The following is a 144,179-nucleotide window of genomic DNA, read 5'->3' as shown; positions in this document are numbered from 1 at the left end:
CTCTGACCGCAGGACCTCATCCCTTTTCTTTCCTATGTCGTTGGTACCCACATGGACCACGACTTCTGGCTGTTCCCCTTTCCCCCACAGAATGTTCTGCGAACTCTCCGTGATGCCCTTTACCCTGGCACCAGGGAGGCAACGCACCATGTGGAACTCACGTTGACGGTCACAGAAATGCCTGTCTGTCCACCTGACTATCGAATACCCTATGACTACGGTATTTCTACACTCCTTCGAGGTGTCATCACCCTCACTGGTATTCAAATACCAGTTTGAGAGTGCCACACACCCAGAAGATTCCTGCACGACCTGCCTCTTCCTACCCTTTCGGATGGCCACCCATTTGCTATCCTGAACTCTCTGTGGCTGCGGGGTGGCCACCTCCTGGAACATATGATCGCTTCTGCTCTGCAGTGACTCCAGCCGCCCCTCAAGCTCAGAAACCCTCAGCTTGAGCTCGAGCAACTGGAGGCATTTCCTGGATTATGTGCTGTGAACTTTGAGCCTGCGACCTTCTGACTCAATGGGCTACCACAGAGCCACGCTGATATTTAAAAGACACCACTATGGGCCCGGCGGAGGCTCTTGCAGCAAATCAGCTTTGTCCTGCCGTGCGGCCTGACACAAAGATAGTGTGGGAGTACGTGGGGCAGTCTGCCAGCCACCCCTGGGCCAGATGGACTTTACAGCTGTCCACTGACTTTTCATGACCACTGAGGAACGCTTGTTTACACAGCCTCTGGTAACCTGTCAGATGGGAGTTCTTGTACAGAGCAAGTATACAAAAATACTAGTGTGGGGTAAATTAACTGGTCCTTCAGAGAAAGGCAAAAAGGCCAAGAACAGGGGCACAAGATTCTGTCTTTAAGACACCTTGCAGATGAGGATGGATTTGCACCGTTTTATCTCAGTCAATAGACAAGAGAAGCCATCTAGATTATCTGCGGCAATCAGAGACAATGGTGATATGGTCACAAAAAGATTTTCTCTTACTGTAGTTTACAAGCCACTGGTCAGGCTTTCACAGGGGCAGATTAACGTATGGGTTTATGGGGCCAAATATGGGGCCCTGTGCAAATTGTGCAGTTTCATTTCTGCGTGGCATATTATGATTTAATTTGCTTTATTATTAATGCAGTGTGTAATCTTTCTATGGGCCAATTTCTTCGCGCATTTTACTACATGTTTGTGCTTTAATGGATCTGGGGGAGAGGGGGTTACTCAGGGGGTGCGGAGGGGCCTTGAATGTTGTTCACGCTCAGAGCCCCAAGAATTCTTAACCAGGCCCTGGGCTTTCCGCAGATGTGTCTGTTCCATCTTCAAGATCAACCATTGGTATCACTTTAAAACCACCAGCGCTTGGCCAACATGGTTGAGCAATATGACGTTGGCTAAAAGAACTTAAGGGCAATGTTGGTAGTTACCTTCTAGATGGCACCTAGGCCTTGCTTAGATCCTATGATCTGATTGGAACGGAGCACAAGGCCTATCGCCTGCTTCTTCTGGGTGCTCCTCCAAATGGGTACCCACCCAGCCTTACAAGAGGCAGGAGGCACCCGCCCACTGCAAACCCATTTCCCCCAGTGGACACACTTAATGTGTGAGCCGAGGCACTAAGAGCCAGGTGACCATGTGACACGTTCCTGAGCCTCACATCCAAACCCATTCCTTTTCCCACCCAATGCCCATACATGTCAACTTCCCAGCAGCAGCCTCTGGATAATGGCCTGAATGGAAACCTGGGCTGATTTTCCTCTCCATAACTCAGAGGCGCCGAGGCCAAATTTAGCACCTTTCGAGCCGTCCCAGCTGAGATCAGCACCGGCTGGGATTCATCTATGTCTGGAAGGTATGTGTGTGGTGGCGGCAGGGCAGGTGTAGTGAGGGGGTTGTGTACATTTTTTTTCTGTTTGCTGTCCATCTTTTTTTGTACTGGTGCCCCTGACAGAGAAAGAGAAAGAACTTGCATTTATACAACAACTTCCACAACGCAGGACATGCCAAAGCGCTTCATAACCAGTTAAGTACTTTTTTCTTTATTCGTTCATGGGATGTGGGTGTCGCTGGTGAGGCCGGCATTTATTGCCCATCCCTAATTGCCCTTGAGAAGGTGGTGGTGAGCCGCCTTCTTGAACCGCTGCAGTCTGTGAGGTGAAGGTTCTCCCACAGTGCTGTTAGGAAGGGAGTTCCAGGATTTTGACCCAGCGACAATGAAGGAACGGCGATATATTTCCAAGTCGGGATGGTGTGTGACTTGGAGGGGAACGTGCAGGTGGTGTTGTTCCCATGTACCTGCTGCTCTTGTCCTTCTAGGTGGTAGAGGTTGCGGGTTTGGCAGGTGCTGTCGAAGAAGCCTTGGCGAGTTGCTGCAGTGCATCCTGTGGATGGTACACACTGCAGCCACAGTGCGCCGGTGGTGAAGGTAGTGAATGTTTATGGTGGTGGATGGGGTGCCAATCAAGCGGGCTGCCTTGTCCTGGATGGTGTCGACCTTCTTGAGTGTTGTTGGAGCTGCACTCATCCAGGCAAGTGGAGAGTATTCCATCACACTCCTGACTTGTGCCTTGTCGATGGTGGAAAGGCTTTGGGGAGTCAGGAGGTGAGTCACTCGTCGCAGAATACCCAGCCTCTGACCTGCTCTTGTAGTCACAGTATTTATATGGCTGGTCCAGTTAAATTTCTGGTCAATGGTGACCCCCAGGATGTTGATGGTGGGGGATTCGGCGATGGTAATGCCGTTGAATGTCAAGGGGAGGTGGTTAGACTCTCTCTTGTTGGAGATGGTCATTGCCTGGCACTTGTCTGGCGCAAATGTTACTTGCCACTTATCAGCCCAAGTCTGGATATTGTCCAGATCTTGCTGCATGCGGGCTCGGACTGCTTCATTATTTGAGGGGTTGCGAATGGAACTGAACACTGTGCAATCATCAGCGAACATCCCCATTTCTGACCTTATGATGGAGGGAAGGTCATTGATGAAGCAGCTGAAGATGGTTGGGCCTAGGACACTGCCCTGAGGAACTCCTGCAGCAATGCCCTGGGGCTGTGATGATTGGCCTCCAACAACCACTACCATCTTCCTTTGTGCTAGGTATGACTCCAGCCACTGGAGAGTTTTCCCCCTGATTCCCATTGACTTCAATTTTACTAGGGCTCCTTGGTGCCACACTCGGTCAAATGCTGACTTGATGTCAAGGGCAGTCACTCTCACCTCACCTCTGGAATTCAGCTTTTTTGTCCATGTTTGGACCAAGGCTGTAATGAGGTCTGGAGCCGAGTGGTCCTGGCGGAACCCAAACTGAGCATTGGTGAGCAGATTGTTGGTGAGTAAGTGCCGCTTGATAGTACTGTCGACAACACCTTCCATCACTTTGTTGATGATTGAGAGTAGACTGATGAGGTGGTAATTTTCCGGATTGGATTTGTCCTGCTTTTTGTGGACAGGACATAACTGGGCAATTTTCCACATTGTCGGGTAGATGCCAGTGTTGTAGCTGTACTGGAACAGCTTAGCTGGAGGCGCAGCTAGTTCTGGAGCACAAGTCTTCAGCACTACAGCCGGGATGTTGTCGGGGCCCATGGCCTTTGCTGTATCCAGTGCACTCAGCCGTTTCTTGATATCACGTGGATTGAATCGAATTGGCTGAAGACTGGCTTCTGTGATGGTGGGGATATCAGGAGGAGGCCGAGATGGATCATCCACTCGGCACTTCTGGCTGAAGATGGTTGCAAACGCTTCAGACTTGTCTTTTGCACTCACGTGCTGGACTCCACCATCATTGAGGATGGCGATGTTTGCAGAGCCTCCTCCTCCCGTTAGTTGTTTCATTGTCCACCACCATTTACGACTGGATGTGGCAGGACTGCAGAGCTTTGATCTGGTCCGTTGGTTGTGGACTCGCTTAGCTCTGACTATAGCATGTTGCTTCCGCTGTTTAGCATGCATGTAGTCCTGAGTTGTAGCTTCACCAGGTTGGCACCTCATTTTTCAGTACGCCTGGTGCAGCTCCTGGCATGCTCTTCTACACTCCTCATTGAACCAGGTTTGATCCCCTGGCTTGTTGGTAATGGTAGAGTGAGGAATATGCTGGGCCAAGAGGTTACAGATTGTGCTGGAATACAATTCTGCTGCTGCTGATGGCCCACAGTGCCTCATGGATGCCCAGTTTTGAGCTGCTAGATCTGTTCTGAATCTATCCCATTTAGCACGGTGATATTGCCACACAACACTTTGGATGGTGTCCTCAGTGCGAAGACGGGACTTCATCTCCACGAGGACTGTGCGGTGGTCACTCCTACCAATACTGTCATGGACAGATGCATTTGCGACAGGTAGATTGGTGAGGACGAGGTCAAGTTCTGAAGCATAGTTGCTGTTGGAATATAGGAAACACGACAGCAAGGTCCCACAAACAGCAATATGATAATGACCAGATCATCTGTTTTAGTGATGTTGGTTGATGGACACCAGGGGAGAACTCTCCTGTTCTCCTTCGAAATAGTACCATGGGATCTTTTACATCCACCTGAGAGGGCAGGTGGGGCCTCAGTTTAACGTCTCATTCGAGAAACGGCACCTCCGACAGTGCAGCACTCCCTCATTGCTACACTGGAGTGTCAGCCTAGATTTTGTGCTCAAGTCTCTGGAGTGGGACTTGAACGCACAACCTGCGGACTCGGCGAGAGTGCTACCCACTGATCCACAGTTGACATGTATAATAAACCAGGATTAAAACCTAAGTAAAAGATATGTGTAGTTCCTAGGGGCTCCCCAATTTCTATGTATTTTGTATGTTAAATTGAGGAGTTCCAAGGACAGATCCCATGTGTTGCTGCACACTCACCATTGACTGCGGTACGTCACTATTCATTGTGAAGTAACACACTTCTTTTCTCTTGTTGCTGGTGTTGGGGGAAGGCCACTGAGAACAGATGCAAAGTGCGTCCCTTAAATTACCGTCAGCCGAAAACTGACCATTGAAAAAGCTGATCAAGGCATAAGGTGTATGAAACGGCAGGGGATCTATACAGGAGGAGCAAATACCTTAAAACATTTTCAAAAATGTTCGTAAACACTACAGTCCAGGGCTTGGTTAGTCTCTTGTTTGTTTCCTTGATGTTAAAAAATAAAAACTGATTTTCTCCAAATTTACTCTGGTTATTTTAGGCACTTCCTCCCTCGATTTTTTTCCTGGTTTTTGATGTTAAAAATAAAAGCGGGAAAACACCCGAAAAAAACCCGGGTATTTAAATTGGCAATAAAGACTGACTTTAAAGGTTCTTATGTATATTGTCTGTGTAACATTAAACGGTTGACTAAAACACCAATAATGATAATTATTGGAGGATGAATATGAGCTGAATGAGAAATATGATATGTTTACTTTTGCTAAAATGAGGTACAAAGGCTGCTGAGAATCTCTTCCCCCCACCAAGCCCCCTTCCCAGTGTGAAGGAGGACTTTGTCCTGGCCAATGGTTATCCCTCAGCCAACGTCACTAAAAACAGATTATCTGGTCATTATCATATTGCTGTTTGTGGGATCTTGCTGTGCACAAATTGGCTGCCACAGTTCTTACATTACAACAGTAACTGCACTTCAAAAATACTTAATTGGCTATGAAGCGCTTTCAGATGTCCTGAGGTCGTGAAAGGAGCTACATAAATGTAAGCTCTTTCTTTTATGACTATTTAGTGTGTTTGCATTCAGATCCAATAACTCTTCCATCAAGCAGTCTTCATATAAAAGTAACTTTTTTTTTAAATTGACAAAGATGAGGATAGGGCTGCATTGATGGTTCATTTGGTCTTGACAACAAGTAACTGAGTCATGGAGACCAGAAGGTCAGTGCTGAGTTAACTGATCTCAGCCTGTGAATCAGCCTGTGTTCCTGCTCTTGATCCCTGTCCAGTGACTCCTGCTAGAAATTCTTTCAAATACCAGGGTTGGGGCGGGGCGGGGCGGTGGGCGGGGGGGGAATTTCATGGGAGCTTTTCGGCCAAAACAACAACAACTTGCCTTTATATAGCGTCTTTAATGTAGTAAAACGTCCCAAGGCGCTTCACAGGAACGTTATCAAACAAAATTTGATACCAAGCCACGTAAGGAGATATTAGGACAGGTGACCAAAAGCTTGGTCAAAGTGATAGGTTTTAAGGAGCATCTTACAGGAGGAGAGAGAGGTAGAGAGGCGGAGAGGTTTAGGGAGGGAATTCCAGAGCTCAGGGCCTAGACAGCTGAAGGCACGGCCGCCAATGGTGGAGCGATTAAAATTGGGGATGCGCAAGAGACCAGAATTGGAGGAGCGCAGAGATCTCGGAGGGTTGTAGGGCTGGAGGGAGTTACAGAGATAGGGGCGGGCAAGGTCATGGAGGAATTTGAAAGCAAGGATGAGAATTTTAAAATCGAGGCGTTGTCGGACCGGGAGCCAATGTAGGTCAGCGAGCACAGGGGTGATGGGTGAACAGGGCTTGGTGCGAGTTAGGCAGCAAAGTTTTGGATGAGCTCAAGTTTATGGAGGGTGGAAGATGGGAGGCCTGAGAAACCCTGTTTATGCGTGAGGAAATTCATGTCCACAGAGCGGTTTATTCAGATAAGGGTTTGTTGGGACACCAAGCGCAGTATTAGTGACTGACAATGGTGGAAACCTTTGTCCTGGGCTGTGAATGGTATTTCTTTTTGTTGCTCCCTCCCTCCCTTTCCCACACATCGTTGAGTCTCCCTTTATTAACCTGTTGAGTTTCATTTTCAGAACTGACTTGCCGGAGGCCTGTGCAGGATGAGTCACAGCCTGAAGAAAGCGCCCACACCAGGGAGTGTGGCTGATAAAAGGCTTAAGCAAAACAAGTGCTTAAAGCAGACAAAGTGGGGCATCAGAGGCGGTGATGACACATTTCCAGCGTTTTCCCTCTGTTAGTTCTAAGTGTGGGTGGGGGCAGGGTACCTTGGGATCCCCCTTTCCTGTTAATCTTTACTCATCCACGAAAATCAATCTGTACCAGGCAGCTATGGGCTGGATTGCTGAATATTAACCTGATGTTCAGTTATTGGTGGAGAAGATTGGGGCAGTAGTGAGTTGACTATAAGTGGCATTGGTGTCCTGAACTAAAGAGGAGGGTCAACCAACATGGGATCCTGCTGCTGCTTGTTAACCAGTGATGTCTGCTAGTGAGGGAGAACAAGATCAGGTTCGACTTTGAATTCCCCCAACAACAACAACTTGCATTTATACAGCGCCTTTAAAGTAGAAAAATATCCCAAGGTGCTTCACAGGAGCGTAATCAGACAAAATTTGACACTAAGCCACATAAGGAGATATTAGGACAGGTGACCAAAAGCTTGGTCAAAGAGCTAGGTTTTAAGAAGCGACTTAAAGGAGGAGAGATTTGGGGAAGGAATTCCAGAGCTTAGGGCCTAGACGGATGAAGATACAGCTGCCAATGGAACGATGAAAATCGGGGATGCACAAGAGGCCAGAATTGGAGGAGCACAGAGATCTTGGAGGGCTGTAGGGCTGGAGGAATTACAGAGATAGGGAGGAGCAAGGCCATGGAGGGATTTGAATGCAAGGAAGTGAATTTTTAATTCGAGGCATTGCCGGACTGGGAGCCAGTGTAGGTCGGTGAGCACAGAGGCGATGGGTGAACAGGACTTGGTATGAGTTAGGATACGGGCAGTAGAGTTTTGGATGCGCTCAAGTTTACAGAGGATGGAAGATAGGAGGGCAGCCACCCTCAAAGTGAGTCCGCTGAGACGCTCACTGCCTAGGTTCATACATCAAGAATGTCAACTTCAGCAGGCTACCACTGGGAGGCCAGGACCAGTGGGACGGCAGCTCAGGGTGAGACAATGCCTTGACAGAAAAAATTGGCTCTTGACAGCTTCACTCTGGGGCTCCCAGATGAGATTTGCTGCCCACTGACCTCCCACAGCTGGAATTCTCAGCCACAGCTGTGCACCACGGTGACGTGCCAAGAAAAGGCTAAACCATTCCCTCGGGCATCTATCCCACCTCCGTTGGGCCCGCTAAGTGGAGAGTTTGGCAGGGGGCCTGTGAATGTTCTTGGCTGGGGAGTGCTGCAGGTGAGTCTCACTCATACGAACAGAAAGAAAGGAAAAGACCGGCTGGTCCATCAAGCCTGATCCCCCAAACATTCACGATGCAACTAAGGATCGTTGATTCCCAGTGTATCCTTCGACTTGTAGTCATGTAATCTTCCGGGAGAGACAACAAAAAACTTTTTTAAAAAAACCTTAGGCCAATTTAGGAAAAAAAATTGGGAAATTTCTCTCGATCAACATGAGTTCCAAGAGATCACAGTGACCATGAGGTACATACCCAACATCACACCTACCTTTTCTACACAGTGATATTTGCCTCAACAAGGAAGTCGTCCAGCTCCTTTTTGAATTATTGCAGCAAATTCGCTCTCACCACATGTACTTGTTCCGCCTGTCACTGTGGCTAATATCACCCCAAACTATGCATCAGAACTACCACCGATGCCTTTATTAGAGATTTTAAACAAACATCTTCCAATGAAAGAAAGAACTTGCATTTATATAGCACCTTTAACAACCTCAGGATGTCCCAAAGTGCTTTACAGCTAATGAAGTACTTTTTCTTTTAAATATTGTAATGTAGGAAATGCAGCAGCCAATTTCCACACAAGTTCCTACAAACAACAATGAGATAAATAATTAGATAATCTCTTCTAGTGATGTTGGTTGACGGATACATTTTGGCCAGGACATCAGGAGAACTTCCCTGCTCCTCTTCGAAAAAGTACTATGGGACCTTTATCTTGAGAGGGCAGATGGTGCCTCGGTTTAATGTCTCAACTGGAAAGACAGCACCTCCAACAGTGCAGCACTCCCTCAACACTATGCTGGGGTGTCAGTCTGGGTTTTGCACTCAACTCTCTGGAGTGGGGCTTAAACCCACAACCTTCTGACTCAGAGGTGTGAGTGCTACCAACTGAGCCATGGCTGACACCTGCCCAATAACCTCCACCCAACCTGCTCTACAGTAAACTAATCACTGCCTTACAATTATGGAATCATAGAAAATTTACGGCACAAAAGGAGGCCATTCGGCCCATCATGTCTGCGCCCGCTGAAAATGAGCCACCCAGTCTAATCTCACTTTCCAGCACTTGGTCTGTAGCCTTATAGGTCACGGCATTTCAGGTACTTTTTAAATGTGTTGAGGGTTTCTGCCTCTACCACACTTTCAGGCAGTGAGTTCCAGACTCCTACCACCCTCTGGATGAAAAAAAGTTTTCCTCAGCTACCCTCTAATCCTTCTACCAATCACTTTAAATCTATGCCCTGTGGTTATTGACCTCTCTGCCAAGGGAAATAGGTCCTTCCTATCCACTCTATCTAGGCCCTTTATAATTTTGTACACCTCAATTAAATCATCCCTCAGCCTCCTCTGTTCCAAAGAAAACAACCCCAGCCTATCCAATCTTTCCTCATAGCTAAAATTCTTCAGCCCTGGAAACATCTTCATAAATCTCTTCTGCACCCTCTCTAGTGCAATTACATCCTTCCTGTAATGTGATGTCCAGAACTGTACACAGTACTCAAGCTGTGGCCTAACCAGTGTTTTATACAGTTCTAGCATAACCTCCCTGCTCTTATATTCTATGCCTCAGCTAATAAAGGAAAGTATTCCATATGCCTTTTAACCACCTTATCTACCTGTCCTGCTACCTTCAGGGATCTGTGGACATGCACTCCAAGGTCCCTCACTTCCTCTACACCTTTCAGTATCCTCCCATTTATTGTGTATTCCCTTGCCTTGTTTGCCCTCCCCAAATGCATTACCTCACACTTCTCTGGATTGAATTCCATTTGCCACTTTTCTGCCCACCTGACCAGTCCACTGATATCTTCCTGCAGTCTACAGCTTTCCTCCTCACTATCAGCCACACAGCCAAATTTTGTATCGCCTGAAAACTTCTTAATCATGCCCCCTACATTTAAGTCCAAATCATTAATATATACCACAAAAAGCAAGGGACTAGTAGTGAGTCCCGCGGAACCACTGGAAACAGCCTTCCAGTCACAAAAACACCCGTCGACCTTTACCCTCTGTTTCCTGCCACTGAGCCAATTTTGGATCCAACTTGCCACTCTCCCTTGGATCCCATGGGTTTATACTTTTTTGACCAGTCTGCCAAGTGAGACCTCTTCAAAAGCCTTGCTAAAATCCATGTAGACTACATCAAATGCACTACCCTCATCGACCCTCCTCCTTACCTCCTCAAAAAATTCAATCAAGTTGGTCAGACAAATCCATACTGACTGCCCTTGATTACTTCGTACCTTTCTAAGTGACGGTTTATCCTGTCCCTCAGAATTGATTCCAATAATTTGCCCACCTTCGAGGTTAGACTGACTGGCTTGTAATTATTAGGTCTATCCCTCGCTTCTTTTTAAACAATGCTACAACGTTAGCAGTCCTCCAACCCTCCGGCATCACGCCTGTATCCAGAGAGGATTGGAAAATGAAGGTCAGAGCCTCCTCTATTTCCTCCCATGCTTCTTTTAACAGCCTGGGATATATTTCATCCAGCCCTGGTGATTTCAAAGATGCTAATCCCCTTAATACTTCCTCTCTCACTAAGTTTATCCCAGCCAATGTTTCACACTCCTCCTCCTTAACTACAATGTCTGCATCGTCCCTCTCTTTTGTGAAGACAGATGCAAAGTATTCATTAAGAACCATACCCACATCCTCCGCCTCCACACATAGGTTACCTTTTTGGTCCCTAATAGGCCCTACTCTTTCCTTAGTTATCCTCTTGCTTTTAATGTATTTATAAAACATCTTTGGGTTTTCCTTGATTTTACTTGCCAATATTTTTTCATGCCCTCTCTTTGCTTTCCTAATTTCGTTTTTAACTTCACCCCTGCACTTTTTATACTCCTCTTGGCTTTCTGTAGTATTGAGTTCTTGGTGTCAAACAAAAGCTTCCCTTTTCTGCCTTATCTTATCCTGTATGTTTCTTGACATCCTTAGCCCTGAGATGTACTGGGATTGATTGTTGTGTGCCTACCGGCCCTTTTATGCTGGAATATGGGGCAGTAGGCAGACGACAGCTTTTTAAAAAAAACTACCACCAGGTCACCAGAGGCCCATTTTTTTGAACGGGCCTCAAAATGGGCGAACCGCACCACTGGCTGGATAATATGTGTAAACTGGGGTCCTACCTCGGTTGGTTGGTGTGTGTGGTTAGACACAGGGTCAATGTATTGTACTCGGAGGGTTGGCGCAGGGTTCGAAACCTGCTGTGCTATCCACACCCCTGACATAGCTTACTTGAACTGTGCAAGTGATGGGCAGAGCAATCACACCCCCCTGAGCCAGAAGTCAGAACTTAAAGGGCGGGGGAAGGAGAGGTATTACCGAGGTGCCAATGGGCAGAGGGTGCACGTTCTGCCCATTGGCATTGGGTGATGGGTGGCTGAATCAACACCTCCTAAAGAGATTTCTTCAAGTCACTCCAAAAACGATTCAGAGAAGCCTGTGGCTCTGATTACGAATGCTCCTCCTGGCCCCACAAAAACTTTCCCATCCACAGCCAGCTGCTCAGTGGCCCCAACCCCTCGGTAATACCTCTCCTTCCCCCGCCCTTTAAGTTCTGACTTCTGGCTCAGGGGGGTGTGATTGCTCTGCCCATCACTTGCACAGTTCAAGTAAGCTATGTCAGGGGTGTGGATAGCACAGCAGGTTTCGAACCCTGCGCCAACCCTCCGAGTACAATACATTGACCCTGTGTCTAACCACACACACCAACCCCTCCGAGTACAATACATTGACCCTGTGTCTAACCACACACACCAACCCCTCCGAGTACAATACATTGACCCTGTGTGACTAACCACGCACACCAACCCCTCTGAGGACTTTCTTTTACAGTTTTCAAAACACCTATAACATCCATCCTAAGTTGTTAACAATGCTACAAAGTAGAACACTGGGACTATCAAGGTGTTGTGGTGTTATAAAGCTACAGTGCTGGAGTGAATGGCTCAGAGTTACCAACCTTCTCTACATTCAGACTGTTTTCTAATATGTTTCCCTCTCCTATGTGTATTAATGGCATTGTCGGCTTTTGAAAAACACTGCATCAATCAGTATCTGTTACTGGGGGCAGACTGGCCATGTGGGAAATCGGGAGATTCCCCGAGTGTCACCATGAATGTTCCACAGCACTGTATTATCGGTGAGAATCCTGAAGGACCCCGCACCCTTTCGGCGGAGCCAGCCGCCCCTGCCTCTCACTGGTGACAGAAAGCTGTGTTACGCATGGGCTTCCCCTGCCCTACATGATTTGCTTTCAACGGTTCAGTTGCCAGTCTTGGCCGTGCCACTGGGACAGTGGATGCTGGGCAGGGAGCAGGGAATATCCCTCCCAACGCTCGGAGAGAAGGGAATAAAGGGAGAGTCATCATCTCGTTCAGGACCATTACTGTTCTTCACACCTCCTGATGTCCAGTTACCCAGTGGCATCAGTAAAACTACGGACAGAGGTGCCGTCTTTCTGATGAGACATTAAACCAAGGCCCCGTCTGCCCTCTCAGGTGGACGTAAAAAAATCCCATGGCACTATTTTGAAGAAGAGCAGGGGAGTTGTCCCCGTGTCCTGGCCAATATTTATCCCTCAACCAACATCACTAAAACAGATTAATTGGATGTTATCACACTGCAGTTTGTGGGATCTTGCTGTGTGCAAATTGGTTGCCGTGTTTCCTACATTACAGTAGTGACTACACTTCAAAAGTACTTCATTGGTTGTAAGGTGCTTTGGGACATCTTGAGGCTGTGAAAGGCACCGCATAAAATGCAAGACTTTCTTCCTTTTGCATGGGAGAGGTTCTTGCAGTCAGGGACTAGAGTGTCAGACTAACTGTGGAAGGAGTGCAGAGAAACAAATGAAAATTGGACTCCAGCTCCCTCAGTGGTTTCCCGAAAGCCCAGCTTTATTTTAAGTGCTGTGCTTGTACAAGCGGAAAAAAAGCATTGGCTGGGATTCACTGAATTTGTGTGGAAAATGTTTTTTACGATTCCAGCGACAGGGCAAAGACTGATTGCATGGAGAGCCAGGAAAACGAGGAAAGGTTCCTGGAGAAATGAGTCACCTCCTGATCACATCAGCCAAAACACGTCAGCTAAACAGCACATAATGAAAACATGTCAAGGCTTTTGACACAGCCACGTGAACATCAACAACATTGACCTGGTCACCCCCTACCAGAGGCATGCAAATAGTCTGCATGGCACTTTGAGGAACTTGGAGCAGAATAGAGTGAATTCCCTGCCTCTTTCAGAGCTGTAGAATGAACAGAGATTTAACAGCGGGAGGTGCGGATTCAGACCTCCACCACCTAGAAGGACAAGGGTAGCAGGCGCATGGGAATGCCATCACCTCCAAGTTCCCCTCCAAGTCACACACCAGCCCGACTTGGAAATATATCGCCGTTCCTTCATTGTCGCTGGGTCAAAATCCTGGATCTCCCTACCTATAAGCACTGTGGGAGAACCTTCACCACACGGACTGCAGCGGTTCAAGAAGGCGGCTCACTACCATCTTCTCAAGGGCAACTAGGGATGGGCAATAAATACTGGCCTTGCCAGCGACGCCCACATCCCAAGAATGAATTTTTAAAAAAGAAAACAATCGACAGATCTGCGAATCTAAGCTTTCAGTGCATTTTTTCTCGTCTATTCTCCCCTCCTCCTCTCTTGAAGACTCTCACTCTTGCCAATGTACGGTACAACTGCTGCTGGTAGTCGTCTGGTGTCCTGCCCAAATCTCCGTTCTTCATGTAGAGCCTGGACAGCAAGCATTGGGAAGCCAGTCAACCTTGGTAGGGAGGGTGGGCCTTCATAACCGAGACCGAATCTGTTCTCACCCAACATCTATTCACTTGGACTTTCCTGCACTCAGTGTAGTGCTGAGGGCCGGAGATTTTTTTTTTTTATTCGTTCACGGGATGTGGGTGTCGCTGGCGAGGCCAGCATTTATTGCCCATCCCTAATTGCCCTTGAGAAGGTGGTGGTGAGCCGCCTTCTTGAACCGCTGCAGTCCGTGTGGTGACGGTTCTCCCACAGTGCTGTTAGGAAGGGAGTACCAGGATTTTGACCCAGCGACGATGAAGGAACGGCGATATATTTCCAAGTCGGGATGGTGTGTGACTTGGAGGGGAACGTGCAGGTGGTGTTGTTCCCATGTGCCTGCTGCTCTTGTCCTTCTAGGTGGTAGAGGTCGCGGGTTTGGGAGGTGCTGTCGAAGAAGCCTTGGCGAGTTGCTGCAGTGCATCCTGTGGATAGTGCACACTGCAGCCGCAGTGCGCCGGTGGTGAAGGGAGTGAATGTTTGGGGTGGTGGATGGGGTGCCAATCAAGCGGGCTGCTTTGTCCTGGATGGTATCGAGCTTCTTGAGTGTTGTTGGAGCTGCACTCATCCAGGCAAGTGGAGAGTATTCCATCACACTCCTGACTTGTGCCTTGTAGATGGTGGAAAGGCTTTGGGGAGTCAGGAGGTGAGTCACTCGCCGCAGAATACCCAGCCTCTGACCTGCTCTAGTAGCCACAGTATTTATATGGCTGGTCCAGTTAAGTTTCTGGTCAATGGTGACCCCCAGGATGTTGATGGTGGGGGATTTGGCGATGGTAATGCCGTTGAATGTCAGGGGGAGGTGGTTAGACTTTCTCTTGTTGGAGATGGTCATTGCCTGGCACTTATCTGGCGCGAATGTTACTTGCCACTTGTAAGCCCAAGCCTGGATGTTGTCCAGGTCTTGCTGCATGCGGGCTCGGACTGCTTCATTATTTGAGGGGTTGCGAATGGAACTGAACACTGTGCAGTCATCAGCGAACATCCCCATTTCTGACCTTATGATGGAGGGAAGGTCATTAATGAAGCAGCTGAAGATGGTTGGGCCTAGGACACTGCCCTGAGGAACTCCTGCAGCAATGTCCTGGGGCTGAGATGATTGGCCTCCAACAACCACTACCATCTTCCTTTGTGCTAGTTATGACTCCAGCCACTGGAGAGTTTTCCCCCTGATTCCCATTGACTTCAATTTTACTAGGGCTCCTTGGTGCCACACTCGGTCAAATGCTGCCTTGATGTCAAGGGCAGTCACTCTCACCTCACCTCTGGAATTCAGCTCTTTTGTCCATGTTTGGACCAAGGCTGTAATGAGGTCTGGAGCCGAGTGGTCCTGGCGGAACCCAAACTGAGCATCGGTGAGCAGGTTATTGGTGAGTAAGTGCCGCTTGATAGCACTGTCGACGACACCTTCCATCACTTTGCTGATGATTGAGAGTAGACTGATGGGGCGGTAGTTGGCTGGATTGGATTTGTCCTGCTTGTTGTGGACAGGACATACCTGGGCAATTTTCCACATTGTCGGGTAGATGCCAGTGTTGTAGCTGTACTGGAACAGCGTGGCTAGAGGCGCAGCTAGTTCTGGAGCACAAGTCTTCAGCACTACAGCTGGGAGGTTGTCAGGGCCCATAGCCTTTGCTGTATTTGCAGCATGATGAGAACAGAGATGAGGAATGAGAACGAGCATCTTCCTCAGAGACATCCCTCTTAGGAAGCCGAGTTAAGGGAGAAGATGAAAATCTTGCCTCCTTCTCTGGGAAACTGCCTTGGGGACAACACTTTGCTCAACCAATTGGAAAAAGCTCTTTCATGAGAGGCTGGGAATAAAGCACAGCTATTTCTATTGGGACAGTAGATGGCGCACTCATGGGAGTACGCCACAGCTAAACTCCAACTTACTTTATGAATCATCCTTTATGTTCTAATTATTGTTGATGGTAAAATGAGCAAGACTTTCATTTTAACCACTAATAATCTGAAATAAAAATATATTGTACACATTCTTGTGGTAAGACGGTGTCTGAGACAATGGGGCTCCGTCACGTTTGTCACATCAGTTGACATGGCGGACAAAAGTATTCAGGTCGTACTGTCCACATGGCTGAATTCGCGGACCAAAATCAGTGCAGACCAGCCCCTCCCCCACGGCTGTGATTGAAGGCACTGCGCCATCATGGTCAGGAATTTCTGCAAGATCTACGTGGAGCGGCGCAAGGCTCCGACTCCCACAGCACAGGCCTGTCAGAAAAACACGGGGCAAGTGTAATTCCTTCGCACGGCCCTTGCCCCCGGTTTTCCACTCCCTTTGCGCCCTGTGCGCCTGCACTGCCTATCCATGTCAGTGTATTTCAGCCACTTCGTGCCTTATTCTCATTGAAGCCCCAGATTTGATGCAAACATTTTTAATTGAACAATTCTACAGGATTTTCCCAATTTAGAATGGGAGCATGGGTGAAGCAACATAAGAAGATAAGAAATAGGAGCAGGAACAGGCCATACAGCCTCTCGAGCCTGTTCCGCCTTTCAATCAGATCATGGCTGATCTTTGACCTCAACTCCACTTTCCTGCCCGATCCCCATATCCCTCGATTCCCCTAGAGTCCAAATCTATCTATCTCAGCCTTGAACATATTCAATGACTCAGCCCTCTGGGGGTAGAGAATTCCTAAGATTCACAACCCTCTGTGTGAAGAAACTCCTCCTCATCTCAGTCTTAAATGGCAGACCCCTTATCCTGAGACTATGCCCCCTAGTTCTAGACTCTCCAGCCATGGGAAACAACCTCTCAGCATCTACTCTGTCAAGACCCCTCAGGATCTTGTATGTTTCAATGAGATCGCCTCTCATTCTTCTAAACTCCAGAGAGCATAGGCCCACTCTATTCTTAAAGGAACTCTTAGAGTAGCACAGTCTTTGCATGTTTCCCAAATTGTGGTCCACCCGAACTGACAACTTAACCGTATTTGTGGGTTCACATCAGTAGCCTAGGCTCAATGGACCTCAGGCCCTTATACCTCGAAATTCGGCGTGGAAATGCAACCACAGATGCAGGCCCGAGAGGTCTGCTGCTGTGGTAATGGTTGCTGCTTTTGGGATGTTTGACTGCTGTTCAAAAACAGCAGCCAGCAGGTCTTCACCTCTGAGCCCCTATTCCTGAATGAAAAAGGGACTTACCTCTATTAGGCCTTTAACTTTTGCTGTCTGATCCTCTAATTGGAGAGGAGCTGGGCGCAAGGCCTGAGGCCTTGATTTTCTGGACCACCCCTCAAAATGGATGCCATTCCAGCACTAGGGATGCAAAATGAGGCAGGAGAACTGGTTCCCACCCCTCCCACCTCATTAGCATGTCTGCCCTTTGCTTGCAAGCACTCCATCACTCCTCTCAGGGGAGACCCGGGTAATCCCTTGGCAATGTAAAGGAGACAGAGACCGAGCGTCATTGCTTCTCTCCTTGTTTCCATCTCCTTTGCAGCTGCGCACACCTGCTGATACCTGCCAACCACAGGAGGGTGAGGAAGTCCCCTGTTATGGTGGAATTGCTGAAGTTTCCAGAGACCGCCCAGCTCGCAAGGTGCATGCATAAAATACTGGTTCTGAGTGGAGGAGGTGCGGAAGGAAATGGCTTTGGCTGATATTGATTGCTTGGGCAGGCATTTCAGCTCCTTTAACACCAGAGCTGCCTATACCTTGAATATACCAGATCTCAGAATCCTCAGCGTCGGAACGGAGGGATTGAGCCAAGTGTCAATGATGAGGTGGAGGGATTGAGTTGAGTCTCAATGATGAGGTGGAGGGATTGAGTTGAGTCTCAGTGATGAGGTGGAGGGATTGAGTTGAGTCTCAATGATGAGGTGGAGGGATTGAGTTGAGTCTCAATGATGAGGTGGAGGGATTGAGTTGAGTCTTAGTGAAGAGGTGGAGGGGTTGAATTGAGTCTCAGTGATGAGGTGGAGGGATTGAGTTGAGTCTCAGTGATGAGTTGGAGGGATTGAGTTGAGTCTCAGTGAAAAGGTGGAGGGATTGAGTTGAGTCTCAATGGCGATGACTTTCACTAATTTTTTTGCTCCTTTTTTTATCTTCTTTTCTCCCCTCCTCTCCTGAAGGTGTTGACTTATATTGGACTCACCTGACGAAGGAGGAAAGCTCCGAAAGCTTGTGATTTCAAATAAAGCTGTTGGACTATAACCTGGTGTTGTAAGACTCCTTACATTTGTCCACCCCAGTCCATCACCGGCATCTCCACATCATGACTTATATTGGAGTCCAGTTCTATGGACGCGTCACCAAGTGGCCTCATTTCACGTGAGCCTTGACAGTGAGCTATTCGAAAGCATCCTTTTCTCACCCAACATCTCTCTGCACTTTGCAGCCAGTGTCACTGGATGGTGATCAGGACCATTATCCCAGCTGATTTATTTTCCCCTTCTCTAGGCAGGAGCACTGAAGCAAATTGTGTCATCACCCAATGGCTGCCCCAGCTTAGATCGGCCAACTCAATGCAGGAAATGTCCTATATAAGTCACCACACACCAAACGTAATTCGGTGTGTGAGGTTTGTTGAGATTTTTCAATGTGATAAGGCTCCATATAAATGCAAGTATTTGACCTGGGACCTTATGGTATGACTCAGTGGGGTATGAATTAGTGCTGGACGGTGGCGCAAAACAGTTGGTCGTGAACCGATAGCCCATTTTGCACTCGATTTTCTTTTAAAGAAATGGGCTGCCGATTCACTATTGCTCGTTTTGCACTACTGCCCAAGATAAATGTTTCTCTCCAAACTGTGCTTTTACACACTTGAGTTACTGGGGAAGCTGATATTTATGGCTTTGCCAGCCCTTGTAGCAGGAACCGAGTTCATCTGGAAGAACAGGCAAAATCGAACCCCAGTTGCCCCATGGTCAACCTCTCCTACAGGCAGGATTGCCACCAACCCTCTGGGATTGTCCTGGAGCCTCCAGGAATTAAAGATTAATCTGTTGCGAGCAGCCCAGGACAGAAATTATAGGGACATTTAAAAAATTGTGGTTTTTTCCCATTTTCTTTGAATAGTGTTTGATTTTTATAAAAATATTGGAGATGGGAAAAAAGGCAGTTTGACTGACATAAGAACATGGGAACATAGGAACAGGAATAGGCCATTTAGCTATTCAATGAGATCATGGCTGATCTGTGACCTAACTCCATATACCTGCCTTAGTCCCATATCCCTTAATACCTATCATTAACAAAAATCTATCAATCTCAGACTTAAAATTAACAATTGAGCTAGCATCAACTGCCGTTTGCGGAAGAGAGTTCCAAACTTCTACCACGCTTAGCATGTAGAAGTGTGTCCTAACTTCATTCCTGAAAGTCCTGCCCTCTAGTCCTAGTCCAAAGACAGTCAAGAACCATTCATCTCGGGTCAGGAAAAGTCTGCGCTTTCCAATCTGCATGGGAAAGTGAGGGTGGAACGGTTGGAGGCAGGAGGTCATGTGATGAAACCTCCAGGAATATACCCAAACAGAATTGGCAAATCTACCCACATGGTCCACATGCCTTTGTTGACCACCGATCACAGACTCTCTGATGGAGTATTTCATGCAGGGGTCTCCTGGGGAAGCCTCTTCATGGGATATCCCCTACAGTCAAATAACCAGCCGACACACATTCCCGAGACTTGCGGTGGCGGGGGGACTCTCGAATGAAGTCCCAGAGTGCTACTGGCATCTGCAGAGTCAGACCCCAAGCAGGAGTCAGTCAGGTAGCGTTTCCATGGGGGGGCGGGGGGGGGCTTCCTTGATCTCCCGTCGTCACTTCCGCACAAATCCCGGAGGAATGGCACAATCGGTCATTTGCGCCATTTCTCGGCGGTTTACGCTGATCTACTGCTGACATTAAAGCGGGAGATTGGGAGGAGGAATGCAGAGATTTCAGGCTAACTGCCTTCAGTAAAGGAAGGGCGAAAGGGACCAATTTTTTTTAAAAATAGAATATTGTTACCACTGGAACAATTACCTAGAAATGCAGCAGAAAGAACGTTTCATATGTTTAAAAACGAGTATAGGGTTAAATTCCAAGAATTCCATTTTAATTTTTCCTGAAATAGATTGAGATTTTAGCCAGAGAATATGATTGGACTCTGTGTCACGTGGCTCTATGTGGGCCCAATTTTCCTGAGGCCCACGTTGGGTACAGCAACCTTTGGACAGGAAGTGGTCAGAGAGTTGTGTCTAATTTTAATATAGTGGGTCTTCTGTGGGTGGATGCCGAGGGTTCTGATTGGTCACAATCAGAACCCTCGGCCTGTGGCTGCTGAAACAGAATTGTGCATCTTGGGGCTTTGGGGAAAGCCTGTGAGGGCCCTTGTGTTTGAAAATGCCAAGAAGGAAGAAATGGTGGCTGAATTAATCTGAATCATTTCCCAGGCCATCGGGGCCTCAGTAACGAGGGCTGGAAAGATCCAGACGCCCCGCTTTGGTGATGCGGTGACTGAGCAATTGCTGCAGGAAGTTGAGCGACGGAGGGCTGTCCTGTTTCCCTGCCATTGAAGGAATGGACTCAAGACCGTGGCCCACAGGTATGGCATGAAGGGGCTGAGGGATCCCTAGGTGGGCCCCAAGCCTGTTGGTCCTTGTTTCACTCGGCATACCCACCACCTGGCTGATCCTGGCCAGGGAGACCCCCTCCCCCACCCCAACAGATGCGCCTCCTCTGACGCAGTGGGCCACGTTTGGAGCAGATGGAGGTTTCTCCCCTAACACAGCCCCATAGAAACTCGCAGGTCACTTGCTGCACTCCTTTCCGGTTATGGCAGGAGTGCACTGGAAGCCCCATGGGTTTTCTGGCCCCTCACGCTGACGGTGAGGCCCCTGACAACAATGTTAAGTACTCCTTTAAATTAGATAATGATAGTGAGTGTCCTGCCCATTTAGGAATGTCTCCTTGGTCACAATCTCCATTGACTTCACACAAGTACTTGGAAGGATTTAATGCATGAAGCAACCTTAAGCAGCAGCATCTGCTACTTCACTGCAACTCCTCCTTAGCACACAGGGAGACACCTCAGCTGATGCTGGAGGGTGTCAGCCTCATTTAACCACTGTCAGTAATAAAGGCCTCATAATGTTTCTGCAAGTGAAGGTGGATTTTAATAGAAGACAAGTCCCTGCCACCAGAGCAGGACCTGCTACTGCTCAAGAAGATTTCCAGTTTGAGGAAAGGCTGGTCCAACTTATGTACAGGAGATTAATGGGTGATCTAATTGAGGTGTTTAAGATGATTAAAGGATTTGATAGGGTTGAAAGAGAGAAACTATTTCCTCTGGTGGGCATAACCTTAAAATTGGAGTCAATAGAAACAAAAATGGGGAGAGATGTAAAATGTACTGCTGATTTACTATCACCCATTTTACACAATCGCACAAAGACAATATCTACCCCAGTGTTGTATTTAAAATTCCTAGTCCTTGTTTTTCCCTGAACGACTACCTCCACTCCCAGTCATCTGCCAGCACTACCAGGATTTGTGGGGGAGCAGTGAAGGATGGTGATTTTTATTTTATTCATTCATGGGATGTGGGCGTCGCTGGCAAGGCCAGCATTTATTGCCCATCCTTAATTGCGCTTGAGAAGGTAGTGATGAGCCACCTTCTTGAACCGCCGCAGTCCATGTGGTGAAGGTTCTCCCACGGTGCTGTTAGGAAGGGAGTTCCAGGATTTTGACCCAGCGACGATGAAGGAATGGCAATATATTTCCAAGTCGGGATGGTGTGTGACTTGGAGGGGAACGTGCAGGTGATGCTGTTCCCATGTGCCTGCTGCCCTTGCCCTTCTAGGTGGTAGAGGTCGCGTGTTTGGAAGGTGCTGTCGAGGAAGCCTTGGCGAGTTGCTGTAGTGCATCCTGTAGGTGGTACTCACTGCAGCCACGGTGCGCCGGTGGTGAAGGGAGTGAATGTTTAAGGTGGTGGATGGGGTGCCAATCAAGCGGGTTGCTTTGTCCTGGATGGTGTTGAGCTTCTTGAGTGTTGTTGGAACTGCACTCATCCAGCCAAGTGGAGAGTATTCCATCACACTCCTGACTTGTGCCTTGCAGATGGTGGAAAGGCTTTGGGGAGTCAGGAGGTGAGTCACTCGCTGCAGAATACCCAGCCTCTGACCTGCTCTTGTAGCCACAGTACTTATGTGGCTGGTCCAGTTAAGTTTCTCGTCAATGGTGACCCCCAGGTTGTTGATGGTGGGGGATTCGGCGATGGTAATGCCATTGAATGTCAAGGGGAGGTGGTTAGACTCGCTCTTATTGGAGATGGTCATTGCCTGGCACTTGTGAGGCATGAATGTTACTTGCCACTTATCAGCCCAAGCCAGGTTCTTGTCCAGGTCTTGCTGTATGCGGGCTCGGACTGCTTCATTATCTGAGGAGTTGCGAATGGAGCTGAATGCTATGCAAACATCAGCAAACATCCCTACTACTGACCTTATGATGGAGGGAAGGTCATTGATGAAGCAGCTGAAGATGGTTGGGCCTCGGACACTGCCCTGAGGAACTTCAGCAGTGATGTCCTGGGGCTGAGATGATTGGCCTCCAACAACCACCATCTTCCTTTGTGCTAGGTATGACTCCAGCCACTGGAGAATTATCCCCCCAATTCCCATTTAGTTCAATTTTACTCGGGCTCTTTGATGCCACACTCGGTCAAATGCTGCCTTGACCTCTAGATTCACTTGACAATTTTCCCCCTCTCCCTGCAGTTACCACTCAGGCTCTTCCACAGGCTCCTGATTAGGGTGTGTGGGTGGTCTGTCCCCTCCAGTGAGCAGGTGAAGTAATTGGCAAAGCTACTGGAGGAACCAAATAATGACAGATGGAAATTACCATGGAAAACCGTAAGTTGATGCCTGTTGCCATGGGGATAGAAACACAATGGATGGATGCCCACTGGCAAATGTGCAGAAGGCAAAAGGTTGGGCTGTTAGTAATGACCATTCTTTGAAAGTATTCAATTATTGATGGACTGTTATCAACAAGGCTAATCAAGTCTTAGGATGCCTTCCAAGGCCATTTGATTTCAAGTTCAAGCAGGATATCCTGGAGTTGCTCTTGATTACCTAAGATACACGTGACCCTTCCAGTATCAGACAGTGCTTGATGCACTCGGTACACTTACAGGAGTTGACACTGAGACACACATGAGCCATTTTTACCAGTCGGGAGTGAAGCTGACACCAAGACCATACAAGCTGTATAGTATCAGATGGGAGTGAACTATTCCTTTTTAACTGGTGTCCTCGTATATAACTTTTGATTCAAATTTTAACAGTGAAAAAATAAACTTCTGTTGGTTAAGACCAATTTTTTGGTGGGGGGTGGGGCGGGCAGGACAGAGGTACTGATCTTCAGTTAAATGTTAATTCTTCTTTATTGTTCATGCATTGTGAGAGTGAATCTGAATGCAAGGAAACTAAGTCACAAGCAATTTAAGATTTTTGATGAAAGTCCTTCCCTTCTGCGCCATATATAAATCTGTCACTAGCAGAGGGAGGCTCCGACTTTACTGAGAAGTAGGGAGTTCCTGCTTAGGCAGTGTTTTAGGTCTTCTTTCCCAGGAGGCTTTGGGGACTCCCAGTTCCGATCCTCAAGTTATTAAGATAGTCTATCGCTTGCTGAACCTTCCCTCCTCGGTAGACCCAGAGTATGACTCTTCACCTCCTGATTGGAGGCAGCTGTTGACCCAGGGATTCATTTGTGTTAATAATGCTGTCGGGCAGCTTTATAGAGCTCTTCCCTGTTACCTGGAGATTGCAAAGCCCTCTGTCATATGCAACCTGAGGAGGTTCCACAGGGAATCAGGCTTTAAGGAGGATGAGAACCAGGCGGAAATGTCCTCTGCCAAGGGGGAGATGGCCCACGACTCTTCCTTTAAGGCATTTGCATTTAATTCCAGGATAGCCCACAGCCTGGTTGTGGAGGCTTTGGAAGCTTGAGCCTCAGAATTGGAACCTTTATTCCAAATATCACAAGACTCTACCTTTTTCACCATTGCAGGCTTTGACCATCTGTTCTCCCTTTGGACTGCAACCAAAGGAGGCTGGAGGGTAAGAGGGCACAAGGGAATCAAGGTTTCCAAAATGAGGGTGAAGCCAGTAAAAGGAGGTACTTGTTGGCTCTGCTCCAAATGCACAAGGGATACTCTTCTTCCCCTGCTCCATCGGGAACACAGGTGGGGGTGGCTGGCTTCACTTCTTTGCAGCCAGGTGGGAGGAGATCACCACAAGCTTGAGACACAGTTGCTTCCATTGTCACTGCTGTCCAGTTCAAGGAGAACCTAACTGAAGGACAGTCTGGCTGCTGGGAAAGAAATCAAGTGGTTTCCAACTGTGAAGATATCTTGACCTGTAAGACTCAGTTCTGTAGATATAGAGGAGGTGAAATTGGATATGGGCAATGACACAAAACAGGTGGAATCACATTTGCCGACCATTATACAACACCCTCGATATTCAATTCTATTGAAGTCAATGGAACTTTATACCAGGCGGAGCGTATAACATGCGACTGATGAGATACTGCCTGTGTCCAATATCACCTCTAGAGACAGAAGCTATCTCAGAACAGATGTCTCCAAAGGGAAGGACTTTGAGATGGTTACTATGCCTCAAGTCATCCAGATAGTTTGTCCAGGAGATTGCCAGGGCATTGTTGATCTCAGGAATGTCTGTCTCTGTGCCACCATTCAGCCATGCCACTGAAGCCTCTTACGCTGCAGCTTTCAAGGAGGACATTAACAACACAATGTACAATAATTGAGCGTTGAACTTCTTTCAAACAAAGACTCCACCTATGGTAAGCAATCTACAATTCAATTTTGGGGCCTGTGGGAAAATTAAAATGTTCTCACTGCCTTCTGTTGAGATAGATAATGCTCCTTCTTGCAAAGAAAAAAAAGGGTATAAAAAACACACGAAGATTGAAAATAAGTAGGTGTACTTTTGGAGCAACAAAATAGCCTTGCTAATGATTCATGTTTCCCAGTCATTAATTTGTGGTTGAGCTATAACATGTAATAACAGACATGCAAAAACATTAGGAGCAGCATCTCAATGGGGCTTAAAGGTCACTGAACACTTTTTGAAGCCTTTAGATGTGGCTGAAACTCTCCCACATCCAACATATGCCAAGTTTCAGAGCCTGACTGGGCCAGTCTGGTTGTCAGTTTGTGCGTTAGACTATATTTAGGGTCTGAATATGTCTGAACTCGTACTCAAAGATGACAAATTGTATGTGGTTAACACCTTTCTTCCCTCACTGTCCTTATCACTGCTATTCAAGTCAATCTGTTTTGTGGTGAAGATAATAGCCCAGTAAGGGTAAAAGGCTATCTGGCTCTTGATCTCTAATAGTAGTTTCCAATTGCCATTTAATTCTACATGGGTTGATGCCTTATTAGTACCTCACGAGGCTGGATTCTGTTTATCTGAGAATCATGGTAAAAATTACAGTAAATGTGCAGTTCGTCTTCACTTAAACATAAGCACGGAATGACAAAAGGGCCATTTGGCCCATCAAGCCTGTTTCTTCTGCAGACACTGTACATGAAATCTACCGCACCTGTCCTCACCCAGTATCCACAGACGCACGGACCTTTCAGTAGGATCACTGGACAGCAATCAGATCCATATTCCAGGAGTGCTGAGACCACTTTATTGTCCCATTGCCACCTTGACTGAGATCAGCTAAATCAGCTGCATACCACACCTCAGTGGCATTCTCCCATTGTGAGCCTAGATAGCAATCAATAGTGGGAACCCTGGCTGATTTTTTACCCCCACCATGCTAAAGCCAAATGTAGCACCCCTACCAACACCCGCACTGGAATCAGATAACTCAGCACAGATCACAGATTGAAGCTGGAATTTTCTTGCATCTGCATCATTAAGTTCCACACTTACCTATCGGGGCACTGAGAGACCAGAGAATCCAGGGACGATTTTAACCCTACCACGCCTGGTGGAAACTTGCTGGGTGGGCAGTTCCTTACCCACCGTGGAGCCACAGGGAGCTGACTATTTAAACTGCTGTACTGAGACAACTACCCAAAGGTGGCGGGGGTCCTTCTTTACATACGCACGATTACCTCATCGGGACCCGACTGCAATTTAAACTGAACCGGTCTGAGCCAGAAACCTGTGTGGCTTTCGAGCCAGGTGAAGACAGCAGAGAAGAAGAGCTGGGGCCAGAAGAGGCCCAAACAGGTGAGTTTATTTTAGTTTCTGTGTGAGGCCAAGAGAAGCAGGATTGCTCCTCCAGGCTCCACGAGGAAAACTTAGGCCTCCTCTGCCGTAGACACAACAACCCCCCCTCCCTATTCCCAAATGCGAGACCTCTGCAAGAATGAGAATTTGATCAAACTGATTCTAAAATAAATTCACTGGTCGACATTGAGTTTACCCTTGATTTGTTACTAGTCAGTACAGATCTGGCATTATTATTATTATTATTATAAAAAGATGTTCTAACACCAGAGAATGGTTTCAGGGCTGCCTTTCATTAGCAGCCTGTTGCTTCAGTTGAGTGGGACTGCTGAGTGATGGACCACAGGGCGCTGTGTTGCGAGGGGAAAGGAACAATGGACAAGCTCACAGTTTGTACATCAAAATATTTCAACACTGCTGTTGAAATTGAATCTAAAGCACTTTATGATGTAAAGTATAATCTGCACAAGAAGTTAAAGAGCGAAATGGGACTGAGCGAGCGATATTCAGTGTATTGAACAATTTAAGAGTATAATAAAATACCATTTAATGAGGGTCATTTCTGGCTGAGAAATTATTTCAGTTTAATTGAAGTTAATGGAAAGTCATTCGGTATCTTGTGGTTCTGTTCTTGGATTAGAAAGATGCTCAAAACATAAATATTATCAGGTGTCCATAGTGGGTATAATAGATGGCAGTGAGACGCAGCAGTGCTTTTAAAACCGAGGTTTTTGTTATACAAGTGATGGAATGATCTTAATGTGACTTTGGAAATGTTTGTTATTTATGTCGACCCTGCAAAAAAGCACTGCCGAGGAATCCATATTCTCAAAAATGTTAGTGTTTTAAAATCACTTTCTTCTTCATGTTTTGTAAACATAAGAAATTTTGCGAACAGAGAAAAAAGGCTTTTTGCCTCAGCAAACCATCGCCTTTTTGGTTGATTCCAATTCCAGTTTCTTACCATGTCTGGACATGATTTTAGATTTGAGGTTAGGACCAGATCAGCCATGATCTTATTGAATGGCGGAGCAGGCTCGAGGGGCCGATTGGCCTACTCCTGCTCCTATTTCTTATGTTCTTATGTTCTTATGTCTGTCAATCCCCTCTTTCTCCAGAAACACATCTAATTGTTTCTTAAACCCATTTATACTATTTCCTTTGATTGCCTTCTCTGATAAATTATCCTTTATCTATTCTCCTTTTGTGAAATAGTTCTTCCCGTAGTCTTTATTTATTCTTAATTTTTAAATGATGTCCCCTAGTTTTTGAACCCTTTGTCAGTGTCAACAACTTGCCCTGACCTCCTGCATAATCAATCGATAATATATTAGAAATAATACATCTGCAGACACCGCCTATCAGGTTTTCCATTATAAATTCCCACATCCATATTTGTAATGAAAATTGCCCATGTAAACTTATCACACTGTAATTACACCCTCCCATCAGTGGTGGCGCTTTAGTGCCTCAGTTTTACATCTCCCAGCTCCTCAGTCTGCACTGCAGAGAGCCTCTACTTGTCTGGTTCCCAAGTTGCTGTAAATCTCGCTATTTAACCTAAAATAAACATTTAAAGTCAAAATACAATATAAAAATGAGGACAAAATGTCTAACTTTAAAATGAGGACTGAATTAGGTCTGCACACCCTGGTCCAAATATCCCCCACCCTCAAATCCTGCTTGACCTGAACACTGCACTTGGTCTTGTCTTCCCGTGCGCAAAGCCACAGGAGACAGATTAGTTCTTCCCACGGTAAGTTCACACACAATACTCCAGTTGGGGTTTAACCAGTAAAACAAAAGCAAAATACTGTGGATGCTGGAAATCTGAAATAAAAACAGAAAATGCTGGAAAACACTCAGCGGGTCAGGCAGCATCTGTGGAGAGAGAAACAGAGTTAATGTTTCAGGTCAATGACTTTTCATCAGAACTGGATAATTTTGGAGATGGACAGCTTTTAAGCAAGTGCAGAGGAAAAGGGTTTAACGAGTGCCTTATATACTACCAATATAACCTCAGGAGGGATATGGAGGGAGTGCAGCACAGATTCACTCGAAAGATACCGAGGCAATAAAAGTTAAATTATGAGGACAGGTGGCATAGACTAGGCTGTATTACCTTGAGTATAGAAGATTAAGGGGTGACCTAATGGAGGTGTTTAAGATGATTAAAGGATTTGATCGGATAAACTATTTCTTCTGGTGGCGGAGTCCAGGAAAAGGGGACAGAGCCTTAAAATTAGACCCAGGCCATTCAGGGGTGATGTAAGGAAGTGGAAATCTGGAACTCTCTTCCCCAAAAAGCTGTTGAGGATAGGTCAATTGAAAATTTCAAAACTAAGATTGATAAACTTTTATTAGGTTAGGGTATTGAGGGATGTAAACCAAGGCGGATAAATGGAGTTAAAATACAGATTAGCTATGATCTAACTGAATGGCAGGACAGACTCAAAGGGCTGAATGGCCTCCTCCTGTTCCTATGTTCCTATTTCTTTTGCTTCACTGTTTCCACTATTTTTTTTCTGTATGGCTTTCATTCTCTCCTGCCTCGAGTCCTACAACCCGCCGAAATCTTTGCACTCCTCCAATTCTGGCCTCCTGCACATCCCCGACTTCCATCCCTCCACGATTGGCGGCCGTGCCCGCAGCTGCCTAGGCCCTAAGTTCTGGAATTCCCTCCCTAAACCTCTCCACCTCTGTCTCCTCCTTTAAGACGCTCCTTAAAACTTAAAACGCTCTATGACCAAGCTTTTGGTCACCTGTCCTAACATCTCTTTATGTGGCTCAGTCTCAAATTTTGTCTGATAACGCTCCTGGGAAGAGCTTTGGGATGTTTTACTATGTTAAAGGTGCTATATAATTGCAAGTTGTTGTTTCTAAAATACTGTATGCATAAACTTGGCTGGTGACAGCACCTCTTTCGGGAATGATTGATAGACAGAGAGAGTCATGGATTACTCACTCGCCCAGCTTTATTGCTATGCCTATTTAAATCTAATTTGCACTTTTGACGTTTTTTATTCATTGCGTTGGCACACAGTCACAACTCTCCTCTCGCCTGTAGGTTAGCTCACAGCCTGTTTTAGAGTCCAAACACGATTCCTTTTTTAAACTCCCGTTTTAATCAAATGGTTACTTGATATACCTGCTCCTAGAGGGAGGGGGAAGGGGGGTTTTATGATATCACAGGTAACTGGATTGGTTGGCGTTGTGTACTGTTCTGGATTTCCCCATTGGCTGACTGTGATCTCTGTGTGTGTGTGCTTTGCAATTACCTGGACGAAGGAGGCAATTTCAGCAGGAAAGGAGGGAGTTGGGGGAAGAGAGGAAATGTGATCGGATTCATTCGACGAAAAAAAAAGGATCTGCGACCTTTAAGATTCTGCAGAATGCGGGGGTTAGTGACACCAGTGTGAATGGAAACACTGTCAAAAATCCGAGTCTAGAGTCTAGAGCTGGCGAGAGAGCAGATCGCAATGGTAGGTAAAGCAAACTATTTCACCTTTCATCTGTGTGTGTGTGTGTGTGTGGGAGGGGGAATTTGACTGATCTTCAAATATATGTCAACTGATTCTAAATGATGTGTGATTATTTATAAAGTTTGAGTCCTCCGAGCTCGCAGGAGTGATTGGAAATAGTGACTTCCTTTTCTAATACAATGATCAAAACCATGTGTTTTTAATTTCCCCTCTTCCAGTATGTGTAAACGAAAAGATCCGATTCAAGTTACAAGCTGCGTTTTATGATGAATTTCTCATCTTGTCTTTAGACATACGCGGATCTGGAAAAGTAATTGTGAAAGGGGAGGCTGAATGACCTCTTGTTCCAATGAAAGATATTTCTCTTCTGGCAAATAAAGTTTTCAAGTGGTCGCCGCTAATAATCAAAGGCGTTTAACAAAAGTAATAAAACCTCATTGTGACTGAATCATAAATAAACTTGATCATAAATAAACTTGATCATAAATAACCTCACATAGTGCCTGCAAAGACAAATATTAAAACTGAACCGACAGCGATCTGGTAATGAAGGTTATGTTTAGCGTGCTGGTCGTGGGCTTGTCTGGCTTTTCCCCTCTTCAGCAGTAAATGTCCTGGCGTCGATTTTTTAAACAGGATTGCACGCTAATGTGATAAACGTGATAACCTCTTGAGGCTTCCAAACTTCTTCGAGTGCAGTTGAATCAAATCTTCAACAACATTGACTCAACAAACTGTGCATATTTCAGGAGAAGGATGCCCCACTCCCAAAATAAAGGGTCAAAATTCAGACTCTATTCAAGGCCACTGCTGTGAAAGGGCATCCCTCTGCTTAAAACCAGCGCACTGCTATATTAGGACAGGAGCCCAGGGGGAAATATATGTCCCTGATCAAAACTAAGAGTTACTGCACGGAGGTGGTTTATGATTGAAAATGGTTGGAAGTGCATTAAAATTGCACGTTAATGCATTAAAAAGTAGCAAGCTGCAGATAGATTGCGAGCTTAAAAATAATAAGTACATGCACCGTTTATGACAGCTTGAAGCCTGGTTTAAATACACTGGTCACCTCTGCATCGCGCAGACCTGCTCCCAATTCTATTTACGGAGCGGCACGTGCCCCGCCTTCGTGTGCCAAGCGCGCACTTGTGATGGCTCAGTTAGCTGTCAGTCTAGAGAGTGGACAGCGCAGCAAGACCAGGTGTGGGTCTAAAGTCCCGCCCTCCCCCCCGTGTGTCGAGCGGTGACTGGCTGATTCGACGGATTTACCATGTCAATCACAGCAACGGTAACCCGGGGGGGGGGCGGGGCTTGCGGTGAGTTGTGCGTCATTTCGTTGTCAGGTTGTCGCTCCGCCCGCACTGACCGCTCGGTGGAAAAGGCGAGGCCTTGCCGAGATGGAGTGCGTTTTTGCTGGGCCGAGTCTCGCCTCGTTCCGCGGGCTTCGGGCCGCTCCAGGCTGGCTTCTACCATCCATTGAATTCCCTGGGATAAATTAATAATAATTGTACATAGTTATTATTTTCAAAAAAAAAGCCCGAACGAGCGAATAGGTGAACCTGCGGGCCTGGCATGAGAGGCGGGAGCGGGCTTAGTGGGGGACGGCCTGCGAGCCGAGAGGTAGTGACGGTGGGTGGGGGGAGCGATAGGCACCGGGAGGGGGAAGAGGTCGGGAGAGCCCTAGGCGGCGGGGAGCGGAACCTCTACTTTCCTTCCCCCCCCCTCTCTTTCTCCCCCCCCTCCTCTCTTTCCTCCCCCCCCTCCTTCCCCCCCCTCCTCTCTTCCTCCCCCCCCCCTCAAGGGCCGCCAAACCCGCATAACAAGAAAACCCCCCCCTCCTCTCTTTCCCCCCCCCCCTCCTCCTCTCTTTCCCCCCCCTCCTCCTCTCTTTCCCCCCCCCCTCCTCCTCTCTTCCCCCCCCCCTCCTCCTCTCTTTCCCCCCCCTCCTCCGCTCTCTTCCCCCCCCCCTCCTCCTCACTTTCCCCCCCCCCCTTCCTCTCTTCCCCCCCCCCCTCCTCTCTCTTCCCCCCCTCCTCTCTCTTCCCCCCCCCCCTCCCTTCTTCCCCCCCCCCCCCCCCTCCCTCTCTCTTCCCCCCCCCCCCTCCCTTCTCTCTTCCCCCCCCCCCCTCCCCCCTCCTCTCTTCCCCCCCCCCTCCTTCCTCCCCCCCCCCTCTCTTCCTCCCCCCCTCTCCCCCCCCCCCTCCCTTCTTCTCTCTCCCCCCCCCCCTCCCTTCTTCTCTTCCCCCCCCCCCTCTCTCCCCCCCCCCTCCCTTCTTCTCTTCCCCCCCCCCCCCCCTTCTTCTCTTCCCCCCCCCCTCCTCTCCCCCCCTCCCTTCTTCTCTTTCCCCCCCCCCTCCCTTCTTCTCTTCCCCCCCCCCCTCCCTTCTCTTCCCCCCCCCCCTCCCTTCTTCTCTTCCCCCCCCCCCTCCCTTCTCTCTTCCCCCCCCCCCCCTCCCTTCTTCTCTTCCCCCCCCCCCCTCCCTTCTCTCTCCTCCCCCCCCTCCTTCTTCTCTCCCCCCCCCCCCTCCTTCTCTTCCCCCCCCCCCCCCTCCTTCTTCCCTCTTCCGCCCCCCCCCCCCCCCTCTTCTCTTCCCCCCCCCCCTCCCTTCTTCGCTTCCCCCCCCCCCTCTCGCAACCCCCCCCGCCACCCACACCTTCTTCTCTTCCCCCCCCCCCCCCTCTTCCGCCCCCCCCGCCCTCCCTTCTGCTCTCCCCCCCCCCCCCCTCCCTTCTTCTCTTCCCCCCCCCCCCCCTCCCTTCTTCTCTTCCCCCCCCCCCCTACCTTCTTCTCTTCCCCCCCCCCCCTCCCTCTTCTTCTCGCCCCCCCCCGCCCCCCCCCCTCCCTTCTTCTCTCCCCCCCCCCCCCTCCCTTCTCTCTTCCCCCCCCCCTCCTTCTTCTCCCCCCCCCCCCCCTCCCTTCTTCTCTTCCCCCCCCCCCCCCTCCCCCCCCCCCCTCCCTTCTCTTCCCCCCCCCCCCCCTCCCTTCTTCTCTTCCCCCCCCCCCCCCTCCCTTCTTCTCTTCCCCCCCCCCCCCTCCCTTCTTCTCTCCCCCCCCCCCCCCCTCCCTTCTTCTCTTCCCCCCCCCCCCCCCTCCCCCGCCGCTCCAACGCCCCCCCCCCCCTCCCTCTCTCTTCCCCCCCCCCCCTCCCTTCTCTTCCCCCCCCCCCCCCCCCCTCCCTTCTTCTCTTCCCCCCCCCCCCCCCCTCCCTTCTTCTCTTCCCCCCCCCCCCCCCCTCCCTTCTTCTCTTCCCCCCCCCCCTCCCTTCTTCTCTTCCCCCCCCCCCCCTCCCTTCTTCTCTTCCCCCCCCCCCCTCCCTTCTTCTCTTCCCCCCCCCCCCCTCCTTCTTCTCTTCCCCCCCCCCCCCTCCCTTCTTCTCTTCCCCCCCCCCCCCTCCCTTCTTCTCTTCCCCCCCCCCCCCCTCCCTTCTTCTCTTCCCCCCCCCCCCCTCCCCCTCCCTCACCTCTTCCCCCCCCCCCCCCCCCCTTCTCTTCCCCCCCCCCCCTCCCTCTCTCTTCCCCCCCCCCCCCCTCCCCTTCTTCCCCCCCCCCCCCCCCCCCTCCTTCTCCCCCCCCCCCCCCCTCCCTCAACTCTCCCCCCCCCCCCCCCCTCCCTCTTCTCTCCCCCCCCCCCCCCCTCCCCTCTTCTCTTCCCCCCCCCCCCCTCCCTTCTTCTCTTCCCCCCCCCCCCCTCCCTCTTCTCTTCCCCCCCCCCCCCCTCCTCTTCCCCCCCCCCCCCCCTCTTCCCCCCCTCCCCCCCCCCTTCCCCCCCCCCCCCTCCCTTCTTCTCTTCCCCCCCCCCCCCCCTCCCTTCTTCTCTTCCCCCCCCCCCCCCTCCCTTCTTCTCTTCCCCCCCCCCCCCCTCCCTTCTTCTCTTCCCCCCCCCCCCTCCCTTCTTCTCTCCCCCCCCCCCCTCCCTTCTTCTCTTCCCCCCCCCCCCCTCCCTTCTTCTCTCTCCCCCGCCCCCCCCCTCCCTTCTTCTTCCCCCCCCCCCCCCTCCCTTCTTCTCTCCCCCCCCCCCCCTCCCTCTCTCCCCCCCCCCCCTCCCTTCTCTTCTCCCCCCCCCCCCCCTCCCTCTTCTCTCCCCCCCCCCCCTCCCTTCTTCTCTTCCCCCCCCCCCCTCCCTTCTTCTCTTCCCCCCCCCCCCCCCCCCCTTCTTCTCTTCCCCCCCCCCCCCCCTCCCTCTCTCTTCCCCCCCCCCCCCCCCTCCCTTCTCCTCCCCCCCCCCCCCCCTCCCTTCTTCCTCCCCCCCCCCCCTCCCTTCTTCTCTTCCCCCCCCCCCCCCTCCCTTCTTCTCTTCCCCCCCCCCCCCCCCCCTCCCCCCCCCCAACCCTTCCTCCCCCCCCCCCCCTCCCTTCTTCTCTCCCCCAACGACCCCCCCAACCCCCCAACCCAACAAAACCCCAAACAAACCCACCCCCCCCCCCCCTCTTCTCTTCCCCCCCCCCCCTCCCTTCTTCCTCCCCCCCCCCCCCTCTCCCCCCCCCCCCTCCCTTCTTCCTTCCCCCCCCCCCCCCCCCCCCCTCCCTTCTTCTCTCCTCCCCCCCCCTCCCTTCTTCTCTCCCCCCCCCCCTCCCTTCTTCTCTTCCCCCCCCCCCCCTCCCTTCTTCTCTTCCTCCCCCCCCCCCCCTCCCTTCTTCTCTTCCTCCCCCCCCCCCCCTCCCTTCTTCTCTTCCCCCCCCCCCCTCCTTCTTCTCTTCCTCCCCCCCCCCCTCCCTTCTTCTCTTCCCCCCCCCCCTCCCTTCTTCTCTTCCCCCCCCCCCCCCCCCTCCCTTCTTCTCTTCCCCCCCCCCCCCTCCCTTCTTCCTTCCTCCCCCCCCCCCCTTCTTCTCTTCCTCCCCCCCCCTCCCTTCTTCTCTTCCTCCCCCCCCTCCCTTCTTCTCTTCCTCCCCCCCCCCCCCCTTCTTCTCTTCCTCCCCCCCCCTCCCTTCTTCTCTTCCTCCCCCCCCCCCCTCCCTTCTTCTCTTCCTCCCCCCCCCCCTCCCTTCTTCTCTTCCTCCCCCCCCCCCCTCCCTTCTTCTCTTCCTCCCCCCCCCCCCCCCCCCCCCTCCCTTCTTCTCTTCCTCCCCCCCCCCCCCCCCCCCTCCCTTCTTCTCTTCCTCCCCCCCCCCCCCCTCCCTTCTCCTCCCCCCCCTCCCTTCTTCTCTTCCTCCCCCCCCCCTCCCTTCTTCTCTTCCTCCCCCCCCCCTCCCTTCTTCTCTTCCTCCCCCCCCCCCCTTCTTCTCTTCCTCCCCCCCTCCCTTCTTCTCTTCCTCCCCCCCTCCCTTCTTCTCTTCCTCCCCCCCCCCCCCTCCCTTCTTCTCTTCCTCCCCCCCCCCCTCCCTTCTTCTCTTCCCCCCCCCCCCCTCCCTTCTTCTCTTCCCCCCCCCCCCCTTCTTCTCTTCCTCCCCCCCCCCCCCCTTCTTCTCTTCCTCCCCCCCCCCCCTCCCTTCTTCTCTTCCTCCCCCCCCCCCCTCCCTTCTTCTCTTCCTCCCCCCCCCCCTCCCTTCTTCTCTTCCTCCTCCCCCCCCCCCCTCCCTTCTTCTCTTCCTCCCCCCCCCTCCCCCCCCCCCCCTCCCTTCTTCTCTTCCTCCCCCCCCCCCCCCCCCCTCCCTTCTTCTCTTCCTCCCCCCCCCCCCCCCCTCCCTTCTTCTCTTCCTCCCCCCCCCCTCCCTTCTTCTCTTCCTCCCCCCCCCTCCTTCTCTCTTCCCCCCCCCCTCCCTTCTTCTCTTCCTCCCCCCCCCCCTTCTCTCTCCCCCTCCCTTCTTCTCTTCCTCCCCCCCCCCCCTCCCTTCTTCTCTTCCTCCCCCCCCCCCCCTCCCTTCTTCTTCCCCCCCCCCCCTCCCTTCTTCTTCCCCCCCCCCCCCCTTCTTCTCTTCCTCCCCCCCCCCCCTCCCTTCTTCTCTTCCTCCCCCCCCCCCTCCCTTCTTCTCTTCCTCCCCCCCCCCCCTCCCTTCTTCTCTTCCTCCCCCCCCCCCCCTCCCTTCTTCTCTTCCTCCCCCCCCCCCCCTCCCTTCTTCTCTTCCCCCCCCCCCCCCTCCCTTCTTCTCTTCCCCCCCCCCCCCCTCCCTTCTTCTCTTCCTCCCCCCCCCCCCTCCCTTCTTCTCTTCCCCCCCCCCCCCTCCCTTCTTCTCTTCCTCCCCCCCCCCCCCCTCCCTTCTTCTCTTCCTCCCCCCCCCCCCTCCCTTCTTCTCTTCCTCCCCCCCCCCCCCTCCCTTCTTCTCTTCCCCCCCCCCCCCTCCCTTCTTCTCTTCCCCCCCCCCCCCCTCCCTTCTTCTCTTCCCCCCCCCCCCCCTCCCTTCTTCTCTTCCCCCCCCCCCCTCCCTTCTTCTCTTCCCCCCCCCCCCCCCCTCCCTTCTTCTCTTCCCCCCCCCCCCCTCCCTTCTTCTCTTCCCCCCCCCCCCCCCTCCCTTCTTCTCTTCCCCCCCCCCCCCCCTCCCTTCTTCTCTTCCCCCCCCCCCCCCCTCCCTTCTTCTCTTCCCCCCCCCCCCCTCCCTTCTTCTCTTCCCCCCCCCCCCTCCCTTCTTCTCTTCCCCCCCCCCCCCCTCCCTTCTTCTCTTCCCCCCCCCCCCCCTCCCTTCTTCTCTCCCCCCCCCCCCCTCCTTCTTCTCTTCCCCCCCCCCCCCTCCCTTCTTCTCTTCCCCCCCCCCCTCCCTTCTTCTCTCCCCCCCCCCCCCCTCCCTTCTTCTCTTCCCCCCCCCCCCTCCCTTCTTCTCTTCCCCCCCCCCCCTCCCCTCCCCCCCCCCCCCCCCCTCCCCCCCCCTCCCCCCCCCCCCCTCCCCCCCCCTCCCCCCCCCCCCCCCCCCCCCTTCTTCTCTTCCCCCCCCCCCCCCTCCCCTCCCCCCCCCTCCCCTCCCCCCCCCCCCTCCCCCCCCTCCCCCCCTCCCCCCCCCCTCCCTTCTTCTCTTCCCCCCCCCCCCCTCCCTTCTTCTCTTCCCCCCCCCCCTCCCTTCTTCTCTTCCCCCCCCCCCCCCTTCCCCCCCCCCCTTCCCCCCCTCCCTTCTTCTCTTCCCCCCCCCCCCCTCCCTTCTTCTCTTCCCCCCCCCCCCTCCCTTCTTCTCTTCCCCCCCCTCCCTCCCCCCCTTCCCCCCCCCCCCTTCCCCCCCCCTCCTTCTTCTCTTCCCCCCCCCCTCCCTTCTTCTTCCCCCCCCCCTCCCTTCTTCTCTTCCCCCCCCCCTCCCTTCTTCTCTTCCCCCCCCCCCCCTCCCTTCTTCTCTTCCCCCCCCCCCCCTCCCTTCTTCTCTTCCCCCCCCCCCCCCTCCCTTCTTCTCTTCCCCCCCCCCCCCCCTCCCTCCCCCCCCCCTCCCTTCTTCTCTTCCCCCCCCCCTCCCTTCTTCTCTTCCCCCCCCCCTCCCTTCTTCTCTTCCCCCCCCCCCTCCCTTCTTCTCTTCCCCCCCCCCTCCCTTCTTCTCTTCCCCCCCCCCCCCCTCCCTTCTTCTCTTCCCCCCCCCCCCCCTCCCTTCTTCTCTTCCCCCCCCCCCCCCCTCCTTCTTCTCTTCCCCCCCCCCCCCCCCCCCCCCTCCCTTCTTCTCTTCCCCCCCCCCCCCCCCCCCCCCCTCCCTTCTTCTCTTCCCCCCCCCCCCCCCCCCCCCCCCCCTCCCTTCTTCTCTTCCCCCCCCCCCCCCTCCCTTCTTCTCTTCCTCCCCCCCCCCTCCCTTCTTCTCTTCCTCCCCCCCCCCCCCCCCTCCCTTCTTCTCTTCCTCCCCCCCCCCCCCCCCCCCCCTCCCTTCTTCTCTTCCTCCCCCCCCCCCCCCCTCCCTTCTTCTCTTCCTCCCCCCCCCCCCCCCCTCCCTTCTTCTCTTCCTCCCCCCCCCTCCCTTCTTCTCTTCCTCCCCCCCCCCTCCCTTCTTCTCTTCCTCCCCCCCCCTCCCTTCTTCTCTTCCTCCCCCCCCCCTCCCTTCTTCTCTTCCTCCCCCCCCCCCCCCTTCTTCTCTCCTCCCCCCCCCTCCCTTCTTCTCTTCCTCCCCCCCCCCCTCCCTTCTTCTCTTCCCCCCCCCCCCCCTCCCTTCTTCTCTTCCCCCCCCCCCCCCTCCCTTCTTCTCTTCCTCCCCCCCCCCCCCCTTCTCTCTCCCCCCCCCCCCCTCCCTTCTTCTCTTCCTCCCCCCCCCCCCCCTCCCTTCTTCTCTTCCCCCCCCCCCCCTCCCTTCTTCTCTTCCCCCCCCCCCCCCTCCCTTCTTCTCTTCCCCCCCCCCCCCCTCCCTTCTTCTCTTCCCCCCCCCCCCCCCCTCCCTTCTTCTCTTCCCCCCCCCCCCCCCTCCCTTCTTCTCTCCCCCCCCCCCCTCCCTTCTTCTCTTCCCCCCCCCCCCCCCTCCCTTCTTCTCTTCCCCCCCCCCCCCTCCCTCTTCTCTCCCCCCCCCCCCCCCCCTTCTTCTCTTCCCCCCCCCCCCCCCTCCCTTCTTCTCTTCCCCCCCCCCCCCCCCTCCCTTCTTCTCTCCCCCCCCCCCCCCCTCCCTTCTTCTCTCCCCCCCCCCCCCCCCCCTCCCTTCTTCTCTCCCCCCCCCCCCCTCCCTTCTTCTCTCCCCCCCCCCCTCCCTTCTTCTCTCCCCCCCCCCCTCTTCTCTCCCCCCCCTCCCTCCTTCTCTCCCCCCCCCCCTCCCTTCTTCTCTCCCCCCCCTCCCTTCTTCTCTCCCCCCCCCCCCCCTTCTTCTCTTCCCCCCCCCCCCCCTTCTTCTCTTCCCCCCCCCCCCCCTTCTTCTCTTCCCCCCCCCCCCCCCTTCTTCTCTTCCCCCCCCCCCCCCTCTTCTCTTCCCCCCCCCTCCCTTCTTCTCTTCCCCCCCCCTCTCTCTCCCCCCCCTCCCTTCTCTCTTCCCCCCCCCCTCCCTTCTTCTCTTCCCCCCCCCCCCCCTCCTCTTCCTCCCCCCCCCCCCCCCCCCCCCCCCCCCCCCCCCCCCCCCCCCCCCCTCCCTTCTTCTCTTCCCCCCCCCCCTCCCTTCTTCTCTTCCCCCCCCCTCCCTTCTTCTCTCCCCCCCCCCCCCCTTCTCTTCCCCCCCCCCCCCCTTCTCTTCCCCCCCCCCCCCTCTCCCTTCTTCTCTTCCCCCCCCCCCCCCTCCCTTCTTCTCTTCCCCCCCCCCCCCTCCCTTCTTCTCTTCCTCCCCCCCCCCCCCTCCCTTCTTCTCTTCCTCCCCCCCCCCCCCTCCCTTCTTCTCTTCCTCCCCCCCCCCCCCCTCCCTTCTTCTCTTCCTCCCCCCCCCCCCCTCCCTTCTTCTCTTCCTCCCCCCCCCCCCTCCCTTCTTCTCTTCCTCCCCCCCCCCCCCCTCCCTTCTTCTCTTCCCCCCCCCCCCCCCCCTCCCTTCTTCTCTCCTCCCCCCCCCCCCCCCCTCCCTTCTTCTCTTCCTCCCCCCCCCCCCTCCCTTCTTCTCTTCCTCCCCCCCCCCCCCTCCCTTCTTCTCTTCCTCCCCCCCCCCCCCTCCCTTCTTCTCTTCCTCCCCCCCCCCCCCTCCCTTCTTCTCTTCCTCCCCCCCCCCCCTCCCTTCTTCTCTTCCTCCCCCCCCCCCTCCCTTCTTCTCTTCCTCCCCCCCCCCCCCCCCCTCCCTTCTTCTCTTCCTCCCCCCCCCCCCCTCCCTTCTTCTCTTCCTCCCCCCCCCCCCCTCCCTTCTTCTCTTCCTCCCCCCCCCCCCCTCCCTTCTTCTCTTCCTCCCCCCCCCCCCCTCCCTTCTTCTCTTCCTCCCCCCCCCCCCTCCCTTCTTCTCTTCCTCCCCCCCCCCCCTCCCTTCTTCTCTTCCCCCCCCCCCCCCCCTCCCTTCTTCTCTTCCCCCCCCCCCCCCCCTTCTTCTCTTCCTCCCCCCCCCCCCCCCTCCCTTCTTCTCTTCCTCCCCCCCCCCCCTCCCTTCTTCTCTTCCTCCCCCCCCCCCCTCCCTTCTTCTCTTCCTCCCCCCCCCCCCTCCCTTCTTCTCTTCCCCCCCCCCCCCCCTCCCTTCTTCTCTTCCCCCCCCCCCCCTCCCTTCTTCTCTTCCCCCCCCCCCCCCTCCCTTCTTCTCTTCCCCCCCCCCCCCCCCCCCTCCCTTCTTCTCTTCCCCCCCCCCCCCCTCCCTTCTTCTCTTCCCCCCCCCCCCCCCTCCCTTCTTCTCTTCCCCCCCCCCCCCCCCTCCCTTCTTCTCTTCCCCCCCCCCCCCCTCCCTTCTTCTCTTCCCCCCCCCTCCCTTCTTCTCTTCCCCCCCCCCCCCCCCCCCCCCTCCCTTCTTCTCTTCCCCCCCCCCCCCCCCCCCTTCTTCTCTTCCCCCCCCCCCCCCCCCCCTTCTTCTCTCCCCCCCCCCCCCCCCTTCTTCTCTTCCCCCCCCCCCCCCCTTCTTCTCTTCCCCCCCCCCCCCTTCTTCTCTTCCCCCCCCCCCCCCCTTCTTCTCTTCCCCCCCCCCCCCCCTTCTTCTCTTCCCCCCCCCCCCCCCCTTCTCCCCCCCCCCCCCCTTCTTCTCCCCCCCCCCCCCCCCCCTTCTTCTCTCCCCCCCCCCCCCCTTCTTCTCTCCCCCCCCCCCCCCCTTCTTCTCTCCCCCCCCCCCCCCCCCCCTTCTTCTCTCCCCCCCCCCCCCCCCCCTTCTTCTCTTCCCCCCCCCCCCCCCCCCCCCCCCTTCTTCTCTTCCCCCCCCCCCCCCCTTCTTCTCTTCCCCCCCCCCCCCCCTTCTTCTCTCCCCCCCCCCCCCCCCCTCCCTTCTTCTCTCCCCCCCCCCCCCTCCCTTCTCTCTCCCCCCCCCCCCCCCTCCCTTCTTCTCTCCCCCCCCCCCCCCCTCCTTCTTCTCTCCCCCCCCCCCCCCCCCCCCCCCCCCCCCCCCCCCCAACCAGTTCAGTCTCTAAATTGCAACATCTGCCTAGACAGAAACAGGGAAGAACTAGCTTGTATAACTGTAGGACAGCCAATCAAATACTTGTTGAAGTGCAGTCACTGTTATGTGGGCAAATGCAGCAGCCAATTTGCACACTGCAAGGTCCCACAAACTGCAAATGAGATAATGGATCTGTTAATCTGTCTTGATGGTATTGGTTGAGGGAGGAATGTTGGCAGGGGCTGTGGGAGATCTCCCAGCCGAGTAATTTTCAGAAGAGATACACAGACAGCAAATGTTGGATTTAGAAAACATTAGGTTGCGCGTACATGCACTCAAACCAGTTTCATATGCAGTGCTTTTTTAGCAGTGCTCTATCTGGTTTCAGATTGGCAGGAGTGTGATCATCCAGTGTCTGCCATATCCCTCGCACCACAATGTGTTCAAAGTGTTGTTTTGGTTGCAGCTTGTAGTTTTCTTTAACTGGAAATTCAACTAATTCTGTTATTTAGTGAGTCCTAGGCTGTTTAATGTTGTGATGTCCTAGTTTAAATGTGACACTTTGTAGGAATGCTTTCAGTATGCTCCTCTTTTACCTCCCCTACTGACGTCACAGGAGAGGACTGCACTAGCGCCTTGTCTTTAACAAATCTTGCTCCCTCGCTGCTCTAGTGACTTTCCTGTCCTTCACTGTATCTGTACAATCAGAACTTGCCTTCAGATGTTCTCGTCCCATTGTCAGCATCAGTGCCAAACAAAACCCCTCAGCTCCAGAAGTTCAGCAACATTTAGAAGGACTGGAAATTGCATCGAGTCACTGGAAGCAATTTTCCCGAAAGAGTTCTTGTTGAACTTTACACAAATCAAATTTGTATTTAACTGATCTTCCAGTTGTCTTGATGCAGCTTTCTCTTTGTGCTGCAAGGTGACAAGCACTCATGTAAGGATTTCGGGTATCATTCAATTGTGGTGGTCCTTAAGTGGGACCTGAATTTGAGTTTGCAGTGACTGACTGATGTCTGTTATTTTATGCAATATTGGGATCTCTCTTAACCATAGAATATTTTCCAAGATGAGCAGGAAGGTGCACAATGATTGACTCGTGGCTGGAAAATGCTTGGCTTAGATTCTTCCGGATATCGGGCACTTGCATCTGAAAGAGAATTAAATGTATCAAGGGACGATTGCAAGACCATCCCCTCAAAAATATCTGAAAAGCTGCATTGAACCTTGTGTTGGCTCATAAAGCCAGCAACAAAGGCTTTGGATGGTAGGAGTCTTTGTTCCCTGATCTCCTATAGTCTTGGTCACCTGTCAGCTCAGCCTCTGGTACGGAATTGAGAGCTGGAGTTTCCATTTGTTGTCAAGGCATTCCAATTATCAACTGGCATTCTGAGTATTTTTATGGCCATTGTCGGTCTTAAGCAGTCATCTTGGCTCAGAAATCGACTAGTCAGTTTGAAGAATGAGTCTCTCAAGATCATGCCCTATGGCTGACAGTCCCCTGGCACCAATATTCATCTGTCATGTTTGTCCTTTGCCATCCAGAGCTTTTCCCAGAAATTGACCAGCCTTGTTGAGGTGGTTTTGCTCCTTCAAGTAGTCTTTTTAGATGTTGGAATCACATGACATTGGTGCCATTTGCTGAAAAGCTGAGTTCCTACTTTGAGGGAGTGGATGCATGTCCCTCTTCACTTCAGACTCCAGTGTGGCAGGACAGTACCACAACTGATTGGCTCTGGTGGAGCTTGCCCACTTGGTGTTTTTTTTCTCATGCAGACTGCATAGAAGGGGCAAAGACTGTTGGGGTTTCCTTTCAGCCAGGCCACTGAAGTCTGATCCATCCCTGCTTGTCCAATAACCTGCAGACTTGAAGCAGGAAATTCTGAGTCTTGGGGAAAAGAAACATTCAAATTATCCAACCCCAAGTTCTGAGCTGCAGGCACAGTATTAGATGATGTGGACTTTATGGCAGAACCCATTTGCATAGTTTGTGCATGGGAGCCCACTTGCGCTCTGATCTTCAGCATGCGCAGCTAAGCATATTTTACACATCCCGTGTAGTGTAATGACAGCGTAGTCTGCTGCACTTCGTATTCACACCTAGTGCTTTTTGAGTTTTCCCAGATTATGGTGCTAAAGTTCTCTACCACCCTTCAACGCTTGTTAGTGTTAAGCATATGTGGCAAGATGAGCATTTTTTTGTAAATATAGATGGTAGAATTTAGATTGCCCAGGGCTTGTCACCTCTGACACTAAAGCTGCCTTTTTATATTGGAATTAGATTCTACCTCCTGGATTCGTTGAGACTGGCCAGCAGGAAGATCAGTTTTATTACTGCAAGCATCCCACTAATGTCTGTAAAAGCATCTTAAGCTACACTAGGATGTTTGTGTCCTTTTGCATATTCTCCTTCACTTTTTCTAATCTTTTTCAACTTTGATGATATACAGTGGGCCCTGGGCCTTCACCTGGATTTCCATTTTTAAAATTCATCTGGCAACTAAACTTTTACTTAGAATTTACAGCACAGAAACAGCCATTCGCCCCAATCTGTACCATTGTTTATGCTGCACACGAGCGTCTTCCCACTCTATTTACTTCATCTCACCCTATCACACACCCTTCTGTTACTTTCTCCCTCATATACATTTATGAGGAAGCTAGATAAGTACATGTTATTCGCCTCAACCACTCCATGTGGTAGTGAGTTCCACATTCTCACCACTGAGTAAAGAGTAAACTGACTGAGAGAGTTAGGTTGTTCCCATGCTATGGCCACTTTTTTGGTTCATCTGTAGGTCCTTTTGTAAAGCAACAACCTACAGTGGTACATGTGCTTTTACTGAGCATAGCGGTCTTGCCAGCCCAGTGTGATCACTTTGGTTCCATGGTACTTCAAGCTGATCTGAAAATTATAGATTCTGTGCAACCCAGCCCCAAACGAGTAAGGGTGCTGGAAGACCATACCAAAAAGGTCTACAGTCTTTATTCTTTGGTTTGGAGTGGAACATCCACATACAGGGCTCTCTCTCCACCCACTCTTCCTTCTGACCCAGTGGAGCTTGGAGCTCCTTTTATACTGTCTCACTGAACTTTAAACCTCCTATTGCTTCCAACAGTGGCATTGGTGCTATCATCTCATCCTTTAAAATGAGGACATTTCTAAAACATAAGTTTACCCCAGGATGTTCTTTTCCCTTCTGAGCATAAGATTTTTTTTTAAAAGAATCCCTTTTAAAGTGAATGGCCCACCCCTGGGATGAGGAATTAATTCTTGCTTTGTGACCTGAGAATTTTAAGTTGGGTGGGGACTTGCAGCTTTTGAAGTGGTCTAGTTTCAAATTGTTATTTAGAAAGTGTTCTGCAGCTTAATTTTTATTGTCTGCAAGAAGTTACTTGCATCTTAAAATACATCTCATACCACTGAGTTTGTGTTTTGTTGTAGCATTTGACGACTTTTATCTTTAATTTTAATTTTTAATGAGGCAATATGGTGGAATGGACTTATCATATAGCATAGTTATATTGTAGAACTGGTTGCTGAAGTGGTTCTCCAATACTGGCCCCTAGCCCCATTCTTGAATGACTTGCCCTGCTTACAGTGAGGGGCTATTTTTACAATACCTGGTTCCAATTTAAAACAACTGCATGCGTGTGCTGTTTGGGACTATTTGTCTGACAGGGACCTTCCCTGATGCCTCAGTAGAGTCTGTACAGGTTGGCGATGTCTGTGCAGATTGAGCATGAGTGCTTCTGCTACTTGCCTCGCTGGCAGCCAAAAAGCAGGGCTATTTCCGGCAGCCAAGCAGTTTATTTGTTGCCAGCTGAGGTGGTAGTTGCAGTCACCTTTTTGTGAGTTGCACACTGACTCTGGCAGCAACAACACTACCCTGTTTACATCATCAGCTTGCTGCTGATAATGAAGCTGCTACCAACAGACTGGCAAAGTAAATGCAATGTTAGGGACTGAATATCTGTGACTCAAGTCAGAAATGGCAGCAGCTCTTCTGAAAGCTCAGGCAATGACAGTGCCAGCTAGCCAGTGAGGTAAATGGCAGAAGCACCCATGCTCAGTCTGTACAGATATTGATGATGTGGAGATGCCGGTGATGGACTGGGGTTGACAATTGTAAACAATTTTACAACACCAAGTTATAGTCCAGCAATTTTATTTTAAATTCACAAGCTTTCGGAGGCTTCCTCCTTCCTCAGGTGAACGTTGTTGGAAAACAACGTTCACCTGAGGAAGGAGGAAGCCTCCGAATGAGGCAATATGGTGGAATGGACTTATCATATAGCATAGTTATATTGTAGAACTGGTTGCTGAAGTGGTTCTCCAATACTGGCCCCTAGCCCCATTCTTGAATGACTTGCCCTGCTTACAGTGAGGGGCTATTTTTACAATACCTGGTTCCAATTTAAAACAACTGCATGCGTGTGCTGTTTGGGACTATTTGTCTGACAGGGACCTTGAATGACTTGCCCTGCTTACAGTGAGGGGCCATATTGCCTCATTTCCAACAACGTTCACCTGAGGAAGGAGGAAGCCTCCGAAAGCTTGTGAATTTAAAATAAAATTGCTGGACTATAACTTGGTGTTGTAAAATTGTTTACAATTGTACAGATATTATCAACCTGTGCAGTCTCTACTCAGGCAAACAGAAGGTCCTAGGCTTGGTTACTGGTCTGTACTGGCTTAGTTGAGCAGCAGCAAGTGTGACAATTGGCCTCAGTCTCCATGGGTCTGGGAAGGTACTTGCTACAAATTACTGGAGTGACTTCTGTTAAGTGTCCTCTTTCACTATCTCCATGTGGACAATTGTAAACAATTTTACAACACCAAGTTATAGTCCAGCAATTTTATTTTAAATTCACAAGCTTTCGGAGATTTTCTCCTTCCTCAGGCAAATGTTTCAAGATCTCCTTGAAGCCTACGCATTTATACATATTGAACAATAATAAATGGTGTTTACAGACTGCCCCTGCAACTGCCCGTTGCCAAGGCAACCACCGTGTTCAGACAGAGAGGTGCCACCTGCAGAACCTCCGAATACACATTCAATAAAAAAACAAACAGGGAAAAAAAACAGAGAAAAAAAAAACAGAGAGAGAGGCAGAAACATCCGGAAGGCAGAGAGAGCCAGCAAACGACCCATTACATTAAAAACAGACAACATCCGTTCGCTGGTGGGTTGCAGGGGCAGTCTGTAAACACCATTTATTATTGTTCAATATGTATAAATGCGTAGGCTTCAAGGAGATCTTGAAACATTTGCCTGAGGAAGGAGAAAATCTCCGAAAGCTTGTGAATTTAAAATAAAATTGCTGGACTATAACTTGGTGTTGTAAAATTGTTTACAATTGTCAACCCCAGTCCATCACCGGCATCTCCACTCCATGTGGACAATATTGGATTTGGCTGTGTTGCCTTTAATGGCATATAAATGGCTTGCATACGAAGAATGGCTACTTTGAGGCACTGGGGCTGTGTGGGTAACTGTTAGTGCTGATCCTAGCTGGGGTACAGTCCATCAGGATTAGGGGGAAGAGGGAAAAAGAGATAAAATTAGTACAACGTGGTGGAGGCAATCGTACTTCCAGTATCTTTTTTATTAAATACTGGTGTGAGTACAGTTGAAAGTTGTGAAAGTGACCAAATGGGGCAGAACATCTTCATCTCCTGTCAGAGTTGTGGTTACTTTAGGATTATAGGCTGTGGCATAATATGATTGTTGTGGCTAGTGAGATGTTGTAGTCTGTCTTGCTCAGACAAACAAGCTGCAAAAGATATTTGGCTTTTGGCACCTTTTTTAAATGCAAATGGAGAAAGTTATCTCATTGATAAAACTGTGAACTCTTTAAGTTCCTGTGTTGAAGGTATGTGTCATCTGCTATTTTCCCCCCAGAAACCCTGGGTCTTTTAAAAGAAAAGAGTAACTGTGCACATGTGTGTATCTGAGCATTGATACTGGCATTGTACCTACCTGTAATGAAATCCACCCAACCCATTGGTCCTCTGAAAAACGACTGTACGGGCAGTAAAAAGGCAGCCTTCAACCCGCTTTGTCTCAAGGTATTTTTACTTTTCACGTGAAAGCTTCCCCTGTTTAGGGACAGTTTGCACCCTACTGCTTTCATAAGAATGTAAGAAATAGGAGCAGGCCATACTGCCCCTCGAGCCTTCTCCTCCATTCAGTAAGATCATGACTGATCTTCGACCTCAACCCACTTTCCTGCCTGGTCCCCATATTCCTTGATTCCCTTTAGTGTCCAAAAATCTGTCTATCTCAGTCTTGAATATACTCAATGACTGAGCATCCATAGCCCTCTGGGGTAGAGATTTCCAAATATTCACCCTCTGAGTGAAGAAATTCCTCCTCATCTCAATCCTAAATGTCCAATCCCTTATCCTGAGACTATGTCCCCTAGTTCTAGACACTCCAGCCAGGGGAAACAACCTCTCAGCATCTATCCTGTAAAGCCCACTCATAATCTTAGATGTTTCAATTAGATCACCCCTCATTCTTCTAAACTCCAAAGAGTATAGGCCCATTCTCTTCAATCTCTCCTCATAGGACATCCCTCTCATCCCTGGAATCAATCTAGTGAACCTTTGTTGTACCTCCTCTAAGTATATCCTTCCTTAGGAGGTCAAAACTGTGCACAGTACTCCAGGTGTGGTCTCACCAAAGCCCTATACAATTGCAGCACTTACTGTTGTACTCCAACCCCCTTGCGATAATATCAGTAGGTGCCCTGGACTCTGCTGTTCATCTATAGACACAAAGGATAAATGTGTGGGACTGACTTCCTGTGTTTGCATTGCCGAAACCAGCAGCCAGCACCCAATGGCAAAACATTCATCTTTTCCTATGCCACTGAAACCTGGGCTTGTTTACATGGTGGAGTGTAGCTAACAGAAGGAAATCTGCTTAGCTGCACTTGTAGTGTAAAAGTGTCTGTAGCTTGTGTGTCAGTGTGGGTATTGACCTATTGTCATAGTCCTTTTATTGGTTGAATGAGAAGTGCTGTAAAACTCTTGACCTGGTCTCTCAAACTTGTGTTCTAAACTCCTACAAGAAAGTACTTGTTCTCATCAGTTTTGGCAAAGTTTAGATGGTTCATGCTATGGGAAGATTATTTGGTGGGTTTGGAAGTTGTCCCATAGGAGCCTGTGGTAATTAGTCACTATTTAAATGTTTGCTTCCAAACGCCTTGTTTTTTTTCTGAGTCCTATTGGGTTGCTATCTGGAATCACCACCTCAGCAGTGCTCTCTTTCCCCTCCCATGAAACACTCCAGAGCAACACTAGGTTTGTTTAAGTAGTATGTGAAATGGGAAAACATCAGATAGTGTTGTGCTAATACGTTCCTTGTGCAAAAACCTTTTTCCGCCTCAAATTGCCTCCCAACATTATTGCCATGAGTGACAGACCTGCAACTATCTGCATCTCACTTTGGTGTTATACAGCTCTCTCCAGGCAGAACCCAAGTTTGGAAGGACAGAAGCTGTGTATTGCTGGGAGTTATTCAGTTTAAATGCACGTGGTGTGAAAAGTTCACATGCCCATCTTCAAGCTTTACTGAAAACCAAGTGACAGTAAGAATGTGTATAATCAACAGAACCTAGTGTTGCCAATGAGCAACAGTACAATAGTCACTGAACTTCAAAATAAAAAGTGATTGTGTAAAGCTCCTTGATGTTTCAGTATGTAATATACTGTATGAATGGAAGTTATGAAGTTTAGTACAAATCTATAATTTATCTGCCTTTTGTAAAGCTTTTTGTTTTTGTGCTGGTTATTTTATTAAAGAGAGGCTTGTATTTCAGGTGGAGCTGAGGATACATAGAACTGCTTTGATTGAGATATAGTTGCTTACTTGCTTGTGATACTTGATTCTGGCTGTAGTAATTCATAGATATGCACATCCATTCAGCTTCTTGTGAATGATCTCTTCAGAAATAAATGGCGACCACTCCCAGCCAGACTGTCACTTATTTTTAATCTTTTGGCAACTTTTTATGGTTTAGTATGATGCACTCGTTCCTGTGAGAGCGATGGGCTGATCAAGCCAACATATATACGTAATGTACTCCTCAACTCATTTTTAAATTTATTCTTGGGATCTGAGTGGACTGGCAAGGCTGTACTTGCTCTGAGAAGGTGGGCATTCTTGAGTAACAATTTATTTTTACAACCTGAGCAGCTTGTTAGACCACTTCAGCAAGCATTAGGAGTTAGCACTAAGTGTGGGACTGCAGTCGCAGGCCAGACCGGGTTTATGACAATCTGGTGGCTTTTATTTTTTTCCTTTCCAATGCCACCCCACAAATTACTAGTTCTCATCGAAGTCTAATTGATGGGAACCATGAAAAGTGCAGATACTATCTTCTAGGTGTTCTTGATCAGTGGGAAGGAGTTCCCTGTCTCATATGTCTTGTCGTCCTCCTCCTCCTCGTGCTTTGCACTTTCCACAAAGTTTAGATGCTTTGTGAATTGCGTTGACCTAAATATGAGACAACAGTAAGTAGCCTTGAAGGAATTCCTAGGTGCTTTTAAATTACAGATTTACGAGCAGTATTTGTCATTGCACATTGACTTATGAGGAGTTTACATGGAAGGATTGATGAAGCTGCAAGCTTGAACAGATAATGGATTAAATAACTTTTTTAGCTCAGTAAGTGGACTGATACTTTGTATTGGTGCCAAAATAATCTTGATGGAAATAATTTCACTGTATTGGGTGTGGCATAAGTTACATGACAAAACATTATTTACAGCATTAAAAATCTACATGTATGGCAGTTTCACTGAAAAATGGAGTATCTTGGCTGAATTGCGGAAGTGTGAAATCTGGAGTTTGTTGTGGGTCGTTGTGTACATAGCAATGCTATGAGCGCATGTGGAAGCCCAAGAAGAAACACAGTACCATTGTGTTTGTGGAATTTATCCCTGGGATCGTCTACCTTCTTAGTATTCGAGGAATAGGAGTAGGTCATTCAGCCCCTCGAGCCTGTTTTGCCATTCAATGAGATCATGGCTGATCTGTATCCTAACTCCATTCATCCTCCTTTACTCCATATCCCTTAACACCCTTGGCTAGCAAAAATCTATCAATCGCCAATTCAAAGTTATTAATTGAGCTAGCATCTACTGCTTTTTGTGTGGAACTCTCTACCACCCTTTGTGTGAAGAAGTATTTCCTAACTTCTCTCCTAAATAGTCTGGCTCTGATTTTAAGGTTATGTCCCCTTGTCCTAGACTCCCCAACCAGCAGAAAAAGTTTCTCTATCTACCCTATCCATTCCTTTCAAAATCCTAAAACCTCAATCAAATCACCCCTTAGCCTTCTATATTCCAGGGGATACAAACCTTGTTTATGTAATCTCTTGGTGAGAATGAGGAACTGAAGGAAATTAGTATTAGTAAACAAAAAAATTGTGTTAGAGAAATTAATGGGACTGAAAGTTGATAAATCCCAAGGACCTGATGATCTACATCCCAGGGTTTTGAAAGAGGTGGCTAAAGAGGTAGTGGATGCGTTGGTTGTCATCTTCCAAAATTCTATAGATTCTGGAGCAATTCCTGCAGATTGGAGGGTAGCAAATGTAACCCCACTATTTAAGAAAGGAGGGAGAGAGGAAACTACAGACCTGTTAGCCTGATATTTGTAGTAAGGAAAATGCTAGAATCTATTATGAAGGATGTGATAACAGGACACGTAGAAAGTAATAGGATTTGGCAGAGTCAACATGGATTTATGAAAGGGAAATCATGTTTGATAAATCTATCGGAGTTCTTTGAGAATGTAACAAGTAGAATAGATAAGGGGCAACCAGTGGTGTATTTGGATTTTCAGAAGGCTTTCGATAAGGTCCCACACAGGAGGTTGGTGAACAAAGGTAGAGCCCATGGAATTGGGGGTAATATACTGGCATGGATTGAGAATTGGTTAACAAACAGAAAGCAGAATAGGAATAAACGGGTCTTTCTGGTTGGCAGACTGTGACTAGTGGGGTATCGCAGGGATCGGTGCTTGGGCCCCAGCTATTCACAATCTATAATCAATGATTTGGATGAGGAGACCAAATGTAATATTTCCAAGTTTGCTGATGACACAAAACTGGGTGGGAATGTGAGTTATGAGGAAGATGCAAAGAGGCTTCAAGGGGATATAGACAGGTTAAATGAGTGGGCAAGAACATGGCAGATGGAATATAATGTGGAAAAATGAAGTTATCCACTTTGGTAGGAAAAACAGAAATGCAGAGTATTTTTTAAATGGTGAGAGATTGGGAAATGTTGATGCTCAAAGGAACCTGGGTGTCCTTGTACATGAGTCACTGAAAGCTAACATGCAGGTGCAGCAAGCAATTAGGAAGGCAAATAGTATGTTGGCCTTTATTGCAAGAGGATTTGAGTACAGGACTAAAGATGTCTTACTGCAATTATGTAGGGCCTTGGTGAGACCGCATCTGGAGTATTGTGTACAATTTTGGTCTCCTTACCTAAGAAAGGATATACTTGCCATAGAGGGAGTGCAACGAAGGTTCACCAGACTGATTCCTGGGTTGGTGGGATTGTTGTATGAGGAGAGATTGAGTTGACTCGGCCTGTATTTTCTAGAGTTTAGAAGAATGAGAGGTGATCTCATTGAAACATACAAAATTCTTACCGGGCTAGACAGGGTAGGTGCAAGGAGGTTGTTTCCCCTGGCTGAACCAGGGGTCACAGTCTCAGAGTAAGGGGTAGGCCTTTTAGGACTGAGATGAGGAGAAATTTCTTCAGAGGGTGGTGAATCTCTGGAATTCTCAATCCTAGAGGCCTGTGGAGGCTCAGTAATTGAGTACATTCAAAACACAGATCGATTAGATTTCTAGATATTAAAAGCATCAAGAGATATGGGGATGGTGCAGGAAAATGGTGTTGAGGTAGATCATCAGTCATGATCTTGTTGAATGACAGAACAGGCTTGAGGGGTCGGATGGCCTACTTCTGCCCCCTATTTCTTATGTTCTCATAATTTAACCCTTGGAGCCCTGGCAACATTCTGGTGAATCTACACTGCACTCCTTCCAAGTCCAATATATCCTTTCTAAGATGCAGTGCCCAGAACTGTACACAGTACTCCAGATGTGGTCTAACCAGAGCTTTTCATAGCTGCAGCAAAATTTTCTCCCCTTTTTTATATTCCAGCCCTCTAATAATAAAGACCATTAGACTTTTTGATTTTTTTTGTACCTGACTACTGCATTAAGGTGGAAAGCTTGGAGTTGTGAAGGTCCAAAGAGACCATAATCTCTTTGGACCTTCACAACTCCAAGCTTTCCACCTTAATGCTCTGATCTATCCTTTTTTGGTCCAAAATGGATGACCTCTCACTTACCTGGATTGAAATCCATCTGCCAGAGTTTTTCCCACTCACTTAATCTATCAATGTCTTTTTAATTTTATGCTCCTCTCTACACTACTTACTATGCCAATGACACAAAGACACCAATCTTTGTGTCATTGGCAAACTTGGATATATGGCTCTCCATTGTGTTATCAGTGTAAACATGACCTACCCTTCACAAATCCATGTTGCCCTTCTAATCAGTTTAAATTTCTCTAAGTGCTCTCTCACTGTCCATAATTATAGATTCCAATAACTTCCCCACAACAGCTGTTAGACTAACAGGTTTATAATTTGCTGGTTTCTCTCTCTCACCCTTCTTGCATAATGGAATTACATTTGCAATTTTCCAATATAAAGGGACAATTCCTGAATCAAGAGAGCTTTAGAAGATTATGGCTAAAGCATCTGCAATGTCCTCGCCTACATCCTTTTAAACCCCTGGGGTGGAAACCATCAAGTCCTGGGGATTTGTCAGTCTTTAGTGCCATTATTTTTTCTAATACTGTTTTCTTGCTTACGTTAACTTGCGTTCTAGTCCTTGATTCATTATTAGTTTCCCTGGAATGTCAGGTATATTATCTTCTTCCGCTACTATGAAGATTGACAAAGTAATTATTTCCTTATTTTCATTTGCAATATATACCTAGTAATTCTTTCTCTAGTGTCTATGATTTTTTTTGGGCGGTGTTGGGTGTATGATAGGGGATGGTGAGCAGACTGCAGAAACGAGGGTGATCAGTGAGAACTGTGATTTGGGGTGTAAAGCAGAGGTTCAAAGCTAGTGAAGTTGTTTCCATGAACAAACATGCATGTTCCAGGGTTCCCTTGTTTTAAGACTGCCTAGTGCACTGAGATATCTAGATATGGAAGATCGTAGGTTCTGTTCCTTGTTCAGGTTGTAGCTCATATTGGTCAAGGCAGCAGTGGAAATGCTGTGGTTGTGCTCAGTGTCTCCATGCTGGGTGAGCAGGAGGGAAATTGGGCAGGATTGAGTTCAGTGCTATTCCTTCAAGATAAATAGCCATTGGTGCTTGCTGTCTGGAATCAAGCATGAGGAATGGTCATTTGGGCACATTGTTATACGTGATAAATATCCACACTCACGAGGCTGACCATAACTCAGTTGTGAATTAGATTAGCTTTAATATTCAGTCCTCACAGCCCAGTGTGGCAAGCTTCCACGGTTATAAATACTGGACAAGGCTTAAAAACCTGTGAATGTTTGTTTTCAAACAACATTGTAATTAAATTAAATTTAATGTTAACAAGCTCAATTGGGTGTAGTAGAAACCTAGTCTTTATTCTGACCCGCTTGTGTCAGGCATGTCTCAAAAGGATTTCTGTTTTTTGATGCAGTTTGTAAAAAGTTTCTGGATGGTAGTTGCATACAGTGGGGCAGTGTAGACTTGCTTTGATAGAAAACTTAGTCGTTCATCAGCCTTTGAATAATTCAGCCTTTGAAATAAAAGTTGGCTTTTTTTAGAAGAAAAAATTACTTGCCACTGTTGCCTAGGAATGACTTCACGATATTACTCATCATAAGTTGTTGCTTTTGAGCTTTAGCTGCAGGAATTTTAATCCTATAAAGGAATTAAATTATTCCGTTATTGTGTTTGACGGAAATGCATAGGGGAAGTAGAAACCTTCATGCTGCTTTTTGGAAGTGGATTCTGATGTGTACCAGCATAATTTCTCAGTGAATTTGAGAGAGCCGATCTGCTCTCTGCTCCTTGAACCTGCCTTAAATTGAAGGAAAATTCTGCATTTAAAAAAAAACACCTCTTTCTGCCATGTTGTTTTCTTGTTTCCTGAGTAGGTGCAGGATGCGTAGGGGAACTTGGCTTGACCCTTATGAGTTTGAGACACTGAAGTTGGATTTTGCCTTTGTATCACACTAACAAAGGAGACGCAAACAAAATCTCTCGTGACACAAAACACAGACCGCAGCGTATCAGAGAAACCAAAGAGCAGCAGAATTAAGATATTGAACTTGTTGCATGTAATTTATTCTAAATAAAACAGGAAATGCTGGAAATATGAGCTGGTCAGTGAGCATCTGAAAAGATAAATTCGCATTTTGGGTGGAATACTTCATCTCGCTCCTCTTTCTCCACCCTGTCTCAAAGTATCCGTAATAAATTTACCATTTCTGTATTGGTGCTTTGCTGTGTGAAATTACCTGACTGAAGAATTCCAAAATCAGCTGTGTGATGAATTCTCCCATTTGAGCTGTTCCAGAATATATTACATAAATCAATTTCACGTGTATAGTTAAATATACAATCCAGCTGTTAAACTCCAGTAAAAGTTCATGATTCTTAAGTCATATTTTAACTCGTGATAGCTGCAGTTTGTACTGTGCTTGCAAGCAGTGAAACTTGCTGGTGAGCCCAGCAATCACTGCCAGGTCCATCCCATCCTCCTACTTTTGCAGCCCGAGTGTCCTGCACTGTGGGCCTAGGTCTTTACCCGAGCTCTAAACAATGATGTGGAGAATTGACCTTGCCAGTTGAGTTCTGATGAAGCATCTGTAGTGAAAGCACTAGCTTGTCTCTTTTTCCCCTTCTTTACATGTTGACAGATTTTGTGTGGTAGTTCTGGCATTTTCTGGCTTCATTTCATATTCTTTGCATTTGAAGTTTTTATTCTTTGGTTTCAATAACTTTCAATCAGTTGATTTAAGCCAGCTATTTTACCTTCTCATTTGAAAATTTTATTTTCACTCATTCCATTTGCTGTTTCCTAGTCAGCTGGGCAGACCTCCAGTGCCCATGCATGTGCCATTTTATAACTGCCTGTTGGGTATGTGGTAGATGTCTGGATAGTCCAGACTCCATTCCTCCTCCCTGTAGACCAGAATCTTGGTTTCCATGGCACAAGTCACTAGTGTTCCTTACCATTCCTCTTCCTAGTAAAAGACTGCAGAAGGGTGTTCACTGTGCAATATTATCTAGTATAAAACTTTACAATGACTTTTGGTAGACTTCTTACCCCCCAAAACAAATCTTGTCTTTTAAAAGTGTGTGACTGCAAATGGTGTTCAATATTTTAAGCTACAGGAAATGTACTTGCAACAGTTTATATGATCTAATCTCTTTTTTAAAAAAAAACACAGCGAGGAGGAAGGACTGGATTAACGGTGAGAAACTTAATGGAGCTTGTAAAAATGGGAGCTGGTGTACTGCTAGCTTCGAAAGTTTAGAGCTGTTTGTGTCAACAGTGCAGCCTCACTGGTGGAATTTATCACGCTGCTTCTCTGCTGGGTTTAAACTGTAAATTATGCGTTGAAGTATGGAGCAGTTGTGATTTATAGATTCTATTTCTCCAGCATCGTCCTTGCCAGCCTCTGATTTCCCCCACTCTTCCTGAACAAAAATATAATAGATAAAAAATCTAGAAACCGAAAATATAATAAAGAATAGTCAGCGTGGATTTCAATAGGGAAGATCATGCTTGACCAACCTTAGATAAGGGAAATGCAGTAGATGTAATATATTTGGATTTTCAAAATGCCTTTGATAAGGTATTGCATTAGAATCATGACTAAGGTGGAGAATGGATATCAAGCTGGCTACAAAACAGAAAACAGTAGGGGTTAAAGGTAGTTACTTAGACTGGCAAAAGGTGGGATGTGGTGTTCTGCAAGGATCGTTGCTAGGACCACTGTTCACTATTTACATAAATGATTTGGAATCTGAAGTACAATTTCAAAATTTGTGGATGACACCAAATTGGGGGATATAGTTAATACCGAGGAGAACTGACAAAATACAGGAAGATATTAATAAACTTGCAGATTAGGCGTGTAACTGGCAAATGAATTTCACTAGGTAAGTGTGAGGTAGGAAGAATAATGGGGCCACATACTGCTTGGATAATAGTCAAAATGGGGTAGAGGAGCAGAGATCTGGGGATACAGATACACATCACTAAAAGTAGTGACGCAGGTTAATAAGGCCATTTTTAAAAAAGCAAACCAAGCACTGGGGTTAGTTTCTAGAGGGTTAGAATTGAAAATCAGAAGGTATGTTAAAATTGTATAGAACCTTGGTTAGACCACACTTGGAGTACTGTGAACAGTTCTGGTCTCCATTTTATAAAAAGTATATAGAGGCACTGGAGAAGCTGCAAAAAAGATTTACTAGGATGATACCAGAACTGAGAGGTTATACCTATCAGGAAAGATTGAACAGGCTGGGGTTCTTTTTTCTAGAAAAGAGAAGACTGAGGGATGACCTGATAGAGGTCTTTAAGATAATGAAAGGGTTTGATAGGGCAGACATAAAGAAGCTATTTCCATTTGCAGGGAAGACCAGAACTAGGGGGCTGTAAATATAAGATAGTCACTAATAAATCCAATAGGGAATTCAGGAGAAACTTCTTTACCCAGAGAGTAGTTGGAATGTGGAACTTGCTACCACAAGGAGTAGTTGAGGTGACTAGTGCAGATGCATTTAAGGGGAAGCTAGATAAGCACGAGAGAGAAAAAGGAATAGAAGGGAATGCTGATAGGGAGGCAGGAGGTTCATGTGGAGTATAAATACCGTCATGGATCTGTTGGGCTGAATGGCCTGTTTCTGTGCTGTACATTCTATGTAACTTCAACCTATTGAAAAATCTGTGTATATCCTAGCCTGCACTATATCTTGATTGCCCATTCCTCCCCCTCCCTGCTATCCTCGCTAATCTTCTTGTGCCCAATGCATTGAATTTAGAACCCTCACTGTATACATAGCCTCACCCACTTTCTGGTCCTTGGAGTTTAGCCTTCTGCGTACCTCCTTTCAGCTGCCTTGGCCTCATTCTCTTGAACTTGTTCCCTAAGCCTCTTTGCCCCTCTATTTATCTTTCCATCCTTTAACCATTTTCTCAAAAAACAGGCTTTCGCTAGCCTCTTCTGGCTCTCCCATCTTGGCTAGGCATCTCCTCATCAGCTCTTCTATCTTTATCTTCCTTTTCTCCCATTCTGTGACTCCCACCCAGCTATGAAAAATCTTGGGAAATTTTCTATGTTACAAGTGCTATAATTAGCTGATCTTGTGGTAGTTACTACAAGGTATCAAAATTAGTAACAAATCATTGCACCCACTTGCTATTTATGTCCTGCTTCTGTGGAGCCACCCGAAATTTATCTTGGCTGCTGAATTTTGAATCAGCCGTCGGTAGCTCAGCTTCAGGCTACTAATGAGCAACGACCTGATTTGGGGACAGATACTTTTAGCACAATGCTGAACTTTCATTGAATACTATTCTAATCAGCTTCTTGGAATTAAACCAAGTTATCTCTGTTCAAGACTTTTGTCACCTTGTTGGGAAAAAATAAAAATCTAACCAGCTTTCGCCACTCCAGTTGGGTGGAATGACTGACTGAATTGACTGATCTCAGCTGCAGCAGTTGGGAGAATTGGGCTTCCTGCTGATGAACGCTATATTTACCTCTGAGCTTATGGAGGCATCAAGTTGTGGTAAGATTGCCTTATGATCTAATAATCTACCAACACTTGCTGACTAGTCTTGCATATGAAGAATAGTCACCTGGGTCAAATGCTGACTGGGCTGGTGGAATTATACTGCAGCAGGAGCCTTTGTTGCTCGTGCTGCATTAGTAGACGTGGTTTGTTGCAGTACGTGACAGTCCCTTCACCTCCAGTGAAACGTTCTAATGAATGGTTGCATTAATCAATCACTTATTTTGCAACTAAGTAGTGTGATTTATGTGGAAACAAATAGCTAATTTTTGAGAAACTTTCTGCTGTTTCCTTGAAAATGTAAATGAGTTTAGTCAACGTTGCCCTTGTGAAATAAATAACCAAATGATGCCTCAGCAGCCTTAACTAATCTGGTTACCCAATGAACTTGAACGGGGAAACCAAAGTGAAATTTATACTGCAGTATGTGTGTGCTTGGATTAAAGCCTTAGGAACGCTAGAAAACAAGACCAATACTAGAGCAACTGTTGGTCTGCTGTGAAAAAGCTCCATAATTAAAACTAAAAATATAGTTTACCCATTATTTCTGCATTTGTTAATTTTTTTAATTGAGCTGTTTTGCAGTGCAAATACAGATTTATTGGCAGTGTTGCTGAATGTACTGGTCTCTGCATGACTATTTAACTGCATCATGCATGAAGCTGAAGTTATGAGACCTGCTGCTTCCAGTGGTCTCTCTCCACTTGCCTAAACGTGACTCGGGTAGCTTTGCACCCATGGTGTATTACAGTTTACATTGATGCACACTGAGGTATAATTGGTTCATTTTGATGATTGCAAGCATAAAGTTATCAATTTTAATGTAATTTTGGATATACAGCCTTGGGGCATATACATAAAGGTGTATTGGTACTGTAAAGCATAAAATTGGATGTATTCTCAGCATGTTGTCTTCCCTTTGAACTCAAATGGCATGCACATTAAGATTTCTTTCATATCAAGTTTCCTTAAAAAAAAAAGCAACATAGTATCAATCAGCTCTAATTATGTGTGAGGAATACTTCATCCACCTGACAGGAACAGATAGAAAAATTACCTCCTCCACAAGTTCTTCGTCCCCCTCACCTCTCCCTTGCTCCCAGATGTAATGCAGACTCTTAAAAGCTACCACTGAATTGGAAAATATTTCCCTAGAAACTGGGACAAGCAGAAGTGTGGCAAATATTTGCCTTGTCACAGAGGAGAGATTCTTTTAAGCCACCATTTTCTCTGAGGTTTAAATGTTAATTAAATTGTGCAAGGGTGTTTCATCCATAGTGGGTTGAACAGTTTGTATTTGGTGCATTTATTTTCTCTAGCAGTGCTATTTAATTGTTGGCAGAGTTGTTATGTTGCAGTTCTGCAAATTTGAATGCATACTGTGCTACATTTAAAAAAAATCCTTTTTGAGGAGAGGCATGCTGTCTTGGGGCTGGGGTTTTAGAATATGGACAGACTGAAGTTGCATATAACTGCTCAGGGATCCCCACACCCTTGCCTTGGTTCACAGACTGCTAATGAAGTAGTGACAGCAGAAGAGTCGCCAGCATGATCCAGGGATGGGCTGAGCCAGCTAAGTGAGAGGTTTAGACTGTTACTGAATGTCAGTTTCTCTCAATCAATCATATCCTGCTTTAATGCAAATTCTGGTGTGCTGTACCTTTTTTTAAATCCGAGAAAACCTAGCTATTGGAAGATTTGTCAGTAGTACAAAGTGCCACTTAAGAATTGCTAAATCTCTCTTTCAGTTAATCTTGAGATTGTTAAATAGGGCTCTCCTATTTTAACAAAAGTAAGTATTGATAGCTAGCTTTGAAATGACTAAGTAGGAAAGTTAACCACAGGGAATCGATCACCCAATTCAGGCTTACGAATCGTTTTGCTGCCATCAGCATACATGTGTTTTGATTCATGGTTGGGTGCAAAAGTTCAATGCTTTGTGGGGAGTGGGGGGGTAATTTGAAAAAAAACATTCTCTTGACTGCTTTTTGTGGAGTAAAAATTCACTTCAGTTCAGTAGAGAACACAGATTCAAGAAAGTCAATAAAGTAAGTCTCATAAGCAAACAGCTAGTTAGTGCAGGGAAGAGCTGATAGGCAGAAAAGGATCTACAGCAAGAATCTAGTTGGAAAAACACAGGAATAAACACACAATTTTACTGGGAAGCTAAAATTTTTTTTGAAGAATGAAAACATTTTACTGAAAGCTAGGCTTTCCTCACCACTTAATTTGTGGTGACATGTAATTCATTGCACTGGGATGTTTTTTTGAATTCCACAAAAAAAAGCCCTGCCCAATGTGATAAAGGAGATTCTGTGATGATTACTCACCGTTATTGCTTTCCACGACTGGCAATTGTTGGTTGCATCATACAAACTACCATTGCTTCTCTTGCAGTGTTAGTGCCTCTGCTTCTAGGAGCTGCCAAGTCAATTAAATCCCTTGTAGTGGGGACTAATTTCAGCTTGTACGCATTGAACAGGTATTTAACTTGCACTGGTCAGCGAGGGTCATTTAAAATAATGCTGTTCAGTTGAATCAACCCAGGTGTAGCAGATGTTTTCAAATATGCTTGTTTCCTCTAGAGTGGAGACTGCAGGATGAAGAGGAGAGCGCCAGACAGAGGAGCCGGTGAATCCTCAACGCGATCCAAGGCTCTTTGTACTGGGATCTCTGGGAGCAACAGCAAAAGGGCAAGGCCGTTCATCTTGGGTGAGTTCAGTTGCAAGATTTTTTTGAAGGAGAATGCCGATTATGGCAATCAATTTATATATTTTTTGCTATTTCTCTCCCCCCTGCCCTGAACTTGTGCTGGGTTCAGTTCCAGAGGCACCCTTTGCTGTGTGGTTGCTCTTCATGAGTGAGTCTAGATGGTGAGTGTTGACAGACTATTCCAGCTATAGGGAATATTCCAGCCTACCCTAATCCTGACTTCACTTAGCATGTATATTTTCCAGCGCTGGATAGCGATAAGCAACAGGCTTTTCCCATCCCCTTCAGTAGCCTGAGGCTAATTGTAGCACTTGGTTGTGATCAACTCAGCATGTGGAGAATCAAACCTGGGACCTTAGGTTTCTGTGGCTTGGAGGCCAATTGCTATTACCAACTGCACCATCAAAGGAGCTGATCAACTTAATAGTGTCAGCGCTCAGGATTAATGAGGAGAAAATTGGCCAGAATTTCTGCTCCTGATTGTTACCCAGATTCCCCTACTGAAAACTCATATGTTGGAAGGCAGATGAAGCTGTGCTGTAATATCCTGCTAACACTCACTGCCCAGGCTCATGGGCAGTGGGCACTTTGTGGTGCTTGTGGTACCTTATTCCAGTAAGGAGATCGCTTTGAGTTGAGGGCAGGTTGGGGGGAACCTCTGACTGGATTTTCCTCCCAAAATGATGGATTCAGTAAATTGAAGCACTCAGACACAGGGTGAGTAAATGTGTGTATATATATATATATATATATATATATATCATTTTGAGCATGTTCTAGATGGATTGTGATTGTAGGAATGCAGATCTCATTTTGCAAGTGAGGATGAACTAGTTACAGTGGCTTCTCAAATAAAGGGAGTGTAGTTCTCTAAACTTCAGCTTGTTAAGGCAGGGAGTGGCTGAGCCACACTGGTCAGTTTGATCCTTAATTTGTGAGTTAGCTGATCTTGGCTTAGGCAGCAGTAGAGGTGTTGCAACTGGCTTCAGAGCCCCTGGATTAGAGAGGGGGAAAAAAAATCGGCTGGGGTTTCTGCCTCTATTAGCTATCCAGTAATCTCTGCTGGAAGTAATGAATGAGGACGGGATTAAGGTTGGATGTCACATGTAGTTAAGCAGCCTGTCAATACCGAGGGTTACACAAATAATGGCCATTTGGTTGCAGGACTGGCGCCTGTGAATCTGCGTGTGTGTTGGAGTGAAGGAGGAAAGAAAATTTACTCTGATTAAATAATTATTTCAACTCTCTTCCTTTGATATTTTTCCAGGAATGTTTGAAATAAACGACACACTAGCGTTGCTGTGTTTTATAAGGAATTGGAAAATGGGCTTTCGTCTTGTCAGCTGTATGTTGTTTTTATGGTCTCTTAGTGACTCAAAAGCAATTAGTCATATTCAGAGCAGTTCCCAGCGGGCACTTATTACACAAAATAACCTTGATTTTTAAAATGAGTAAGAAATCCTACACGTTGGGGAAGTCTTTTATGTAATTGTGTGTTAGTCATAGGCCTTCCACTAAATTGAAAAGAAACTCTGGGGTTTGTGGTTTTTAAAGCAATTTTTTTTCTCTATTTTAGGTCCTCGTTTGGGAAATTTGCCTGTACAGAGCATTGTTCAGTGTTTGGCTAGAAAAGATGGAACAGATGACTTCTATCAATTAAAAGTGAGTAAAGATTGCCTGCTAGTTTATTTTGTAAAGTTAGTTGCACAGCAGGACAAATGTACTTTCTATATGTGCAGTTCTTAAAGAACAGGTATTAAAAATGGCCCAAAGCAGTGCTGTCACTAAGATATCAGTGAAGCATAATGGTGGGTGTGTGGAAGTTTTCAAACTATAGCCACCAAACTGTGAGAGACCAAACAGAACAATTTAAGGTATCAATTTCAAATGTATCCAAAGAGAACATTTTGAGGATGAAGTACTAGTGATTATAGGTTTGTCACTGGTATTAGTATTCATGGGAGCAATTTCAAGTGATGAATTAAGAGTATTACACCGTAAAAGCCTATTGGTTTTGTTACTTTTTCTTGTAACATAATGGTACCAATATGCTAAATGAGCCCAGTGACTGGCTTCAAGGCCAATCCTGGTTGTCTGTTGTTAGCAACTGAACTGCTTTTAGTATCCCTACCTAGAAGAGGTGGTGACTGGAAGCCACGTTTCAACCACCGGCATTTAGAATTGGCTTTATTTATCTCCATGTATCATCGACTGTAGCCAGCAAGTCTGCCCTGTTCATTTGTGACTATTATTGGGTTCGCTGCTTGGGAGCCATCGTCATACAGAACAGAACGGACTATTGCAAAGAAGCATACCGACAACTGGACAACCAGGAACACTACAGACGGTTACCCGCAGATCCGACCGAAGAACACACCCACCAGCTCAACAAACTGATCAAGACCTTCGATCCAGACCTTCAAAGCATCCTACGCGCTCTCATCCCACGTACTCCCCGCGTGGGAGGCTTCTACTGCCTCCCAAAGATACACAAAGCCAACACACCCGGACGTCCTATCGTATCAGGCAACGGAACCCTGTGTGAGAACCTCTCTGGATACATCGAAGGCATCCTGAAACCCATCGTACAGGGAACCCCCAGCTTCTGTCGCGACACTACAGACTTCCTACAAAAACTCAGTACCCACGGACCAGTTGAACCAGGAACACTTCTCACCACGATGGACGTCTCGGCACTCTACACCAGTATCCCCCACGATGACGGCATCGCTGCGACAGCATCAATACTCAACACCAACAACAGTCAATCTCCAGACGCCATCCTACAACTCATCCGCTTCATCCTGGATCACAATGTCTTCACCTTCGATAACCAGTTCTTTACCCAAACACACGGAACAGCCATGGGGACCATATTCGCACCCCAATACGCCAACATTTTCATGCATAAGTTCGAGCAGGACTTCTTCACTGCACAGGACCTCCAACCAACGCTATACACCAGATACATCGACGACATTTTCTTTCTATGGACCCACGGCGAAGAATCACTAAAGAGACTACACGATAACATCATCAAGTTCCATCCCACCATCAAGCTCACCATGGACTACTCCTCAGAATCAGTTTCTTTCTTGGACACACGAATCTCCATCAAAGACGGGCACCTCAGCACCTCACTCTACCGCACGCCCACGGACAACCTCACGATGCTCCACTTTTCCAGCTTCCACCCTAACCACGTCAAAGAGGCCATCCCCTATGGACAGGCCCTGCGAATACACAGGGTCTGCTCAGACGAGGAGGAACGCGATGGACATCTACAAACGCTGAAAGACGCCCTCGTAAGAACGGGATATGACGCTCGACTCATCGATCGACAGTTCCGACAGGCCACAGCGAAAAATCGCATAGACCTCCTCAGAAGACTAACACGGGACGCAACCAACAGAGTACCCTTCGTCGTCCAGTACTTCCCTGGAGCGGAGAAACTACGCCATGTCCTCCGCAATCTTCAACATGTCATCAATGACGACGAACACCTCGCTACGGCCATCCCCACACCTCCACTACTCGCCTTTAAACAGCCACCCAACCTCAAACAGACCATCGTTCGCAGCAAATTACCCAGCTTTCAGGAGAACGCCGTCCATGACACCACACAACCCTGCCACGGTAACCTCTGCAAGACATGCCAGATCATCGACACAGATATCACCATCACACGAAAGGACACCACCCACCAGGTGCATGGTTCATACTCCTGTGACTCGGCCAACGTTGTCTACCTCATACGTTGCAGGAAAGGATGCCCCAGAGCATGGTACATTGGCGAGACCATGCAGACACTGCGACAACGGATGAACGGACACCGCGCAACAATCGCCAGACAGGAGGGTTCCCTCCCAGTCGGGGAACACTTCAGCAGTCAAGGACATTCAGCCACCGACCTTCGGGTAAGCGTATTCCAAGGCGGCCTTCGAGACACACGACAACACAAAATCGTCAAGCAGAAATTGATAGCCAAGTTCCGCACCCATGAGGACGGCCTCAACCGGGATCTTGGGTTCATGTCACGCTACACGTAACCCCACCAGCGAACAAAAGTTATCTGTTTTTAATATAACGGGTCATTTGCTGTCTTTCTCTTCCTTCTGGATGTTTCTATGTTTCTGCCTCTTTTTTTCTTTTTTTTGGTTGTTTGTATATTCGGTGGCCCTGTAGGTAACACCTCTCTGTCTGAACACTTTGATTGCCTTGGCAACGGGCAGTTGGAAAGACTATCTGTAATCACCAGGTATTGTTCTGTGATTTATAAATGCGAAAGGTTCGAGGATTTCTTGACGTTCACCTGAGGAAGGAGGAAGCCTCCGAAAGCTTGTGGTTTTCAAATAAAATTGTTGGACTATAACTTGGTGTTGTAAAATTGTTTACATTTGTGACTATTATTCTTGTATCCAGTTACTGCACTACTGTTGTTTCTTTTTTTTCTCTTCCCACGCCCGGAAAAAAACCATTAAAAGTATGCATGGGTGGGCACTAATTCAGCAGTGGTGCTTCCTACAGTCGAACACTCGCTGACATACTCACTGTCCAGGTCCTCACGGAATGAGTGGCTATTGAGACTAGATACCAGAAGACAATTTCCTTTTTTAAATGAATGAATACAGTCTCATGGAGAAACCTGTAAATTTGATATCGGCACTTTTTAAAAACATAAAATTTTAATTTTATGACATTGTTCGTAGTTTGGGCTCCTACTTCTTTTCACCGCTCTTGGAAGGCTGTCATTAGAACTGGGTCTTGTGCTCTTTCTCATTTCTCTTTTCCACAAATGTGCATACTTAAACATCTTGCCTGATGGCCTGCTCTGTTTTCTTTAACCAAATGGTTCACAAAATGTTTGAGAATATAACTAAAATGATCAAGCGGAGCGAGAGATCTGAGCATGCGGATAATCTGATCTTTAAGAGCATGATTGCAGGTGGAAAAAGCAAAAAGCCAAATGGGATTTTGGATTTTATATATAGGGGAATTAAATACAAAATATAAAAGCATGATGATGAAGAATCCGCATGCTATTTAGAGCTATTGAAAAGATGCATCATAGATTTGCTAGAATGGTGGGACACAGTGACAAACTAGTACTACGCACTGGAAAGGGCACATGTTTTTGAGATGATAAATAAGATTATTTCCACTGGTTACTGCATCTGTAACAAAGGGGCATAAATTTATGACTTGTAGAAGCATAAATGGAGAGGTTTAGAATTTTTTTCCCCCACAAAATGTTACTAGAATACAGCCAGTGTTTGAGGGAGAGAAGATATTAAAGGGAATGTGGAAAGAGCAGGTAGTTTCAATGTGGAGCTGGCATAGGCACATTGGTTCCAACGGTTAACTACTGTGCTCTGTGCTGAAATTTGAGGTTCTGTATTTTAAGGGACTCTTCTGGGAGCAAGTACTTCTGTACGTGCAGCAAGAGCTGCTTCTCGAAGAGTCAGTTAGGACCCTGTTTGCTTTTTCTGTTAGTACTTGTGTGTTTTATTAAATGCATTTGGTTGAAAAACTTTAAATGTGAAAGATTGATTCAGTATGTACTTCAATTGCAAGATGTTGGGATATAGGTGATATTCTGTCTTTAAAATAAAAAGGTACTCTGATGCAAATAATTATTTGAATTCTGGCTAATCTCTCTTTTCTTCCTCACCCTCACCCCCCACCCCCTTAAGATTCTCACACTTGAAGATAGAGGTGAGAGAATGGAAACTCAGGAAGAACGACAAGGAAAGATGCTTTTGCATACAGAGTACTCCCTTCTATCCCTGCTTCACAATCAGGATGGAGTGGTGCATCACCATGGTCTCTTCCAGGTAACTATATTAAAGCACAGTGCATGGGTACTTTCGCTGGCCTCGTTGATCATGCACACGCTTGTCGTGATAGTGTCTTGCCTTTTTTTGTTTTCTGTAAGTTACTTCTCTGTTTAAACTATATTTATTTCACACGTTGCATCATGGCCATAAAATATTCAAAACAGAACTGAGCCCAGTGGTACAAGAGATGTAAGTTGAATCTGTCTGGAGGACAAGTTTGTTCAAACCTTAATCTGGATTGGTCATTGAAATAATAAAGGGCAAATATCCTTATGGACCTCATCAATGTTTTCCTCCTACTTGGGCATTTCCTGGGCCAGGCAATTGATCACCTGATGCCCTCTGGCCACTAGGAGGGGTCTGAGAGCAGATGCAGTTGAAGTTTAATTTCTGCTTGGCATAAGGAAGCACTTGCATCAACATGAATGGAAATGCTGGAAATTAGGCTGTATCAAAGTAACCAACTTTATAAGTCTGCTGCTTTGTGCTGTTTTAATATCCTCTGCATTTAACTACAGGTAGCAAAGGTACTCTTATCCCAAATGGCAACTCTGCAATAGGGGTACATACATAAGAATGTAAGAAATAGGAGCAGGTGTAGGCCACGTGGCCCCTCTAGCCCGTTCCGCCATTCAATCAGATCATGGCTGATCTTCGACCTCAACTCCACTTTCCCGCCCTATCCCATATCTCTTGATTTTCCCTAGAGTCCAGATATCTGTCTCTCAGCCTTAAATATATTCAGCAACTCAACATTTACAGCCCTCTGAGTAAAGAAATTCCTTCTCATCTTAGTCTTAAATGGCCGACCCCTTATCCTGCAACTATGCACCCAGTTCTAGACTCTCCAGCCACGAGAAACAACCTCTCAGTATCTACCCTGTCAAGCCCCCTCATAATCTTATGTTTCAATGAGATCACTTCTCATTCTTCTAAACTTCAGAGAATATAGGTTTATTCTACTCAATCTCGCCTCATAGGCAACCCTCTCATCCCAGGAATCAATCTAGTGAACCTTCGCTGCAACACCTCTAAGGCAAGTATACCCTTCCTTAGATAAGGAGACCAAAGCTGTACACCATAGTCCTGGTACAATTGTAGTAAGACTTCCTTAGTTTTGCACTCTAACCCCCTTGCAATAAAGGCCAACATTTTATTTGCTTTCCTAATTGCTTGCCGTACCTGTATGCTAATTTTTTGTGTTGTACGAGGACACCCAAGTCTCTCTGAACACCAACATTTAATAGTTTCTCACCATTTAAAAAATATTCTGTTTTTTCCTATTCTTCCTACCAAAGGGAATAACCTCACATTTCCCTACATTATACTCCATCTGCCACCTTCTTGCCCACTCCCTTTGCAGACTCTGTCGTCCTCACAGCTTACTTTCTCACCTAGCTTTGTATCGTCAGCAAACTTGGATACATTACATTCTGTCCCTTCATCTAAGTCATTAATGTGGATTTTAAATAGCTGAGGACCAAGCACCGATCCTTGCGGCACCCAACTAGTTACAACACTCTGTTTTCTGTCCGTTAACCAATCCTCTGTCCAGTCTAATATGTTACCCCCAACCCCATGAGCCCTTATCTTTTATGTGGCCCCTTATCGCATGCCTTTTGAAAATCCAAATATACGATATCCACTGGTTCCCCTTTATCTACCCTGTTAGAGTTTTTTTTGAGGATGTAACTAATAAATTTGTCAAACATGATTTCCCTTTCATAAAACCATGTTGACTCTGCCTAATCATATTATGATTTTCTAAGTGCCCTGTTACCACTTCCTTAATAATGGATTCCAGCATTTTCCCGATGATTGATTGTCAGGCTAATTGATTGTCAGATGATTGATTGTTCCCTGTTTTCTTTCTCCCTCCTTTCTTGAATAGGTGGGTCACATTTGCTACCTTCCAATCCGCTGGGACCGTTCTTCCAAAATTCCCTAGATTCTAGATCATAACAATGCATCCACTATCTCTGCAGCCACCTCTTTTAGAACCCTTGGATGTGGGCCATCACGTCCAGGGGATTTATCAGCTTTGAGTCCAGTTAGTTTCTCGAGTACTTTTTCTCTACAGGTATTAGTTACTTTAAGTTCCTCACTCTCATTAGACCCTTGGTTGCCCACTATTTCTGGTACATTTTTTGTGTCTTCTACTGTGAAGGCAGATACAAAATATTAGTTTAACGCATCTGCCATTTCCTGATTTTTTTTCTCCCCCCCCCCCCCCCCCCCCATTATAATTTCTCCAGTCTCAGCCTCTAAGAGACCAACGTTTACTTTTGCTGCTCTCTTCCTTTTTACGTACTTGTAGAAGCTCTTACAATCAGTTTTTATATTTCTTGCTAGTTTACTCTCATTCTATTTTCTCCCCTTTTTATCAATTATTTGGTCGTCCTTTGTTGGTTTCTAAAACTCTCCCAATCCTTAGGCTTACTACTCTTGGCAACATTCTAGGCCTCTTCTTTCAATCTAATACTCTCCTTAACTTCTTTAGTTAGCCACGGGTGGATCACTTTTCCTGTGGAGTTTTTATTTCCCAATGGAATGTATATTTGTTGAGAATATTGAAATATTTCTTTTAAATGTTTGCCATTGCTTTTCAACCGTCATACCCTTTAATTTGGTTTCCCAATCTACCTTAGCTAACTTGCCCCTCATACCTATGTAATTGGTTTTGATTAAGTGTAAGACTCTAGTTTCTGATTTAAGTACGTCACTCTCAAACTCAATTTATACATCAGTTTGTAGGGAGATAAAAGTGGGTGTGAGCGAACCCTCGGATTTGAGATTAGGCTCGATCATTTTATGGGACTTAATCTATTCTCATTTTGCAACAAGCAGTCCTGCGCATCCGAACTGGTGCATCCATTTTAGTCGTTCCACTCAGACTAATGCTATTGAAGATGTGAAGTAAAACTATTGTTGGCTGGAAGGGCAGCATGTTCTTAAATGACAGTTTTGTGAGGAAGGGCCTAGGAACAGTTGGAGTGTGGGCTTGCTGCAGTCTGCAATCAGGGAGAGCCAGAATGTGTCTCAGATCAATGTTGGAAGAGAATAGGTATCTGAAAGTGGAATTTATTGACGAGTGAAAATTTTAATAAATGCCTTGGGCGACTTCAGTATCTTCTGGAGTGCTTATTGAAAAAGATTTAAAAATTATGGTGTAACAAGTTTGCAAATGTAATACCTATTGTATGTTCAGAAATGTTACTAAGATGTTCTGAAATACTGGGGCTCTACTCATAAGTGTGCAGTGCGCATGTTGCCTCTAATAATGGTCTGATCCTCAACATGTCTACCCTTTTACAGGATAGGGCTGTTGTAGAAGAGTTTGAATCCAGCAAGCTTGTTCGGAAGATGAAGAAAAGGATCTGTTTGGTTCTGGACTGCCTCTGTGCCCACGACTTTAGTGATAAAACTGCAGATCTCATCAATCTACAACATTATGTCATCAAGGAGAAGAGGCTCAGTGAGCGTGAAACAATCGCAATATTCTATGACGTGGTACGGGTAGTGGAAGCTTTACATAAGGTAAAGAGATTTTATTTTGTTTAATCGCTTTTTATTTGAGACGGGGGATGTTGGTGCTGCGGAATGGTGCAATTTCTATTTCAGCATAGTTAGATGTAGATGAAAGCTCCCTCTACCCTGCCTCTTTAGTGTGCATTGGCCCTAATCAAGGAAAAAAATTCAGAACAGTATGCAAGATCCTCAATGTGCTTATCTGCAAGTACTTGGGAACCTGTAAGCACCATGACTAGGGCTGTGATTTTTGTCAGCTAATTATCTGGGACTTTTTTTTAAAAAACGGAATAAGTGCTTCCTGGTTTCACTCTTAAATAAGTTAGCTCTAATTCTAAGGATATGCCCCCTTGTCCTGGATTCCCTCCACCAGAGGAAATAGTTTCTCTCTATCTTACACCCTTTGCCGTGACCCAAGATAACATGGAAACCTTGCTGAATTCAATAAAAAGAAAATTCAAAGAAATGCCCCAGTTGATCCAAAGTAGCCCTGAAGCATCTGTTGATATGAATTTAATCCCTCGTCCATTTCGCAGTCTGCTTAATGGAAGCAGTTTAATAAAGGGAGTGTTTGGGCCATCAGTGGTGTTCTTTACACAGGCTTTCAGTAATAAATCTCCAGATGGAGTCAAAGCTTCCACACCAGTAATTTGACTTTCATATTGTCTTGTTCTAATAGATGGCATTGTGATGTTTTGATCGTCTCTAGCTAGTCATAAGAATGATGTGAGAAAAGGCCACTTGATCCATCAGGCTCATCCCTCTAGTATTCCAATTCACCCTGTCTGGTATTTTACTTCACTGTATGACTTGGTAGATCATTCCACCCACTTAGTAATTTTTCAGTAAAGATGCAAGATCTGTTTTACTTCTCATTTAGTTGAACTTCGTCTACTTGAGTAGTTTTTAATATATGGAATAAGCATGCCAAAGGGGAGGGAACAGTTACCTAGCAACTAAGAGTAACTACAGTTCTGTGGGCATATAATGTTTAATCTGCCTATGCTCTCCTTACTTGCCCATTTGGTTTTCTCTTTCACCAGTGTAAGTGTGAAAGGATCAGTGGTATTGATAACCATTCCACTAGTAATTCAAACAATACTGTTATGTATTGTGTACTTGTCTGCTGATCTATCCACTGCTTCTGTATTGATAAATGCCATGGGGTAGGAATTCCTTTGGTTGGTATGTGTAGTGATATGATAACTGGGTTTCTGCAGATATCCTCTGTTTGGAAATTGTACATGTTCTAGTGACCAGAGGAAATCTTAGTTCATATGGGGCAACTGCAGGGACTAGGTAGGCAATCCCAGCTTGTAGGTGTGGTAAGATGCACTTTATTTTTAAAAAAAACCAATATGTAGTCTTTCTGCAGAGTTGTGCAACTAAGTTAGCAGGTACATGTTCTTGTTTAAATCTCCCCTGTCCCCTTTTTTGAGGAAGTGATTGGTACATGGCTCTTCCCTCTTTTTGCCATTAACCCCCTCCCGAGCCAAAAAAACTACAATCGGGTACATGCAATGTAGTTAAAAAGCAGCTGCGAGTGGATGTCCCAATCTCTATTGGACCATCCTGACGTGGTAAGGTCAAAGATGATCACACTCCACCATTATCTGTAGTTTGTAATGCAGTGACTTTGATCCTGAGAAACCGGATCTTCTAAATTATTTTTGATGCTGCGTAGTTTGACGTAAACCAAACTTCTGATCGATGATGGCTGTTTATAAACTGCTTTTTACTTCAATTTGACTCTAACTGCCCTGGCGAATACTGCTCAATTACAAAAAGTAATGGATTTTTCTCCTTGCTTCTGCAGAAGAACATTGTGCACAGGGACCTGAAGCTGGGGAACATGGTGCTAAATAAAAGGTAAATTGACACCACCTTGGACTGATTTTTCTATCAATTATTGAGTCAATATTTTTTTAATATTCTGCAGAAGATAAGGGATATTAATGAAGGGGAATGGAACCCTTGCTGCTTTTGGGCACCAAGTACTCCCAGATCAGATGTAGCACTTTTAGAGCCAAGGCTCCTCTACTCCAGCAATGTGCCTTGACTCGAAGTTCAGAAGAGTAACCCCTCTTGCACCACTGATATTTTACCTTTTCCCATATCGGCCATCTGCAGACTTTGTGTGCGATTGCCAGTTAGTGTCAGTTGCAGGTAGTTTAGTGCTGAGGGCCAATACCTACTAGTATTTGGGCCAAGGCTGCTTAAAATCATCTGAGGAATGGTAATAACAAGGAGACGTTCATCCTGTTAATCTGGGCTGGAATTGAACCCAGATCCAAAAAATGAAAGTGTCCAACACAATTCAGCAACCAAACCTCATTGCTCATTTATTTAATAGGAGAGCAGTTTCTGTAAAGTAACTGGTTTGGTTTGAGTCACTCAGGAGGCATCAGTAAGTCACCTCTTGGCAACGTGATGGGGTCCTGGTATTCAAGCTGTAAACATAAAACTTGGAAGCATAAGTTCCATGCGCAGATGTGCATAACTGAAATAATTCAGAGATTACAGAGGAAAACTTGAGTTTTACAATAATCTGCAATAAAAACAGCAAATATTGAACGTATAACTGGTCAGTAGGATGCGTGAAAGGAAAAGATCTTTTTCCTTCAGGTGCCGCTGATCTGTTGTGCAGCCCTGACATTTTCTGTTATTTAAAGCTTTAGTCTTGTGCTTTCACTTCTCTCTTCACCCTCTCCTCTTCACCAAGAGGGGAGACATGTGATGAATGGTGCTCTCTGGCCAGTTGCTTAGAGGTGTGTGGGAACAGCTTAATCAAATGTGTCTATTCAGCTTAACAAACATGATCAATTTTAATCTTATACAGCAATTGAATCTTTCTTTTGTGTAGGCACTGCAGTTCTTTTCTCTTGCTTTTCTCTGATCTTCTGTTCTTCCTCTCCCATTATCCTAATTTGTTTGGCTGGAACTCTGATCCAAAAAAGAAACTGAAGTCAACAACATTATAACACTGATTAATTCTTTGTAAAGCACTGTTTAATTGCAGAGTCTTTAAATCTCATCAATTGGTGATGGAAATACTTGAACATTAATAAAAACTATTGGGCACTCTAGATTAACTGATTCAGTTCAGCACTCCCAGTCCTAATTTGGTGGCACTTGAGATTGAAAACAAATTGTTGCACTTGGATTGCATTTAAATAGCTGGACTGGCAAAGTTTGAGTTCAGTAACCTGGGGCTGTGACATCATTGCAACTATCTGGAATTAAAGTACTAGTATCAGTAATGGTGGCCATGAAACTACTGGATTGTCATAAAAACCCATCTGGTTCACTAATGTTCTTTTAGGGAAGGAAACCTGTCGTCCTTACCCGGTCTGGCCTATATGTGACTCCAGACCCACAGCAATGTGGTTGATTCTTAATTGCCCTCTGAAATGGCCTAGCAAGCCACTCAGTTGTCAAATCTCACTTTTTAAAAAAAAGTCATAAGAATAAAACTGAACAGCCCACTAGGTACTGGATACGACAAAGACAAACCAAGCCCAATCGACCTTGCAAAGTCCTCCTCACTAACATCTGGGGACTTGTGCCAAAATTGGGAGAGCTGTCCCACAGACGAGTCAAACAGCCTGACATAGCCATACTCAGAATCATACCTTTCAGCCAACACCCCAGACTGTTCCATCACCATCCCTGGGTATGCCCTGTCCCACCGGCAGGACAGACCGACCAGAGGTGGCGGTACAGTGATATACAGTCAGGAGGGAGTGGCCCTGGGAGTCCTCAACCCCATGAAATCTCATGGCATCAGGTCAAACATGGGCAAGGAAACCTCCTGCTGATTACCACCTACCATCCTCCCTCAGCTGATGAATCAGTCCTCCTCCATGTTGAGCACTACTTGGAGGAAGCACTGAGGGTAGCAAGGGCACAAAATGTACTCTGGGTGGGGTCTTCAATGTCCAACACCAAGAGTGGTTCGGTAGCACCACTACTGACCGAGCTGGCCAAGTCCTGAAGGACATAGCTGCCAGACTGGGCCTGCAGCAGCTGGTGAGTGAACCAACACGAGGGAAAAACTTACTTGACCTTGACCTCGTCCTCACCAATCTACCTGTCGCAAATGCATCGGTCCATGACTCTATTGGTAGGAGTGACCACCGCACAGTCCTCGTGGAGATGAAGTCCCGTCTTCGCACTGAGGACACCATCCAACGTGTTGTGTGGCACTGTCGCCGTGCTAAATGGGATAGATTCAGAACAGATCTAGCAGCTCAAAACTGGGCATCCATGAGGTGATGTGGGCCATCAGCAGCAGCAGAATTGTATTCCAGCACAGTCTGCAACCCCATGGCCCAGCATATTCCTCACTCTACCATTACCAACAAGCCAGGGGATCAACCCTGGTTCAATGTGGAGTGTAGAAGAGTATGCCAGGAGCAGCACCAGGCGTACCTAAAAATGAGGTGCCAACCTGGTGAATCTACAATTCAGGACTACATACATGCTAAACAACAGAAGCAACATGCTATAGACAGAGCTAAGCGATTCCACAACCATCGGATCAGATCAAAGCTCTGCAGTCCTGCCACATCCAGTCGTGAATGGTGGACAATTAAACAACTAACGGGAAGAGGAGGCTCTGTAAACATCCCCATCCTCAATGATGGTGGAGTCCAGCACGTTAGTGCAAAAGACAAGTCTGAAGAGTTTGCAACCATCTTCAGCCAGAAGTGCCGAGTGGATGATCCATCTTGGCCTCCTCCATCCCCACCATCACAGAAGCCAGCCTTCAGCCAATTCGATTCACTCCACGTGATATCAAGAAACGGCTGAGTGCACTGGATACAGCAAAGGCCATGGTCCCTGACAACATCCCGGCTGTAGTGCTGAAGACTTGTGCTCCAGAACTAGCTGCACCTCTAGCCAAGCTGTTCCAGTACAGCTACAACACTGGCATCTACCCGACAATGTGGAAAATTGCCCAGGTATGTCCTGTCCACAAAAAGCAGGACAAATCCAATCTGGCCAATTACCACCCCATCAGTCTACTCCTTCCATCACTTTGCTGATAGTGGTGTCGTCGACAGTGCTATCAAGCGGCACTTACCAATAACCTGCTCACCGATGCACAGTTTGGGTTCTGCCAGGACCACTCGGCTCCAGACCTCATTACAGCCTTGGTCCAAACATGGACAAAAGAGCTGAATTCTAGAGATGAGGTGCGAGTGACTGCCCTTGACATCAAGGCAGCATTTGACAGAGTATGGCACCAAGGAGCCCTAGTAAAATTGAAGTCAATGGGAATCAGGGGGAAAACTCTCCAGTGGCTGGAGTCATACCTAACACCATGTTTGGACCAAGGCTGTAATGAGGTCTGGAGCCGAGTGGTCCTGGCAGACCCCAAACTGTGCATCGGTGAGCAGGTTGTTGGAGGCCAATCATCTCATTGCTGCAGGAGTTCCTCAGAGCAGTGTCCTAGGCCCAACCATCTTCAGCTGCTTCATCAATGACCTTCCCTCGATCATAAGGTCAGAAATGGGGATGTTCGCTGATGATTGCACAGTGTTCAGTTCCATTCGCAACCCCTAAAATAATGAAGCAGTCCTAGCCCGCTTGCAGCAAGACCTGGACAACATCCAGGCTTGGGCTCATAAGTGGCAAGTAACATTCGTGCCAGGCAATGACCATCTCCAACAAGAGAGTCTGACCACCTCCCCTTATCATTCAATGGCATTACCATTGCCGAATCCCCACCATCAACATCCTGGGGGTCACCATTGACCAGAAACTTAACTGGACCAGCCACATAAAGCAGCTCACTTGATTGGCACCCCATCCACCACCCTAAACATTCACTCCCTTCACCACCGGCGCACAGTGGCTGCAGCGTGTACCATCCACAGGATGCACTGCAGCAACTCGCCAAGGCTTATTTGACAGCACCCCCCAAACCCGTGACCTCTACCACCTAGAAGGACAAGAGCAGCAGGCACATGGGAACAACATCACCTGCACGTTCCCCTCCAAGTCACACACCATCCCGACTTGGAAATATATCGCCGTTCCTTCATCGTCGCTGGGTCAAAATCCTGGAACTCCCTTCCTAACAGCACTGTGGGAGAACCTTCACCACACGTACTGCAGCGGTTCAAGAAGGCGGCTCACCACCACCTTCTCAAGGGCAATTAAGGATGGGCAATTAATGCCGGCCTCGCCAGCGAGGCCCACATCCCATGAATGAATATTTAAAAAACATGTTTTGGATCTTGTGCTAGACAGCGTACCAGCGTGGGTTCATTTGTTTCCTGTGTCGGATATTCCATATGCTGTGTTCCCTAATCCTGTGTACGAGTCTCTATCTCTTGGTTGCTCACCCTGTTCTTTATACGTACCTTGTTAAATCTATTTCAACCACTTCTCTAAATCTTCCATTCCTGAGCAAATTTGCCAGCTGCATGTTTATGATTTTTTAAAAAATGAACACTTTGTGGGGTTTTAAATCTTAAAAAGTCCTTCTTCTTTCAAAAACCACTATTACTGCCAGCAGCAAGTTACTTAATGCGGGCTAATAATGTGCTATAATTCTGATGGTTTGAGGGGCCCTCCCCTTGCTGATCATAGACTTAGCAGTTCTGTCGTAGGTCAAGAGTCTATTACCAATATGAAGAGAATAGCCTCGAGCCTTTATTAGAATCCCCCCCCACCACCCCCAGTAATCATTTTGATTAAAGACTAGAAGGAATATTCATAATCATAAGGCCTTGCTCATTTGAATGAGCCACGTGCCAATTTGCAGTAAAGCACATCCTTCCCAACAGTCAGTACTTTTTAGGTTTTTCAGTCTGCAAAATCTCAAAACTCTGCCTGCTGGTTAGGCACTGTAATACCGCAATAAAATATTGAGGGTTAGTTCTGGACATGCATCATTTAAGTGTTTTATTAATTTGGGTGATTGCACTACATAAAAATACTGCAAGTTTTTAGATTTGATTTTCCAGAGGGATTGCAATTATGATTTGTGAGCCATATATCTGGAATATATTCCTTTTAATGGTGCAGTACTAGTCCAAACAGAGCTCATTCCTTGAGCTGGTGACTTAGATTTTTTTTAGTACTTTGAACAAATCAATCTTCAAACAAAACTAATTTTCAAATAATTTTTCTCTTTTTTTCATCCCTTACACGTGGGATGTTCTGCATGTGTTTTTCTTCAGATGGAAGCAGTGGCCGACAACACTAGTACTAGGGAGAGCTTTGCCGCTGTGTAGAAGCTATTCATAACCTTTTCCTTGTGTCGTTCTGTGGTGATTTAATGCAGGGTTTTGATTAGATGAACATTAGTTGGACTTAGGTTGGATAGTATCAAATTATCAAAGTCATTTACCCTTTTTAAGCATAAGCAGCAGATGTGTTTTTAAAATTCTGTAAAGAATAAAGAAACATAGCTGGTCTTGTACTGTAGTTGAAACTATGTGCAGAGTAAGGCTCCACCAGCACTGTGCCACCATTATTTTGGTGGCTGCCCAGTTACATACTTAAAGTTACCTCCTGAGCTCCTGTTAAGCAGGATTTAAATCTTTTGCTGCTCTTTGCCAGTTTCCATTGGAGAGAAACAATTCTGGGGGAGAAGAGAGTTCTTCTGCATTGCTTTGAATTGTTAAGTATTAAGTGAACAAAAGTAATCTGAATCCTTGGTCTTTGTTTGCACACGGTAGGACTTTCAGTTAATGGTTTGTGTTGAAAAATGTGTAGATTTTATTCCTTTCCCTTGCGTTGGTGTGGTTAGCTGTGTAGCAGTGTCTTTTTATTGGCTGGAGCCTGCCTTAATGGTTACCAACAAGCTTGTACACCTGTGTCTTTCAGCAAGGTGATATAGACCAGGTCCAGACTGAAGTTGAAGGTATGCTATGTAATGTATATGCAAGTTCCCTGACTGGTTCTGCAAAGATATTTTACCTCCTTTTTCTGACTCTTCTACTCAACCATAGGAAGAACAGATGTTTTTAACTTGAAAGCTTTACTGTTCCAAAGACTGGTCGCGAGAGTCCTTTTTTAAAGCTGGTTTAACGGCATGTTTTTTAACTGTAGAATCTTAATACAGCTAAAACTCCTAGTACCTGAACTGAGGAAATAAATCTCTACCTTTTGTGGCTTAGGAATGTTGTTTGGTTGGTTACTCTGGTTATCCAGGCACTTGGTCTTCGGGGAAAGGGAGAACTACTTGGATCCGGAACAGTTGAGTGTTCACATATTGATGACACTTTTCATTATGAAATTCTTATCGTTTGCATTTATCTGACTATAACTTGAAAGCTTTACTGTTCCAAAGACGGGTAGTGAGGAAAGCTGGTTTAACGGCATGTTTTTTTAACTGAATCTCCTAGTACCTTCAACTTCAGTCTGGACCTGGTCTATATCACCTTGCAGCTTTTTGAGCCATTTCATAATTTGTGCACCCTGTCAATTCTGTTTTTTTAAACTTCAATTAAGAAACTTCTCAGCTTTACAGAACTAATTGTTGGCTGTGAACTGCCCAGTGCCATCTCTCACAATCTGACTTTAAAGGAAACGGGAAATGACAGGTTTGTGTACACACTAATTCCAACCAGACGCTTGTTATAAATTTCTAGTCAAGAGTATTTGGATGGTTTGATACTCCCGTTTCAATTTTAACAACACAATTGTTTATTAAAATTCTTCTTAAACCCTTTTTAAGGACTTCATGTAACATTTTGACAACATACAATAATGAAAAATGCTTATTTTGAACGCACTGCAACAGACTTTTTTTGTTCCTCATTCACTTGCTCGTCCCATCCCGCAGTTGTGGTTTTCCATGACCTTGTGTTCCTGCGTATTAAGAGGTGGGGAGGGGAAGGCAGGGAAAGGAAACACTTCTCTGGGTAGGAAGCTAAGGAAATTAGGTAGTTGAAGGGTTAAAGTCCTTGCTTCTGTGCAAAGGGAGAGGCTCTCGCAGAACCCTTCACTACAAGCAAACAATAGCCATTTGCCAAAGGAACCATGGCTTGGGTGACTCATCCTGAGTAAATTGTGCTGACGCAAGAGAGGGCTTGCTCATATTTATAACCCTGGATAATACAACACAGGGAGCAATTAAAGGTGTGTGTGTGTGTCTCCAGCCACCCCCTCCCACGCTTGCTCGTAGTAGGTTTGCAGATGCAGTGAAACCCATACTGTGCTTCAGACAGTCTAGTTTCTGAGGGCACGAGTCTTCCCCGCTTCAGTAGTTGAACTTTCTGGTCATTTTGTTCCAGCTGGGTGCAAATTATAGGCAGTAGTGAGATCCTGAGGCATGTTTGTTTTTTAAAAAATAAACCACGTCAGCAATTTGATGGCCTGTTTCACCTTTGTGATAAGACAGCAGCATGATTGAAAAGCTTTTGTGTGCATATGTTTTTGGAGTTTGTGGTTGTTTACTGTTGTATCAATACTTGTTTTTGTGCCCTGTTATCGTCTGTAATGTGACTGTCACTTTCTGTTTGAAAAGAGTTGCACCAGGTGTGTGGGAGGGGAGTGTGTGGGGTGGAAGTGATTCTGGTTATACAGAGGCTTTCCAATGCTGTGATAGCTAGTCAGTGTTGCAGTTATTTCTGTTAGAATTCTTTCTCTATAGCCATACCACAGCTTCAAACATTTCAATGTAGTTAGTCTTCTATAGTTTTAAGGTGCAATTTCCGTTGTGACATTTTATGCCCATCCAAGTAAAAATACCCTCTGCTTCAGAAGAGCAGTCTCAACTGCACCAAGGTGGTATTTAGTTTCCCCTTAACCAGACATCCAGTGAGACTGAGACTGCAAAATTATGGGCACTTCGGTGTTGTAAACTCCAACCCACTGTTTTGAAAAAGAATAACACATCTGACCTTTTTGGGAAACTTTTTTTCCATTTTCTTCCCCCCGCCCCCCTCTCCCTCCCCTCCCCTCCCCTCCTCACCCTACAGACTTCTGTTAGGGGTGTAGTTCTACGGGTATCAGCAGCCCTGCAGTACTTCACCCATGTGCCCATTCTTCGTATGTGAGCCAGATGGTGAGTATTTGCATGCTTCAGTGTGGGAGTTACCTTAGCCCAGCTGGCTTCTGTCATGAACACCTGGACTTTCAAGTGGGAGTGGTTAATTTGCTGGACTAGTAATCCAGAGGCCTGGATTAATAATCTAGAGAACATGAATTCAAATCCCACCATGGCAGTTGGAGAATTTGAATTCAGTTTTTTTTTTAGAGGAAAAAAAGCTGGAATCAGTAAAACCCATCTGATTCACTAATGTCCTTTAGGGAAGGAAACCTGCTGTCCTTACCCAGTATGGCTAATATGTGACTCCAATCCCACACCAACGTCTGATGCATAATTGCCTTCTAAAGTGGCCTTGCAAGCCACTCAGTTGTATCAAAACTGCTACAAAGAACACCATCTTAAGGAAGCTAGGGGTGGGCAATAAATGCCAGCCTTGCCAGTGACACCCCCATGCTGATAAGGAATGGGAGGGAAAGAAGTCACTGGTTAGGGAGCAGAGGAGGGAACTTTGTTACACTGCTTCCTTAGACTGGAGTCACTGCGGCCAATTCTGGAAGCCCTGCTGCTTGGCTGAGGTACCCTAAATCAATACTGATAAGAGATCAAACCTAGTATGTCTGGCTTAGTGTAACACTACATTTACTCCCTGAGGAACCCCAGTGACTTTTCCCTTTCTAAACTTAAAAGTTGCCGAATAGCCCGTTCCTGTCACGTGTTCCTGGACTTGCTAGTGGGGCACTCCTGTTAAGCTACCGCCTTAGTTTGGGGACATCAAGTTGAAAGTGCCTCAATTCATCTCAACTAGGACTTTGGGATGCATTCAAATGCAGATTCCAGAAGTGAAAGGGTCCCATTCTCAATGACACTTCACCTAGTTCCCCCAGTAATGTGCTGTTTTGTGCATGTTTCTATTGTTCTGACACAGCAATTTTGCCACAAACATGTTTGTGCTGTGGTTAATTGGGTGGACCCACGAGCGAGAAGCTTCCTGTTATATAGAGCCTTGTGTTGAAATATCTCAAAAGTATTTCACACAATGAATTGCCCTTTGATGTGCAGTGACTTTTATGTAGACAGTGTCTTCGTGCTGGGCTTTCTACTGAGAGGTGTTTCTTGCTATTTTACCCTCTTTTTTTTTTCCCCCCTCACCCTCACCGCCCATTGATTTGATTCCACTGACATTCTCTTAGGTGTTCCCCAAGTACAGCTCTTACTGATGGTAAAATTGGGAGGAGACATTCCTCCTCTGTTGCTCAAGGGTGTGTCCTGAAGGTGCAGTAATACAGTAGGTGCATCTGGAGATGTACATGCATTTGATCTCCTCACTTCCCCATGGAGGATGTGAGCAGAAGAGAAAGTAGTAAGGGTAGGAGAGGTGAGAACTGCACAGAAATACTGGTGCAACTTGATAATAAGGATTCCAACTTCTTTCCAGCTCTTCCACTTTAAACATAAGGCGATTTATAAATAACTTTGAACATGCTTGTACAAGGATGGTACTTCCAAGAAAGTAGACACCGCACTGTCTGATCTCATTGGCCATTCATCTTTAAAAATCATGATTAACGTATACACTGTGGTGCAGTTCTTTGGGTGTGCTATAAATACACAAACAGCATGATACACTACATTTAATTGGTTCTGTGAAGAGCCCTACAAGTATTCTCCATATTTATAAATTAATAATGAATCTGACCGTTGGGAAGCTTTTTTCCATTTTCTTTTCCCCTCCCCCTGCCACTTCTCAAGCCACATACCTCCTGTTATGAGTGCAGTTACATGTATCAGCAGCCCTGCAGTACCTCATCCACGTGCGCATTCTTCATATGTGAGCCAGATGGTGAGTATTTGCAAGCTTTTTAAGTGAGGGGATTTATTGTAACCAAGCTGGGTTCTGTCATGAACATCTGGACTTTTAAGTGGGAGTGGATATGTCACTGGACTAATAATCCATTGGCCTGGACTAATAATCCAGAGAACATGAGTTCATATCCCATCATGGCCATTTGAGTCACAGGTTAGTGAGCAGGGGAGGATCCATGTGTGCGTGTGAGCCACTGCTGCCTCGGTCTGGGGACACGGGCCAACTCTGGTTGCCCCACTGCTTGGCTGAGGTATGCTACATCAGCACTTGACCAGAGATCAAACCTAGTATGTATGGCTCAGTACAATATTACATTTGCTCAGACACCCCAGCAACCTTTCCCTTTTTAAACCTAAAATAAATGAGGAATAGCATGGTGACTGGCAAATGTGATTGAGGTTACATGATGTGATGTCATGGCAACTGCAGCCCCCCTTTTTTCCCCCTTCCTGCACTTCTCTTTCCCCCCCCCCCCCCCCCCTGCACCACCACCACCATTCCAAGTTCAAGTCACTGACCTGTTGATCTAAAGTTAAAATTGGTCTTTGGTTTTAGAGGCTGGTGATGGGTATATATATTTTACATATCCTTTGGATCCAGGAACACTAAACACTGAACCCTAAATGAATTGCATTGAGGTACATGTTGGAATCTCTATGCTGTGCACTTGTAACTCTGGCTGCATACACAGCCCACTGTTTGAGTTGAATTTGATGTGTGGTGAGTCTGCATGCCTCAAACGTTACGTGATGTTTGCAGTGAATTACTGCAGCTCTGTGATTTGTGACTTAAACTGTTCAAATATGTTACCTCTTCTATCCCCTTCCCCACAACCCCCACACACATTCAATTTTGGAAAGGTCCATGTGTGCAGATGTTGTAAGGATACAGCAATTTAAGATTAAAAGCTGCTGTCTTTTGCCCCCTTAACCTTGTATGGTTGGCTCCGACTTTGACACATTGTCAAAGGTGACCCTATGGTGTAACTGGCCTGGTGCAAATGAAACCTACTTCAGGAGGTAATTTCACCTGATGCCTTTGATGGCAAAGTGCAGACAGTCGTAAAAGTAAATGACTACTGCCTACTGGTACTTGCATTGTGTCTGCCATCTCTGTGCCCACTAGCAGACTAACCAGTAGGGGCTTGCTATGCATTTTTGCTGCAAGGAGGACATAAATGGGCAGGTGGGGGGGGGGGGGGTGTCTCTGTGTATAGTTAGTTACAGCTTCCCTCTAGTTTGCAGTGATACACCCTTGCAGTATTTAGGTTCTGTAATCTAATGCAGATTCCCCGAAATCTCTTGCATAAGTGTTTATCATTTCCCTAATCTATACCAGAGTCATGTTTGGAAATATAAACTTAGCTTCAGGCTGTTGGTCTATACTTGGTGTGAGTTGTTATTGTGGTACGGCATTGCTGAAAGGTGAGTCATATTTGTTTAATTGCAGCCATCTGTGGTTTCAGTTGCTTAGTGATGTGTACCTGTTCCAGACTTTTAAAAAGAAATACTACTGTAGAATGGTTTAAAGTAAGTCTTTTGTCCCAGAGAAAGTCTCTTAATGAGCTGGTCTTCTGGACATGGTGTGAAGCTAGTACTTGTTTCCACTGCATAGTTAAAGTGCATCTGGTATCAACTGGCCTCTAGCGTAAACCTGTTGAAGTAAATGGTGTGGAAACTTGTTCTTCAACCACGAGCCTCCACCAAAGCTACTATGCATGCAGCATTAAAGCTACTGCTTTGACCAGTGCTGTCGTTAGACTTACTTAGCATATTGGTAATGATGCTCCGTGGGGGGGGGGAGATTTAAACCAATATACTTTACTCTCCACACTTTTGTGGTGCTCTTAATCCATCACCTCAACTGCTTCAACTACCTCAGCTGGATCTGTAATCACCAGTACTTGACTCTCTCGTGTTGAACAGCTCAAAATGCTCCCTGCCGTCACAGCCTAAGTTTGGACAGACAGCCTGTATTTGTATTGGATGTTCCACAGCTCAAATGGGCACACTGAAAACTTCGCACACTCTCCATTACACCTAACTCAAATTATAATGACAACTGAAGTCATTCGAGCAGAATTATGTGGAGAGATGAGAGAAGCTGGGATTCTCCTTAGAGCAAAGAAGGTTAAGGGGAGATTTAAGAGATGCTCAAAATTGAGGTATTGCTAGAGTAGATGGGGAGAAATAGTTTCCAGTGGTAGATAGGTTGGTAACCAGTGGACACAGATTTAAGGTAATTGGCAAAAGAACCGGAGGTGGGGGGAGGGGGAGATGAGAATTTTTTTTTTTAAAACAGTGTTATGATTTGGAATGCACTGCCTGAAAGGGTGGTCTGGATGGGATGCATCCTAGGTTGCTGAGGGAAGTAAGGGTGGAAATTGTGGAGGTGCTGGCCATAATCTTCCAAACATCTGGGGGGTGGTGCCAGACGACTGGAGAATTGCAAATGTTACACCCTTGTTCAACAAAGGATGTAAGGATAAACCCAGCAACTGTAGGCCAGTCAGTTTAACCTCAGTGGTGGGGAAACTTTTAAAAACGATAATCCAGGACAGAATTAGCAGTCGCTTAGACAAGTGTGGATTGATTAGGGAAAGCCAGCACAGATTTGTTAAAGGCAAATCGTGTTTAACCAACTGGATAGAGTTTTTTGATGAGGTAGCAGAGAGGGTCGATTAGAGCAATGCAGTTGATGTGTATATGGACTTTCAAAAGGTGTTTGATAAAGTGCCGCATAATAGGCTTGTCATCAAGATTGAAGCCCATGGAATAAAGGGGGCAGTAGCAGCATGGATACAAAATTGGCTAAATGACAGGAAACAGTAGTGGTGAAAGGTTGTTTTTCGGACTGGAGGAAGGTGCACAGTGGTCGGTAATAGGACCACTGCTTTTCTTGATATATTAATGATTTAGACTTGTGTATACAGGGCACAATTTCAAAATTGGCAGATGACACAAAACTTGGAAGTGTAGTAAACAGTGAGGAGGGTAGTGATAGACTTCAAGAGGATATAGACAGGCTGGTGAAATGGGCAGACATGTGGCAGATGAAATTTAATGTAGAAAAATGCAAAGTGATACATTTCGGTAGGAAGAACGAGGAGAGGCAATATAAACTAGAGGGCACAACTCTAAAAGGGGTACAAGAACAGAGATCTGGGGGTTATGTGCACAAATCATTGTAGGTGTCAGGGCAGGTTGAGAAAGTGGTTAAAAAAGCATATGGAATCCTGGGCTTTATAAATAGAGGCATAGAGTACAAAAGCATGGAAGTTATGATGAACTTTTATAAAACACTGGTTCGGCCACAACTGGAGTATTGTCCATTTCTGGGCACCGCACTTTAGGAAGGATGTGTAGGCCTTCAAGAGGGTGCAGAAAAGATTTACTGCATTGATTCCAGGGATGAGGGACTTTAGTTACATGGATAGACTGGAAAAGCTGGTGGTGGTCTCCTCGGAACAGAGAAGGTTGCGAGGAGATTTGATAGAGGTATTCAAAATCATGAAGGGTCTAGATAGAGAGAAACTGTTCCCATTGGCGGAAGGGTCAAGAACCAGAGGACATAGATTAAGGTGATTGGCAAAAGAACCAAAGGTGACATGAGGGAAAAACATTTTTTTACACAGTGAGTGATTAGGATCTGGAATGCACTGCCAGGGTGGGTGGTGGAGGCAGATTCAACCATGGCTTTCAAAAGGGAACTGGATAAGTACTTGAAAAGAAAAAAAATTGCAGGGCTACAGGGATAGTGCGGGGGAGTGGGACTAGCTGGATTGCTCTTGCATAGAGCTGGCACAGACTCGATGGGCTGAATGGCCTCCTTCCATGCTGTAACCATTCTGATTCTTTGGTGGAAACACATTCGGTATTAACGTTCAAAAGGGAATTGGATAAATAGTTGAAGGGGGAAAAAATGCAGGGCTATGGGGAAAGCACAGGGGAGTGGGACTAATTAGATAGCTCCTTCAAAGAGCTGGCATGATGGGCCGAATAGTTTCCAGTGCTGGATGATTTTATGAATGAGATTTCTATCAAGATCACCTACCAATGCAGGTGAGTTATTCAGTGGTACATTTTTCCCCCTTGGGCTAGTGAATGTTTTAGGATATCCCAAAGTGATTTTCCTGTTCACCTTCTGCTTATTGTAAATCCCTTTCATTTTCTGGAAAGAAGTAGTAGTGTGTTAATCTGGCCAGTCGCACCACAATGTAAAAATTAATTGGATATTAATTTTAATTTAAATGCAAAGAAAAGGTAATCACGTCTTCATTCTTCAATGTTCACAGCATTGGCTGTCTTAACGAAGCATCTGTAAAAATCCACCCTTCAATACTAATGTGTCCCCTCACAAAACAAAATAAAATTTTGTATTTTGGAATCTGAATTTCATTGGGCTTGGTAATTGACTTTTCCCTAACATGTTTCTTTGTGAATAGTGTGTGTGTGTGTGTGTGTGTGTGTGTGTGTACCCTTTGTCAAGAATCTTCCCATGGAGTTCATGCACGAAATGTTAAACTTTTTCTTTCACGTGATTAACGTGATGTGTATTAATAGTAGTTCTTTTTATTTGATTTCCAGAATTTGCCACTTTTCATTTTATTGCTTTTTATAATGCCGCTTACTAAAACTGCTTGTGCAACACAGTATATTAAGACTCACTTTACAGTATCTCTTGCCTTCTGCTGGGAAGGCAAGTGAGAAAAATTAGAGGGCCTAGAGAAGGTCACTCTCAGTTCGTGCTCTTGTTCTCTGATAGAGTAGGAGGGGAACATGCATACCCTCAAACTTTTCAGGCTTGTATTTCTTGTAGGCTTGTGATAACTGAAAACTTTTCTTCAGGATTGTGACAAGGAAGTATACTCCCACAGTTAAAATCAAATCGACAACTGTGTATGTATCAGAAATTGTTGCAGATGGGTCAAATAAGGGTTAGCTGTTCTTTCTAGGCCTTGTACATAATTTTCCTGATCTTGATTTGATCGGGTGGCTCAGGCGAAGAGCTAAATATGATGTGGTTAATAATCTATTCAGCATGGTTAGAAATGAAGAGTTGCATTTCAGAAGCCAAAAGGTGGAATGTTCAATTTAAAAAAAAAAAAAAATTTTCCTTATTTCCCGAAGGCACTGACTCATGCTAGAGTACGGCGCTCTGGGTGTTGCCTGCACTGTCCTGGAAAAAGGCCAAACTTCTCTCACCACATCATTGGTTTCTCCTCCTTCCAAACTACAGTAATTGTGTTCTCCAATGACTGCCCCATTGCTAAGGTCCTAGAACGAGCCGTTGCCACCCAGCTCCTGTGATCACCCCTTCAGTCCTTTCAGCCTAGTTTTCATGCTGCTCATTGCACTGGGTTCAATGACCAATGGCATATTAACCCTTCTCGTCCTCCTTGACCAGCCTTCATTGCAGTTGACTGCTCTGTTTTCTTCCATTGCCTCCTTTGTGGTCTGATTTGTGATGCGGCCCTCCCGTGGTTTCACTCTATTTGCCCCATGTGACCAGCACATCAGCTTCAGTGGCTTAACATCCTGCCCCTATTTCTGGATTTTCCCCAGCCTCCAAACTTGACTGCTTCCTGTTTCTCATTTACATGCTGCCCCTTGGAAGTTGAACCACGTGCACAGTGTCGCCATGTGCGAGCTGACATCTAGATTCACACCTCTGCCATTACCCTTGTACTGTGGTGTTCAGACTGCTTGTCCAATACCTGGATGTGGACACCAGAAAATCTGCAATGTAACTTCTTCCCTGCTGCTTGCTCAAACTGAACCAAGCTGTGCCTACTATATTTGTTTTATTTGGCCTTGAGCTGAGCTTCAAACCTCCTATTCTACCCATCACCAAGACCACCTGTTTCTACCTTAATATTGGCTGCTTCCAGGTGTATGTCACTGCTGTTGAAGGCATGAATGAATAAGAATTTCATCATCTCTATGCTTGACTTTTCTGCTGCCTTGCTAGCTTCTTGAGCTCCATCCTATACAAACTCTTAACTAATCCAAAACTCAACCACTTGCACCCCATCCTGTACTAAGTTTTGCTCACCCATCTTTTTTCTCATTGGTTCCCTGTTCCCCAACATGCTGATTTCAGAATCCTCCTAGTTTAGAAATTCCTTCTTGGCCTTGCTTCACTCTCCCTCTGGACATTTAGCCATATGCCACAGTTCTCGCTGTCTAGTCTTCTGATGTCGACCACCTTCCTCCAATCCACCATCAGTAGTAAAAACTTCAGCAGTCTCCTGCACTCTGGAATTTTCTTCCTAAACTGTTCTACCTCGCTAATCTCTTCCCACCTTCAACAATCTCCTCAGAACAAGCTATGTAAGTGTAAGTTATTGAAATGATTGGGGGAAGGGTCCTAATCAGTAAATAGATAATCCTGAGGGAGCTTCATCTTTGGATGTCTGCTGTCAAATATCCTGAGAATTCAAGGGTAGGTGGTCTTCCATGGTCCCATTGATCTGGAGATTCCTAGCAGCATGTCATGGACCTATGACTCCTATCACAGCCCTTTTGTCAGTGGTGGACTATTTAACCTTGATGTTTGTTTTCTGTTTGCTGCTTTTCAACATCGAGGAGTTGAGTCAGGGCATTTGTAGGTCTTATCCCACCTTTAAATTGAGGGCGGCAGGCACGGTTTGGGGATTGTGTCCAACAAGATCAGCTAACTGACAAGGCGTACTGGTATTTTTAGGACTTCTAAAAAAAAAAATCTCAGATTACAATGTTTATATGGTTGTGCCTTTGACCACCCTGTATTCTGGGAGGGTGGTGCTTATAATAGAATCTATTACTGATCTAGGCGATCTACCAATTCAACACTGGTGTCTAGCTCCTTCATGTGGTCCACCACAAAGGTAATTAGTGTAGTGCACAATTCAATTCACTTGCTGCTACATAGAAACTCTAGGATATTAACTGTACTTCCATTTGTGAAGCTGGTTGTAGGTTTGTATAATGACCTTAGTTGCAGAAATAAGAATCTAGTCAGACGCTCATGGGTTAATTCTACAGCTTGGTAAAGACAGCACCTTTTTAAAGTGAGCTCCTCTGCTGGATGAATGTATTTTCCATGGTTCTCCTTTCTCCTCCACCCTCAGTGCTTAATAAAAAAAAATGTGTACACTCACTTATTTTCTCTCACCTATAGGACCCACCGAATCACCATCACTAACTTCTGCCTCGGAAAGCATCTAGTTAGTGAGGATGATTTACTGAAAGATCAGCGGGGGAGCCCTGCCTACATCAGCCCAGATGTACTGAGTGGTGAGTTCCCAGCTCTATCTGATTACTAAAAACTGTTGGCAAAGGGGTGGGTAGGTTGCAGTGTTTAAGGCTCTGTGTTCTTGCGTCAGTGTTTACTGAGTACAGTGACATGACACAGGAAAGCCGTCTCTAGTCTCTACACCCACTGTTTTTTCCTGTTGTCCAATTCTTTCAGCTTACAGTGAAATGTTTCTGTATCTTAACAATATTTATCTAGCTGCTGTAACAGATGGTCTAGCAGTCAGAGAATATGATGCAGAACCATTACTTTTTTTGAGCTGAAGATAGGAGATCGTCATTGTAGTTTGTACTGTAACTCATTTGTGAATCCTCTTTTTCAAATATTAATTTTATTGATATGCATGTCAGGTGATTTTTTTTCCCCCAGTGTCCTCTTTTGTCTCCCTGAAGATGTTAATTCTTATTGGAGTGGTGTTCTGTGGGATCCAGCAGCCCTCCAATACCCCATCCAAGTGGAAATACTTGAGGTGAGCCCAGAGAAAGCGACAGCAAGCTATTCGACATGGAGGATGTCACAGGCGAGCTGGATTGTGTCCTTGCCTGACACCTGCACGCAGGCACTTTCCAGTATGGGTCATTGGATAGTGATCAGGAGTAAGAGCTGGGCTGCTTCCAGTTAAAGCCCCTCAGCTAATGACCAGCTAACTTAGCATAGACTGGAAATCAAACCTGGGATTTTCTGGTCTGTGTGGGTTAGTGCTGTGCTTTTATTTGTTTCTCGGGGTGTGGACAGTGCTGGCAAGGCTGTGTTTCTTTTCCATCCCTAGTTGCACTGAAAGGTTGGTGGTGGAATGCCTTGAAGTGATTGTTTTTACAGCTGAATGTATTGCTAGGCATTCAGTCTACCTCGTAATGTGGGACTGGAATTGCACGTATGACGGACCTGGTTACAGTCGCAGGTTCCCTTCCCTGGAGGACATTGGTGGACAATAACCTGACAGCTTACATGTTTTTCTTCCTTATTCAACTAGGGTTTGATGAAATAGGGTGGGAGGAAGCAGGTGTGGAGCATAAACACGGGCATAGACCAGTTGGGCTGAATGGCCTGTTTCTGTGCTGTAAATTCTATGTAACTTCACAACTTAGGTGGTGGGATTTGAATGTGCAATCTTTAGCTTGCTAGTCCAGTACGCGAGGCAGTGCCTTTGCCCACCATGTCATGTATATTTCTAAACTGCGATGTGATACTGTGTCATGCATTTACAACCCAAATAGCATCCAGCCTCCTTACTCTGTTATCGTTCTTAATTCTACAATCTCATCAGCAACATTAACTTAAATCTGAGAGGGTGATTGCACAATTTCTTGCAACCGTCTTCAGCCAGGAGTGCCGAGTAGATGATCCATCTCGGCCCCCTCCCGATATTTCTCCCCCCCCCCCCCCCCCCCCATCACAGAAGCCAGTCTTCAGCCAATTCGATTCACTCCACGTGATATCAAGAAATGTCTGAGTGCACTATTTACAACAAAGGCTGTGGGCCCAGACAACATCCTGGCTGTAGTGCTGAAGACTTGTGCTCCAGAACTAGCCGCGCCTCTAGCCAAACTGTTCCAGTACAGCTACAGCACTGGCATCTACCCGACAATGTGGAAATTTGCCCAGGTATGTCCTGTCCACAAAAAGCAGGACATATCCAATCCGGCTAATTACCGCCCCCATCAGCCTACACTTAATCATCAGCAAAGTGATGGAAGGTGTCGTCGACAGTGCTATTAACGCGGCACTTACTCACCAATAACCTGCTCACCGATGCACAGTTTGGGTTCTGCCAGGACCACTCTGCTCCAGACCTCATTACAGCCTTGGTCCAAACATGGACAAAAGAGCTGAATTGGTGAGGTGAGAGTGACCTGCCTTAATGTCAAGGGCGCATTTGACCGAGTATGGCACCAAGGAACCCTAATAAAATTGAAGTCAATGGGAATCGGGGGAAAACTCTCCAGTGGCTGGAGTCATACCTAGGAAGGTGGCAGTGGTTGTTGGAGGCCAATCATCTCAGCCCCAGGATATTGCTGCAGGAGTTCTTCAGGGCAGTGTCCTCGGCCCAACCATCTTCACCTCCATCAATGACCTTCCTGCCATCATAAGGTCAGAAATGGGGATGTTTGCTGATGATTGCACAGCGTTCAGTTCCATTCGCAAACCCTCAAATAATGAAGCATTGGGCTGATAAGTGGCAAGTAACATTCGTGCCAGGCAATGACCATCTCCAACAAGGGAGAGCCTAACCACCTCCCCATGACAGTCAATGACATTACCATCACCGAATCCCCCACCAGCCACATGAATTCTGTGGCTACAAGAGCAGGTCAGAGGCTGGGACTTCTGCGACGAGTGACTCACCTCCTGATTCCCCAAAGCCTTTCCACCAGCTACAAGTCAGGAGTGTGATGGAATACTCTCCACTTGCCTGGATGAGTGCAGTGCCAACAACACTCAAGAAGCTCGACACCATCCAGGACAAAGCAGCCCGCTTGATTGGCACCCCATCCACCACCCTAAACATTCACTCCCTTCACCACCGGCGCATTGTGGCTGCAGTGTGTACCATCCACAGGATGCACTGCAGCAACTCGCCAAGGCTTCTTCGACAGCACCTCCCAAACCCACGACCTCTACCACCTAGAAGGACAAGAGCAGCAGGCACATGGGAACAACACCACCTGCACGTTCCCCTCCAAGTCATACACCATCCTGACTTGGAAATATATCGCCGTTCCTTCATCGTCGCTGGGTCAAAATCCTGGAACTCCCTTCCTAACAGCACTGAGGGAGAACCTTCACCACACGGTCTGCAGCGGTTCAAGAAGGCGGCTCACCACCACTACCACCTCAAGGGCAATTAGAGATGGGCAATAAATGCCTGCCTTACCAGCGACGGCCACGTGCCATGAATGAATAAAAAAAATACTTGGAGTAATGTAACATTCTTATTGGGATTTCATTAAATTTCTGGGAAGTGACAACTCACTTGATCGGGACGATCTACCAGAAACTTTACACTAGAATGTTTATAAATAAATTGTTTAATTGTAGTGGGTTTAGGCTGTTCAAATGACAACCAAAAAGTTGTGCTGCAATACTAATTTGAATTCACACAATTCGTGTACCAGTTCTTCTTAAATACTTGTTAGTTTCCTCCCCACCGTCCCGTGCTCAAAAAAGGCAGTACTTTATTCTGCTCAATACTCTGTTATGGCAAAGATCGGGAGCTCCCTGTGAATTGTTTGGGGGAACTTGTGTGGTTGGTGTGTTTTAATTGTGGCTGTTCATTTAATTTTCTGGCCCCTTTTTTCTAAACCTCCCCCTTCTCATTTTCCTCCTCCTGAATACATGGACTCCATATTTCTAACTGTACATCCCACTATCACCTAAGGGTTAATGCCCCATGTGGAGGTCTTAAACTGTTTGTTGACATTCACTATTTACTGTGGAAAGTGTTCCAACCAACAGTATCCTTGCCTGATATCCACACTTACTAGCAGGGCTTTTGAGGGGGGGGGGGAAAGGGGGGTTGGTGCCAGCTTTTTTGCCTCTCCCTCGCTCTGGCATTAAGGCCACTTAGAATGGTTTTGGCACCCTGGTTGAGGTCAGCTAATTGAGCACAGATTGGTGATTGAAACTGAGACCTTCTGCTCTGTATGGCTCAGGAGAACGTCAGTCAGTTTACCAACTAAGCAATGGGAAAATGTTGGTGTTAGGTGGGAGTTAATAAGCGGAGGGTGTGTTTGAGTGGTTATGTAGTCATTCATGTGTTCTTTTGGCAGTTTTGGGGCTTGTAGATGTGTTACTGTGGTCATACAGTATTATAAAAGAATAGAGAATGCAGCTGTGCACCAAGTAGATCTGACACAGTCAAAGGAAAGAGTCAAGCATCAGTTTAATTTCACTGTGACCTTGCAAGGGAATGCAAACAGCAGTAGCCTGAAAAAGAAATGGCTCAGTTCAGAATAAAGCACCCTGTGCTGCATGTACAGTAACACTAAGTGATCGGTATTTAGTGCATAGCGTATCAATGACTCAGTTTGTAAGCTGGCAATGGGCGTTTCCTGCTCGTTATCTGGAAGCTCAGTCCTTGTGACTCCTAAGTGATACGCATTTGCAAATATTTTTTTAAAAACCTCGACCCGCTTCCTGGTCTGAAGTGTTGTGATCAGTTGACCTTTATTGCATTGGTTGGGGGAGGGGGGTAAAATGTTATGAAATCCAAGATAATGATTACCTCGTGCTCTGGGCAGTGCTGCGTTGCAAATGGTAAGATGCAGTTTTTGTTTTAATTGAGGCCCTGGTCATGGGCCAAGTCTTTGGTGCACAGTTTCACCAAAATTGAGAAGATTGAAAGAGGGGACCTAAATGGGAAATAGTAATTAGGTAATAGGATTCAAAAGTCTGAAGATCGTAGGGGGAAGGAAAGACCGAAGGAGCTGAGGAGTTGCGCAATTTGGAGGCCCTGGGAAATGATGACTTGGAGTAAAAGATGCTGCGACAAGGCTTGATTTCAACACTGTCTGGATGCAGATAAGATGTGGAGATGCCGGTGATGGACTGGGGTTGACAATTGTAAACAATTTTACAACACCAAGTTATAGTCCAGCAAGCTTGTGAATTTAAAATAAAATTGCTGGACTATAACTTGGTGTTGTAAAATTGTTTACAATGGATGCAGATAACACAGAGGGTTTTGGTAACCAGAAGTAGATCAACTGGAGTGAAGGCACTTCTGGGGAGGGTATGGGAGAGGAGCAGGGGGTGAAGTCAATCCACTTGTGCAGCCCTGGTTAGAGAGGCATTGGCATAGGTGTGAACAGGTCGCCTATTGCCTTAATGTTGGATAGTACAGGAAAATGGGGAAGAGGTGTGATATGAACTGATTTTTGATTATAGCATAATGTACATACTTGCGTATAAGACTTTCTATCCCTGTTTGGGGCTAAAAGTAAAGAGGGTCTTCCACTTGGGTCGTATCCTCTCCCAGCAAAGCATTGTTGGCACAGACAAGACACCGTACCATTACGTTCTAATTGCTGCCACTCTTTATTCCACTCCTCCAGTTTTGATTAAATGGCAGCCTCCCTTCACAACTGCAGTCCAAGTAGCTGCGGCTGATTTTAAAATCTGAAATTGTCCAATAGTATTTTAGGAGGGGGGTGCGGGGGCGCATGAGAGAAGAGATTTAAAGTCAGCACGGAAAGCCAGGACTGGAGTCTGAAGGGAGAGTTGCCGTTTAATTGTTATAACACTGGATGACCAGGGATACATGAGTTGAAGTGAGAGAGAACACAGAAAAATGTACCTCTTGGAAGTCAGCCGACTATAAGATCAAGATATTGGTGAATCGAAGTTTGAATGGGGATTGTGGTTTTTCTTTTGGGAATTAGAGGGGGTCTTATAGGTGGGTATATATGGTGATTAAAATGCTAATATCTAACAGTGCAGTTTTATGTTCTTAGAAATGTTACTGATGCAACACCACTGTTTAGGTATGTGAACATTAAGTCAGCACCTGAGTACAAGCTCCCTTCAAATGGAGACTTCCCACTTCCTGGTTTGTGCTGTAATGCCTTCTGAGACGGAGACCATCGATAAAAGCCAACATGAAATGGTCTGGTTCATTTAAAAACAAAAATGTCTTTTAAACTAAAAGTGAGTACAGTAGCAGTCGAGGACAAGGTCATTTGGCTCATCAAACTCGCCCTTCCAGTGCTGTAACTATCCAAGTCTCATATTTAACTGCATTTTGAATGTGCTAATGTCTCTGGTATCATGTCAGGCATGTTATTCCATGCACACCCTTTTGAGCTATTTAAAATTTTATTTTTAGGTCATTTGGTCAGGTTTACTTTGAAGTATTTTGGACCTTGCATGTATCACTTAATATGTTTTGCACCTTGTTTTTAACCCCTCCTGGACTGCAGAAGTATTCTCATCTTTCCTCAAGTCTCATACCGTTTATATTTGGAGTAATTCTGTTGCTTTTCCCTGCATGCTTGCTAATTCATGTCTGCTCTTTCTATATCTTGGTGACAGCATGGTACTACAGTCTGTTCAGACCATTGTAATAAACGCCTTAATGTAATCACCTACCTTTGCGTTACTCCATTGTTCTGGCTATATATCTCAACATTGTGTTTGTTTTTTTTAGTTTCATCCTTTTTTTTTAAAAGAGTAATTATTGGTCAACTTTCTGTGCACTGAATGGTTCAATTGTTATTTTTGTGGTAGAATGTGGTTTTTCATTGAATAATACCTTATGCTGAACCAAATTAGCGGGGGTTTCTCTCAGAAGTTTTATCCTGCAATTTCCTTCCCTATAGAATCATAGAGTATAGAAGGAGGCTATTCGGCCCATCATGCCAGTGCCGGCTCCTTGAAAGAGCTATTCAATTAGTCCCTTCCCCATAGCCCTGCAAATTTTTTCCCTTCGAGTATTTATCCAATTCCCTTTTGAAAGTTACTGTTGAATCTGCTTCCACCACCCTTTGTGGATGTGCATTCCGGATCATAACTCGCTGCATAAAAAAAGTTTCTCCTCATCTCTCCTCTGGTTCTTGTGCCCATTACTGTAAATCTGTGTCCTCTAGTTACTGACCCATCTGCCACTAGGAACAGTTTCTCCTTATTTATCAAAACCCTTTGATTTTGAGCACCTCTCTTAAATCTCTCCTTAACCTTCTGCTCGAAGAACAACCCCAGCTTCTCTAGTCTCTCCACGTAACTGAAGTCCCGCATCCCTGTTGCCATTCTAGTAAATCTTCTCTGTATCCTCTCTAAGGCCTTGACATTCTTCCTAAAGTGTGGTGCCCAGAATTGGACACAATACTCCAAATGAGACCTTACCAGTGATTTATAAAGGTTTAGCATAACTTCCTTGCTTTTGTCCTGTATGCCTATGTTTATAAAGCTACAGATCCCACATGCTTGAACAGTCTTGACTGCCACCTTCAAAGATTTGTGTATGTGCACCCCCTTTAAAATTGTACCATTTAGTTTATATTGCCCCTTGTTCTTCCTACTGGTGGATGGATCAATGAGATACTCCTAGGTACCTCGTCAAGTGGCCATTCTTAATGTTCTAGATGCTGAGTGCTGTCAAGCTATTCGCTTGTGGGAGGCATCATAGTCTAGCAGGATCCTGTCTTTGCACAATGTCCACATGCTTTTTCTAGCATGGGTAGCAGGATGTTGAATCTGAGAGATGGTCTGCATAATTCAGTACCATGAAGGAAAGCTGCCATCCTGGCCTGGTCTTGCCTATACGTGACTCCAGTCCCACACTGATGTGGCTGACTCTTAACTGCCCTCTGAAAGGCCCAGTAAGCCACTCAGTCGCATCAAAGACAGACAGACAGACAGACAGACTGCAGCGGTTGAAGGCAGTGGCCCATCACCACCACCTCAAGGCATCTAGGGATGGGCAATAAATGCTGGCTTCGAAAGCGACGCCCACGTCTCGAATGAGTAATAATAAGTGCATCTAATCTAATTCAAGAACCAGCTGCTAACTAACTGAGGCACCAGTTTTCCGTGAACCATTTGGGTTTATTGCAAATGAAAATAAGGAAATGGCAGACTTGTTGAATAATTACTTTGTCAATCTTCAGTGGAGGAAGAGGATAATATATCTGACATTCCAGGGACACTAATAATGAATCACGAACTTGAATTCACAAATTAACGTAGGCAGAAAAACATGAGAAAGTATTAGAAAAAATAATGGCTCTAAAACCCCAGGGTTTTAAAGGAAGTAGGTGAGGACATTGCAGATGCTTTAGCCATAATCTTCTAAAGTGCTCTCGATTCAGGATTTGTCCCTTTTTTAGATTGGAAAAATTGCAAATGTAACTCCATTATTTAAGGAAGGTGAGATAAACCAGGAAATTATAGAGTATATAGTCTAACATCTGTTGTGGGGAAATTATTGGAATCTATAATTAAGGACAGTGTGACTGAGCACTTAAAGAAATTTAAGCTGATTAGAGAGCGCCAACATGGATTTATAAAAGGTAGGTCATGTCTAATGAACCTCATTGAATTTTTTGAGGAAGTAACTAAAGTAGTAGACAGGGGAATGTCTATGGATGTAGTTTATATGGACTTATAGAAGGAATTTGATACGGTTCCACATAAGAGACTACTGGCTAAAATTTATGCTCATGGAATTGAAAGCAAATTATTGACCTGTTTAGGCGGTGGAAGACAGAGTAGGGATAATGGGTATGTGCTCGAATTGGAAGGAAGTGACTAGTGGTGTTCCACAAAGATCTCTGCTGGGGCCTCAACTATTTGCTATATTTATTAATGACTTGGATAACACAATAGAGAGCCATATATCCAAGTTTGCCGATGACTCAAAGATTGGTGGCATAGTAAGTAGTGTAGACGGGAGTGTAAAATTACTAAGAGACATTGATAGATTAAGTGAGTGGGGGAAAAACCGTGGCAGATGAGTTTCAACGCAGACAAGTGTGAGGTCATCCATTTTGGACTAAAAAAGGATAGCTCCGAGTATTTTTTAAATGAAGAGCTAGGAATGGTGGAGGTCCAAAGAGATTTAGGGGTCCATGTACATAGATCACTAAAATGTAGTGGTCAGGTACAAAAAATAATCAAAGGCTAATAGAATGTTAGTCTTTATAACTAGAGGGCTAGAATATAAAGGGGAGGAAGTTTTGCTGAGCTATACAAAGCTTTGGTTAGATCACACTTGGAGTACTGTGTACAGATCTGGGCACCGCACCTTAGAAACAATATATTGGCCTTGGAAAGAGTGCAGCCCAGATTCACCAGAATGTTACCAGGGCTTCAAGGGTTAAATTATGAGGAGAGATTACATAAACTCGTCTTGTATTCCCTGGAATATAGAAGATTAAGGGGTGATTTGATTGAGGTTTTTAGGATTTGGAAGGGAATTAATCGGGTAGGTAGAGAGAAACTTTTTCTGCTGGTGGGGAGTCTAGGACAAGGGGACGTGACCTTAAATCAGAGCCAGGCCATTCAGGAGAGAAGTTAGGAAATACTTCATGCAAAGGGTAGTAGAAGAGTGGAACTCCCCCACAAAAAGCAGTAGATGCTAGCTCAATTAATTTTAAATCGGAGATATAGATTTTTACTAGCCAAGGGTGTTAAGAGCTATGGAGCCAAGGCAGCTGGATGGAGTTAGGATACAGATCAGCCATGATCTCATCGAATGGCGGAACAGGCTCAAGGGGAAGAATGGCCTACTCTTGTTCCTATATCTTTAAAGACAATCGGACAGCTTTGTGGTCACTTACTGATGGGATTTGAACTCAAGTTCTCTGGATTACTAATCCACTAACATAACTGGTACACTACTGTACCCTGGTATAAATTGGGGGACACGTTTGTACTTGTACAAAACCTGCATTCAGCAAATGGTCTGTTGAAATAAAATTCCCTTATCTTTCACATGCTTTCAAAAGTTTGGTTTGCAAGATTTATTTATATTTTAAAAAAAATTCCCTTCACCACCAGAGCACCGTGGCTGCAGTGTGTACCATCCACAGGATGCACTGCAGCAACTCGCCAAGGCTTCTTCGACAGCACCTCACAAACCCACGACCTCACTACCTAGAAGGACAAGGGCAGCAGGAACATGGGAACAACACTTTCCTGCACGTTCCCCTCCAAGTCACACACCATCCCGACTTGGAAATATATCGCCGTTCCTTCATCATCAAAATCCTGGAACTCCCTTCCTAACAGCACTGTGGGAGAACCTTCACCACACTGACTGCAGCAGTTCAAGAAGGCAGCGCACCACCACCTTCTCGAGGGCAATTAGGGATGGGCAATAAATGCTGGCCTTGCCAGTGCCGCCCACATCCCATGAACAAATCAATCAAGAAAAATTCCAGCAACTTTGTGCTGTAGGGTGTGAAAAATAACACGTTTTTCTTTCAAATTGTTGGGAAGTCAAGGGAGAAAAGATTACCTATGAAAGTAGATATTAGTGCACATTGGTCCGTTCCAGTTCATTGCTGCCTATATGCTGTAGCAATGATTCCCCGTGTCCATTGCTGAACAGAGCAAGCGCTGCGGGGTTCCTTGTTTTCTCCCAATAGAATCATAGAAAGGTTACAGCTCTTGACTTCACACATTTGATTACCTGGTTCTCATTTTATCCTCCTCCAAAGGATTACGGTCTGAGTTAACTGTCATATTTTGAGCCCAAATCTTGTCCTACATGAGGCATTCAGCCAACCAGATCACCTGACATTGTCAATGGATGTAGGTGCTGTGGGGAGCATGGGGTTTGGTTGTTTCTGATGGGCGATGGTGGTGAGAATAGCTGACTCAAATTACCATAAATGTCTTGGCCCACCAAGTGATTGCAGAGCACAGTTGGAGGCTGTGGACCAGTACATTAAAATAGTGATGCAAACATGGGCGCAAGAGCTGAATGCCAAGGCAGCATTCGGCCAAGTGTGGTGCCAAGAGGTCCTAGTAAAACTGAGGATGTTGAAAGACTAAATGCTGGAATATGGGATTAGAGTAGACAGGGCTGATGGCCGGCGCGGACACGATGGGCCGAAGGGCCTCTATCCGTGCTGTATAACTCTATGACTAAGGGAAAACTCTTCAGTAGCCAAAGTCATAGCTGGCATACAGGTGGTTGTTGGAGGCTGCTCACTGCAGCTCAAGGGCATCACTGAAGAGGTTCCTTGCGGGAAGCGTCCTCAGCACAATCATCTTCAGCTGTTTCACCAAAGACCTTCCCTCCATTATACAGCCAAGAGTGGGGCTTTTCATTGATTCAGCTCAATTTGGACTCTGATAAAGCAGCCCATGCCATTCTACTGTAGGATATGGGCAGCAACCAGACTTGGACTGACCAGTAGCGGGTAACGTTCACAGTGACCATCTCCAACAAAAAAAACCAACAACCTTTCCCTGACCGTCAATGGCACCAGCATTGCTGAGTCCCTTACTGTCAACATCTCTGGGTCACTGCTGACCAGCAGGTTAGCTGAGCCAACCATGTCAACACCCTGGTTAGAGGCTGGGTACTCTGATGTGTGGCTTTGTTTTTGAAATGTTTTCCATTTGAATCTCCAGTTGAAGTGTCTGGCATGGAGAGGGGAAAGAGGGAAAGTGAATAATAAAACCAAACTGCCTCACACAATAGAATCCACTCTTGGGAATGAGCTGTTAGCGTTCTCACATTGTTGAGCTGTGCTCTATGCTCTTGGGTTTCTGCTTGCCGGAGCAAGAACTTGCCCTGTAAAGGAAAACCAGCAACATGAGCACACTGCTCATTCCTCACATTGCCTGTGTTTTCGGCAATGGTCCATTCCTGTTCTCTGAATTACGTATCTGATTCTGTCGTCTTCACCTGTCAGGAACTCTCAGCAAAATGGACTAAGATTTTTCCATCTGGACTTTCATTCGATACTTTCAATTTATAATGGAAAATATCTGAGATTTCGCCCATTTCATTCAATTATTAATCTACTGAAAGTTCATTATAGAAAAAATCTGATTGATAATTATGAACATTTGCATTATTAAACCTGGTATAAGTTTAGCGATAGAAACATGGCAGTTGCAATGTAAAAAGCAACAAACTCTATGCTGAAAAAACAAGACCTCACTCAGCAATTTGTGAGCATGTGGAAATAGTTGGTTACCTCTATGTTGGTTAATCATTCCACATGTCACTGCACTTTACATCTTAGTTTTGGCTGGAGCTATAAAAAGATAACTGGTTTCTGAGCAGAGATTTACTGGAACATAAATAGTCTCAGGAGAAGCTTCTTTTGGAGTTGTCTGATCCTGGCGTGTTTCTGATAAAGCGACCGTGTGTCCTCATCTTTTTCCTGTATATTTTGGCAAAAGTTTGAATTAGTATTAATTGTAAAGTACAGTAAGTGGATAGAAAATACTTTTTCCCCCCAATGACTTCATGTGTAGATTCTCTGGTGTGGAACTGAGCCAGAAAGACCTGAAGGCACCAGGTTCAGACCTGGTCTGTGCTAACATTAATCTCAGCTGGAGTGAAAGTTGAGGCGCTAGAATTAGCCTCAGCTTCTGTGGGTCAGAGAGGGGAAATAGATTAGCAGATAACATAAAAGGGAACCCAAAAGTCTTTTATAAACATATAAATAGTTTGGAGATCTTCTGGAGGCAGACGGCATGGCTGAAGTACTAAATGAGTACTTTGCATCTGTCTTCACTAAAGAAGAGGATACTGCCAATGTCACAGTAAAGAAGGAGGTAGTAGAGAAATTGGATTGGATAAAATAAATGGAGATATTTAAAAGGTTGGCAGCGCTCAAAATAGAAAAGTCATCCTGTCCGGATGGGATGCATCCTAGGTTGCTGAGGGAAGTAAAGGTGGAAATTGTGGAAGCTCTGGCCACAATCTTCCAATCCTCCTTAGATATGGGAGTAGTGCCAGGGGACTGGAAGATTGCAAATGTTATACCCCTGTTCAAAAAAGGGGAGAGGGATAATGTACAGGCCAGTCAGCCCAATGTCGGTGGTGGGGAAACTCAGACAATAATCCGGGCCAAAGTTAATTGGCACTTCGAAAAATATGACTTAATAAATGAAAGCTAGCACGGATTTGTTAAAGGCAAATAATGTTTGACTAACTTGATTGAGTTCTTTTGAAGTAACGTTCTTTGAAGGCGTTTGATAAAGTGCCGCATGGTCGGCTTATCAAGATTGTGGCCCATGAAATAAAGGTGGCAGTAGCAACATGGATACAGAATTGGCTAAGTAACAGGAAACAGAGTGAACGGTTGTTTTGCAGACTGGAGGGGGAGGTGTACAGTGGTGTTCCCCAGGGGTCAGTGCTGGGACCACTGCTTTTCTTGATATATATATATATATATTAATGACTTGGACTTGGGTGTATAGGGCCCAATTTCCAAATTTGCAGATGACACAAAACTTGGAAGGGTAGTAAACAGTGAGGAGGATAGCGATGGACTTCAAGAGGATATAGACAGGTTGGTGGCCTGGGCGGACATGTGGCAGATGAAATTTAACACCGAAAAATGTGAAATGATACATTTTGGCAGGAAGAACGAGGAAAGGCAAAATAAATTAGAGGGCACAATTGTAAAAGGGGTACAGGAACAGAGATCTGGGGGTATATGTGGACAAATCATTGTAGGTGTCAGGGCAGGTTGAGAAAGCGGCTAAAAAAGCATATGGGATCCTGGGATTTATAAATAGAGACATAGAGTACAAAAGTATGGAAGTCATGATGAACCTTTATAAAACACTGGTTCGGCCACAACTGGAATATAGTGTCCAGTTCTGGACACCGCACTTCAGGAAAGATGTGAAGGCCTCAGAGAAGGTGCAGAAGAGATTTATTAGAATGATTCCAGGGATGAGGGACTTTAGTTACATGGATAGACTGGAGAAGCTGGGGATGTTCTCCTTGGACAGAGTTGGTTGCGAGGTGATTTGATAGAGGTATTCAAAATCATGATGGGTCTAGACAGAGTAGATAGAGAGAAACTGTTCCCATTGGCGGAAGGGTCAAGAACCAGAGGACATAGATTTAAGGTGATTGGTAAAAGAACCAAAGTTGACATGAGGAAAAACTTCTTTACACAGTGAGTGGTTCGGATCTGGAACGCACTGCCCGAGGGGGTGGTGGAAGCAGATTCAATCATAGCCTTCAAAAGGGAACTGGATAAGTACTTGAAAGAAAAAATTTGCAGGGCTACGGGGATAGGCTGGGAGAGTGGGACTAGCTGGATTGCTGTTGCATAGAGCTGGCATGGGCTCGATGGGCTGAATGGCCTCCTTCCATGCTGTAACCTTTCTATGATTGTGGAGAGGTTTGATGAGGGTAGCGCGGTTGATGTGTATATGGACTTTCAAAAGGCATTTGATAAAGTACCACATAATAGATTTGTTAGCAAAATTGAAGCCCATGGGATTAAAGGGACAGTGGCTGCGTGGACACTAAATTGACTGAGACAATCAGCAAAGAATAGTGGTGAACAATTTTTCAGACTGAGGGATATGTGCATTGGTGTCCCCCCAGGGGTCAGTGTTGCTCTTTTTGATATATATTAACCTGAACTTGGGTATACGGGGCATAATTTAAAAGTTTGCAGATGACATGAAATGTGGAAATATAGTAAAAAGTAAGAAGGATAATAGACTTCAGGAGGACATAGAATCGTGAAATGGGTAGACACATGGCAGATGAAATTTAATGCAGAGAATTCTGAAGTGATTCAATTTCGTAGGAAAAATGAGGCAAGGCAATATAAACTAAATGGTACAGTTTTAAAGGGGGTACAGGAACAGGCACCTGGGGTGTATGTGCACACGTATTTGAAGGTGGCAGGAGAAGTTGAGAAGGCTGTTCAAAAGGCATATGGGATTCTTAGCTTTATAAACATGCATTGTGTACAAAAGCAAGGAAGTTATGCTAAACCTTTATAAAACACTGGTTCGGCCCCAGGAGGAGTATTGTGGCCACTTCCGGGCACCACACTTTAAGGAAGGTTGTCAAGGCCTTGGAGAGGGTGCAGTGGAAATTTACTGGAATGGTATCCGGGATGAAAGACTTTGTTACATGGAGAGACTGGAGAATCTGGGGTTGTTCTTTTAGAGCAGAGAAGGTAAAGTGGAGATTTGATGGAGGTGTTCAAAATCATAAAGGGTTTTGATAGTTTCTCCTTATTTACTCTGTTTCCAGTGGCAGAAGAGGGGACAGATTTGAGGAAATTGGCAAAAGAACCAGAGGTGATATGAGATTTTTTATGCAGTGATTTGTGATCTGGAGTGCACTGCCTGAAAGGATGGTGGAAGCAGATTCATTAATAACTCAAATACTTAAAAGGGAAAGGTTGCTGGGCTATGGGGAAAGAGTGGGACTAATTGGATAGCTCTTTCAAAGAGCAGGCATGATGGGCCAAATGGCTGCCTTCTGTGCTGTATCATTCTATGATTCTATCAGCCGCAGCTCCCACTTCTGATTATTGAATGCTACTGGAAAGCATACCTGTGTGGATCTTGGGTGAGCAAAGAATCAAATTCTGTTCCCTAGAGTAAAATGACCTGCGTTCACTCACTATCCAGGTACTCTCGCGAAGAATGGTCACTTGGGCAAGTTACCAGAGGGCTGCTGGCACCCAAGGGATTATACTCAGGCAAGGAATCCATGGGGAAATAATTACATAGAATTATTTAGAATTTACAGCACAAACAGGCCATTCGGCCCAAGTGGTCTCTGCCGATGTTTATGCTCCACATGATCCTCCTTCCACCCGACTTCATCTCATCCTATCAGCATGTCCTTTTATTCCTTTCTCCCTCATGTACTTATCTAGATTCCCTGTGGAGGAAAATGCTATTTTCAGCTTTTATTCACCTCTATGAATATGCGGAGTGGGTTAAACTGATTTGGAGAAGGCTCATTGTACAGCTTCAACTGGCTGTGAGTGAACACTAGCTATTCTTTCCCTCTTCTCCTCCCTTCTCCTCTTTCCCCCCCACCTTGCAACTGTAGCACAAAGATGCAGAAGTTATGGTTGCTAGCTTAGGCACAATCAGCCTAAACGAGTGTAAGATGAACAAAGATGAGATGATGGTCCTTCCCTTGATTGTGGGGTACTGCCCTACCTATCGTTCACTGAAATGTTAAATATGTCAAACACATTTCGAAATGAAGAAAATACTGGTTTTAAGATCCTATTTTGTTTTTAATTGTCATTACAGAAATGAGTCAGCAATTCACGTGCCATCTCTCATGGTGCTGAATAGGCCTTTTACAAACCACAAAACCCCCAGCTATCCCAGAATTTACTGAATTGATTTGCAGCCCTGATCTGAAGGTGACATTGATACTAAATTGAAACCACTCATTCCTGCCCAAAGTTTTGAATGGAAAGTGATCTTTCTGTCTAAAGCTTCTGAAATGAGCTTGCATGGACCGTATATTTGGTGTAATGGTGATGGGTGGAACTATGCATTGTGTTCGTGAAATAAGATTTCCAGAGTTGAGGATATAGGCTCTTCATTTTAAAGCTGAACGCGCAACTGCCTTAAGACTATTCAAAGGACCCTAGCCGTGTACAAGTTTGTGCATAGCTTCTACCCTGCTGTTACTGACTGGCCCTGAAACTCTCCCAGCTGCTCCAGACCACAATTCCTGTCTGGCCCAAAGTTTATTTCTGCATTGATCACCGTGCCCCTGACCCCTCTGTGCCTGAACTGTTTCTGTTATTGTTAAACCACAATTACTGTTCTGTGTGCACATATTGGTTGCTGCCCTAGACTTGAGCTGCTCCCCCTCCTCTTCCACCTGCTATGCTGTGTCTTCCTTTTCTCCATCTCCTCTGTCTAATGCTCTCATATCTCCTCAAATATACTCCCTGGTCCTCAAACTCCTTTCCCTTGATTGACCCAGGACAGGGTCACTGCTTCCCTCCTCTTCAAACTGGGCATCCTTTGCTGTGCTCATCATTGTCATTCTAACTTAAGTCCTGCTAATTGTTTTAGTCACCTTGCCTGCCATTTTCCCCTGAGGGCAAACTTCCATTTCCTCTTCCAACCCAACCCTCAGCAAGTCTTGACTCAACTTCCCACTGTATATTCCTGCATATGAGGCTGTCCGTTCAGTGTGAAGCACATTGATCATGGTCCTGACTGAAATTTAGTCCAAGGATGGCAACTCCTTCCCCCTCAAAAAAGCCACTAGTTGACACCAGACCCTAGGTACATGTTCCATCCTTTCCCTGCCTTAACTGCCCTGGTAGGAGTGTGCAACTCCTCCTACTATGTATTTGGCTCTCTTTCCAACCCCCATTCTTCTGGCTCCTTGCCCACTTTTGAGCACCTACAGCTCTAACGTTTCCCCCTTCCTCTGCTTGTTTACCATATCTTTCCATGCTTCCTCGCTGAAACCTCCCCCAGTGTTCCTAGGAGCTTTTTTCCCCAAAATTTGCCTACAGAAGGATTTCCTACCAATAGGCCAGTTCAGGGCCCTCAAGAACTTGATTGATCTCGATCATAGCCAAGCGATATTTACTCGGACTGATGGCGGTGGCCATATTCACAGTCCCCAACCTATTTATTTATCAGGGCCTTTAGCTGCTCCCTTGTTTCATCTGGTGAAAGTCTACCATGGTTCAGCTTGTGACTTCACCTGGTGGTCATAGGAGTGTCCTTATAAGGATTCTTCTACTTCAGCTGCCCCACAAGTAACACATACAAGTGGATGCATTCCTGCTGTAATAAGGACCTTGCCTACTGAGCAACAGAGTGCAGGCCAAATGGACCTGGCCTATTTTACTGGGCACATCAACTGCTGAGGGCTGATGTTGGAAACTAGCCCTGGGCTACTTCTAACCCCATATTTTAAGGAAGTTCAGTGTGTACAGAGACACAACACAATGATGCCCATTACATATCTAGGGAATGAATCTCTGCTTAAATTCGGTCCAACTAACTCACTGATCTCTGAGCAAATGAGTAATATTCTCCATTTAGAGCCTAACAGGAATAGACAGAACGGATGCTTTCTGCTGTTTCACTATCCATCCCCAGAAGTTGAAAATCCATGAGGAGGTGAGGCAATCAGATATTCCAAGCCTAAGTACCTCTGGAGATAGATGTGTTCACCTCTCCAGACATTAGCGAACTTCTGTTTTTCTTCCAGGATGCAGGCTGTTGGTATAAAGGTGATCATCTCACACCCAAATCCCACCCATCCATCCCCACAGGCTTGGCTGGGCGTCACAGTATCTGGGATACAGAAATCTCAGCTAGTTTCTTGCTGCATCCTAGGTCAGAATGAACTCATGCACAGGAGCAGGAACAGCAAGCAGATCACGTATTTGCGATAGCTGTGACAATTTTTACATGCTGAGCCTCTGTTCTTATGGACCAGTTGCAAGTGTAGAATGCTCCTGCTCAAAGAATGAGTGCCCACAAGCACATCACCTGCATTCGTGCACCAGAAGTTGAAATAACAGTCCTTCTAGTCAGAGTTTGTAATGGGCAAACCTATTTTGGGTGTGTATTTTGCACAATAACTGAATTGTCTCAGTGAAAGAGGCGCTTCTAGGTAATAGGCTTGGCATGATTTCAGCAAAATTTCATAAGGAGAATTTAATTGGGACAAATTTTGTTTCCACTTGTGCCAGATATGGGTGTGTTTTCCTGTATTGGACACAGATATGAAAGAAGAATTCCCTCCACTGAAGCTTTCTGATTTAAGTGCTTGGTGCTTCATGTGTAAGTTTTAAATACTGTTCCCTTGTTTTGGGAGACGTTTCTAACATCTCTGCCTCCTGGAGAGCATATAATGAAAGGCTGCTATCAAGTGCCAGGGGATCTTGGACGTCTATCACTAAGATTGAGACATCCGTTCAGACCACATTCATCGCCCCCGCTTCAAAAAATAGCCCACCCTTAACCCTTCCGTCGTTGCAATCTACCACCCCATCTCCAACTTTCCTTTCCAAAGTCCTTGGCATGTTATCACCTCCCAAATCCTTGCCCATCTTTCCAGTGACTCTCTCCAATAACATTTCCACCCTCTACGGAACTGAAGCGGCCCTAATCAAAGTCACAAATGACATCCTCTGTGATTGTGGTTTATTATCCTCCTCGACCTCTGCAGCCTTTGTCACTACCGGCCACATCCTCTTCCTCCAATGACACTCCTCTTGTCCAGCTCAATGGCACTGCCCCAGCTTGATTCCTCTTAGCTGTCCGATCGTAGCCAGAGCATCTCCAGCAATCACTTTTCTTTCTCCCCACCCCACACCGTTACCTCGACTCCCCCCAAGGAACTATTCATGGCCTCCTCTTCATCTACTTGCTACCCCTTTGACATTGTTAGCAGACATGTAAAGTGCAGGAACCCAGCACTTCTCCAAAACCCCTGCACTTGCCTCTGTGTTCTCAGTCTGCTTGTCGGACAACCAATCTTGGTTGAGTTCCAATTTCCGCCAGTTAAACATTGGGAAGACGGGCCATTGTCATTGGCCCTCACCACAGTCAGTACCCTTGCCACTGATTCCATTTTCCACCTCTCCGGCCATTGTCTGGCTGGACCAGATTTTGCAACCTCAATGTCCTATTCGATCGAGTTGAATTTCCGACCCCATATCCTTTCTATCACAAAGACCGCCTGCTTCTGCCTCTGTATCACCGTCTGCCTCTGCCCCACCTCATCCATGCTGTTGTCACCTCCAACCTCCACTATTCCCGCACCCGCCTAACTCACTCATCGCCCCTATCCTCACTGACCTACATTGGCTCCTAGTTTCCATATGCCTCCAATTTAAAATTCTCATTCTTGTGTTTAAATTCCTCCTCCAGCATTATAACTGCTTTTCCCCCTTGAGCTCTCTGTTCCTCCGACTCTGGTCTCTGTGCTCCCTTGCTGTTTGCACCACCATTGGTGCCTGTGCCTTCGACCGCCTAGGCCCCTTTCTCTGGAATTCTTTCCCTAAACCCTTCTGCTGTTCCACCTCCCTCTCCTCCTCCCTCCTTGCCACCCACCTCTTTGACCATCCTTTTGGTGACTCTTCCTAATATTCGATGTTCCTTTTTTTTTGTCTGACTACACTCAGTGAAGTGCTTTGGAACATTTTTTATGTTGATGGTGCTATATAAATGCAAGTTGTTGGTAGGCTGACCCTCTCTCTCATTTGTAGCCTCCAAGCTCTGACTTTTGTAACCCTCAATCTTCTTCATTTATATCAGAACCACTATGGTGAACTTTCTCTCTCATTCCTCCTAACCAGAATTTCCTACTCACTCTTCCTCCTTGTTTGTCCAGTATGTTAACCAAGACTCATCGCATTGACTGAGTCATCTATCCCAGGGCCTCAAAATTGTGGGGTTTCTTACCTCCATCAATCTTTCCTCCTCCAATTTTCGTGTTGCCTAACCACTAATTGATTTGCCAACTCCTCCAACCTTCGTGGTGTCTTGCAATTTGGGCTTTGGCTATTCACTTTGGGTTTCTAAATAATGAAAGTAGTCTTCCAGCATTGCTTTTTGCATATATTAGTGTGTCTTGTTGTAGTGCAATTTAATGTTTGCCTGCATATATCGCTGCAATCCAAGAGTGATTCATTGTGTGAAGTGCTTTGAGATTTAACAATGTAATAGTGTTGCATAAATGCAATTTTTTTCTTGTAGCGTACACAGTAACTTTTCATGTAGGACTCCATTGCAACAGTTTCACGGAGGCTAAGGATGGGTAACATTACGAAAATGAGCAGTCAGGCACTACACCATGGGAGTGTCTGCACTGAGTTTACGGAATTAGTCTGAGATGAGGTGGAGATGAAATTTTTAGAGCAAGTGATCTTTGGCTACATTGTCACCTCCTTGCAGCACTACAGAGTTGCAGGGGCCTGGGAGCATATTGCCTGAAGACCCAGATCTCTTGGTTGTTGATGGTGTGTGGGATTCATGTGCAATTGTTGTCTTTTTATATGTGTAAACATTGTATAATTGATCAACTGTTGAGGCCTTGAAGCAGTAGCTTTAGCCAAAGTAGGTTATTCTGTATCTCTCTTGTTTTTCAGGCCGACCATACAGGGGCAAACCCAGTGACATGTGGGCACTTGGTGTGGTGCTCTTCACCATGCTTTATGGACAGTTCCCATTTTATGACAGCATACCTCAAGAGCTTTTCAGGAAAATCAAAGCGGCAGAATATACCATCCCAGAGTAAGTTGGGTTTTTTTTTTGCAGGTTTGTCTTTGGCTTAAATTTTCCCTTGGACACCTAATATAAATGTGGTTTTGTGTAATTATTTTTGAATCCTAGCTTTCCAGCCCCCTGCATGTTGACTAATCAAAGCTGGGAGGAGCTAGATGGAATGATTTTTACACTGGGAAATGTTTTAAGGAAAACACTAGATTTTTGCAATATTTCAAAAGTCACTTCCCCATAGAGCATTGGCTCCTTTCAGGCTGTGTTGCAAATAGTTCATTTTACTGGAACCTCCATCGGTCATTAGTAAACACAAGTTCAGAAGACTTAACCAAACTTTAATATTAGACCCTCTTTTCAATGCAGTTAGAGTCTGCTTGTTCGCGGTACAGCATTTTTAAGGCTGTAGGAGGCCATTTGGCCTATCTCTGCTCACTCATCCAGAAAAACCTAAAGGTCCCCTCATTGCATCATCCAACTTAAGCACCAGACTGATTCCTGGGCTGGCAGGACTGATGTATGAGGAGAGATTGGGTCGACTAGGCCTATATTCACTAGAGTTTAGAAGAATGAGAGGTGATCTCATTGAAACATATAAAATTCTAACAGGACTAGACAGACCAGATGCAGGGAGGATGTTCCCGTTGACTGGGGAGTCCAGAACCAGGGGTCACTCTCAGGATATGGGTTATGCCATTTAGAACCGAGATGAAGAAAAATTTCTTCACTGAGAGTGGTGAACCTGTGGAATTCTTTACCACAGAAGGCAGTGGAGGCCAAGTCATTAGATGAATTCAAGAAGGAGATAGATAGATATATTAACGCTCAAGGGATATGGGAAAAAAGCGGGAACAGGGTCTGCATTAGACGATCAGCCATGATCATTTTGAATGGCGGAGCAGGGCCGAATGTTTCTATGTAAGCGATTCAATGGTTTTTAGTTCCACTGCTCTGCCTGGGAGTCCCTACCATGTATTGATTATGCCTTGTAGGAAGAACTTCCTGATATCAGTCCTAAATTTGCCCTTTATTAGATTAGACCTATGTCACCTTGTTTTACTTTGTTTGATTTCAAGTAACTTTCTGTATATGCCTTTTCCATATTGTTTACGATCTCTGATATCTCTAAGATCACCTCTCTGATGCCTCCTTTCAAGGCTGAAGAGCCCACGTTTCTTCGGTCTGAGGCCTCAGACTTGGGCCAGCCTTGTGCTTTTCTCTGTACTGCCCCCAAGGTGACCAGAACTGGACGCAGTACCCAGGGCGCAGTCTGACCAGAGCACTGTACAATTTGAATAAGAGTTCTCCAAGCTTGTGTTGTATAGTTCAACTTTCTGTTGGCTTCATTTGATGCTCTGCTTGGTGGAACAGTCTACCAAGACCCCTGGGTGTCTCTCAACTCACCCGTTGCTACTTCAGACATTTGTCGAGTGCAAGTGTCTCCCATTGTTCCTCCGATGTGTACCACTTTACGTTGATCTGCCATTGTTCTCGCATGTAGAACGTTGAGTCAGAGCCTTAGATCTGCTCCCTTCCCTTGTCACAGTTTGGTTTGTTTTAACCAGCGCACTCGTACGGTTCTATTGTTTTAAAAAAAAAATGTTTTTAATTGAGCGAACTGCTGGTTTGTAATGTTGTGGAGGTGTTGCTGAGCCTGACGGTGCGAGGAGGCTGAATTACATGCACGACTGAAATGAGCAACGTTGCTGAACTGCCTGGGAGTGGGGCTGGTGACCATACCTCTAATGCTGCTGAGACAGTTGCTTCACACTGGCTGGACTCTGCAGTGCCTCCAAATCAGCATTCTGATTATTACTCCGTGTTTAAACCAGCACTACTCAAAACAAATGCCAAGAAAGACACACGTTCAGAATTCTACCTGTTCAGCTGGATATTTAATGACCTAATGGGAAGACAGTAGGTTGGGATCCCACTATTGGGTTGCCTTTGTTCAAATCGGTCTTGAAAGATGGCCCTGTATGGTCTTAGATCTAGGCTCACATGTGAAGAATAACCACCTGGGCAAGCTACTGTAATGCTGTGGCACCCGTGGAACTGTACTCTATGCGTTGGCACCTTAAAGAAAGACAGACCTGCACTTAGCACCTTTGACATGCTGGAGCATTCCATATTTTATATGCAGCCAACGAATTACTTTTGAAGTATAGTCACTCATTTTATAGCAGACGTGGCAGCCAATCTGTGCTCAGGACAATCCTAAAACAGCAGTGAGATGATGACCAGTGAATCCATTTTAATGTATTAGTTACAAACGCATGAAAGGAAAAGGCCAATTGGCCCATCGAGCCTGTTCTATGCTATAACCTTTGTACATTAGGACCCCCATCCGCATGCCCCTACTCGTCCCCATCCACCAACCATGCAATCCCTTGGGGAAAACAAAGGGAAACAAATTTAGGGATTAAAAAAACTCTGGTAAATTCCTCTCCGATCCCCTAAGGCAATCAAACAAGTTCCAGGAGACCATGGTGACTCAGACGCATTCCTAAAGTATCTTCTATGTAGTTATGTTGGCCGCACTCTGGTACCTGTCAGGCTCTTTGAAGTTGAGTGAGGAATGTTGGCAGGGCACTGGGGGAACACTCTGGTCTTCAGAAAACTGCCATGAGGTCTTCCATATCCATCTGAACAGGCAAACATGCCTTGGTTTAATATCTCACCTGAAAGACTGCACCGATGATAATGCAGCACTCTTGCAGTACTGAATTAAGGTGTCGGCGTAGATTGTGCTCACATTCTGGAGTGGGGCACATACCCACTGTCTTCTAAAGTGAGAGTGCTACCACTGAGATGAGAAGAATGAAAAACTTTTAAAGGTGGAGAGTTGAGATTCTGTGAAATTGTAGTAGTTAGAAAGAGTCCTGATTGCGTTTGTTTCTGAATTGAATAATGTTGGTCAGAGTGAGTGAAAGCCAGAATACCAAGAATGATGATGTGAGGGAGATAAACGAATGGGTGCAGTTACTGCTGAATCATCTTTGAATGTGACTCTCGAAGGATGATTCAGCCCCTTCACAGGCTTGATTGTTTCCTCAGGCAGTACACTGATGGCACCAGCACTCGCTAAATTAAACTAAAATCGACAGATGGAAGAACAGACAAGCATGCTAATTTCAATCTTTTATAATTTAATGGGGATTTTGGTGCAGAGATCCCTTTAAGAAAACTTTACACTAAAGTCAACTGTAAATTTTGAGTGAATAGAAATTTAAAATCCAGTGCTGATTTACCTGTATCCATTAGGCTAACTTTTTTTGGTTGCAGGAAACAATTAAATAATTTGTATGGTATTCACCATTTGACCATGTTTACAGGCCAAGGTGACCATTCCCTTTCCTATTGCTGTACAACTGCAGCCAGTTAAAAGCAATAGTTCCCATTTCACAGACATCCATTTTATAATTTAAAGGATGAAAAAGTTCTTAGTAAAATTCACTGTCTATTGTTGATCAATGATTTGTTTTCCTCCCTGTTCACTTAAAGTAGTTTATTTGCAAAATCTGTTCTTTGCAATGTGTGGGAACATTAGTTTCCATTAACCCAGTAACATTTAGGCTTGCGGTGCTGTTTTTGAGAGTTACTGCTCCGATCTGTAGCGTTTGTTTTGTTTGGGGAAGTGGATTTTTGTGAGCATTGCTCACTGGTTTCTAGCCGCTTGTCCTGTGCCTGAGGTATTGGGTGTGCTGCTGTGTAACTCACTGGGTTTACTCGTTCTATGCTGCTTTGAGTCAAATTGACGCAAGGCTTTATTTTGCAGCTGGTACCGTGGTGTTGTGGGTTCAATGTATTTTCTTTTTTTTCCCCATGTAAGTACTTTCTGGCCAGTATTGATCTTCCCTTTTATTTTATTCTCTCCTTCTCCCTGACAGGGACTGCCGTGTATCAGAAAACACAGTTTGTTTGATCCGAAAGCTGCTGCTTCTGGACCCACAGCAAAGGCTGACAGCAACAGAAGTGCTGGATTCACTGAGCTCCATCATAGCTACGTGGTGAGTTAGCTGTGCAGTACAGCGTAGCTCCATACATGCATGCAACCTTAAATCACTTCCTGCTCACCTCAATACATGGCTCTAGATTTCCTGCCCTGCTCTTCTCCTCCTCCCCCCCCAAAACTTGTGTCGTCAGGGAGCCTGCATTGAGGGCCAGTCTAGCTCACCTGCATTACTGTATGTGGCTGACCGTGTGTGAATGCAACCAGGGAGAGATTTGCCATCAGGTTCTCCCTATCTGAAGCGGAAGCACTTTGTCTCCACTGTCTCCTTTTCCCTGATCAAAAGCTAGGTGTGCCATTTGGAACCATGAATTATGTTAAAACATTTCATAAAATAATAAACCTTTTAAACTTGCATACCCAAATATAACCCCTCACAAATTTCAAGGCATAGAAAATGAAATGCAGTGTCAGTAGAACCGCATACACGTAGCATATTCTGAAGAGAAACATTTTTCAACATCCTCTTCTAATCCTTGAAGGTTTGGTAATAGTTACTTGCAAATCTTGTAAGCTGGAATGATACAAAAATTTTCAGGAGCAGGAAGAGGTCATCCAAGCCCAACAGCCCTTTTTTGACAGATCTCAACCCCAGCTTTCTCCCTTCTCACCATATTGCTTGATTGTTTCTCTTTCCTGAAAGATATTTAGTTGCCTCGTGAATCCATTTAGTGTCTGATTCAGTGGCCCTCCCTGGTGATTTCCACAAGTAGATAAAGTTCTGCCTGACTTCTTGCCCCCGGCCTCCTCATTTTAAATCTCGTCCCCTTGTTGAAGCCTTCGGTTGCATAGGGTTTCTATTAATGCAAGCAATGTTTCCAAATATTTGCCACTTTATTGGCAAGATAACAAATCACTACATTGTTTAGAAATAGTTTAGATGAAATGCAGCAGCAGATTTTTCTGACTCAATGCTTGCGTGATCTCTTGCAGGCAGTCTCTTTCATCACTTAGCGGCCCTTTGCAGGTGGTGCCAGATATCGATGACCAAGTCAACAATCCAGAAACCTTGCAGGAGGTAAGAACCCCTAGAAATTAGGTGATCCTGTGCAGCTAATGCACGATGTATTGCACCATTCAGTTTACCAGCGGCAGGATTAAAGGTCAGTCCGAATGAATCTAATTACTCTGGTGTGTTGGGTTTGGTTCCATAACTGGGAATTGACTGTTCTGGACCGGAACTGTTGTATATACACACAGACCTCAGCCTGGAGACTCTAATTCTTGGCCACACTGCTCCATGACCAATATAGTTGTATAACTCTTAACGTGTGCAGTGCAATTATATTTTTGCTAATATCTAGTTTGTTAACTAAATGGAATGTGTGAAATTTGCCTATTAGCTTTACGGTGATGCAGAGTAGGAAAGGGGCTCATTTTCTGAAAACCCATCGCCTGCTGTGGCCAGTTTACCATGCAGCACCTCTCTGAAGTAGAGCTTTGGGTACTGAGCCAAGGTCACTTCAGTCAACAAGCTGGTTGCTGACTTTTTCTCTCCTGAAGGTGGTGACTCATCCATTGGTAACTCATTGAAAATACCACTTTTTTTTATTATTTATTCTCTGGCTATGGGCGCCAACCCCAGGCAGTGAGTGTTAGCAGTTCATTTAACCTTAGAAGGCATTACAGCCAAGCTGATCCTGTTCTTGCCCAATGGGGATTTTTCTCTTTCCCTCCTCCCTAGATCAGGGTGCTCAGACCAACAATAGCATCCCACTACTGCTCTGCCTGAGATCAGCTTCAATCAGCGAAGACTGGAGATAGAACCTGGGGCTTTCTGGTGTGTCTGACTTGGTGTCATACTGGCCAGTATCTTTTACCTACTTGCTGACTCCTTTTCTCAGTGACACTGTTACTGAGTAAACTGTTAATATAATTCAAATAACTACTTGATGGAGTTGGAAGGAGGAACAGGAAGATGCCATTCAGCCCCTCGAGCCTGTTCCGCCATTCAGTTAGATCATGGCTGATCTGTGTCTCAACTCCATTTTCCTGCCTTTCCCCGTACCGAAGAAAAATCTGAAGATCTGCCTTGAAAGCTTCAATTGACCCATTATCCACAGCCTTTTGGAGGAGTGAATTCCAAATTTCCACTACCCTTTGTGTGAAAGTGCATCCTGATTACACTCCTAAATGGCCTAGCTCAAATTTTAAGATTATGCCCCTTGTTCTGGATTCCCCCACCAGAGGAAATAGTTTCTCTCTATCTACCCTATTGAATCTCTCTCATTTTGAACACCTCAATTAGATTACCCCTCAACTGTCTAAACTCAAGGGAATACAAATCAAGTTTATATGACCTGCCCTCCATTTAATCCTTTAAGCCCTGGCATGATTCTGGTGAATCTGCAGTGTACCCCTTCCATGGCCATTATACCTTTTTTCTGAGAATCTGTGTCCAGTACTCCAGATGGGGCCTGACTAAGGCTTTGTACAATTGAATCATCATTGCCTCGCTTTTGATTTCCAACCTCCGAGATAAAGGCCAACATTCCATTAGCCTTTCTCATTTACTTTTCGTACCTGTGCACTAGCTTTTAGTGATTTGTGTACACGAAACACCTAAATCCCTTTGCTCCTCCACAGTTGTAGTCTGTTTCCATTAAGAAAGTATTCCGATTTGTGTCTGGGATCCAAAGTGGATGACTTCACGCTTCCCTGCATTGAATTCAATCAGCCATAGTTTTGCCCATTCACTTAGTCTATCTATGTTCCTTTTTAACTTTCGGCTCCTATCCACGCAAATTACTTGGTGTCATCTACAGATTTGGATACAACTCTCTTCCTTCATCCAAGTCAATAATGAATATGGTGAAAAGCTGAGGCCCCAGTACAGATCCCTGGGGAACACCACTTGGGGAAAAGAGAGGGCAAATTCATCATCTTTGAGGTTAATAATTACAGTTCAGCTTCCAATTATATTTGGTCTTTAGTTCCCATTTAAGATTGTCACTTATGGAATGACAGTAATGTGCTGCAGTTCTTCATGGTACAGGGTAACAAAGGTGGTGGAGTTGGTGATTTTTTTCAATATTGAATACTGTACATTCTGCCATTTAACTGACTTTTTAAATTAAGCACTGGCCCCATGAAACCAGGCTCCAGACAGCAGTTACTGTTTCTCAATAATTGGCCTAAAGACGAGTAGTGAGGTTTGTACAGCTGAAACTGCTGCTTTGTCTCCGACTGAATAGGACAACATTAATGCTCCAGAGTGTATGGCCTTGTGACATAACACCTTAGTGCACTCGATGGGCGGTAAGGCTTCTTGGCATGTTGATGATTGCTGCTGGGCTGTTTGGGCAGCACATGTGGGAAGGGAGGCTGAGATAAGACCAGGCCATTTCTTTCACGGGTGTTGGAGGGCAGTGGACTGACTAATAAACCAGTGCCAGCAATCAAACATTTTATAAAATGTACAATTAAATTGTCTCTTCACCTCTGGGACCTGGGGTTAAATCTAGCCAAGTGCTGGAATTAAGACTCCTCTGACTGTATGGGTCTAATAATGGGAATATGGGTAGTTTCTGTTCACCTACAGCACAAAACTAACTGTAATTTGGTGTAAATTGGCAAACATATTCAGAGAGATTACAGGATAGATTCTTTGGGAAAGGGACACTGTCAACTGGTGTGGTAAGTGTAAAGGCACTCCGGGGCACAGTAGAGGGAGATTTGCTCTGCGTCTGATTGCTGTACTGGCAAGGGAGTGATTTGAGTACCAGAAATGGAGACGGTGTTCTATTTCCTAGCACTAAATTGCTATGATGAGCAGAAATTTCACCAAAAAATGTGTCTCCATTAATGTGTGGGTACACTGAGCAGACAGCAGCTGCGGTTCAGTAACTGACTTCAAACTCCTGGTCCAAAGGGAGGTGGGTTGTGGTGGTCGTAGTGTAACTAATTTTAAAGTGCCCTTTGGGGGAAGATCATTTCAGTAACATCGAATGGTGGGTGACTTTTTTTTAAACTACGTCCATTTGAACTGCGAAAGCATTCAGCAGTACAGTTACAGCTTTAGGTTGCACCTGGAACTTGTTATATATAATACTGGGGTGAAGCACTGGTGGCTTCGTGTTTGTCACTACTGACAGCAGTTTGAGGTGGTAAAGTAAAAGTATCACATTTTTTTCTTTCTGTAACATATTTGCACTAAATGCACTGAGGGGAGGGGGGGAAGTGATGGACTTGGGAGACTTGCATTTTTATAATGTCTCCAGGCCTTTCATAATGAATTACTTGGAAGTGCAGTGAAAGTCGTTCAAACAAAAGTGGTACATTTCTTTAACTCCTTCCTCCCTCTCTCTCACTTTTAGGCCAAAGTCACAGAAGAGTCCTCACAATATGAATTTGAAAACTACATGCGGCAGCAGCTCATGCTGGCTGAGGGAAACACTATGCACGAGGTGAAGAGTTTTGCACACAAGCGACAGTTCAGCAACATCCCGCCTGTGCGGCGACTAGGCCACGACGCTCAGCCCATAAATCCTCTCGACGCAGCAATCCTTGCTCAGCGTTACTTGCGGAAATGATGGCCGGAAACGGGGTGCAAAGCTCTGCAAGCCAAGTTCACAGCACAGTAATACTCATCATGCCACGTACTACCGATCCTGAGCAATACAGTATTCTGTGACCGATATGTAGCATTGGACGGAGTCTCTTCAAAAAGGTTAACTAGTTTTAAGAGACAACTGAAGACAGCTTTTTTTAATAAAAAAAAGGACAATATTGCAGCATCTTCTGGGGCAGTAGTAGATGTTTAGTTTTACTTTATATAATCTACCTCTTTCTTCATTTAACCAAGACATGCTCTCGGAACTGTAAATTGAGAGACTCGGTTGAGGTCTTCGTCCTATGTTGTGACTCTGAAAGGACTTGTACTGCAAGAGATTTTGAGAGCATTAAGAATTGCGTGTGTTCATCGCTGTGGAGTCCCATTTGCCTGCATTACCCGCAGAATAATAGTGTAAAGTGTAGGTTGTCGGGATTATTATTTTTGTCTTCCCCCATTTGTGAAAGTTCTTTTTTCTTGCAGAATTTAGTGTGGTACAAAATGTCCATCAAAGGAAAATGTGAAGGAAAGAAAACCAATGTGATCCCCAGAAACATTGTTTTTACTGTGTTTAACGGCAAACATCAGTTTAGCCAGTCTTTCCCATCTTTTTTGTTTTTATTTTGTTGTTTAAAAGCTCTCGGCTTAGAGGTTCCCATTTTAACCTATGACATAAGACATACTTTTAACAATGGTTTGTGATCCAGGGCCGCAGGAATTTGTGAATTTCACTGAGCTGCAGAAACTGTTAGAACACTAAAGAGCAGTTGGGTGTGTTTTTTTTTAACAAGCTCAGGGAGAACATTCAGCGTTGTCGCTAGGATTTCAGTAAAGCATTATGAGCGTGTGAGATACCCACACAGCCGCACTAGTCGGTGCTTCAACGCCCAGTGGTACAAGGAGATTCACATCACTTTTGTCTAGAGGGGAGGTTTGAATTGTACAACACTGGTGGTTGCAGACCTCTCACTGGTAGGAGCAATTTGAGGTGAACTTGTCATCGCGCATTCATGTGTATTGGCGTTGGTGTGGTTTGGTACCAGTAGGCCTGGTGACAACACTGACCTTGCTGTAATTCTGAGCATTCAGGGAGTCTGCAAAACCCTTCAGTTCTAGTTTCACTGCACTAAGCGATGCACAGAGTTAAACTGTAAATTGTTCATCACCAAAGGAATTAACCAACTAGACAATGAGGGGGAGTCTTGGTTTGATCATGAGCATTGTACAGATCATGTACTGCTAAGTACATCATTTTGTGCCATGCCTGCCTCCTCCCCATCTCTTTCCTCTGGTGGGATGTGGTTTTTCTCTGGTAGTAATGGGCGGTCGATGTTCTGCAGTTTTATAAATGGCCTCTATGGGATGCACAATAATGGCCTGGGTCAGCCAATCCTCTTTCTTGCCACCTTTTGGGGGATGTTCCGTATGCTGCTTACTGCCACATCCAATTGGCCTGGCCGAGAGGATGCTCCCAGCTGGGAGGGTTGTGGATGCATCAAACCGCTCCGTGATCTGGCATTGCGTTGGGCCAGCATGATCGGACCTTTTCAAGACTCATCCTAGCCTGCTTCCAGTTGCAGAGGAGTCACCAGTGCAGAATATCCATTGACCCTTTTTAGTAGGGACAATAGATCCAATCCGACTCAGCATTGTCAATTCTTCACTCTTTCAAATGACAGCTAAGACTGCTAAATCTTGCCCCAACCCTCCCAAGACTGAGATTCAGTTGATGGTCCAATGTCCTGGCTCCTGGACTTCCTTTTAAAGGGTGGGTCTTCGGAGTATCATTTAACTGTAGCACAAATCACTCATGTCAGCCAGATATTGCCTCAGTGACTTCAGTATAACTTCAGATTCTCTTAGACCTGATGGAAAGGTATGTAAAGTGATTCAAACATGGTCTGCAGTGGTCTAGAGCTCTGTGTATATATTTATTTTGCTGTGGTGGGTTTCGGATTTCACTAGGTTTCCTCAATATTGCTGAGAATTTCAGTTAGTATTAAAACCAGTAATAAATGCCTGTCTTGCCTAAGTATATTTAACCTGTGAAAATATACAAGGAATCGAGCAGATTCAAATCATTTTAATTTCAATTTATCATTGCATTGTGGAAGGTCTGGTCTCTGGCATGACGGGAGGTTGTACAGGGAAATCTCCACCACTCAGGGATTGGCACGTGATCTCTTGTCGGTGTGACCTTGTAGATTGATGTCTTGGACAGGAGGGAGAGTGCAGTGACTCAGTCAAAGATTCTATTTATTAAATACCATGGTGTTCATCATAAAGCTTTTATACTGTGTGATCGGGGTAAACCGATCCATTGGTGCTTGGGGTGGGGAGGATGATTGGGGCTGGGTTGAAGGCTTGTAACTTTCTGAAGATCTCTTGGGTCCTCGTGGAAGTTAGTGTTGTGGGACTACTGTGCAGACTGTTGGACAGTTCCATTTTTTAAAAAAAAGTCTCTAAAGCCCTACCATTATCATTCAGCACATGAGACACTCGCATACAGGAGTAAAATACTGACTCCCTGTTGGGTAAAAAAATTTACTTGCATTGAGGCAAGTTTTTAAGCCAGTCTCACCTGTCTGTTCAATGCCTCACTAGCATGAGTTTGAAGTGGCCCCATTTCCACCATGTGTTGGGGGCTAATTGGATGAGTGAACATGTCCCAGTTTGAGTGTGGTATATTAATCTAAGTGGAACACAAAGTAGCAGTTTGTGATAACTCATGCAATAAAGTATGTAGAAGATCTAAAAAAAAATTTTTTTAATGGTCTTTTAAAGGCCACGGTAGCTTATAATGGTGCAACATGAGGGTTGTTGAAGAAATGGTGCCCATCTTTTGCTTAGACTGGATCTGAAACTGAGTCTGGAGATGTGATGTTGATAGAGCGGTGCTCAAATAGAGGTCTTGATCCACGAGCTTTGCTCTCCTTACTGTAATCTGCCACCTTACTGTAATCTGCCACCGGTCTCTCAGGCTGGTTGGAGGCTTGTGTTTTGGAGATGTGTTTTTGCACTGGCTCTAACTACAGTTCTCTGGATCAGTAAAGATTAGGCTCTGGGCACTTGTCAACTGTGGAATTAGACTGCTTGTACTAGGCGGTGTCGGTGGTGGGAGTACTGAGTCTCCCACCGAGGGTACATCAGTGTAAACCTGCTGTAAGGAATGACTGGTCTCCCCAAAGACCCCATTACGGAATGCAGGCCCACTGTGCTGCTCTTGGGTCTTGGCCGGCGCTCATCTGAAAATAACCGCCTGGGGGAGTGCAAAGTCTAACCATAGTCTGGTCGGTCCCGTCACAACTGTTGTCCCGGCTGAGATCAGCAGAGACCGAGGAAATAACCTGGGAGAAGCCCGGCCAAAAATAATCTTTGGGTCAAAGAAAAAAGGACCGTTTCTTCAATTCCTCATAATTCACTGAGTTCTGTCAGTTCTCTGAGCCTTACTCCAGTCTGGCTGCTCCAATTTTTTTTTGTAGTAATTTGTATATAATTTCAAATAACTTTAATTCAGTGAAGACACTTAAGTATTACCATTTGTCACAATTAGAAGCTGTGGCTTTTTTTTTCAACCTGGGGAATCTACTATTTTGTCGAGCAAGATTTTTTTTTGTTTTTATTCCCTCTAATTATGTGTTTATGGTAAGTGATTGTCTAATCAGACTGGAACAATGCAGCGCCCTGTGCATGGCGATGATGATTTGTGTGTTTGAGCTGCCTCTGGGTGTACCAAGTGAAGTAGGTTGTATGAGACGTCAGTAGAAAGAAATCGTGATCATTGTATACAAATTTGTATAAAATAAAGATGACATATTTTTGTACTTCATTAAAAATCTACTTGCATGTCAGCAATAAATTTCATACTGTAGAGAAGCTCATTCTGATTTGTTAAATGGGTTCCTATCCAGTTACCTGACATCAAATGTCTCCCATGTGGCAGTGCAAAATTTATCTCAATAGAACTGATGTGTGGTGTTCAAGAATATCTGCTTTTCTGTGCTTAACAAGGTGAAGGATATTGCTGCTGGTAATGCAACACTTGACATTTCAGGTTCTGAATGCCCACATCAAACACTCCCAGGGCAGGTACAGCCTGGGTTAGATACGGAGAAAAGCTCCCTCTATACGGTTCCTAATGGACAGGAGCCTATATTGCAAAACTCCCTACGTCACTCAGGCCGCAAGATGGCTGGTGTGGAATTGAGGAAATTGTCACACTGCTACAGTATGGGATGGTCTTCTGAGGTTGGGCTAGAGTAAGAAGGAGCCTTACCCTGCATCTGGTTTGTTGTACCTGGCCTGAGTATGTTTGATGCTGACCCTGAAATGGGAATAGTTCCATTCCTTAACATTCTTCATCTTGTTGAGCACAAATGAAAAGTGCTAAGAGCATCCTCCTATTTTCCCTTCTTTACTCTCTCATCCCTTGGTGCCGGTTGACACTGGCATGTCGTTCCTCCTCTCCAAGGGTACTGGCAGCACTCTGGGATCTCGCCCAAGTGGTCGGTCCTCACATGAGGATAGACTGAGTGGCTAAAGTCTATTTAAGGTGTCAGCCATGGCTCAGTGGGTAGCACACTCGCCTCTGAGTCAGAAGGTTCGAGTCACATGTCAGAGACTTGAACATATAATCTAGTCTGATACTCCAGTGCAGTGCTGAGGGAGCGCAGCACTGTCTGAGGAGCTGTCTTTCGGATGAGACGTTAAACTGAGGCCCGGTCTGTCCTCACATTGACTTGAAAGATCCCATGGCACTATTTGAGGAAGAGCAGGGGAGTTCTCCCCGGTATCCTGGCCAATATTTATCCCTCGACCAACACTGCCAAAAACATATTATCTGGTCATTTTCTCATTGCTGTTTGTGGGACTTTGCTGTGTGCAAATTGGCTGCTGTTTCCTCCATTACAACAGGGACTACACTTCAAAAGTGATTAATTAGCTGTAAAGTGCTTTGGGGCGGCCTGAGGTAGTGACAGGCACTATATAAATGCAAGTTCTTTTACATTGGTGCTGTCTGGTGCACTTTATAGCCCTTGCTGTAAAGCTCTAATATAACACTCTTCCAGTGCGAAACAAATTTGAACTGCTTTTGGTTTTATTTTTCTCATTGGTACCTAGAATGAAGTAAAGTTAGTGCACTGCAGCTACCACCAGCTGTGGTTGCAGCTGTACAAAGGGAGCTTTGGATGTTGCTGCAGGTGCAAAAGCACCCTCTAGGGGACAGAGTGCTATTATGAAATGAGAAGATTATTTAATATTCATGATGAATCAAACAATATTTAACAATGAAAGCACAAGCTGATAACCAGTTCAATAGTTAATTATAAAAGTGGTACAGATGTTCCAGTGCAGCCCTTTTATGCTCCTTTCTAATTAACTCACCAGATTTGGAGGTGTATACCTCTATTGAGATTGTCTCCTCTCCTGGGTTTTTATGCCTTATTTTGGTTCTTGTGCTGTTGTGTCTAAAATTGCCAACCCTGATCACTCTGTAGAGATCAGTGGCTGTGTGTGACCAAAAATGTGAGAGTGAAAGGGGAAAAATTAGGAGAGCTCTGCTATGGTCCATTTTAGGATGGTCTCCTAAGCATAGCTCCTTCCTGCTTCTTGACCTCGGCAGTGAAGTCAGGTCCTGGACAACTACATGGAAGGAGGGTTTCCTGTTAGTGAAACAACACCACTGCTTAAACCCTACTCCCAGGGTCTTCCTCCCATTCCCCAAATCTGGTGGTAACAGTTCAGTCTTCCCCACGTTACAGGCCGCAATCTCTCCAGATCCATACACTGGAGGGGTGCATTTACCCAATAATGTGAGTAGTTTCCCTGAATCCCACACCAAGCCAGGCCTCTTCAACAATGTCAGTAGAATATTAAATAAACACTCTGGAGTCTTCACCTCAGATGAATCCCAACAAGCCTATTGCAGGATCATTAGCAACAGTGTAACTAGGGCATCTACCCCCCCCCCCCCCCCACTGAAGGGGAGGTTTTAGGGCAATGCCACAATGTGTCATAACACCTACTGTAACGGGGGGCCCAATCCAGTCATTCTACATGGGGTATGTAATAGAATCTGTCGAGGATCTTCATCTGAATCAACCTTGTTCACACGCTGCTAGATGCTAAACATGCTTTGGCCCAAATTGTTGGCCAGTTGCTATCCGTTCATCAGAATACAAAGAGATGGAGAAAAGTCAGACAATAGCACCAAATGGGGTGAATTGTTCCCTTTTGTGGCATGTACAGAAACTGACAGACGCATAGGAACTTCCCAGTATCAGACAAGTGATTTGAGATTCCTGTTCCTGCATATAATGTGCAAAGTTGAGTACATTCAGCCATTTTCCCCTTTTACTAATTGTGGAACTGAGAATTAATATTGTTTTGTATGTTAGCTGTTTATTACAAAATTTTAAAAAAAATATCAAGCAATTTTGAGTCAACGTTGTCTGGTTAGCCATACAGCAAATTAATAATGGGCTTGCTATGCCATCAAGGTCACTTTACAAAGACAGACTTGAGAATAACAAATGGCCTAGGTGTAGTTTTTTTTTGCTGGGCATGAAGTTAAGTCTCCCATTAGAGCCCAGAATAAAATTTAAGATCATCACTCGGTCTGGTTGTCAGTGCATGGTCCAAGTTGTTACTAAAAAAAAGTCAAGGATGAGAAACTCATCTGGTGCAGTGAGCTCATCCCTCTAGTACTCCCATTCAACCAACCTAGTATCCAGCTGAATTTGACTCCCCTACCCTTCCTTGGAGTTTATTCTAAATGTTTATCATCTCTTGAAGTGAAGAGGCCAACTCCAACACGGTGAAATTCCTCCACTGCTTGGTGATGCTGGAGTTAAACAGATTGGTATCACAATCATCTTCCAAATTATCTCTTTTCGCCCATCGTCTCCTGCAGGTGTTGACGCAGGCAGGGTTACTGTTCCACGAATACTGGTGGCCCCAGTATCTCAATAAAATGACCATTCTTCATGTATGAGTCTGAGCATTGAATGTTGGCAGGCTGATGTCCCATGGGAGACAGCACTGTCAAACCCAATGTCCACATGCACACTAGCCAGCAGCACTGCAGGATAGAGAGCAGGAGTTGGAGTCCTGGCTGAAACCCCCTCCCCAACCTCAGATCAGAGATCAATTGGAGCACATCTTCTGCCACTGTGGTTGAGATCAGCTAATTTAGCAAAGAACATCATCAGCTTGTGTTTCTATGGCACCGTTAACATAGTAAAACGTCCCAAGGCTCTTCACTGGCGCGTAATCAGACAAAAATTGACACTTAGTCAAAGAAGGCGACATTAGGAGGACCAACTGAAAACTTGGTCAAAAAGGTAAGTTTTAAATAAAAGTAGGAAATACTGTAAAAGTTCAGCAAGTCAGGCAGCATATGTGGAGAAAGAAACAGAGTTAACGTTTCAGGTCAAAGACCTTTCGTCAGAACTGGTAAGTTTTAAGCAATGGCTTAAGGAACAAAGCGGTTTAGGGAGGGAATCCCAGAACTTAGTGCCTAGATGGATTAAGACATAGCTGCCAATGGTGGCGCGAAGATATCTGGGGATGTACAAGATTTTAACCCAAATGTCGCAGTTATCCAATTGGAATGCTAAGAGAAGCACCTTCATTTTGTAGCATTACCTGAGGTCAGCACTGTTCTCAGTTACACAATTATTAAATCTAGTCCATATCCTCTGACATTTCAACTCCATTCAAAATATCTAACTAATAATCTGCAGCTCTGGTTCAGACTTCAGTCAGTTCCTGTGGAGAACAAGTTCATTTTTGTGTGTGTGGGGAGGGGTGGTGAGAGAGGTTAGGTGATGTAGCAACACTGACCGTTTACCTCCAGTATCATCCAAGCTGCTGAGATGTCACAGCTCGATTGCAAAGCAGTTGAAAAAGGCTTTTAAAAAAAATATTACACATTACCCATAGGCCCCTTTTCTAACAGGGGTCCTCTGCTGTCAATCACAGCTGCACTGGCGCTACTCAATAAATACACTAAAAAGACTTGCATTTATATAGTGCCTTTCACGACCTCAGGACATCCCAAAGTATTTTAGAACCAATGAAGTACTTTTAAAGCAGTCAGTGCTATAAAGTAGGAAACGCAGCAGCCCAGTTTGCAAACAGCAAGATCCCACAATCAGCAATGACATAAATTACCAGATAATCTGTTTTGCATACAATTCCACAGCACAGAAACAGGCCAATTCTGGGCATTAATGCTCCACGCGAGCCTCTTCCCACCTTTATCTAACCCTATCAACATATCCTAATATTCCTTTCTCCCTCGTGTTTATCTAGCTTCCCCTTAAATGCATCTATCCTATTCGTCTCAACTACTTCATGAGGTAACGAGTTCCACATTCTCACCGTTCTCTGGAGTAAAGAAGGGCTCATAAGTGGTAAGTAACATTCGCGCCAGACAAGTGCCAGGCAATGACCATCTCCAACAAGAGAGAGTGTAACCACCTCCCCTTGACATTCGACAGCATTACCATTGCTGAATCCCCCACCATCAATATCCTGGGGGGTCACCATTGATCAGAAACTTAACTGGACCAGCCATATAAATACTGTGGCTACACGAGTAGGTCAGAGGCTGGGTATTCTGCAGCGAGTGACTCACCTACCTACCTACCCAAAGCCTTTTCACCATCTACAAGGCACAAGTCAGGAGTGTGATGGAATACTCTCCACTTGCCTAGATGAGTGCAGCTACAACAACACTCAAGAAGCTCGACACCATCCAGGACAAAGCAGCCTGCTTGATTGGCACCCCATCCACCACCCTAAACATTCACTCCCTTCACCACCAGCACACAGTGGCTGCAGTGTGTACCATCCACAGGATGCACTGCAGCAACTCGCCAAGGCTTCTTCAACAGCACCTCCCAAACCCGTGACCTCTACCACCTAGAAGGACAAGAGCAGTAGGCACATGGGAACAACACCCCTCCAAGTCACACACCATCCCGACTTGGAAATATATCGCCATTCCTTCATCGTCGCTGGGTCAAAATCCTGGAACTCCCTTCCTAACAGTACTGTGGGAGAACCTTCACCACACGGACTGCAGTGGTTCAAGAAGGTGGCTCACCACCACCTTCTCAAGGGCAATTAGGGATGGACAATAAATGCCAGCCTCGCCAGCGACGCCCACATCCCATGAATGAATTAAAAAAAAGTTACTCCTGAGTTCCTTATTGGATTTATTAGTAACTATCTTATATTTATGACTCCTAGTTCTGGTCTTCACCACAGGTGGAAACATCTCCTCTACATTTTTCCTATCAAACCCCTTCATAATTTTGAAGACCTTTTTTCGAGAGAAAAGAGCCCCAGCCTGTTCAGTCTTTCCTGATAGTTATACCTGCTTAGTTCTGGTATCATCCTTGTAAATCTTTACATCCAGAGATGGCAGACAGGGCCTTGGTTTAACATCTCATCCAAAAGATGGCACCTCTGACAGTGCAGCACTGAAGTGCTGGCATAGATTATATGCTCAAATGTCTGGACTGGGTCTTGAACGCATGACCTTCTGCGTCAGAAGTGAGAGTTCTACCACTGAGCCAAGGCTGACACTTGGCTGGGACAGCTAGTTTCTATGGGAATACCTTGGTGGGGGAAAGAAGGGGACTGAATTTTAAAATTTAGTTGCAACAGTCTCCCTCTACTGAAGACATTGACTCTCACTGGGAATTTTACTTTGTATCTTAACTGCATTACCTGATTCAGGAGTGCTTACTGATACTTGCACTCTGTGAGAAAAGTGGATGAAGATGCTCCATCCCCAATACGTTCACCTTGATGAGGACAAAATTCATAGCTTTTTTGAAAAATGGACTGCACTTGCAATACCACAAGCCACCAGGCAGTGGCACCGTTGGGCTTATAGATGTCATCTTGCTCATCAGCACCCCCAATAGGCCGTATAGTGACACTGCACCCATTGCTTTGAAGCAGATTTTCAGGTAACATTTTATATGTGTTTAAATAAAGGAGTCAAGATATTATAGGACAGTTATTATGCATAATACATCAGTACATTAGTATATATTATATTGCAGTTATTATATATCATAGTCATGACATTCTATTATGATTAATGTATATTTTATGATGCAGCTATCTATATTGTGTATTAGTACAGTTAGCGTATGCATTGTATCGTACAGTTACATATAAGTACAGTACAACACAGCTATATAAAACCACATGTTCTTCAACACTGTGGAGCTCTAGGGACAGGGAAGTGGAGACTTATTGTACTGTCTCAGGCTTGTTAGAAAAATTCAGGCACAACATCAACTTGCATTTATATAGCACCTTTAATAAATTGAAACGTCCCAAGGGTGTAATCAGACGAACATTGACACTGAGCAAAAGAAGGAGACATTAGGATAAGTGACCAAAAGCTTGGTCAAAGAGGTAGGTTTTAAGGAGCATCCTAAAGGAGGAGAGAGAGGCTGAGAGGTTTAGGGAAGGAATTCCAGAGTTTAGGACCTAGATGGCTGAAGGCATAGTCCCCAATGGAGGGGCGAAGGGGAAGCACAAGAGGCCAAAATTGGAGGAACACAAAGTTCTCGGAGGTTGTATGACTGGAGGAGATTACAGAGATGGGGGGGGGGGAGAGAGGCCATGGAGGGATTTGAACACGAGGATGAGAATTTTTATTTTGAGGCATTGCTGGACTGGGAGCCGATGTAGGTCGCCGAGCACTGGGGTTATGGGTGAACGGGACTTGGTGTGAGTTAGGATATGGGCAGAAGAGTTTTGAATGACATATAAGAAAGAACGAACTAACTTGCATTTATATGGCACCTTTCACAACCTTAAGACGCCCCAAAGTGCTTTACAGTCAAAATGAGGGGTGATCTAATCGAGGTGTTTAAAATGATAAAGGGATTGGATAGGGTAGATAGAGAGAAACTAATTCCTCTGGTGGGGTAATCGAGAACCAGGGGGCATAATCTTAAAATTAGAGCTAGGCCATTCAGGATGAAATCAGGAAGCACTTTTTCACACAAAGGGTAGTGGAAATCTTGAACTCTCTCCCCCAAATGGCTGTGGATGCTGGGGGTCAATTGAAATTTCAAGACAGATCAATAGATTTTTGTTGGGTAAGGGTATCAAGGGATCTGGATCAAAGGCGGGTAAATGGATTTGAGGTACAGATTGGCTGTGATCTAATTGAATGGCGGAGCAGGCTCAAGGAGCCGAATGGCCTACTCCTGTTCCTGTGTTGGGAAATGCAGCAGCCAATTTGTGCACAGCAAGATCCCACAAACAGCAATGAGATAAATCAGATCGTTTTTTTAGTAATGTTGGTTGAGGGATAAATATTGGCCAGGTCACTAGGGTGAACTCCCCTGCTCTTTTTCGAAAGGATACATGGGATCTTCTACATCCACCTGAGAGAACAGGTGGGGCTTTGGTTTTACATCTTACTAAAAGACACCACCTCCAACCGTGCAGCACTCCCTCAATGTTAGTCTCTGGAGTGAGGTTTGAACCCATAACTTTTAAACTCAGAGGCAAGAGGGCTACCACTGAACCAAGGCTGATATGGTATGTAAGGTAGTGTAGCAGCACGAATAGAATGTTGGTTGATGGACAGGAGACAAAGAATGGTGTACCCCAGGGGTCAGTGCTGGTCCATTTTTGTTCTCGGTATATAGAGATGATTTGTATTCGAGCACAGGGAGTGGGAGCTTGAATCCGTTGACATTAGAAAATTAGGAGCTTTGGCAAACAGCAAGGAGGACTATAAAAGTCTTCAGGAAGATGTAGATAGGTTAGTGGGATGGGCCGAAGGCTGGCAGATGCAATTTAATATGGATATAAGTTTGAGGTCATACATTTAGAAACGTAGAAACATAGAAAAATTTATGGCACAGAAGGAGGCACAAAAGCAAGGTGTAATGATGAACCTTTATAAAACACTGGTTCAGCCACAACTGGAGTATTGTATCTAGTTCTGGGCACCGCGCTTTAGGAAGGATGTGAAGGCCTTGGAGAGGGTGCAGAGGAGATTTACTAGAATGATTCAAGGGATGAGGGACTTAAATTACGTGGATAGGCTGGAGAAGCTGGGATTGGTCTCCTTGGAACAGAGAACGTTGAGAGGAGATTTGATAGAGGTATTCAAAATCATTAAGGGTCTAGACAGAGTAGATAGAGAGAAACTGTTCCCATTGGTGGAAGGGTCAAGAACCAGAGGACATAGATTTAAGGTGATTGGCAAAAGAACCAAAGGTGATATGAGGAAAAGCTTTTTTACACAGCGAGTAGCTAGGATCTGGAATGCACTGCCCATGGGGGTGGTGGAGGCAGATTCAATCCTGGCCTTCAAAAGGGAACTGGATAAGTACTTGAAATGAAAAAATGTGCAGGGCTACGGGGATAGGGCGCGGCAGTGGGACTAGCTGGATTGGTCATGCATAGAGCCGGCGCGGACTCGATGGGCTGAATGGCATCCTTCCGTGCTGTAACCTTCTATGATTCTATGAGGCCATTCAGCTCATCGTATCTGTGCCGGCCCAAAAAGAGCTACCCAGCCTAATACCACTTTCCAGCACTTGGTTGGTAATCTTGTAGGTTATGGCACTTCAAGTGCATACCCAAGTACTTTTTAAATGTGGTGAGGGTTTCTGCCTCTACCACCCTTTCAGGCAGAGAGTTCCAGACCCCCACCATCCTCTGGGTGAAAACATCTTTCCTCAGCTCCCCTCTAATCCTTCTACCAATTACTTTAAATCTATGCCCCCTGGTTATTGATCTCTCTGCTAAGGGAAATAGGTCCTTCCTATCCACTCTATCTAGGCCCCTGATAATTTTATCCACCTCAATTAAATCACCCCTCAGCCTCTTCTGTTCCGAAGAAAACAACCCCAGCCTATCCAATCTTTCCTCATAGCTAAAATTCTCCAGTCCTGGCAACATCCTCGTAAATCTCCTCTGTACCGTCTCTATTGCAATCACATCTTTCCTGTAATGTGACCAGAACTGTACGCAGTACTCAAGCTGTGGCCTAACCAGTGTTTTATACAGTTCTAGTATAACCTCCCTGCTCTAATATTCTATGCCTCAGTTAATAAAGGAAAGTATCCCGTATGCCTTCTGAACCACCTTATCTACTCACCCTGCTACCTTCAGGGATCTGTGGACATGCACTCCAAGGTCCCTCACTTTCTCTACACCTCTCAGTTTCCTTCCATTTATAGTGTATTCCCTTGCCTTGTTTGCCCTCCCCAAATGCATTACCTCACACTTCTCTGGATTGAATTCCATTTGCCACTTCTCTGCCCACCTGACCAGTCCATTGATAGCTTCCTGCAGTCTACAGCTTTCCTCCTCACTATTGAATCACACGGCCAATTTTTAATTGATCTGCAAACTTCTTAATCATGCCCGCTACGTTTAAGTCTAAATCATTAATATATACCACAAAAAGCAAGGGACCTAGTACTGAGACCTACAGAACACCACAGGAAACAGCCTTCCAGTCACAAAAACACCCGTCGACCGTTACCCTTTGCTTCCTGCCACTGAGCCAATTTTGGAACCAATTTGCTACTTTCCCTTGGATCCCATGGGCTTGTACTTTTTTGACCAGTCTGCCATGTGGGACCTTGTTAAAAGCATGGCTAAAATCCATGTAGGCTAAAATCCATGTGGACTACATCAAATGCATTACCCTCATCGACCCTCCTTGTTACCTCCTCAAAAAATTCGATCAAATTCTGGGAGGAAAAGTGCATATACTCAATGGAAAGATGCTGAAGGATGTGGATGAACAGAGAGACTGAAGGGTTCAAGTATATAATTCCCTGAATGTGTGAGTGCAGGTAGATAAAGCCATGAATAAGGGCCAAAAGCATTTTAGGTTTTATAAATAGGGGCATTGAGTACAAGAATAAAGCACAGTGATGAATTTGTACAAAACACTGTTTGCAATACTGTGTGCAGTTTTGGAGCCCCATTACAGAAAGGACATTAAAGCCATAGAGAGCGTACAGCATAGATTCACCAGGATGATGCCAGGGATGGGAAACTATAGTTATGAGGAGAGGCTTGAGATACCAGGACTGTTTCCACTGTAGCAGAGAAGGCTAAGAGAAGATTTAATAGTTTTTTAAATTGTGAAGTGTTTTGATAGGGTGGATAGGGAAAGACTATTTCCTCTGGTTGGGAAGACAGTGACAATTGGTTATCAATTTAAATTATCATTGAGAGAGAGAGGAGAGAGCTTAGGAGAAAGTTCTTAACACAGAAAGTTGTTGGAGCACAGAATGATTTGCCTCAGAGACCGTTGTATCTTTTAAGGGAACACAGAATAAACATTTGAAGCAGAGGATAATATAAGGCTATGGGAAAAGAGCGGGGCAATGGAATTAGTTTAGGATTGCTCTAGCGAAGAGCCGACACAAGCACGAATGGCCTCCTGTCCTGTAAACTCCTATGGTTATTCTATAGTTCTATGGTCTCCTACTGTAACTGATTGTTCCAAGGAACTCCTGACCTTCAGATTGGCTTTTCACCTAGAATCTTCTGGCTTTTAAAACCCAAGCTTAGATTCACCTAACAGCTAGTTCCTGAATTGCCTCTCCTTCTTTCCTTTCTCTTCTCCCTTGGTGATGTCCTGTACTATTGGCCTTGGGCATTCACCTCAAAAGGACACAGCAAAGGCTAAGGGTCCCACCAACATCCTGACTGTAGTGCTGAAGACCTGTGCTACAGAACTAGCCATGCCTTTAGCCAAACAGTTCCAATACAACTATAACACTGGCATCTACCCGACAATGTGGAAAATTGCCCAGGTATGTTCTGTCCACAAAAAGCAGGACAAATCCAATCCAGCCAATTACCGTCCTGTCAGATTACTCTCAATCAACAGCAAAGTGATGGAAGGAGTCATCAACAGTGCTATCAAGCGACACTTACTCACCCATAACCTGCTCACCACCAGGCTCCAGACCTCGTTACGGTTTCGGTCCAAACAGGACACAAAGAGCTGAATTCCAGAGGTGAGATGACAGTGATTCTAAACTGAGTTACAACACAATTAAATAAATTACAATAACAACTTGCATTTATACAGTGCCTTTAATGTAGTATAACATCTCAAGACGTTTTACAGGAGTCTTATTAAACAAAATTTGACACCGAGTCTGATGATGAGATATTTGGACAGATGACCAAGAGTTTGGTCAAAGAGGTAGGTTTTAAGGAGTGTCTTAAAGGAGGAAAGAGAGGTAAAGAGACGGAGAGGTTTTGGGAGGAATTCCAGAGCTTAGGGCCTAGGCAGCCGCAGGCAAGGCCACCAATGGTGGGGCGATGAAAATCGGGAATGGGCATTATGCCAGATTTGGAGAAGCACAGATTTTTTTTTATTAGTTCGTGGGATGCGGACATCGCTGGCAAGGCCAGCATTTATTGCCCATCTCTAATTGACCTTGAGAAGGAGGTGGTGAGCCGCCTTCTTGAACCGCTGCAGTCCGTGTGGTGAAGGTTCTCCCACAGTGCTGTTAGGAAGGGAGTTCCAGGATTTTGACCCAGCGATGATGAAGGAACGGCGATATATTTCCAAATTGGGATGGTGTGTGACTTGGAGGGGAACGTGCAGGTGGTGTTGTTCCGATGTGCCTACTGCCCTTGTCCTTCTAGGTGGTAGAGGTCGCGGGTTTGGGAGGTGCTGTCAAAGAAGCCTTGGCGAGTTGCCGCAGTGCATCCTGTGGATGGTGCACACTGCAGCCACAGTGCGCCGGTGGTGAAGGGAGTGAATGTTTAGGGTGGTGGAAGGGGTGCCAATCAAGTGGGCTGCTTTGTCCTCGATTGTATCGAGCTTCTTGAGTGTTGTTGGAACTCCATTCATCCAGGCAAGTGGAGAGTATTCCATCACACTCCTGACTTGTGCCTTGTAGATGGTGGAAAGGGTCTGGGGAGTCAGGAGGTGAGTCACTCGCCACAGAATACCCAGCCTCTGACCTGCTCTTGTAGCCACAGTATTTATATGGCTGGTCCAGTTAAGTTTCTTGTCAATGGTGACCCCCAGGATGTTGATGGTGGGGGATTCGGCGTTGGTAATGCTGTTGAATGTCAAGGGGAGATGATTAGACTCTCCCTTGTTGGAGATGGTCATTGCCTGGCACTTGTCTGGCGCAAATGTTACTTGCCACTTATTACATTAAGCCTGGATGATGTACAGATCTTGCTGCATGCGGGCATGGACTGCTTCATTGGAAGGTTGTAGGGCTGGAAGAGGCTACAGAAGTAGGAAGGGGCAAGGCCATGGAGGGATTTGAAAACAAGGATGAAAATTTTTAAATGGAGGCATTGCCAGACTGGGAGCCAATGTAGGTCAGTGAGCACAGGGGTGATGGGTGAATAGGACTTGATGCGAGTTAGGATACGGGCAGCAGAGTTTTGAATGAGTTCAAGTTTACGGAGGGTGCAAGGTGGGAGGCCGGCCAGGAGAGCATTGGAATAGTCAAGTCTAGAGCTTACAAAGGCATGGATGGGGGTTACAGCAGCAGGCGAGCTGAGGCAGAGGCGCAGACGGGCGATGTTGGTGGTCTTAGTGATGGAGTGGATATGTGGTCGGAAGCTCAGCTCAGGGTCAAACGGGACGCCAAGGTTGTGAACGGTCTGGTTCAGCCTCAGACAGTGGCCAGGGAAAGGCGTGGCTAGGGAACGGAGTCTGTGGCGGGGACCAAAGACAATGGCTTCAGTCTTTCCAGTATTTAATTGGAGGAAATTTCTGTTCATCCAATACCGGATTTCGGACAAGCAGCGTGACAAATCAAAGGCAGGGGCTGAGGGAGGTGGTGGTGAGGTAGAGCTGGGTGTCGTCAGCGTACATGTGGAACCTGATGTGTTTTCTGAGGATGTTACTGAGGGGGCATCACGTAGATGAGAAATAGGAGGGGGCCAAGGATAGATTCTTGGGGGACTCCAGAGGTAACGGTGCGGGAGCAGGAAGAGAAGCCATTGCAGGTGATTCTCTGGCTGCAAGTGGATAGATAAGAATGGACCCGGGCGAGAGCAGTCCCGCCCAGCTGGATGACGGAGGAGAGGCATTGGAGGAGGATGGTGTGGTCAACCATGTCAAAGGCTGCAGACAGGTGGAGAAGGATGAGGAGGGATAGTTTCTCATGTTCACTGTCACAGAGGATGTCATTTGTGACTTTGATAAAGGCCATTTCAGTGCTTTGGCGGGGGCGGAAACCTGATTGGAGGGATTTGAACATGGAGTTACAGGAAAGTTGGGCTTGGACAACAACAACTTGCTTTTATACAACACTTTTAAGATAGAAAAAGTCCCAAAGCTCTTCACAGAGGCATAATCAAAAAAAGAAAATATTATATACTCACAGCATTCTCTGTATATATTCATTTGTGCACCGATTATTAATTCTGCTATTGTGAAAGGCTTTTTCTTATTTTCCCCTGACCCAATCTAAGCGTGATGGAATGTCTGAGACGCAGAGATTGGACGAGGACTCACCTCTTCCTCCTCCACACTGCATCCAACATGGAGGGCCACTGATGTAAGGGGCAGGCTTCCACCAATGTATTTATTTATTTATTTTTGCTTTCACTTTGCTAACTCTGTCAGCAGTTGGCTCAAATGCGAACCACGCTGAAGGCTTGCTCCTCGGCTGCTGTAACTGAGACTTTCGTTGTCCCGAAGGCTGTTGTTTCAAAGAGCGCTCTGTTAAACCTGGAGGTTTGGGTCACATGCGAGCCAGATGTCGTCGCTCTCAGGAGGAACTGTGCGAGCTTTGAAGAGCCAGGAACTCCTCACGTCACAATATCCTGTCTGAATCCTCACCAACATAATAGGATTACTGTTAGCTCTCCAGCGATGGAGTCTGCCGCACTTTGTTTCTCTGAATCACAGAATGATAGAATGATACAGCACAGAAGGAGGCCATTCGGCCCACCATGCCCGTGACGGCTCTTTGAAAGACCCATCCAATTAGTCCCTCTCCCCTGCTATTTCCCAATAGCTCTGCAAATTTTTCCCCTTCAAGTATTTAACTTTTGAAAGTTATTATTGAATCTGCTTCCACCACCCTTTCAGGCAGCGCATTCCAGATTATAACCACTCGCTGCGTAAAAAAAATTTCTCCTCATCTCCCCTCTGGTCCTTCATTTATCTTAAATGTGTGTTCTCTGGTTACCGACCCTCCTGGAAACAGTTTCTCCCTATTTGCTCTATCAAAACCGTTCATAATTTTGAGCACCCCTATTAATTCTCCTCGTAAAGATCCTTTGATTTTTGATTTTCTTTCCTCCAGTGATTTCCTCTTCCTTTCCTCAGGAGTCTTGCCGAGGTGTGATTCCACGAGCCACCCCGCCGGCCATTGTTTGCGTGCGAGCTTTGACGGTGAAGGCTGGCAAGCTATTTGGCCATGGTGGGCTTGGCGATGACTTCAGGAGAGAGAATTGGTGGAAAAATCGGTGAGTGAAAGGTTAAAAGATTCAGTCAGAAACCTCAGGGATTCCTCACTCCCTCAGCCACTCCAACTGTACTAGTTAATTGAGCTCACACTCACTAGTGACCCCAGGACACCCTCCGAGCTAGTTCACTGTTGATTCTTTTAATAGTTGAGGCCACGCCTTGACTTCAATATTTATAGGGCAAATTTGTGGAGGAATTTATTAAGTAAATATACTTTTTTCTCTTAGTTTAAAAAAATGTGGTAACAAGTTAAATGGACCAGAAGATTTGAGGCTTCATCCACAGTCTATGCTGAGTTAGATAATCTCAGCTTTGTGGTTGGCCTACAATTGGCCTCATTGTCTGTGGACGAGGAAGGAGGGCGGAGGGAAATTCCCTTCTAAATCACTACCCAGTGACTCTGGCCAGAATGTGCATGTGGGTGGACGTCAGATGAGATCAGGCTTGGCTGTGATGTCCTCTCACGGCCAGCCAACACAAACTGCCTAGGCTCACGCAGAAAGAATGGCTGAGACACTGGAAGCTCGGTGGTACCATACCTCAGTGGGACTCAGCCCCTTCAGGAGAGGAACGGATGAGGAAGAGAACATTGGTAAGAAAGCAAACTTAGGGCTGGATTTTCCTCATTCCGCCCCTACAGGGTGAAGACAGGACTTCCCACCCTCCGCCCCGACCTTAACCCTACCCGGCCCAGTTTCCTGGATTGGCGATTATTATGTATTGATGCCAGGCTGTTGGCAAGATTCCTGCCAGCAAGCAGGAGCTGCTAGGGGCCCCCAGAAAAGGCCCGAAGAAAACTTAAAGAGGCCTTCAGCGGATAAGTCATTGAGGTGAATTGGAGTGAGAAGAGGCCTCTTCTGAGTTGATATTTATACATGGTGGGTGGTGAAGCAGCAACCAGTGGCAGTCCTGGCAGGGGCGAGGGGAAGGAAATTGAGGTTGGGATGATGAGCTGGCGAGAGGCCTCGCCAACCTATTTTGGCCCCTTTCTCGAGCAGCATCGAGGAGAAAAAGCCACCCCAAACGTGAAGGTATCCTCTTCAGGGCTGATTTTCCCCCGATACTCCCACCACTCCTGAGGGGAAGAAACCTGACATTCTGGTTCAAACCAGATAGACAGTATGAAGTACAGGTTCCTGATTGTATCTTCACTGACATTAATTCAGCTCACCGACTCTGGGCTGTAACCTAAGGAGAGAGTTCATTGAACATCCTGTGCTCTCTAAACACCCCACATAAAACAAACAATTCATTTGAATCTGCTGTCCTTCTGGTCAGGAGGGAGGTCGGCAGCTCTCCAATGGCTGGCTTTTGAATTTTATTTTGCCAAATTAAATTGTACATTGAACTTGATAACCACTGAGTGGCTGACTTGTCTGGAATAGCTCTCCCTCTTCAAGGGGCACTGCCCTTATGAGTGTGAGCATAGCAAACCTTTTATTGTTACAACAATTGCCCCAAAGCTCTTCTGCTGCTCTCCCTTCCCAGGCCCAAAGCCTTCATTTCTTTCTTCAATTTTCCCCCTCCGCTTCCTCTTCTAAAGGCGCTAAACTCTTTCTTGGGTGGTGTACTGACGAGCAGCAACTTCCATGGCCTCAGAGTGGAGTCTGTCTCCTCCCCATTACCGCTGGCGATGCAGTCAGCTCCGTTTTGGAAGGGGCCCACCGACGGGTGTCCAAAGTGCCTGCTTGTCTTAGACGATAGGCCCCTTGTTCCTCAGCGTTGGTACATTCATCCAATGGAACCGTCGGAGAAGCTGGCTGTGCTTATTTTAAAAAGGTCAAGTTAAACATGACACACATTGTACTTGGTTGCTTAACTTTTCCCTCATGTCATATGAGTGAGCTATTGGGGAGGGCTGGGGAGGAACAGACCTCTGCAAAGTTAGGCATTTATTCTGTGTTCTTGGAAGCTCGTAAATTAGACGTGAAAAGTGGACAGCTCAGTGCAGACGATCCTTTCCTTCAGTGCTCTGTAAATATTCCTTCCCCTGGGGCCTGAAGTAACTGTAGTAATCTGTCATGCTTCAGCCCACATTGAGCAGGCCGAGTTTGACAAGAGTACATTGGTGCTCAGTGTTCCGAAGTGTAAAGCCCGCCCCGGGGAAACATGTTGCGAGGAGCCGTGTTATCAAACAGGCAGCCTCCCTCAGTCGCCGCCCTGATCGACTTGGTTACAGGTCAGTGAAGCTATTGTGGATGGAAAGTTCGTTAATGGCCATGAGATCAGGGCTCTAATTCTCAGATCATTGGAACCGTTAAACTAATCCTGTGAACACTCATTGTAACTGGGTATTTCCACCGTTGATAAAGCGTCAAGCACAACACACACTGGGGTCTGCGAACAGAGGAGGACACGAGGGAGAAATGTTTGCTGGAACACTCCCCTTTTTGTACCCCTTCGAGTCGTTAACACTTCAGGCAAAGGGCAGGACCGCTGACAATGCTGCACTTCCTTAGTGCTGCACCGGAAGGCCAGTGAATTATGTGCTGAAGTGGGACTTGATCCCACAACCCTCATATAATCATAGAATCATAGATTAATACAGCCCAGAAGGAGGCCATTCGGCCCATCATGCCCGTGCTGGCTCTTTAAAAGAGCTAGCCAATCAGTCCCACTCTCCTGATCTTTCCCCATAGCCCTGCAAATTTTTCATGTAACAATTTTCCTGTAGGAACATGGCTATACCAGATAGCCTCAAAGATGTGTAGATATCCTTAGACCATATTCAAGTATTGTCTTTTTTTCCTCAAAGACAAAGAAATCCTTTTAAGAATATAACTAATTGAAATCAATTTTAAATTCACAATATTTTGCTTGGTTGAGATGATATGGAAAAAGATTATACAGAAATCTTACTGTTAGACCATCAAACCAACCTCAATGTTGGTCCAGATTGTTGCTAGTCAGATCTCTCCAAATACTGTGAGGCCTTTCTAGTATCTACAGCTGACATTATGCCCCACTCACTGTACCTCCTTTAAAAGCTGGCCTTCCCAATGTTCAGCAGCTTGTACTTTGTGAATAGATTCAGAGCCAAAAGAGTGAGCAATGAACCACTTGCCCAGCTACTTTTCGAATCGTCCACCCCTACCTCTGCCTCTTTATCAATCGTTATGATGGTAAACGGAAAGTGCATTTTAAAATGGTGGCCAACGCCCATCTCTGGAAAAAAGGATTTGGCCTCTTTCCCACAGAGGCTACTAACAATTTTTCTTTTAACTTTGTTGAATTTTTTTTTTTGCTCATTGAGGTGAGAGCTGCTTGTGTCAGAACATTTTCCACTTCAGGTCCTAAGGGTGAAGTGTTGCATGGACCTGGCGGAAAATCACAGGAAGCACACCCACGGTTTTCCGATGTGGGCTGGCTTTGAGGCTTTGGTGGCAGGGGCATTGCAGAATTCACCCTCTGGTGCCAGCGCCACAGCCAGCTGTAGGGTAAAGCTCCCTCCACTTGGCACCAACAAGGTGCCCACCTCAAAGAGTGATCCCTACTGCACCAGTGTGACAGTTTTCCACTTTAGCCCTCCTGTAACTTCTCCGAGCGATTGCCAATTTAATGCCAATTACTGCTGAATTCGAGGCAGTTTTGTGCTGCAGGCACTAGATTGATCTGGATCTGCTTTGGGACTGCTCCGAACTCGATTGATGTCGGATCCTCACAGCCGGTAGTGAGGGGAGACTTCACCCAAACAATCTGTGGCTGGATTTGTTTCAGCAGCACACTGATACTTTATTCTCTGTCCTTTCTCATCTGCAAATGGGCTGTTGAATCAAGTGATCCAACCAGAGCAGAAGGTCCACAGCCAACGGCAGTGTCTGAGAAACTAATCAAAGATCTCGTGTTAGCGAAAGCAAGATATGTGGAGACCATGATATGTTAAACTATTGTTCTGCCCCTCCCCCTTCTACATTGTCATGGTAATGTACTTGGTAATGGGGAAGAAGCCATGTCTGTCCTGACCGAGTTTGATTTACGATTTGCAAGACAATCTACCTGCTATAATTAGAAGAAGCTCCATTTCTCTCTCTCCTCTCCACACACTCTGTCTCTCTTTCTTTCCTTGTCTCTCTCGTTCATTGGCTGTGTAGCTCTTACTAGCAATTAAGAAAATGTGATTTATTTTTGTATATTGATACCAGGCTTTGTAATGTGCAGCTTCTGTAACAAATAGTTTGCCTGCTAGTCCCTCGCGATGCTGCTCTGCAAAACAGAAGAATTTTTTATTTGCTTGCTCATCTCTGTGCCGAGTGAAGCCTGTTGGAACAGGCCTGATTATGTGCATTGTTGAGTTTGATTGCAGTGTGACATCCACTCTGATTGATGACCTGTTTTCCATATTTTTTAATGCTCAATACATCATCTGAACTAGGAAATGGAAATTGGCCAAAGAGACTCCGAAGGTCTCTGTTACATAACTAATCAATCTATCTATCTGTTTATCTATCTATCTATCTATCTATCTATCTTTATCTTCTCACTCACACACAGTGCAAACATTTATCTTCCTATCAATATATGAATTCATTTATATATCATCTCTATTCACTTGTTTCTCTCTTGATATAGTTTTCTTGCTATGATTCTTGTCTTTCTATCCTGTTCTCCATCTATCTGTGTGTCTCCTCATTCCATTCCCGTGTTGGGCTGTCAGACTATCTGTCTTGTATCCAATCTCTTTGCTGCTGGATAATGACTGGCAATGGGCAGACAAATTGGGGATGGAGCGTTACCTTTCAATTGTGAAAATGAGCATGCTGTCACTGAGCCATGTATGAAGGTACAAAACCCACTTCTCTTACAAAAATTCAACACCTTATCTTGTTGACACCTCAACTACATTAGGACAAATAGGTGAGGAAATGACTGGGAAGGTTGGAAGAACAGAATTAACTGTTGAAAAAGCTTGGGGCTGCTTGTCACAGTCAACCTTTGCATTCTACAATGTCCATATCTGGCCAGTGATGAGATTTCGTAGCTCTGATTGGCAGGATGAAGAGGAACCTCATCTCTTGGCATTGAACGGCAATCCAAAGTCATGTAGACTATTGGATTGGATGAGAATGATCGGCTGCACGATGGAGTCCACCTTTTCCTGCACTATGGCTGTGGTGTCAGTTATTTGCAATTTAATGACTAGAACAGCACAGGAGAGTTACCAGTCCGGCCTCTGCCCTCCTCACAGCACTGAAACTGTCCAAGCAAAAGTCACGAACAGCATCTTCTGTGGTGGTGACCATGCTGCTTTGTTTTTCCTCACCCTGTTTGACGTCTCTGTGTAGCGTTTGACATGGTCGACTGCACCTTCCTCCTCTTCCTTGCACCTATCCGTGATACACTTTGGGACTTTATTTTACGTGAAAGGTGTTATATATAGATTGTTGCTCCTTCTCCTCCTGCTTCAGAGTTAGTCCAGCTTCTCCTCGGTATTATGCATCCATTATGGGTGTAGAGAACACCTGTGGTGAAAGCTTCTTTTCCTGCCTGTGGGACACCGGAGGTGAATCTCCATGGGAGAGTCCAGAACAAGGGGGCATAACCATAAAATTAGAGCTGGGCCATTCAGGAGTGATGTCAGGAAGCACTTCTTCGCACAAAGGGTAGTGGAAATCTGGAACTCTGTCCCCCAAAAGGCTGTTGAGGCTGGGGGTCAATTGAAAATGTCAAAACTGAGATTGATAGATTTTGCTAGCCAAGGGTATTAAGTGATACGGAACCAAGGCGGGTTAATGGAGTTAACGTACAGATCCGCCATGATTTAATTGAATGGCGGAACAGGCTTGAGGGGCTGAATGGCCTACTCATGTTCCTATATTCCTATGTAACAAGAACAAAATTGAAAAGCCTCTGGCCTTGTTGATGGGTGGTTGCTCTGGAAAGTTTTTAGCTCCTTATTGTGACATTTCATCAGCTGCGGGAACATTTAAACCAGGCCTTTCAACAGTCAACTTGAGCTCACCACAGGAGACTCTCCGATATCGGATGGGATCGTACCCAAGTTATCAGCCACTCTGCAGATGAGACAACTGGGAAATTCCTAGGAAAACTATCATGGTGTGAAGAAAGCCCACTTCTATTTATGTAAGGAAATTCCATCATGTGTGAATCTTCCTGGATTTTGAAGTATATTTGAAAGCTGGTCTCTCAGATATTTGAGAGGTGAACCTTACACTAACTATTTTGTTTTTGTTTTGTTCAGCCAAGGTTTTGTAGACAGTCGGAGGAGACTTTCAACAGTAGGCAGTCGGAGTCTCGCCTGAGAAAATGGGCGGCTGTCAATTGAAAATCCGTTGAGGATCTTGTAGGAACACAAGAGCAGGAGGAGGCCATTCAGCCCTTCGAGCCTGTGGCGCCATTCAGTTACATCATGCATGATCCATACCGCAATCCCATCTACCCGCCTTAGCTCCATATCCCTTGATACCCTTAACTAACAAAAGTCTATCGATCTCAGTCTTGAAAGCACCTTGTGCACGTTATTGCCCGCCGGAGTCGACTTTCAGTCATGCCTTTAAATGGACGCTCAGCTCTCCTGCCCAAAACAGGCGGGGTGGGGCTCTTTAAATATGCAAATTTGGGCCCTGCGCCAGTTGTAAGACCCCAATTGCAACAGTCAAAGAGAATGAGCAGAGTGTGCACAGCGCTTACTAGCCCCTCTTTCTCCAGGCGTTGAGAGGCCTAACCGGCGATCCTTAAAGGGACACCGCTGGAAATCTCCCCACAAAGGGTAAGATTTTGGGGGTGGGGGGGATTTGGGGGCTCCGCCAGGCCCCACAAAAAACTTTAAGGCCCGCTGACGGCCCGTTCTCGTCTTCCCCCCCCCGGCATCCGTTCTACCCACCGACCCCCCCGCTCCCAAGCACTCCTCACCTGCCTGTTCTCCTCACTAGACTGGCATGCGGCAGTGGGATGCCGACACAATGTTAGTGAGGCCCGAATCTGAAAGTGGTTTGGGCCTCTAGACTGCTGCATTGGGAGAGGAGGGGAGGAGAACTGCAAACACACCACCGATTCACGGCCATTCAGTGTCCAACCCGAAGACCTCTGATGTAATTCTGTCGTAAGCACAGCCTGGGTGTGTACATCTCTACAATTATATACCTCCAATATACAACAACAACTTGCATTTATACAGCGCCTTTAACGTAGTAAAACGTCCCAAGGTGCTTCACAGGAACATTATCAAACAAAATTTGACACCGAGCCACATAAGGAGATATTAGGACAGGTGACCAAAAGCTTGGTCAAAGAGGTAGGTTTTAAGGAGTGACTTAAAGGAGGAGAGAGAGAGGTGGAGAGGCGGAGAGGTTTCGGGAGGGAATTGCAGAGCTTAGGGCCCGGGCAGCTGAAGGCACGGCCGCCAGTGGTGGAGCGATTAAAATCACGGATGCGCAAGAGGCCAGAGTTGGAGGAGCGCAGAGATCTCGGAGGGTTGTAGGGCCGGAGGAGGTCACAGAGATAGGGAGGGGTGAGGCTACGGAGGGATTTGAACTAATTACATAGTGCATGTTTATATTCCTGTCATGAATACCAGGATTAAATCATTAGGACCGTATGAAGTTGTAATGAAGCAGCTTGGTCACTTTCAGATCACAGTCATACTGCTCCTGGAAGAGGAATGCCATCTGTTTTTCCTTCCTCCTCCTGGGAAAGCACTGGGGTTGATTTTGAGTGCCCTGGCCTGGCATTAACGGGGCGGTAACGGGCTCAAAATGGAGTCTGTCCCCTTACCGCCCCGTTAATGCCAAGAATGCGGCTGGCGCCATTTTGAAAGGGACCTACCACCCGGGTGTCCAAAGTGCCGCCTGTTTCAGGCGTTAGGCCTCATTCAATATGGCGATTGGGGTCCTGTGACGTAAATAGGACCCCGATTGCCACGTTATGTTGGAGCTGGTTGGAGCCTGCGCTGTGCTCACTCCGACCGTTTCCATGGGTGATGGAAGAGAAGGGGCCCAACCAAAGAAGCAGGAGTGCACACCCG

The 144,179-nt window shown here is 46.0% G+C and overlaps 1 protein-coding gene across 3 annotated transcripts; it reads left to right on the top strand.

The window, feature by feature from the left end:
• The first annotated feature begins 29,407 nt into the window (after positions 1–29,407).
• Positions 29,408–121,581, top strand: stk40 (serine/threonine kinase 40). Of its 3 annotated transcripts, none has more exons than XM_068006428.1 (11): positions 29,408–29,629; positions 59,811–59,937; positions 61,514–61,599; positions 65,631–65,771; positions 69,090–69,311; positions 71,119–71,171; positions 88,340–88,455; positions 109,024–109,168; positions 113,044–113,163; positions 114,099–114,183; positions 117,482–121,581. In XM_068006428.1, the coding sequence occupies exons 2-11, from the start codon at positions 59,826–59,828 to the stop codon at positions 117,695–117,697; spliced, it is 1,296 nt and encodes a 431-aa protein (XP_067862529.1). In that variant the 5' UTR covers positions 29,408–29,629; positions 59,811–59,825; the 3' UTR covers positions 117,698–121,581. The 3 variants fall into 3 exon arrangements, with proteins under 3 accessions (XP_067862529.1, XP_067862528.1, XP_067862527.1); XM_068006427.1 differs by having other exon boundaries at positions 29,409–29,625; XM_068006426.1 differs by lacking the exon at positions 29,408–29,629 and adding an exon at positions 30,974–31,245.
• The last annotated feature ends 22,598 nt before the right edge of the window (positions 121,582–144,179 follow it).

Source organism: Heptranchias perlo, chromosome 26 (genome assembly GCF_035084215.1).
Source record: "Heptranchias perlo isolate sHepPer1 chromosome 26, sHepPer1.hap1, whole genome shotgun sequence".
NCBI lineage: Eukaryota > Metazoa > Chordata > Chondrichthyes > Hexanchiformes > Hexanchidae > Heptranchias > Heptranchias perlo.
This window is presented reverse-complemented; position numbering and strand designations above follow the sequence as displayed.

Excerpts from the sequence above, each read along its gene's own strand:
- stk40 (XM_068006426.1), top strand. The coding sequence starts at position 31,198 with ATGAGAGGCGGGAGCGGGCTTAGTGGGGGACGGCCTGCGAGCCGAGAG. Across the intron at positions 69,312-71,118 it reads TAGTGGAAGCTTTACATAAG|AAGAACATTGTGCACAGGGA; the intron begins GTAAAGAGATTT and ends TTGCTTCTGCAG. Across the intron at positions 113,164-114,098 it reads AGCTCCATCATAGCTACGTG|GCAGTCTCTTTCATCACTTA; the intron begins GTGAGTTAGCTG and ends GATCTCTTGCAG.